Genomic DNA, 144,179 nt, shown 5'->3' with positions numbered 1-144,179 from the left:
AAATTCTCCCTTTGCACTTTAAGGTTCATCCATGGTGGACTTTTCTCACCATCTACTTTATGTTGTAGGTGGCTCAACTCTATTAATCAAATGCTGGGCTTAAATACAATAGTCATGGTTTAAATGCGAGGTCAAGGACCTGATTTTCACTTGTTAAAATACATGCATATATGATACAGTGTGGTGAGTGTTACTTTATTGCACCCCATAAGACAAAATTGTCCTGGACTAAAGGAGTTGGTGCCAAAAAGAAAGACGTCTAACAAGCTAGCAGCTCTGTGTGTCTACATTTAAGTACAGCAATGCTTTGAGACAAACGCTAACATCGGCGTGCTGATCTTAACTGGTCGGATACCTAGTGTATTTTCATATACTGTATGTGTGCACAACATCCACCTGCCTGCCTTTTACCCCATACATGCCAATGTATCTCCTTCACAGAAAGCATCTCAAATATCATACAGTCGTAATGCCTGACTGCAACTGCACAATGCCTGTGACACATCCCCAGAATGAGCTTGGAGCTTGTGATTAGACTACCTTTTGTACAGAAGACAGGGAAGAGAACATTTGTTTTAGCAGCTAAAATGCTGGTTAAGTCCCTTCACTTAATTTTTTAGCTAACATGAGCTGCAGTTAATGTTTAAGCCTACTGTTTTTCGGTCTTGCTGCAACAAAATACTGTGGATGTTATTGGTTTTAGCCAGTAAAAGTTTAACTAAGAATGCCAGGAACTTGGCAAAATTGGGCTACTTGTTTTTCTGTGTCACATTCCAAAGCAAAATATACTTATATTACAAGCTTTTCCTCGTACACTTTGCTCAGTGTGTGCCACCATTTCCCCAGTTGTAACTGCACTGTGTGGAGTGTGTTAGGTGCTGTGCCAAGGCTGCCTTTTCCCATGCATCATAAACTGCCCTCAGTGCATGACAGTGCCCGTAGGGTGCCCTGTAAAGAGACCAGGGGAGTTAAGCTGTGTGCCAAAGCATTATGGTATGTGGCATGGCGTATGTTGGACTATCAAACACATATTGGCTTGTATACTTTATATGCACAAAGTTGTTTGGTGCAAGATTCCTGAAGGCCCACTGTGTGTTTTGTGTGGCAGCAAACATGCACTAAGTTTGCTCCAAGCTTGTACTTGGCGTTTCCCGGTCCACTGTGCTGTGCTTGGCATTGCATTGATTGTCTCTTCAGTGCAGCATCTTTTATAGTGAGAGATTAAGGGCTCATCACTACTAGATGATTTCTGTCTTTTCAGTAAGCAGTAATTTCTCACTTCATAGCTCTACTTCTTTGGGCATGTGTGTGCATATGTGTTAATGGAGAGATGAAAGCAAGCAAGCAACTAATCTTGGAGGGATGCAATTAGACACAAACATGCACACAGACCCCCAGAGAGGAAGATTCATAAAATACCAGACTGCCTCCAGTGAAGAGAGAAAACAAGCAGCGATGCTACAGAGCACACTTACACAAATGCACAAGCATGAACATACTCACACACCTATACACAGGTGGACCCATCAGGTCATCTGGGATCAATTAATGCTCTCCGGTGCCAGCTAGCCCCAGACAATTGGCCTCCTCAGCCATACAGATAGACAAGAAGGAATCAGTTACACCTGAGTCATGAATGAGAGCATCTGATCAAACTTTGAAAGTAAAGATAATCACTCATGTAAGGATTTAATCAGAGAATGAGAGCATCTATGCATTGCATTCAGACAGCCACCCTCCACCGGTGTAAGTTGAGATAAAGATGGCAAACACTGTGAAATCATTCAGAACCATATTTATGTTGGCACACTGCAGCAGTGTTTAAATTGAGGAACATATATAATGATAAACTGAGCTCATGCAAAGCAGGTAAAATAACAGCTTGTTTGCAATCAGTGGACATCTAGAACGGCATCATGCAGTGGAAAAATACATATATACATATATATATATATATATATATATATACATATGTGTGTGTGTGTGTGTGTGTGACTTAATGGATGCTTCAATCCAATGCAACTCATAGTAGATGATTGTCAACACATTCACCATTGGCTGACTGAGTATTTTGTAATTTATGCTCAAGCTTGCATTCTTTAGATATGCCTATGGTGCCATAGTAGAGTTGTTCCCGGCATGCCATGAATTGCAGACGTGCAAAAATCCATCGTTTCCACCTTCTTTCACATGGCCATCAATCCATCTTTCTTCAGCAGTCTGAACATGCCTGAGACAGCATGGACTTAGTGATGAGCCGGTTCCTAGAATGCCACAAAAGGACTAGAAAAGATACAGAAATGAAAGATAAATCAGCCAAAAGCATCTTTTAGAAGTGGTTCCTCTTGGAAACACGACAGCATTAGTTAGCATTTAGCATAATGACAGCATAGCTTACAATGAGTTCAGCTGCACATCTAGATATCTCTGCTTGCTAGCGTCATAAAATGAAAGGACACTTTCATGTTACATTGCGTTGTAATTTCCGGACTTTAAGCACTGGCTACTGTATCCTACAGTTGATTTATTGGCTGGTGTGAAGGGCATTTTCCAATCTCAATCACAGTGAACTTTCATGGAGTGTAATCATCCAAATCTCCTCTGTATAAATCTGTCCCCAGGCTCTGTCTGAGCCAGACTTTTCATTGTATTTTTGGCTGGATACTGTTCTGGATACTGTCTGTACAGATAACACACATCTGAAGACGCATACAGACATACAGGACAAAGATGTAATCGAAAAAACTACCAGAACTACCATGTCTATACAATTTCACACTGATATTATGCCAAACTGATGATTATGAGACATCACTTTGAGATTTTCTGTAGCTGCAGTTAACAGATTTCAAACATTAACACTACGGTAAATATCAGGTATTGGTATCAGTATTTGCAGTAATACATTGTTGGGTAAAAAATATAATTTTGATGATGTCATGTGAATAGGAGACTCTGCATGCTCCAACCCAGTGTGGGCTGCTTTGGTTAGTTATCTCTATAATAGCCAGCAGGAGCAGGGAAGGCTTCCAGTGTTTCCATTGGTAACATTTTGCCGCTGCAAGCAAAATAAAATCACAAAAGAAAACAAAGAATTCCGTGATCAATCATCATATGCATCGTACGCAAATGCATTTGTTACTCTACCCATGAGGCAGGATTCTGTGATTAACGTGATTGCCAATGTTGGATTTCCAGATTTTCTTTAACTGGGCTGTGAGGGAAGCTGGTGACTTCACTTCCATGAAAATCTTTTAAGCATTTTGTTCCCATGCAACACACCATCCAATAGGCGTTTTTCACAGCAGACATTTTGACTTGTCATCATAGAAAGAGCACAGCTGTTACTAACTACATTAACGATGACTCCGCTCTACTCCAGTAAAACACTGTAGTGTCACAGCGAGCCTGTATGCGCAATACCAGGACCCTGAAACTGAAGCTGCTAAATGGAATTCAGCCATTGTTAATCAGACTGTGACATGTCAAAATGTCTTTCATGAGAAAGGTGTGTCTGTGAGTGTGTGTGTGTGTGTGTGTGTGAAACAATCTGCTGAATCATGCTGGATTGGCACAGAAAGTCTTGCCGATTGATTCATCGACCGTGGCCTTTCATTGTTTCCAGTGTTCCTCATTCTCCTCTGATGGTTTAGGCTTTCTTTCAGTGGATTGGTCAATGGATCTGTCTGTCAGTCTGTCTTTCCAAAACTTTGATTTAGGGAAAGATATACTGACAAGCACTGGATATCCAGTATTGCCATATTCATGGTTCTGACATGTTGAAACACTTTGCTTTTTTACCTGATGGATTCATTTTCAGTAAGTAAACTCTGACATTCATGTCCTCCAGAGGATGATTCCCTCTTGTATTGGACACTCAGTTTAGACAATAAGTTTTGACTTACGAATCAAATTCAATAAGCAGACTGGCATGAACGCTGATGTTTGCATTCATGCTTTAAATGTAATAAACCCCTAAGAATTCAGTCACCACACGTCCTTTCTTGTAGTGCCACCCTCAGTATTAACATTAAGTGTGTAATGACTGTTGTAGCCTCTAGGGGCCACATCAAGCCTATTAGTTGGCTGCGGGGCCACATCAAGTTCAGTTATGATCAATGATGGCACCTTCAACGCTTGGTTATTTGAGCAGCTTTTTGGGAAGGAACAAAACCAAGCTGCAAAACAAAGTCCATATTTCCTGTTGAGAAACACTGAAGCAGACACTGACAGGTATCAAAGGTGATACCAGGAAGGAAATAGGAACAGCCCATAATGTTGACACCATTTGGAACTCATTTTGACATTACAAAATATGACTAACAACTATGTTTGTCATCAGTTAATGGATTTTAACCTTACAGTCGTGTCAACATTGAATGTGAAATTACCAATGTCAAGACATTACGTATGGTTTGATATTGTTGGGAAAATCAGGAAAGTAAATGATTCAGGTCTTCAAAATGTATATACCAAACACTGATACTATGCATACCATCGACTAAAACTAGTAAAACTAGTAAAGCATTGAATAATTTTTTTGATGACAGTGCAAATATTCTTTACAGTGTTGAGAAGGAAGAACAATTTGACCAAGCCTGTCTAAAAAACATAGAATTCATGGTGCTACTCTACACCAGTCATTAGTGAAAAATGCAGAAATAAACATACCAGTTTCTACTGCACATTTTAGCTGGCAATTGTGGTCTGAAATGAGACATGATGTGCATAAAAAGACAGAAGAATGATGTCAAAGTTTTTCCAGTAGAGTTTGGAAGCTAGCTTTGCTAACATTTTAGCATTTTGTGAACTCATTACTGTTGTTTTGTTGCCCTTTTTCCAATCCACATTAAAACGCCTGTCTCACATTTTACACAGACACTGGTTTCCATTGATTTAAGTATGCTTTGTATTTAACTTGCAGACACCAGATGCTTGCTCACTGGCATCATTCTCATGCAGCAGTGTAACTATAAACGGGGACCATTTTCGAATCCTTTTGATGATGTATTTATATACATTCAATGGGTAATGGATGCCAAAAAGAAATGCAGTCCAAGGCCCTTTCAGCAGACAGTCAAATCCAGATGACAAACAAGCTTTTCTAAAATGAAAAGGATTGAATGTCTTTATTCTATATTGTTGTACCAATAAAGGTTGCTAAAAAAAAATAAATAAATAAAGGAAGCCATTTTCAAGGCATTTGCAAATTAAAAAAGAAAGAAATTGCGACCGGGAAGGTAGGAGATCAGTCATACCTAAAATTTGTAGGTAATGAGAAAATACATTGCATGTATTTATCTTGTATTGGCAGCATCAATATGCATGTTTAGATCTTTTTATGAGAACCACAGTCAGGCAACGAAGACAGGAACTGTCCCTCTGTGAAGCAACACACCAGCATTTTGTTGAGAATTGATTGTTGTGGTGGAACAGATGAGAGAATAGAGTCAGGCTGGCACTTTGCACTAAATGTAACTTCATTAGCTGTTTGTGTATGTGATGGCCGACTGCTTTCTTTTTCGTCAGTTAACAAGCATGGTGGATGATAGAAGGGAGAGAGTGAGCTATGCGTGTCCAATGACCACAGAGCTTATAGCCAACCAGCTGGCACCGTCCCGTATGCTGTAATATCTGCAGCCAGTAACCCACTGGCACTACCGATCCACTGTCGTCATTCTCCTTATGAAGTATGGAAGCCGTCGCAACGCAGCAGACAAACAGACAGAGCTTGTTGAGCTGTCAGTCATGTTAACAAGCCACTTAAATCCCACCCTCGCTGTTGCAGGGGCGGGACCCTGGGCAGGGGGTTGTTGCCCTGTTAAAGTTAATGAGAGCTCATATCTTTTACTGGCAAATTTTCACCTGCATGGCATGAGGTTTGAACACCGGAGTGTGTCTCCTTTCCAAATGCTGCTGCTACTGCATTTCATTAATGAATGGATGACGCAAGTGTGTTGTGTATGGTGTACGAAGGTGTGAACGGTCGGTTGTTTTCATAATTCCTCGGTCCCCATGGTGTCACTACTTCTGTGCAATGATGCAAACTACCTCTTTTATATCTGAGTTGGGAAAAAAACACATTATGCTCAGTGTTGAGATGAATAACAGGGCAAAGCCCAAATGCTTAACACATGGCGGAATGCTATGTGTCAGCTTTACAGTGCTAATGTTGACTGATTTCTGTCCAAAACATGATACTGAGAACAGATTGAAAAGGTACTCAGCTCAAGACTCAAAAGTTAATAAACATCAGACAACCTGTACATTTATATGTGTATGTGTAGAATTGAAATTTACTACTACTACTACTAATGCCAGTGTGATATCTCAATATGAATATAATAATTAATGTTACATTTTTTCCTTGATACCTTGGTATTGTACATGTTTTTCATCCAACAAAAGCAGCCACAATTCTCAAATGTTTGTTCTCTGAACCCTAGTACAATAACTTTTGCTTTAAACCAGGAACTATCTGATCGAAGATTCTGACAAGACAAGACCAACATTCGTTATGTGACAGTTTTTGATCCTGGGGTCGATTCACACCAAAAAACTGCGAAGTGTATGGGTGACATGAATAAGTACCATCAGTTGAAAACGGGTCCAGGTACTTACTGTACCCAAAGATCATAGGATTAACTTCAAACTTTACAAAAAGTGCCTAATGACATTGATCTGGGGGCAGAGAGAGTGTCATTGGTTGAGCTGAAGTTCAGTGAGTGGAATTTTGTTTGCCCTTGAAGAGCAAGTCCACCCTGAACTGCCAGCATATTAAAAAATGTGACAGAGAAGTGTGTAAACAACTGTAGGAGGTGCGGTGTTTGTAGCACGGGCAAAGACATAGCATTGGTAATCAGTGCTAACCTGCCATATTGGACTCTGTGTGTCTCAGCATTAAAGACAGAGAGTCCAGTGGAGCTAGAAGCTCATTTATGGTCCTTAGAGAGAATTGCTGGGAGTGGACCTGTGTTTTAGTTGGGCAAGCAGCTGTATTACAAGAGACCCTTAGGTGGATGTGTGTGTCTTAGGTGGAGAGCCAGTACATAAATGTAGCCATGCTGTTTATCGCAACTACAGTACAATCATCGCTGGATGCATTGTGTTCACTGTCCTGAAGCTGCTTAGGAGGTCAGCGATTGAAATACACCACAGGGTCGCGCCTATTGAATATGTGTATGTATACTGTTGTGCAGTACAAGAAATACTATTGTGTGGAGATAATGCTCCGTGACTAACTTAAAAATGTAATCTAAGCAGTGTTTGCAATAATTAGGCCAGTAATAACTAAATTTTTATAGTTGTCCTTAGTTCCTTCTTTGCCCTTCATGTTCACTATTTAGCAAACCTGTAAGATACTGTGGTTCTTTGGCTCCACCATGATCTATATCAAGTCAGAATACATCTGCCTCTGCAAGCAAGAAACTGACCTGCAGACGCTGCTTGCACATCAACATTCACTGCCCACTTCCTGCCTCAGTTGCTTTACACATCCCTTGTACTCTGGTTTATGTATAGAGAAACAGAACAAATACAATAGGTTTCATATTTGTAGTTTCCCACTGAGATAACAAAATGACCCCACTCCAGAGTAAGAATCTGATGTCACATAGATAAATACTGAGCATTGTAAACAGTGTATGACAGCAATGCTGCAGATGGCACACAGCCTCAATAATGACGTCCCCATTCTTACACAGTGCATCAGTGTTTGTGTTGGCCAGCTGTTTGAATTTGCTGAACAAAGATGACCTCTGACACGCAAGTTCCCCAGAGTCGCCCAAGAGATTGCTCTGAAAGAGAAAACACATGCTCTGATTTGGAGTTTGTACGATGACTGCAGGGCAGAAGCATAATCTGTCCATTCCCTAATTCATCTTTTAATTAGCTCAATTCATGCTGTTCGATAACACTCTGCACTGAGTCATTATCTATGGAAAAGTATTTCAAGGGTGATGAGAAATAGTTTTTCCACCCGTGTGACTCACCACAGCTTAGCTGAGGCTTCTGAGCCTTTTATGTACTCCGGTGGACCAGATTTGATACCATATCATTTTGCTGTTGAATGTGTGACAAGACAAATAGCTGTCATCTTTACGGGATACATGGTGAGCTGTGTGGTTTGGCTGGCTGTGGCAGGTACCATGACAACCAGGAAATGTTTTCATTAAAGACAACATTGTGGTTTTTCATCTCTTTCTTTATTTGTTGCCACAGAGCTTGTGTACTCGAGTGTGCGCCGTTGTGCGGCCGGCTGCCTGTTTGGGTGTGATGTGTGTACGTGCTATCCAATCCCAGGTATTCGTACGCAGGGCGCCACGCTGACCAAACAAACCTGTCGCGGGAGACGTGTGATGGAACGTCCACATGTAAACCTGATCCTCTGTTTGCAGGAGGAACCAAACAGGCTGTGTTAACCATCCACTCCGATGTTATCTGAGAGAATCTGATCTCAGTCTGTGGTGGAGGGGGGAATGCTGCTCAGCTTGACTGAGGTATCCCAACCACACACAGCGAGGACTCCACGTCTGGCATAGAAGAGGGACATTGCCAGCCACAGTATATTATTTTCGTTATTCTGTCATCTTCGTGAAATGAAGGGTAACGTAAAAGATTGAGGACAGCGGTGTGGAAATGAGATTCACTGCTTGAGATGTGGCGGAAATTAGGGGGAAACTACATTTGGACTGACAAAAGATTTCAAGCTCGCCAAGATCAGTCAAAACTTTCAGCCGTTTGTTATGAAGGGAAGTGAACTATAGTCATTCTGAATGTGCTTTCTTTGCTGACAGGTATTTTCCATGACAACAGTATATTATTCAAAAGCGATCTCAGTTTTAAATTTAAGGGAAAAAAGGTGATGCTGATGTTTTTTCACAGAGGTCAGTTTAAGGGGGAACCGTTATCAGTGTTAAAGCTTATGATGATATATTTCTGCCACTTTTTTTTTTTTTTTAAATTTCAGGTGGTTATACATAAAATAGGTGGATGAAAGCTTGGATGTTTGGTTGCTTATTCCTCCCCTCCGTCACATCAAGTTGTGCAGTATCAAAACACTTCTGGTTATGGCACAGACATTTGGAAAAATATAATATTCTATCCAACCTTTACAGATGTGAAAGTGTGTATAACCCTTGCTATATTTCTTCCTTTCTCATGATTATCAATCAACAAACTTACCATCTATGATGTCTTGCATCAAATGGCATAAAACACACCATTTAACAAAAATCTGATTTACAAAATTTGAAACACATTAAATTGTGCAAGTTCAATTTTGGCCTGGAAACTTGGAAGGAATAGAATCTATCAAGAGACAACAAGGAAGTAACTTGGGCTTTAGCATTTATTGACATTCGACTGCAAGCGTGGTTTTAGACAAAAGATCAAGTTTAGTAAAATGACTGTTTTTCCCGAAGTTCTATGAATCCTGAACATATTTCTTGGCAAAAGTAGTTAGGAAGTAAAGTCCTTTACATACAGTATATCACAATGTTATTGTGTCAGATTTAAGCAGATTTAACAAGTTTTAGTGATGTTACTTATAGCTATTACTCACATAGGTCCAGTGAAACGCCACTAAAGATGTGGATCGTTGCAAAACAAGACAGGGCACGTTGTTTACGTTTACCTGTCTTATGTGAAACCGTTAACACTGATTTAACAAGTGTCAGTCGTGTTTCTTGTAGCTATTATTTTAAATCTATCACCATACATTTAAAAAAATAGCTGATGTTACGTAATTTCCACTGTTATTCGACTTAGCTCCTCCCAATCGGAGACAGTTAACAAGTCATTTTTTTCAGGCGTTTTTTGGTTAATTTCTTTAGGTACTCTGTAAAATGTCCTTGTGGATTCTTGGTTTGATCGATCTGAGCGGTAAATAATGCAAAACATTGCCATTTTAAGTGTGTGTTATAGTGCCTCCTATGCAGAAAGTCACTTCTGGTCCTCCATCTGCAGTTAGCGCCACAACAAAAGAGCCACATGACGTCATATGCAGGTTGTAGTATATGATAAAGAAAAATCATCCAACATTTGGCAAAAAAGACGTTAATCACCTGTGGATGTTGTGTGGTTTATTAAAGTAACAAAAAAAAAAGAAAAAACTGCTCAGACCACATGACACCAGGGTGGGAGGATCAGGGAAGCAGACTCCAGACTAAGGTAGCAAAGGTTTGTTTGTTTAAGGCTGTCGGTTATGGAGCGTGACCAAACAACAGACTCTTAACCACATTCCTGTCCCTTTCCCTCTATGTTCCCTGCTCACACACTCAGTTTGTCTATGTTGCTCTCGCTTGTGCCTACATCCAATCAGCAGGACTTCATGATCAATTCTGAACTGATGCACATACATTACTATCTATTATACTATTCATATCAGTTGTGGCTTAAGTTTAGTTAAGTTTTATTTCTGTGTCATGACAAACATCTGGCCAACCCCAGCAGGGATTGCAGGACACCACTATTTCAAAATCATACATCTCTCGGTAATACACATCGGAGCAATAAATAAATAAATCAATTACCACATTGTAACGTATATATTCTATCAAATAACGGCTGAGGCTGATGGGAATGTCATTAGCTTTGCAGGACGTTACATGGACAGCTAAGGGATCACCAAGGTTATTATATTTCATCCTGTTGGGGAGCAAGAATGTGTGTACCAAATTCCAACAATCCATCCAGTGGCTGTAAAGACGTTTCACTCAAAATCCCAAATGTAAATCTCATAGCTGGAAGAAAAGTAAAGGTTTAACAATGTCAGTAATATTCATCCTCTGGCAACCATGCATTTCTGTAGGAAATTTCAGGGCAATCCATCCAATAGTTGTAGAGACATTTCAGTTTGGCACCAGGTGGCCGACCATATTGCCATCCTTAGAGATTCAGGTGACTTTATTGTCCCCTCTGCATGACTGTCTCCTTCCACAGGTTGGTACATGACTGACTCCAGTGGTCAAAAAGCCTCCATCATGCCGTGTTTCACTACTGTTTTGCGAAGCAGTGCTGCTGTTGCTACAGCTGATCCCTTGTTACTGAACCCACGTAATACCATGTAATATTATGTCTTCGTACGCTTGCTGCAGCTCGGCGGTTGCATTTGATTCACTTGTTTTCCACATTGCACGGTGCCAGCGCTATGGTTAGCAGCGGAGCGCTCTCAAGGGGCATGACTCTCTTTGGTTTTGGACCTGAGCAGCCTTACTTCCATTTAATGAGGCCCGTCTTTAAAAATGAGAGACAGAGAAAGAGAGTGAGAGAAACCTATCCTTCGCTCTGTTCTGTCTGAACAGCTGCATCTGTGGTTTTCTCCTCTGATGGTGCTGTGGTTTTGGGAGTCGTGCCCTTTCGACAATCTACCTCTGCTCCGATGTTTAATGGCAGCTCATCTGAGACGCAGAGAGAGAGAGAGACAGTGAGAGAGAGAGAGAGAAAGAGAGAGAGAGAGGATGAGATACACACCATTGGCAAAAAGCAACATGTACCCTTACAGAATGATTGATAGCACATAATTAAAGCACAAAATGGCACTTATTAGGTAACTTACTGAAAGTCCTTGGTTGACTAAATGGCAAACACTTATGCAAACCAAATCATTACTAATTAAGAAACATGGCATGATGAACTTTATGTCATGATTCTATCCCCAGAATGCACATAGAGCATTTTGAAATATAACTGCTCGAGCACTAAATGGCACCAAGCTCTTCCGCAGTAACCAAAGCACCATGCAACATTTAGCCTCCACCTCTGCCTTTGCCAGAAAGTCCCAGCACAGGACTGATACCCAAGACCAGACACATGCAGGAGAGCGGCATGGAGAAATAATCATCAGTTAGAAAGGAGAGGGAACTGGAGGAGATGAGAGAAGTAATAAAACTGAAGCGTGGTGTCGCAGCCAGGGCCAGTGGTTAGGCTGAGGTATAGGCATTGAAAACAAATTTAGTGAGCACATTTCGTTAGCATGAGGCTCAAGCTAGCATCCTGATTATAAGGCGCTGTATGATGAGTCTTCAAAGTCGATGGTAGGATTAGGCTTTTTTTCTATGATTTATCGCTCCGGCATGGTCCAACAGATCAACATAAACTTCCACAATAAAAGCAACATAAACTACAACAACTCCTAGTGCTATTGCTTAATGTCATGTTGTCATGGTGCTTGATTTGAAACGGTAGTTTGTGGCACTCTGTGGTTCTCTGTGGTACACTTTGTGGGTTACTTTTTGTGGTATTTTGTGATGTGCTTTGTGCTACTTTCACCTTTCTTTCTGTGTTTTTCATTGCAAGGCTGCTTTTCCACTGCTTAAGTGTATTGAACGGGTTGTGTTTACTTGACAGTACTGTGCGTGGGTACGTGTGTCCTATATAAGCTGCTCTCTAAGTTGACACTTATAGCTTTGTAATAAAGGTCAGTCATTTCAGATCCTGCTCACAGCTGGCAGGCGAAGGGAGGAGCTGCAGACAAAAACATGATCAGAGGAAAACAACAGATAGAGGAGAGAAAGAGGCTAACTCAGAAAAGATGAGTGCAGGAAGGGAGGGAGGTACAAATGAAGTCAAGGACAGACAGACAGACGGAGGGAGGGAGGAGAGGAAGCACTTCTAGCTGTTCGTCCAAAGTTGTGTAACCTTGGCATGCGATTTTATCCTGGGCAGAAGTCAACCCTCCTTACCTTTTATATCTTTATTACCACTCTTTATTTTCTCATTCTTTTACTTCCATATTAAGACCTGGTCGCATCAGCATTTAAAACACTGAGAATTCATCAGTTCATTTCAGTGGAACTCAATTCTGACTTTAATGCCAGTAACATGTTTCAAACACGTTAGGACAGGAGCAACTAAAGACTGGGAAAGTTGTGGAATGCTCCAAAAACACCTGTTTGGAACATTCCACAGGTAAACAGGTTCATTGAGAACAGGTGATAATATCATGATTGGCTATGGAAGGGACATCCTCGAAAAGGCTCAGTCATTGACAAGCAATGATGGACACACAAAACTTTTTGGAATTAAAACTGTATTTTCTGTAGTTTAACAGAGGTATTGTACTCCTGGGCTTCAAAATCAAAAGTGGTTCCCTATTAGGTTGTGTGGATGTATAAGGATCAGCTTGCAGTTAATTAATTTAGTTGCAATCTGTGCTGTATTTAAGATAGTGCTTCCTACAGTATTAATAGACCACCAATGTAGGGTATCTTATCTTCATGTAAGGGGCCTTTTTATGCACAGGAAACTCTTTTATCATCTGGTAATACCAGAATCTGGAAAATATGGTCATTTCTCACCATAACATATATGCCCTCCTATATTTGTGAGTGATCATTCACACGTCATTGACACCGGAAACTTCATGCAATTCAGTGGGAGGCTGGCAGGATGACGAGTGAGCAGCGAGCCCCGTGGGGAGCCCTGGGTTAACCACTAACAACCCGAGGCTTTCCAGTGCCAACCGTGCCGTGCTTTAACAGCCACTTTGCCAGCACAGTGATGGACGTCTGGTGCCAGTGGCGAGGGCTGTGCTAGCTGGGCAGCCACCAGTATTCATTGTTCACACATATGAAAGGCAAAAGGGAATGGACAGCTCCAAGAAAATCTATTATGGAGCGATATTAAAGAAAACACAGTTGGAAAATACTCAAGGAGAAGCAAAAAAACATTCCCTTTTTCCATCCACTCTCTGTCAGCCTCCTTTTCCTTTATCACTCCATCCAACAAAGCTGGGAACACAGTGGAGTGGCAGAAAGAGAGAGGGAGAGAGAAAGTGAAGCCATGTCTCAGTAAGAGCAGCGCTCAAGTTCATAATCAGCCAAATCAACTTTATGCTTACTGACGGGCCGTTCCACTGAAAGCTGCGCTCCCTGCCAGGGGTGTGTGGGAGAGTTTGAGCCAGCGCGACAATAAAAACCATTGTTGCGTTTGTTTAGACAGCCCATCCAAGTTCAACCCTCCCCTTTGGAGCAGGTTTGTCGGCCCAATAATGGCACCTAATTTGTACGGAAGTCGAGAGAAATCAGTGTAAAGCAAAATCTGAAAGAAAAAACAGCGCTCTCCTTCAAGCCACCTTATTTCCCCACGCTTGCATCCTGTTGTCATATGTTTAAGCTTTTTTGTTCTTGGACCCTGAGACTTGTGGTGATTTAAGTGTTGCTGAAACAGGGTGACATTTAGAACTGTTGTTTGCCAAGGAAGTGTCTGAGCTGCTTTTACGGGGGTTGCTGTTTCTGTCGTAAACATCTAGGGGAAAGGGATGCAATTAAAAGAGGTGAGAAAAATCAGAGGTGGGGGAAGATTATGTCCAATCACAGAGACAGCCCTGGACCAGACCTTATCCACTCCTTCACCCACATCCTTCCCACTCTCCCCGTCTTACCAGCTGACTGCATCCCATTTTCCCTCACTCTGTCATCCATCCATATGCCAGTGCCAGCTGTAAGGAACTGACAGGGCAGCAAGTGGAGTGGGATTTTCCCAGAAACATTAGCCTCTCTGAGGGCAAGGTGAGATTGGCGGGCATGACTATCTGTCTCGCTGTCCGTCTGGGTCAGTCTCGCTGTCAGTCCTGCGCCACTTGGCTTCAAAACCTCTGTGCAGCTCCACTTCAAATTCATATTCATCATCAAGACATATGAGATGCCTCTCCACAGCAGTCTGACAGAAGATGAATAGGATGAGGGTAAAAATTACTGTGTCTCCAAAAAAGAAACTTTCCGTTTGTTTTCCACTCCATCTCTCACTTATTCCTCTTTCCCACCCTATGAACAATGGCACTGAGTCACTGCCGGCTGTGACCCATCTCTGCCAGTCCAAGTGTTTTAAGTCATTGGGATCAACAAGGTGCAGGAAAAATCCTATTTACGGCAAATCACAGATCACAGAATTTTCCTCCAATTATCCACCTTCATGTGACAGGTTTAAAGTCCATTTCTGTGCTAAAGTAGCTGGTTTGGATCTGTTTCTCTCAGAGGTGCCAAGCAGAAACACAACAGCAAAGGAATAGAGAGTACATAAATTACTAATGTCAGATGTTTCCAGATCTAAACTGGGCAAATGTCGTGCCATTCCGCAAAATGATTGATATCCACTTAAGGTTTGTACTCATGGGGATTTCAATATGGCACCAGTGCTGTCAGGTAGTGGCTTTCTCTCTCTCTCTGCCTCTCTCCACATACAGGGCCAGGAGTGAGTGATCACTATTGCCACTCTTTTGAATGGACCACAGAGGCCCACTGTCCCTTTAGGGCACAGACATATCCTGACACTCCTAATACTATGAAAAGCTACTAGAATAGGAACCCTTAATATAGAACAGACTCTATAATAATCAAGGTACATTGCATGGTAGAGTATAGCGTTACCTTGTGAACTGTCTGGTTCGGTTGAGCTCCTTCAGCTACAGATATGGAAAAAGGCATTTGTGTTTTCATTACATCACACCTTGACTACTCAGGGTTTAGTTACACTCAAACAGAACTACATCATATGACATGTTGTCCGATGACGTCTGAAATCAAAGGTGTTTTTACCTGTTCCAAACTGCTACACTGGACGGTGGAGTGAGAATCCAGCCATCATTGAGAGGGGGGAGAGTCTCTGGGGGCATTCATAGAGTTGCTCAAATGAAAAGAGACAGAAATAGTTTGTGTAACACCTGGCCAGTCACTGTGTGAAGTAGGTGTGACTGTCGGCTTGTCGGTTTCAGGAAGCTACAGAAATGATCGGATGTGGCCTCCCTTTCACCCGGCATCGAGAAGATGTGAGGGGAGCAGATCTCTGAAGCTAATCAACAATCCAATAAGCAACAGAAGCAAACTCATAGCTTGACATCTTTAATGTCTAAAGTACACCATGTCCAGAACTCAAGGTAGCGTTTTGAACCTAAAGTGACAGTTGACGAGCGGCGCACCGCAACAAAAGTAGATTTAAGAAGTAATTTCAACTTGGTAAGATACAAGGTGTCAAACATTGGTTATGGTTTTGGTTTGGTTATGGATTTGACAAAATGTATGTCCCACGCTTTGTTCTTTGGCTGTTTTATGATATCCAGCACAAAGAGCAAAGCGACTTTCTCTCACTTCTTTTTTCTCTTTTCTTGGCCAGGGAGCCGTTTAATCTTCATTTTGACACACAAATTATAGGGCTACAGCCTTTTCCATTAATCCAACACCTTGGACTCTCACTTCCCACTCGTATTCTGCATTATTTCACAAATATCAGCATGGCCTTGACAGATTGAGTGGCTGCCTGGGATTTGAACTGTGAAACAATAAAGTTAGAAGGTTGTAACAACAGTGTTCATTCTCATATTCAGGAGCAGGGTTGTGTTAAATTTGTGCAGTTGGAATTTTTTTTGGTTGAAAATAACTATTATTTTCTCAATTATTGATCTGCCAACTAAAAGAATTAAGGAAAAACGTTTAATATTCATAATATGCGATGTGGGTTAATAGTACAACTGGCAGCAAAGGACCATCCACAGCAGTGAACATGTGTGTGACCTCCATTGCACAGTACATGGCTTTGCAATGTAAACTGATAAGTTTGCTGTGTAATGTCTGCAATTTGTTTCCTCCCACGCTGGTCATAGCCCATCACAGCAGAGACAATATATGAGCATATCAATGACCTCATTTAAGCACAGTTGTTCCAAAGATTTATCACATCCCAGCACATATACGGTGCTCTTGAGTCACTTTTGCCTGTCATGTCGTCTCTACTGATCCCGGTGTTAAAGTCCCTGAGCTCAGCAACCTGATAGAGCAGACTGCTACAACAAATGCTTCTCAATTTCAGCCAAATCATGGATGAAGGGAAATTTTCTTTCAGCTGTCTGGTTTAACAAAAGCACAGTCAACATCAGTTGAATCTCAAGAAACTTCAAAGTGAGCTAAACCTTTGGGGCCTTTTAGAGGCTCTCGAGTTTTAGTAAATCTCCCAGCAAGCTCTCAAGTGTTTGAAAATTGCTGTAACACAGGGAGTGGTTCATCGTTACAACAACCCTACTGCCAGACAAGAGGGTCGATACTACACGATTCCATAAAGCCCTTTGTCAAGTTTAGTGAACATATTTTAATTTTTAAGTCTAATCAGAATCAGAAAAGCTTTATTGCCAAGTACGCTTTTACACATACGAGGAATTTGCTGTGGTGAAATTGGTGCATGACACATCTACTAAAATAAGAGTACAAAATATAACAATTTAAATATATATACACAAGTCTGTTTTTTGTTGTTTGCTGACGTGAGTTTAGAAACATCTCCTTCGACAATATCCTATACTCAAGTGTAGGATTTTCATGTCTATCGAACGTCTGTTTGCAAGACTCCATAAGGAATCATTAACTCTCTCCAAGTTCACTTCCTGGGTTCTCTCTGCCTCCACTGCAATGACCATTGATCACAAGTCGCGATTAGCTGGTAAGCCAGAAAGTTGAACAACCAGACTGAGGCATGGCTGATGTAGCTGGTATAGACCAACTATCTTGCAAAGCAAACTATAAATTCATGTCTCAAATGCAATTAAGTGTATAACTAATTTTCACATGTTTGAAAAAGGGATTGATGCTGTACAAACCACTTCAGCAACACACCATTAAGCTGTAGTCTCCTCCAGCAGTGAGTGAGTGGCACAGAGAGCTGTGTGTGTGTACCTGCTGTTGTGAACAGATTTCAGCCATGATATATAGTACACACTCTACCAGGTGAGATGCCAGGGCATCCCGACTGAATAGACACTTTCAGAGTTGATTTCTGAAAGTGTTGATTTTTATGATAACTATGATGGAGAAATTTAGATAAGTTAAGATCTGACGTAAATCTGGATGTGTAGAATCATCCAGTATGGATGAATTCCAGTTGATCCTGAGCTGCTTGAAAACATGTCTCAAATTAGCTGAGGTGTATTTAGACAAGGTTGCATCTGCTGCTCTACAGGCTGTACAGCTTACATAGACGCTGCGCAGCCGCATCATCAAACATGCTTCACCCCTAGACATAAATAAACTTTGATTACCTAAACTGTAAAGGCTCAAGTGGCCTAATGACTTTTTTAAACTTCCAAGCAAATGGTCTATGCAAACTTTCTCAGTTTGTGAGCAAACAGTGCACATTTGTTTGCTGCTTGACTTGATTTCATTGACCCAGGAGCTGCAGTGGAAAATGTTCGATAGATCTTGGCGTCGTTTAGCTCTGGTGCCGTTCGGTCCGATGCGGGAGCTCACACACTGACAGCCCTTAGAGAGCTCATTTTAAACAGCAGCACTGACCTCAAAGTTGTGGCTATGGGATGTGGGCTAATACCCGCTATGCTAACTATACCCCTGGTGGAAAAGTGGCAGAGAGAGAGAGGGAGACGGGGTGACTGTGACATTTGATTTGTTCTGCCATGCTGATACCCCGACAATCTGTTGGTTTACTAAATTACAGCCTTGTGCATTTTTTCTACTTCATTATCCCTGCACACACACACACACACACACACACACACACACACACACACACACACACACACATTTCATTTCATTTTTCATTCTCACACACTGATGAGTGATGTAGGAGTTTAAAGGGTGCTGTGGATCAAGGCAAAATCTATGGTAATCACATTCTTCTCAGTGCCTAAAGAGGATATCTTTTATGACAGACCTTGTTTGATTTGAGGTTGTTTAAATGTCTGATGAAACAACTGAACCAGTAAAAAATATTTGAAGGCTGCTGTATAGTCAAATATGTTTTTGGTCACATCTGTGTAACTGTGTGTAACCGAGCTTTGGTAATAACATGGCTCACCAGCCAAGCTGCCCAGTGACAGCCCAAATGCCACTGAGACCAGCCAGCCAGCCAGCCAGCCACCAAACTGGCTCCGGCATACACACACACACACACACACACACACACACACACACAGACGCACGTGGGGACGCAGCACACGTAACACACTCCTGTAGCAAAGGTACATTCTGCTCTTGTGGCGACTTCACAAATAGACTTGTTTTCTTCACGCTGGAAAGTATGACCGAGCCAAGCAACACTCACCACCCTCACCCCTTACAACCACACCCACCCACCCATCCACACACGAAATTAGATGTTTATGGCAGAAGATAGAGGCAGCTCTGTGGGGCGGGGCTGAGACGTTCACTCTTTAAAGGAGGATTTGTTTCGGGAGGGGGGGGTTTAGAGAGGAAGCCAATAAAGACCTTAGAGTCCCTCTCTACAGCAAGGATTCAGTGAGCGCCACACGCTTTTAAGCATCCTGTGATTACTCATGTCCATCTGTAAAGCGGACCTTTGTGGTACCTCTTTGTGAAGCACCTTTAAAGGTTCTTCCAAGCGCTTTCCCTTCTCAGAGTGGACAGGACACTGCGTTCTGTTCCAGGACCATTAGGAGAACAGAGAGTTTCCGTCAGCAGTCACACGTCAAGATGCTTTTTATGAGGGCACTTGCTGTGGATTGGTCATCGTTGTTTTTGCAAGGCTATTAGGTGCTGCTGTGAGGCACTGGAAAGCCTGATTAGTGTGCGTTAATGTGTGTGTGTGTATGGCTGCCGTGACTAACTAAAGCATCCTACAAGAAAGACGCCTCTCTCATCATGTTTTTGAAGTGGTTATCTACTAAATCAATATTTTTTATGTGTGTGTGTGGCAACACCTCATTTAGGAAGGGTTTTTGTGCCACATATTCAAGTTGATGACATTCAAATTCACTGTATAATTGGCCACCGCTTTCATGAATGGTCAACGGTCCAACTGCCTTTGTGTGTTGTGTTTTATCAGTCAATAAAAAGCAGCAAAGACATTGGGCCTCATGCAAGAGTTGACTTTAGTCATTCATGCACTGTCCAGGTGAACATCTTATAATGAAATGTGTTCCTCGTTGTTTTTGGTGTCAACTCATCTCAAACCATTTCTTCTTTATTTCAGTCCGGCACTTCATTTTCTTTCTGTTGGCTGCTTATGCTATCAGCTAAGTTCGCCCTCAAACATGCTGTTTTATACCTGCATAACATATAAAGGCCTGTGCACATGGTCCTATATTCACACACTTAAATATCATCCCATTTACTCTCTGTGGCAATAGCACTCATTTCTGGATCAGACCTGACTAAAGAGGCCAATTCCTCCCAAGTGAATCCATGCTAAACTGGGCCGAGCCTCAAGTCTGATCCAAAACCACTGGGGTCATGGAGGTAAAATGAGATCAACTTGTAAGAGTGGGGACTCGGTTAACACGCTGTTTCTGCTCTAAGTGGTATCAAGCTCATGTCTATTAATGTGCAGATATGAACATATGTAGCCATTTAAGCACCCTCCATTTTACTACATGCTAGCCGAGCTTGCTGCACTTTTGCTCCACCTCAATAGTATTGTTTGTCAGACATGATTCTGTTCCACCCGTCAGGGGTCAAAAGGATAGCGATGAATGAGTGGTGCATGAAACCAACCCTCTTCAACAACAATCACTTTACAAAGTATGACAATGCGGACATGCACGTGTCTACACACACTTTCACACAATTTATTTGACCTCAGCACACACTTGTCAGCAATTTAGTTTGCACTTCAGTTCCTTTCTTTTGGCTCCTTGCGCAAACAGCGAGGTACCGACCAATGCAACCCAACATGACATGAGCTGGTAGAATGGTTGCAGAGGAGGAGGAGGAGGAGGAGGAGGAGAGGAAAACAAACAAATAGCAGGAGAGGGAGAAGGGCCATGACTCTTGACAAAATGTCCACCAGATGTTGTGGGTCTTCTTCCAGCTCCATGTCTGATGGCTTCATGTGTTAGCACACTTCCAATGGGGGGAAAAGGTCAACGGTGCTTTCACAGTGTGTTCTGTTAAAATAAGTTTGATTTGTTTGGGCAGGTCATGCCATTTGAATTCAAGGACATGAGGTAAACAATAATAAACAGTGTAGAAATGCTCGTTATATTCAACTAAACTTATAAGAATTGGAAAAGCTTATTTTGATTGCCCTTGTTGCCAAATTATCTAATCTGGCAGGATGACAAAATTCTGTCTAATAAATGAGCTCCTTCTGAGTCCATGAGAGTTTTGTTTACAAGTCCTGGTTTACTTGTTTTAAGGGAGTGGGAACTTTCACAAAACCAATAACTTAAGGACCAAGAGTCGCAGCTGTGCGAGCAGCTCTGCGAGGCAGTGCTTTGAGCTAAATGCTAATGCTAACATGGCAGCATACTCAAAATGATACAGCTCACATGCTGATATTCAGATACTGTATATTGTTTACCTCGTTGTCCATCTTATTTTAGCACGTTACGGTATCAAGGCTGATGGGAATGCCGTTTGTTTTGACGGTATGTTCTCATATACCAAAGTGCTGAACAAACTGAAAGTTTGACTTGATGATGGCCCATGAGGAATAGTTATGAAATCATCAAATTTATCACAATTCATCCCAAGGTAGACATAAATATCTGTACAAAATTTGATACTAATCAACTCAATAGCTGTTGAGAAATTCTAGTCTGGACCAAAGACGGCATTGATGACATCATCAGACTGTAGACGTGATCACATCCAAGGTAAGAGCTGTTGCATAGCCACATGAATGCATACTACAGACTCATTCACTTGAGTTCATATCATTAGAGACGGTGTAAACTCAGTGCAGGCAGCATATATATGAGTAACCGAAAAAGGCTATAATGTGTAGTTATAAGGCCTCAGTGTACGTCAATAAAGGGACTCATTCTGCTCCACGGTAAGAAGGCTTAGCACCCCATCACACACTCTAAGGTGGACAGACCTGATCCCTATCAGCCCTGAGGGTGGGTAAGAATGTTTGTGTGTCTTGTTACATGTGTTTGCGTGTCAGGGACCATAAGCCATCGGGGGGATCAGAACGCAATCATGTGAGCCGGCTTTCAGAGCTCGGCTCATGGCATCGGACACCTCGGGGAAATATGAGGGATTTCATTTAAAGGTAAGTAACCCAGAGAGAGGAAGTTATATGGGTGTTCCACGTATACGCTAACTTAGTAACTTTCAATTTAGATGCCTTCCATTTGAAAGTGCAGCACATTGCGTCAGGGTGTGGCTCTGGCAAAGGGTGGGAATCATAAAAAGTCATAAAACGCTCCACGAGAATTCATAAGGTGACAAAGCTCATAGGGTGACCTAAAGTGACGGGAGGGTTTAAGGAGAGCTATCCGGTTTGAATCTGACTTTGATCCTGTCTTCTTATCCAGCCCTCCCTCTCCCTCTTTCCTTCTCCACTTCTACCTCATAGGCACCTCATCATCTTGCCGCTTGTTATAACGCGGCTTCAGTAGGCTTTTGGTCGCCGGACATGTGTAAGACGCTGCAGCTGCAGGTCAGAGAACACACTCTTTACTTTCTTAACTTCTCATCCCATGTGTCCTTAGAAATCGGGAGAAGATGGTATTTCAGGGAGAGCTTTCTGCAAAGCATATCAACATTTCTTTTCTTGACCTTCCAGAGGACACTGTATCCTCTGCTTTTCTCTCCTGTTTTTCACTGCTGTTTTTCCACCTTTCACCCTCTGGTATTTTCCTATATTTCCACCGTCAGACTCTCTCTCTATAATCTATTTTCCTGCCTTCTCATCCCCAGGCTCCTCTTCATTCCCCTCTCCCATGGGGTCTCATCTTCTCTACTGTATCAGCCCTTCATTATATTCCATGCCGCTCAGATAATGCTGCCTTCACTGTATCTGCTTAATGATCATAAGATTCATCTGTGTGCTCAGCATCTCAGATGCAGCCAGTGCAGAAGGCTGTTTTTTGCTTATTCTTTGGGAGTCCTCCTCTCCATCCTCCTTAAAATGTTGGGAAAAATCTAGTTATTTTCTCTTAGTTATCATTGGAAGTGACAAGGGATATTTTGGGAGTGTTCATGAAGGACACATCAAGGATAAAAATCTATCACTGCACCTTCCAAAAAAGACTCTGTGTTGCTCAACACAGGGACAACATAGTTTCAAAACAGGGGCAATTAGAAGTGATAAAGCTGCTGGCGAACCAAGAGGTTTCCCGTAATTAAAATTAGGCACTGGCACTCTCTGGGGCAAGTATCAAGACTCATGTGAACGCTGTTATTGGCAACGCGTTGTTCACCACAGATTGCAGTTCGGAAACCCGATCGTCCGTTGGACTGTGAAACAACATTTTAGCAGAGACAGAGGTAGTCAGTGAAGCGGATAATATCCATCTCTTGGACACACATACACACACACACACACACAGTCTCTGGTGGACATGAGTGCATATTGTGTGCTTTTCTATTCTACTCTCTTCTATTATGAAGGTGATGTCCACCCAGTTTTCCTCTAATTTCATCAGGAAGACAATCTTAATTGTCTGAGGTTCCCTCAACATCTCTAGTTCTGCTTGCTTGTGCCTTAAGGAATAACCACAGAGTCTTGTTTTCCTTCTCAGTTTGACCCTCAACTCTCTGCCAGTGTCTTGCACAAAGCTCAAAAGCTAAGGGTTCATTTGGGGATCATAAAAGGTATGAGGGGGGATTGATTACGCGTGGCGGTCATTATCAAGCATGTGCCAAATGTTCCGAAGAGTAAGTAGGTTTTTATTCCAACCAGGCGGCTGACTTCTCAGATTATTACACATTTTTATGGGAAAAGGAGACAAGTTACTGGAATCAGCTGCTGTGCTGTTTGATTATGAAGATACGTGCATTTGTCTGGTTGAAGCTGCAATTCTTAAAGGTGCACTGCTATTTTAGCATCTTTTAGTTCATTGCTTTGGTTTTATGACTCACCAGACAACAGACAAAGTTAGCGACTGACTGGTAAACCTCTTTAGCAGCTAAAGAGTCATATATTTCATTCAGGATTGTTTATATGGTGATAATATGTCAATGCTGTGTTTGCAGCTTGTGCCACTGCCCCCACATGGCGCAAAAGAAGAAAATCTTAATGCAGGTTTAAGATTATTGTGTACTAACATAGAAGAGATTGACAGTTGATTCACATACTAGATGTGATGCAAAAGACAAAAGCAGGTGCATGAGAAATGCAGTGTGTAAACACTGGATGGACTGGACAGCACTGCTGACTGTCTCAGTAAATGGATGCACTGTCAGTAAATCAGCTGAACTGTTGCCTTGTGTACATCTTGTCTGATCACCTAACATCTTGTTTCTGTTCATGTGTAGCAATGTTAACATGTTCCCAGAAATGACTGCCAAACTCCAAGAAAAGGAGACATGTTGTAATAAATTGAAATGATCCTTTAAATTATGCTCATGTTTCTCTTTGTCTCTCAGTTGATCAGCCAGTAATCACCCTCTGTATGGACAGGCATTGTTAACGAAAGGTAAGCCAGGGGTGGAAAAAAAGTTATTGTAGGCTTTAAAACTCAATGTTCAGTATCACCACAGAGCTGTTCATCCAGAGCAATTAGCTTCTCTTCTGTGTCGCTCTCTCTGCTAACAGGGTGTTTCTGGCCTACAGCAGTTTGGCTCACAGCACACTGGGTGAAAAGACACACAGGAGAGTCAGGGTGGGGTGGAAACACAGGGAGGGCGGGGGGTTGAGGGGCAACGAGAGGTGTTAAATACAGTTGTGAAGCCACGAAGTATGTGTGTGTGCGTGTGTTGTGATTGCAAAAAGCAACCCTGGACCTGGGTAGGGATAGAGCCAAAGAGGATTGTGGGGGATTTGTATTCATTTCCACTCATTTTTCACTTGAGAGAGGATTTAGGGGAAAGGTTGAATGAGTTTTGCGGGATACAGGGTCAGTTTAAAGTATCTTTTTTGGCTTTGTGGTTAGCACAGTTCCATGATGGTGCAACCGGGGCTTAAGTAGCCCATGACTGTGGTTTGAAAATCATGTTTGTTCCATTGCAGTAAATGGAAAGAAATGACAGCCAAACTAATATTTTGTTGAAAACCAAGACCAGAGGGGGGCATTTTAAACCTCCCAACACAACAAACACTATAATTAAGAGCAACTGTGGAGAGTACTGTGTGTCTACATGGTCAGATATTATTACCTAAGTTCTAACCACAACATTTGAGGTGCCATGATTTCGAGGATTTGCTCTTCAGCTGGTGGTCACTATAACTGAGGCTTTAAGAGATGTTTCTTGAGGGTGATAAGACGAGTATACCCACGGTTTATTTTACCAATTTCTGTAAGAAAAGAAATGGGAAAAGGAAGGGGAAACATTGGAAAAAGAAAAGGTAGAGGAAGGAGCTATGCAGTCAGGGTTCACGGTTAGGGTCAGCACGTTGAACAGTAATCAAGTTTTAATGTGAACACGTATCTGCAGATGACTGACTGGCGCATCATTCGGTGCAACACATGCACACACACAACTGTACACAATTCCTGGAGTGCTTACCATAATCAGCATCCCGCCACAATCACCAATCACTATCAGTGGCCTTGCAATCACTGCAGCAGCGGCCCAGCCAGTCAAATGATGGATGAGCGGTGATGTCATCAGGATGTTATCATGTGGTTGGCTAATGACAGGAAGTTTGCAGAGCAGAGGTCATGGCCTTCAGGAGTTTGTCTGTGCCTTGAAGCTGATTTGCTTGGTGGTGTTTTGCAGTCAAAGTGACATTATGGAAAATGTTGTGAGCCCGTGTGTATATCAAGGACACTTTCACAGTCAGTTTGTAAAGGTGAGTGAAAAGCAGCCGTTGGAAAGTTCAAGTTTGGCCATGGAAACAGTAGTTTGACAAAGTAATCTTAGCTCCAACTATTTTTTGCTGAAACACCTGTCGCGGCCTTCATCTGGGCATGGTTTCTCTTACTCGTCCTCACATTAATGCTTTCATTATATTTTCTAGACAGTGGCACTGCACTGTGCTCCAGCTCTATCTGCAGCTTTGGAAAATGGATATTGATGACCTGTTACTGCCGTACGTCACACAGAGGGAAAAAAAAAAAAAAGAAAACCAGAAGCATATGGGTTCAGTAGATTCATCAAACAGGAGAGGAGCTCTGAAAATCCAGCGCTGTTAATGAGAGCTGTCGTCTTTTTTGTCCAACTTTCATTTACCTCAGTTTGATGGTGCCGGCGATCGTCAAAGAGCACGCCAGTAAGGAAACGAACTTCAGCAAACCCATCAGCACCAGATCTGCCACGCTTCGTCCCAAAACTTATTATTATAATGGTCACCTTCCCTTAATGAAGTCCCCAAACCTATCTGTAAAATCATTAAACTGACTGATTTTTCGAAGAGTTCTTGAAGGCCTCCGATCAGAAAACGTCTCTGTGTGTTGTTTTGGAGGGCATGAGCAAACAGCACGTCTTGTTGTTTAATTTGCAGGACTTGTTGAAACATTTGGGTGGGAGTCAGAGTCAGGTGACACCTTTTTCTTCACTGTAGTTCTGCTTGGGGCTAAAATCCAGAATAAAGTGAAGATGGGAGACCCTGTGGAGGAAAATGATGCTATCTGAAGAGAAAACGTTCAGTCACTAAAAATCTATTTGTTGCAGGGGGGAAAACAAAGTAGAAAAACAGGCGCAGGTTTATTGTCCTCTGCATTAGGCCAAAAGCATATTTGTGACCCGTGTCCCACACAGAAACCATCATTTGGTAGCTAGTAGATCTTTATTTATGTGTTTGTTTTTCTTTTTTACAATAAATCTCACAAGGACAGAATGAAATCAAACAAAAATCTGTTATGTGACCAAAGTTTGAAGACCTCTGCTCTCACAAAAACGTTTCAAACAGTCCCTTCACTTTGTTTTTAAAAAGTTATTTTACACTTTTGGGTTTATTTTTTATTTAGCCTATATTCATATTAAGAATGCACTGAGCAGTAAGGCTCCAACACACCCGTCATACTGCTATTGGCGACCATAAGAACAACACTGGGACACTTCCTCGCACCCACACACATACACACACTGAGAGAGTCATTAATCAACATCAGACCTCCCTCTTCTCCTCCCTTCATCTGTCCATCCCTCACTATCCTCATCCATCTTTCCCTGCCACTCTTCTGTCCAGTGCTTTCACACTCTGTCCTTCAGTCTCTGCATTATTATCCATCTGACAAACTTTGTTTGCTCTCTCTTGAGTGAAGGGCGCACTATAGGTCGTAACAGTCGTTTCCAACTTCAGCTTTCAATTCAGTCGCAGCACAATAAGATGTAATGAGGTGAAGTCAAAGGAAATGATCAAGGAAAGCATGGTGACATCTCGCAAACACAGATACATGCTTGCGAATTGTTTGCAGATAAACAGCAAAGTGCAGCTGTGTAAGTCCATGCAGTGCAGGAAACATACATGAAAATACAAAGTTGTCACAATCTGATCAGATTTTAGCCTCATCCTACCTTTACAGATGCTTCCCTGTCTAACTGTAGTGTAATTTTTGCACAACAGCTGCCGTGCTGTCACTCCAGCTCCAGGAAGAGTTGTTTGGCAGGTGCAGGACAAACGCACAAAGAGTGACAGCTACAATCACTGTGAGTGTATAACGGCTCATAATAAGAGGCCTTACTCTCAGTGAGAAGGAGACAGTAGGCAGCCACTTTTGATTAATGACTGTTGTTTGATCTGACGTGTTATTAAGCCACTCCTTGTTAGCTGTTGTAATAGCTGCATTCAGGAGAAAATCAGGAGACAAGACGTCGTTCTGTCTGACAGGCTCCCCAACTGAGGTCACTTCAACCAGCACGCTGCATCCACCATCTGTCTGTCCTGCCTGGATGATTTACAGGGTGGAGTTCAGTCTTGTTAGCTGTGATATTCAAATAGGTAGACTCGCTAACTGACAATGATTCACAGTTTCGACGGTCTGTTTTATTGCAAAACACATTGAAAATTACAAAGTGACATTACAGTAGACATGAGTGATACTTCACTGCTAATTAAAGGATATGTTTGGTGAGACTGCAACAAATGCGCCATCAACTCCTGTTTGAGTAACATTTGCAAAAAAAAAAAAAAAAAAAACTAGTTCCCATGCTGTTTCAGGAAATGATTTAGCATGTATTCATCGCTGGGTATTAAAGATGCATGTCTTCAGTAGTAACACTCCTCCAGAGTGCTGCACACAGGCTGGGGAGGTTGGAAAGTGTTACACATTGTTGGTTTTGGTCTTTTCACAAGATTTGTTGACATCATCACATATTTCAACTCACCAACTGATGCACTGACAGGACAATTCTCTGATGTACAAAAGAATCAATCTCCTCAGACAAACACACACAACATGCGTCACTACTCCTGACCCTCAGTCCGTTGTAGTTTTTTTTTGCCAGCTCAGAATAAACTTTTTCTGTTGAAGGCAGAGTGATATCCTGTCTGGAACTCATTGAAAATGCTTAAATCTTCTACTTCATTTTAAACAATACGCTTTCTGGTTTCCCTATGAGCACACAGAGCTATGGTGGGTGGGGAAAAACGAACTAAGAAGCAATAAAAAAAAAAAAAATACCATTTTCTTTCTGTACTCCTCATGGAGCCATTCATTTCTAATAATAGAAATCCCATATCCTTTTGGAGCCTCAGGAACAATGCTGCTGATAGGACAGCTGGTCCCATAGCCCATGGTGTGGAGGTGTTGTGTTGTGTGTGTTTGATATCAGGACATTTGGTGCTTTGTGCCATCTCTGGCCTCTCTGCAGGTCTTCCAGAGTCTGATACACTATCACATACACAAACACCGCCTATGTGTCTGTTTCTCTCTCTTACAAACCCACCCTCCCCTCTGTCACTCTGTCTTGAAATTAAATCAAGAAGTTGCCCAGTAGTGACGGGTTGACCCACCAACGTGCCACCCCCCACAATGCCAGCTGTCAATCACGATGACTAATGAGCAGTTGATTACATCATTGGCTGTCTAATGGTCCACTGGGGACCTTGAGGTGGAGGTGGGGGGGGGAGTTTGAGAGGCAGAAACATTGACGGAGAGGGACGAGGAAACAGAGGGTGAGTGAAAGTTCGAGAAGAACGAGAGGAAGGGAGAGACAGACAAAGGCATGGGGGAGATAGTATTTATGTTTGGGAATAAAATGGGAGTATAATGAGCAGGATAATGAGCCCGGGACATCCCAGCACAACATGCAGGCTAGAGATGAGAGATCTGGTTTCCACTCAAAACCGCTGGGGGTTTCCTGACTGAGGAAGGGAGAGAGAGGGAGGAGGGGAGGGCTGAGAGGAGGCCAGAGGAGGGAGGAGGGTCTGTGCATCCCAACATTCCTTTGCCTTCCTCCTCACATCTCTGCTCCCTTTGCTCCATTCCCCTTCTGCATGTTCTAAACGCTCCCTGGCTGAGTGGGTTGTTGTTTTGACCTGTTTCTATTTATTACTAGCAGCTACTAGCAACTAACTCATCCACACTTGTCCCATATCAACCCCAAAACCAGCCCGCAAGGAACTGCAGGTGGTCATGTTCAGGGTTCTGAATGAATGAGACCATTATCAAGATGACTGTAATCCTCACAGCTCATGTGTTTCTCTGAAAGACTTCCCATAACCCCTGTCATGAAATAGATTCTTTTGTTTGTCTCTAGAAAGAGGATGATTATAAACAGACATTTTTTTCTCCAACCTCAGTATTCCACCTCCTCCTCCTCCTTTTCGTCATGGTTACCTGACTGCATTCTGGAGAGAACACCTGATTGGTCAAGAATGTGTGAGATGTCACACTCGGCATGTCAAGACACAAAAAATCTGATATGCTAGGCTTTTCATTGGGATTTGTGGAGTGTCCCAGACGCTGCATGACAGGTTGTGTCGCATAACAAACTGCACGGGTATGGACGCCTGATTGTCATTCATAATCGGCTATGATGCTGGTAAGTCATCGGCCATGAAAAAATAAGTAAATTAGATCAACAGACAACTGAAAAGCTTGCTATGACGGATGATTTTTGCATGTGTCAAGATGACAACACAGCTATAATGTCTGTCATTGAAGTCTCACTGCAAGAATGTTCTGGATTCAAACCTGCTGGAGTGCAACTTTCCCACAGTCCAAACATGGTCGGATTAGGTAAGCTTAGGTTCACTGGCAACTGTTTATTATTAGTAGGTGTGAGGGGATGTCTGTTTATATAGACAGCCCTGTGATCCTCACCTGGGACCCGGACAGCAACAGCTGATGATCAGTCGTCATGACCGGATGAGATTTTGGAATCACAGTAAAATCTTAAAATCTGAAACTGACCAGTGAGGGGAGCAAGGATTGGTGTGGTGTGGTCACTTGTTGTAGAATACGTCAAAAACCGGACAGCAGTGTGTTGTGTAAGTTGTAATCTTTGGATGTCTTGCCAGCTGAGACCAAAGCAAAGTGTGTCTGGATCAGTAAATGAGAGGGATGACCGAATGAATCAAAGAAAACTGGACTGCACCATTTTAGGTACATGAGCGTCCAAATGACATCTGGATTACTGGCATCTTTTTTTAGTACTTGTGTTGATAATGGCTGGATATGCACAGGTGAAATGGTGAATTCAAAATGAATGAGCTCTATGTTTGGTTGCACTTTGTTTTACAGTGTCTAGAATTGTTTTTAATGAATGCCCTTCCTTATGAAGTGTATTTTGTCTCCCCTTGGTATGTGAACATATTAATTAGTGTGAGTAGATCTTGAAAGAATATCTGTGCTGGAATGCAAAAGAAAAAGGAGAGGAGTAGATCCCCACATGTGTTGCAGCAGAGGACACGAACAGCAGGATGCTATTAATAATGACGCACAGATAAGATTTCTGCAGTTTGAGGAATGGGCCTCAGCCCTGCCTCCTCCCACACAGGAGTTGGTGCTCCTCAGGGGCAGCATCCTCTCCTCAGCCCTGCTGTCATTATTCCTCAAGCTCCCTCACTTTTTGTTGCTCACTGTCAGGTCCATTGCGACTGACTGCAAATGTTTGTTCTAATAACTTTCAGTTTTTTTTTCCTGCCAGTGGAAGGAAAATCTGAATGTTCTTGTCTGTTTTTCAGGACATTTGTTGGAGCTGATGCTGCTGCTGCTGCTAAAGGGGAAAAAAAATATCATGTTTGCAACATATCAAGCTGTGCAAGTGTCCCACAACTACTCAGGGAAGCTTAATTCTTCTGAGCAATCAAAATATTTCAGAACATTTCCAATTAATAAGGAGAGATGAGTACAGAAAAACGCACAGAAACAGTTAACTTAGAGGTTATTTACTTATGCAACACTGAGCTCCTGCCAAGTGATCTGTTTAGTCACGCTAGTCTTCCAACTGAGCTTTATTTGACTTTATTAAAAGTTATTTATCCAGCAAGGATTCACTCAGCAGGTGTGTTCTCCTCTACCAAATGTCCTGCTTCATACTCACACAATTTCACACATTTACACCTGGGAGCATCCCAGCATAACCACAGGCGTCTGCTGTCGGTTGCACTGGACTGCTCCCCCTTGAACAGCAGGAGGGTTTGGTGCAATACAGCTTTTCATTTAGATTTGACATGAGTGTGTGCACGCCTTTGGTCACAGGGTCTCAGTACCTTTGTACAATACGGTATGCCTTTCTTAAAGCGTCAAAGTATGCATCATCTTTCAAATAATGGTCACACCCTAAATTCTCAAAAGTCGTAAAAGTCTCATAGAGATTCTGAGCTGCAAGCGTTCATTCTTTGGTAATGCTCTCAGTCAGTGTGTTTACATGCTTGTATTGAGGCCATAATCAAATATATACATATATAATCATGTAAACAGATTTACAGTGTGATCTGGCTACTTAAGTGCATGTAAACATACTGAATGAAGTGACTGAGGGTTATGCTAAGTACAGCATGCAACAATAAACTTTTAAGTCCGTTTGTAACAAAAGTTGCTTTTAATTTCTTTTGAAATATCTGTCTGCACGCTTCTGATCACTTAGACTGTAGCATATACATGCATGTGTGTTAGTATTTGGTTCAAACAAACCAATGATACTGTCACTGTTCATTCTTAGAGTAGTGGAGAAAACTGCACTCTTACAGTACAAAGCGTCCAACAAAAAGAATGTATAAATAAATAAATAAATGCAGGGTCATCCATCAAAACAGTTGAATACGGCTCAGCATTTGCCAAAATTAATGGAATTTATTTAATACTAGTCACAAATGTCTAACTGATGTGAAGTAGAAGTTAAATCAAAATCTTGGGTAAAATGTGCCAATAGCTGCTGGGGGTCTGCAAAGAGACCAGAACAGCTTTTGGTTTATGTTTAGTCATAATGAGCTGTGTTTGTAAAGCCGTATTAGCTTCAGAAAATGTCCACTTCCATAGACAATATCAAGAACACACAATAAGTATTGTTCGTTACAGAAACACATTTGTTTTGCCGTTATGTGCACAAAGTAGCTTATATTTCCTAATTCTACCTTACTCAGCACACATGCTGCCTTTTTGTGTTTTCATTTGTTCTCATAGTCGCAGTAAAGAACACCCTCTTTAAAGGCTTAGACTACAGACTTTAATTCCTCATAGTCTGTTTAGGGAATTTGCAGCTGGCAGAAAAAACAAAATACAATACATAATAACTCCAAACTAAATACAGGAAGCTGTAAGACAACCTGTAATCAACAATGGAAAGAGCAGTGCAGGCTGATTGAGCAAGGAAGTGGGAGCATCAGCTGGAGAAATTGTTTCGGAGTGTTTGAATCGAAGGTATCTCTGCAGTCAAGTGCTGTCTGATATGGTATACTGGAAAAATGAATTCCCTGAAGGAAGTTTCACATGAGTGCAATACAAAATGCTGATCAAGGCAGAAAGTAAGGGAAATTTTGCCCAGGTTTCAGAGTGACAACTCAGCGATAACCTTTAACCTGTTCAACGTGTGGAGAATGAACGTTTTCAGTCATACTCACAGTATGTACACATTCATGTTTTCAGTGATGAGTCCATGGAATGGGCATCAGGATCTGCTGGATGAAATCACGCTCATGATGGTCTCATAATATTTTGGTATTGCGAGAATTGAGAGGGAAAAAAAAGAAGTTAATAAAAAAAGTTGGAAGACTATTTGGAGAATGCAAGAAAATGAAGACGTTAACACTCAATCCAAAACAGAGTTGACATTGTAAGAAAAAAGAGAACTACACTTATTTGCCTTCTTGCCTTTTTGACTGATACCACTCTTATGTCTACATGGTAAATATCAAGCTAGACAGCAAGTTGTTAGCTTAGCTTAGCTTAGCTTAGCTTAGCTTAGCTTAGCTTCGTGCAAAGACTGGAACAAGGGGTAAACAGTTGGCCTGGCTCTCACTGAAGGCAGCAAAATCCACCTAGCTGCACCTCTAAAGGTCACCTCCATTTATCTGACATGCATCAGAATGGTATGCACCATATCTGCTCATCTAAGTCTCAGCAAGACAGCAAACTGTGTGGTTCTGAAAACTACTTTTCATTACTGGGAGGAAAAAAGTCATTGTGATCAGTGCCATAAGAAAAGAAACAGCAGACCAAACAACATATTTATATAATGCCACTTTAAAGTACAATGACAGAAAAAAAAGAAGTATATTATAGTGTGGAGGCAGTGGGGAGGGCAGATGATAGTTGTGGGTTGATCAGACTGGACATTCATGGGGTTTCCATCCAGAAGGAGGCAGTAACATCAAGCTGCTGCTGCAAACCCCATAGAAGAAGAAGAATCAAAGGAAGAAGAAAGTGAAGGAGGTAAGAGATCCAGAAACTGCAGGCCAGACACAGGAAGGCCTTGTTGCTTTAGCACAATTAACCCAGTGACTCCTTAAATGAGTTCAATCTTTGGATTTCTGAGCAAATTCAACCAATCAGGTAAGACTGATGTCTTTGTCTTTTCACCAAGAAACACAGCCTGAGTGAGTTTTGGTCTTGCAAGTCATGCTTGCATTGGCTGGCTTAAATGTCTTTTAGTGGCTCGAGCAGCATTGCATCATGTTTGAGAGAGTTATATCGTGATTAACTCCAAGTCATATTTCACTTCTACAGCAAACACAGCTCCCTCAGGCTGGGCTGCTATTACTATTATTTTCATAGTAGAGCCTCACATTACCGAGCTATGTAATATTATGAGATGATGCAATGTGATGAAAGACCACTGCAGAATGGTCTTTCAATCAGGTGTGTCTGAAGCATCTGCTAGCATAAACACTTCTGAATGTGTGTGTGCGCGCATGTTCATCCCACCTCTCCCACTCCCTGACTTGAATTTCACAGCTCTAGGACCTCATCCTTTAGCGTAAAACAAAAAAACAGAGACTACTACTTTGGCAAATCTTGCATCTCTTGCTCTTTTTATTCTCCATCCCTCTCTTTCAACCCACTCCTCTCTCTGCTTTCTCTTTGAGTTGTTGTGTCTGCCTCGCTGCATTCCCTGGCTGCTCTCCGGTGCAAGTTCCTTGTTTCCTCCGAGCCAGAATCTCCCCAGTTGCTATGTCCTATTAGTGAAAATGAGACACGGGAGTCAGGCTACAGGAATGCTCCTTTTCCCCCAGACAGCCTATCAATTACCATGATGGAAAGTTAAGATGATAGATTTAACTGCATCTGTAGAATCTTTGAACTAACTTTAGAAATCACACACTGTACTTGTCCTGGTCCTCTGTCCAGATAAAAATGTGATCAGCCTTTGGGATTGTGTATAAAATATTCTCTAGTGTTGCAAGACAAGATGGTGGAGAAAATCACATAACCTTCAATTTAGTTTAGCTAAGGTTGTCTCTGTTAGCTGTTTGGCTGGTTTCTGGCATTCCCTTCATATTTGTGCCCACCACAGTTTGTATGCATCAAGTTCAGTCAACTCTTCAAACTGTTGTGCAATGTGTTCTGGGACTCTGGCAGTAATCGTCTGTCTGAAAAAAAAAAAACCCTGGTGATGTCATCAGGGTTGTCTCAGCTTGAGCTTGGAAATCATTTCAGTCGAAAGCCTGAATTCCAAACTGTGGTTGTGTAGTTTAAAGCATTTCCCAGGTGGGGAGAGTCAAAGAAAAGATGCTGTGCATGCTTGCTATGCTATGTAAGTGTAGCATACACTTGCCATTATGCAGCTGGGGAGGTTATGGAGTTTAGTCTGTAAATGTCAGGATATCTCAGCCTCTGCAGCCGAAATTTGACCTATTTTTAAAAGAAATCACAGAAGTTCACTTATTATTGATTATTTACATTATTTACATATTGACAACATTGTAGTGTCGATACATAGTGAAGTTGATTTTGATGCATTTGCATAATAACCATGAGTAAGATAAGACAGGCCGTCAACCTCTCGTGACCTCCACGTGTTCCCACTCTGATCGTAGCTGCAGTACTGCAGAACTGAAACATTACAGTCACAGATCCAGTCAGAATATTTGTTACAGGGAGAATGTTGAAACAGAAACTCACCAGATTGTAGGAAATCCTCCTAGTGACTCACAAACTGGTAAAACAATGTCTATAGGCATGTCTATTAAAAAAAAAAAAAAAGATCTATTCTGATCATAAAAAATCTCTTTTCTTCTTTTCTGTTGAAGTCCAGAGACACATACACTATCAAAGATGGCGCTGGTCTTGATCTTTGAAAGTGGTGCCACTGATCGCTAATGGAACTTTCCCCTGTCATAATGATTGGTGATTGCAATTGTAATTTTTTACCAGCTCATAGCAGATGCTCAGATGATGTAAACAACATCTGATGAGTTTGTATTTCCAGCATTCTTCTATAACTAGTTTTATAAGTGGATCAGAGGCTAAGACACCCAGAAATGGAGACAGACATGCATGACTTTAATACTTAATATCTGGTCCTGGGCTGGGCTAACTGTGTTTTACCAGGCCTGATTAGGCCAGACATCTGCAGGACTTGTTTACAGGGCTAACACAGAGCGGTGCCGTTTTACTAGGGAATGTCCATAGCCCCAAAACAAAAGGTCTTTAAAACAAACACACCAATAGCAAAGCAATGAGGTGGACAATGAATAACATCCAGACAGTCTGCCTGTCAATGATACACTAGCTGAAGATGATCCAGTGATTTATTAAAGAGTGTCGTCCTTTGAACGTAAATAACAGTGAATTGATTGCTTTTCTCACTGTTTCTGTCTTTCGACACACGTAGCCAACTGAGGCAAACTCTCCACAAAATCAATTGTCTTCAGCAGTCAGCCTCTATGTCAACTCTGCAACAACTTTCATTTATATTATCTCCATCCAGGAATATTTTCTGCAGATGACCTGGCCGTGTTCCCAGTATTACAAGTCTTTCTAACATGTGTTTAGTTACTCAGAAAACTTGTGTGTGAGCGCTGCAGGGTGATCTGCTGCTGTAAATCATGACTTTGCCATTAGTGATAAGCCCCTTTTTGAAGGCCTGGGGAGCGATAAAGCTGTGAGGTTTGGTGTGTGTGAGACAGAAACCACTGAGTGCTGCCAGATACTGCTGATGACATCATAAAGGTTATCTCCCCATCCAACCGCTGTGCACGTGTCCTAAATACATGAAAACATATACACATGACACACACATTCTGCCTCTGTGCCTCCTCCTTTTCCCTGCTCGTTCTCATTCCCATCTCTGATTCAGTCTGCTCTAATTAACACTGCATGTCATATGACAGGGGTCATTTGTAGTGACAAACCTACCAAGATTAAGCTTTTTGGTGTCACTCAGCTGATTGTTTTGGTTTTAAGGGCCACAACTTGGTTGAGTTTTATACCCACTGTACACAGCCTGCTCAGCACCAAATGATGGCAGTTACCCTCTCTAGCGAGCTAGCCAGATCTGGTAATGCACAGGAAGTGCTGTTCAGAAATACTGAGCAGAAAAATTCAGTTTGTTTACACTTAAAATCACCAAATTCGGAGATGTATGCTTTTCACTGAACAGGTGGGATATGAAAAAAATGAACCCTGAAAAGTAAAAAGTAAAAAATACAATGTTTCCTTCTGAGAAACAGAAGCTGAATATAATGGAAATACTCAAGTAAGCTACTGTACAAGTACTTCAAATTTGTACTGAAGTGTAATACTTAAAGTAAAAGTGCTTAGTTACATTCCACCATTGGGTTTCATTAAGTGTATCTGTTAACTTTGAACAGAGCCAGTCTGTATGCTAAGCTAGGCTAAACACATTCTGACTCCAGCTCATCCCATCTCACTGCTGGAAAAAACAAATAAGCATATTTCCCGTAACGCTTGAACTTTTTTTTTTCAATGTTTTCAGACACATAGAAAGCGGATGAAACCTGTTCATTTGCAGCATGTTGATCTGCTCAAAAACATGTTTATGTATCGGGATAGAACAGCTGGTACTCTCCCTCTGGCTCTTTATTCTCCATCTCCCACTCCTTCTCCATGTCCCCCTCCCCATGTGGTGCAGTGCACTAGGTGGTTTGCAGAACTGCAGAGATGGGATGATCTCCCTCCCTGCCGCCTCTACATCTGGCTGTGTTGTGTTGAACCTCCCAGCTCGGCCCGACAGATAAGCCCCAGTGATGGATACGAGGTGTCACCATCCAAAGCCTTGCCTATCTATTACAGTGCAGCAGCCTTTTCATGTGGTGGCTCTGTATGTGTGTGTGTGTGTGTATGTGTGTGTGTGTGTGTGTGTGTGTGTGTGTGTGTGTGTGTGAGAGCTGGTTTTGTGTGTGCATCCCTTGGCAGGGAGGATGGTTCACACATTGGGTTGGTGGGTGTGTGAGGTGAGTGGGTGTTTTGAGGAGCTGTGACTGGAAAGGGAAATTATTAGTGGGAGTTGAAACCCGAACAGCAGAGATAGAGGGAGATACAGGGGGACAAAGTTGAGAGAGACAGATGGAGGGAGATGGAGCCGAGAGATTAAAAAGACAGCATGAGATTTTATGCAAAGAAAATTGTTTAGACAGCAACAACTGTTGCAGCGAAAAGTTATGGTCCCCTGTATTGTCGTATGAAAATGTCACTTTTGCTACTTCTTGGCTCGAGCATTTGTGGATAGAGAATGAATGATAAATCCAGTATTTTGGGATGTAACTGAATCCTACAGCTTCTATGGTTACCCTCTTGGCTGTCCATCAGTAAGTGATACTAAAGGGACGCCATGCACCTTTTGAGTAGGAATAAGACATCCTTCTTCACTGTGTTATAAATGACCAAAAATGTTATATATGTAAATTCAATATTCGCACTGCTTTGGTTTCCACCAGCTGCTGAGAGAAATATATAACACTCACACACTCTCTGCTTACTCCCCACTTCACATTTCCACTTCTTTCAAAGTTGTCTACCAAGCATAAACTGTTTGAAATGATCTGAGTGAAGTGTCTGTGAGCATGCATGCATGTAACAGTTTGTAGTTGTGTGCATTTGCACGAACAAAGCACTGTCAAGCTTTCTCTGCCCATGAACTTCAGTCCTGGGGGAGTCTGCTGTGCTGTCCACTTTCATTTCTGCATCAGTGAAATATTCTACCGCTGTGAAATAACTCACAGGGATTTATCAGCACTGGCCAGTTGTCAAGGCCCCTAGAAGCTCATAAACCTCAACATAATAGTAAGCCCTTCCTCCCCAATCCACAAGCCACTGGAAAGATTCAAGACCCCCGATGGAACACTCAAGACCCCCATAAAGCTGCTGACCAGTTGGGATGTGAAAGTTACATGTATGTGATCAAGGGAAGGTTGCTGGTCGGAATCCAGGAGAGGTTTTGTGAATCTAAAAAAGTGTTTTCCTATGAGTACACTCAAGCAGTTGGTGAGTGACAAATTTAGTCCCTCAGCCCCTCTTTGCTTTTTACCTGGCAGGTCTCACCTGTGAATGATCTGTAGGGGTATTCAGTTAAGCTTGCAAGCTTGAGGAAATATTAAAGGGTTACACATTACAGAACATAGGAACGCTACTTTGTTATCTACATTGTTGGGAGTTGGTGTTTCTGATACTTGTAGCCTGTAATGTTGGTGATCTCGGAACTGAAGCTTTTCTACTCACTGAAAGTTGCACTGGATCAGGACAGTAAATGGTGGGGAAATGTAAAGGTAGACTCATTATATTCTGTATGGAAGAGAGTGAAATGGAAGAATCTGGAAAAGCTGAGTGAAGCACTGGAAGGTGCCTCGCTTGTGGAAAACAATGTTCATGTGTGAGTGAAGAGTTGAAGAATAAAAGCAAGATTTTGAATTCAGTGCAAGAGGGTAATTGGACTATACTGTATATCCAGAACAGGAGCTGCACTGCAGTGTCAGGGTGAAAATATGCTGGGGGAAAAAAGTGCTTTAACTAACCAAACTGAATGAGTGTACCTGAGGTACAGTTTGACGTGGCAAGGAAATGGCAGTCAGAGTATCTTCAGCTTCCACATGGTAACATCAAAAGTGGGTGAAGCTCAGCATATACCAATCTGTGGTGGACTGTTGGCCTCCACCCACACTTCCCTCATCCACAGGGATGGGTGAGGAATAAATAAAGAGCACAACCATGCTCTTTACAAAGCAACATCCTCCTCTGATAGTGCTCTGTTAGCGTCTACAACCCACAGATTAACAGGTCAAGTGAGGTTTAATGAAAATCTCAGTCATCTCAATATCTTGGTTGGTGCTTGTAATAATTTGCCCAGTTCAATGTAATTTTTCCATCAGACTTTCACTTCCTCAACCACATACTGTCCCCACAATCTTTTGATGCTATACCTCCATTTAGAAGTCTTCACATGCACTGGATTTCTAGTAACTCCTTCGCAACCTGTGACACAAGTCATCAGGCCCTGCTCTGCTGCTGTGAGCCTTTGGGGATGTTTGTTAAATGTGTTTAATACCACAGTGGATCAGAGCTATCAGCTCCATCAGCTTGTGGTACGCCATAATCATTAGGAGACCATGGCGAGACAGCTGGTGCGAACTGTGAAATGCAGGGGAAAATGACACATATTGCCACTTGTTTGCACAGCAGCTGCTTGTAAATCGGTGGCACATCATGCTGCCACCAGGGCAAGATAAGACAAGATAAGTCTTTATTGATCCCACAGCAGGGAAATTAAGTCGTTGCAGCCAGCAAGTATAACAAAAGGCAAAAACAGTGGCACAAAAGGGTCAAGATAAAAAAAAAGTGTACAGGGTACAGAATAGACAAACAACAATGTATATGGACATTATGTACAGATTCTATGTACAGGTTGGCATTCTCTCTTTATGTTTGTTTGTTCTGATCAGGCGTAGTTATCCTTCAGTCTGTTTGAGTTTGGTCTGACTGTCTTCAAGTTCCTTTCTTTGCTTCTCAGTGTGTCTAAATGTATCTGATAGCTTTAGTCACTAGTGACTTTTCAGATGAAGATTTTAAATACAAAGCCTATGAAGCAGCACTTGGCTATTAAACTATCAGTGTATTAAGTACCTTAAGTTGGCTACACATTGATGACATTCAGTAATAATATTCAATAACACAATATGTGTTTAATAATATTACTCTGAAAGACGTGTTTCTGCATAGGAAATAATTTCACTTTTGATTCTGTAAGTACTTCCTGAGGTAAAGGTCCACTCAACTCTCCACCACTGCATTCAACCAGGTGGAGAGATGAGTGGAGACCCTTACGGCCTGCTGATTCTGTCAGCAATGGATGGTAAATAGATGAAATCCTGACCACGTCAACTGACCTGACTGCACCAAACGATTGCAGCTTTCTGCTTGTAGCGGTTCAGTTCACAGATGCTCGTTTCCACAGGAGACCTCCAGCTGTGTAAGAGCATAGTAAAATCTTCCACACTGGCTTTTCCACATTGATGTACAGTTTCCGCTCTGATCAGAAGTGGCTTTTTGGGAGGGTCAGGGGGTTTGTAACGAGAGGTCACTTGCCCCCCACACGCATACATGCGCACATACACATGCAAAGACCTGGACCAGGTCTAGAAAGGAAGGAAATGGGGAGCGTACACAAGGGCACTCACATATATAGGACACACATGAGTTTAAATGTCCTGTAGTCATAGTGGTGCATATTTGTATGTGAGTGGTATCTGTGTTCAGAACTACCCATGACTGCAGTGTGTCAGAATCATGCTGTAAAAGCAGCCGTGCAGCACCATGAAGCCAACTCTTACAGTTCATATTGTTGCCCATCAGCTAAATAAGTAAAAACAATGCAGCTCTCCACTGCTTTTAATAAGGTCTTGATTTCCAGACTGAGGCTCACGTTGTGTTTTTCATTTTCCCATGTTGCTGGATGGCTGCAGAAATGCAATTAAACTCATTGTTTCATTAAGGCATGTTGCCTGTGAGCAAAAATTAAAAACACCACAACAGTACTTCGTCGAGTACACACAGCTTTCTGCAGGAGACTAGTACACACACACACATGCACACGCACACATGATTAGGACTTAAAGCCCCAGCAATTAGAACCCAATCAAAGTTTCCTTCGTGCTTGTCAACAATCCTTCCCACATACATTTTTTCACTTATTTATCTCTTTATGCCTGCATGCTTTGACCATCCTCCTTTTTCCGGAGTTGTTACTCGGCATATTCTCTCTTTCTCTCTTTGTCTTTCTCCATCTGTCTGTTTTTCTCTCTCTCTGTGTCTCTATCACAGGCTCTTGCTCTCAAACCGGGGTCCTGGCTTTGTGCAGTGTTTTGCATTTGAAAAGACCACCCATGGGTTCAGGAGGGGGCAGATTCTCCGAGAGCAATTGGTTTAGAATATTAATTGTCTTTCCTTTTTTTTTTCCCCTGGGAAAACTGCCCACATTAACACCGCCTCCTACTTTCATTGAAGGCCCTGTTCAGCATCAACAAACTGCAGCTCAGTGGATGGAAGCAAGGCTGAGGAAATGCTCGGTTTGAATCGAGCTCGCTAACATAGCTACTGTGCAGCTAGCCTATGTAACTCGGTCCAATCTATTGTCATCTGTCTTTCTAGAAATGTAACCAAGTTTCAGCAGTTTACTTTATCCTAAGCTGAACGAGTGTACTGTATCTAGGTGAGCATTTGGAACCATTTGTGATTTTCACAAAGGCAAGCAAGAAATAGCTTGTTGGCAGCTAGCTTGTTAGCAGTTCCCGTAATATTTTCCCGTGCGTATTATGTGTCTTTCCAAACAGACTGTCATCTGGGAATGAACTCATCTAGATTACGGTCCCCGTTATTTACAGAACTATATTCTTAGCTGTCTTGCCTGCACCACACCATGTTAATGCATCTATAGTGACCTCAGAGATCGATGAGATAAACATTTCTTCCCGACCCTCCCCACTCATGCCGAACCCAGAGTTCCACCAGCGCCCTGTCATGCTCCGTCTTTCAAACCTCACACTACTCCAACAATGGTGCGGTCCTTAATTGTCACCCGTATCAAGCCTATAACCGGACAACCCTTCTGGAAGGGTATCGGATGGTAATCAGCACGGCAGTCTACGGTTAGTGCTGTCACTCAGAGCCTCTGACGTCACGCGGACATGCCTGTATGATTAGTTCTGGTTCAAATCCAGCTGACCTGCATTGTCACCCGTGATCAGCGTCCTGCAAATGCCTGTAATGGGACGAACATTGTTCATTAAGAGTTTGCAGTGTTGTAAATTAGAAGTATGTGTTGTGACGCAGGGGGAGGCGGTTTGAGGCTGGGACTGCCATCCTGTCTGGAGCCTTAAATTCAGGAATGTTTTAGCATTGGCTATGTAGTGCAATTATGAAGACAGAAATATTTGTCTGAATCGTTTTTAGCTAACCTTCTGTTGTGTATTGTCCATTTATTTCTCTTTGTGTCCACCCAAATGACTCACACAAAACATTTTCTCACTTACCTGACCAAGACATGCCAACACTGTACTAAATGTTCTTGCAAAACATGTTTTTGGAGGAAATGTAATTACTGCAAGGATTTTGGCACTTTTTCATTCCCAAGAAAGGGTGTGCATTCTTGTTCGGCCTGCTCAGTTATGGAACAATCGTGGATTCGGTCAAACATTTAAAAAGTAAGCGCGTTCTGTCTCACTGATGTTTTCGATATTTGGAAAGTGCCGTTCGCTAATATGCCCGAGTGCTTTGAGTTGTCTAAACATGTCAACAGAAACTGCCAATAATTGAAACAAGTTAAATGTAACTAATCATTTTTAAGGACAGGATCAACAAAAGACTGGGAAAGTTGTGGAATACTCCAAAAACACCTGTTTGGATTCCACATTCCACAGGTAAACAGGTTCATTGGTAACAGGTGATGGCATCGTGATTGGGTATGAAAGGGGCATCGTCAAAAAAGCTCAGTCATTGGATGAAGCAAGGATGGAGAGAGGTTCACCACTTTGTGAACACATGATTGGATAAAAGATATTAATACATGGACTCAGGGATGCTTCATAAAACTGTTGTCTGTAAACACAGTTTGTTTCCAAATGATTGCAGTCTGTTTTATTTTACACAGCTCCTCAACTTTTTTTGGGATTGGGCTTATATTTTGAAAGTGAACATTATAGATACAGATGTTGTGTATGAATATTTTGCTGTTTTTGTTGTTGCAAAGTAGTATGTGAACATCACTTTAAGGTCACAGCGTTAGGAAAGAGGACGATTTTAGACTATTTAAAGGTCCAACCACAAAGGAGTTTCCACTTTATATGATTTGATGCCTGTACTGTGTGGTTGTGTATAGATTGTGCTTGATTAAAAGAGGCTACATCTTTATCATTCTTATTGTTTCATGTAGTCTGGTAACCTCGCGTTATTCCTGCAACTTCGTGCAAACACCTGTGTTTGTGAGCAGAACCTTTCAGATCTTATTTTACTCAGGACTCAATCGTCCACCTCGTAGAACCTGATTCAGTCAAATGTGCACTTTTGCTTCGAACTCCTTTGGTTTCGATCGTGCAGAACTCACTGCGATCGCAGCTTATTTGGCCGAAGCAGTGCTCATGCCTTTGATGTGACGTGACTTGTCTGCTTGGCTGTCTGCTGTGGAAAACATCCATATGAAACATGTCATCTGTCCTGTGCTTGTTACTACCATTTCCCCTGTCATGCGACCGCTGCAGAGATTGATGGCTTTTTCAGATGGGACGATGTGCTACTTGCTCCTGACCGCAGTCGGCCTACACTCCACCTTTGATATCCTGCCATCTGTCTTTCCCGCTCTTGTTTACTTTGTTATCCCACCTCTCTCTTTGTCTTTCATAGAAAGAGTCCAGCATGTGAACTGGAGATCTTTTTAAAGCTGCACAGGGTGAGATTTTCATGAAGAAGTGGTGCTGAAAACCATCCCAAACCCCAAGTCACCGAGGCACCTACATTCACTTCATATGCTCAAACTGAGCATCTCGTGTCTAGTATGATCATACTGTTCTGTCCCTGCTGGGTAATTTGTCTATTGATGAAAACGCATCCTGGTCATACTGTGAGACACATCTTATCTCATAATGATTTGTCTCCTGTACAAGTCCTGGTTTAGTGTCACCATTTGGGACCTGAAACACCTTTTGAATGACTTGTGAAATCGTGACCTCTTAGCATCCAGTTTCCTCTCATTTTGCAGCTTCTGCAGTTTGGAAGGTTGGAGTCATCATATTATTTTACACTGATAGTATCACATATACTATATTCTGTATCCGCTTGTTCCATCTCACTGTTCAAACTACTCAATGTTTGCACTGTGTGAAATATCATTCCATTGTCAGGAAACATTTTAGATGTTATAGGTCCTATTTTATAATGTACACACTTCCCCTATGGGTTTGAACAATGCTCTGCTGCACAGCATGAGTTTGAGTAATGACTGTCAGTTTGAAGAGGACATACTGTAATCCTCTTGTGCCACTTGCTTTTGTTTATCGGAATTGAACAGTGGGAAATGAAAGAAATGTTTAAGCTACATTTCAGATTAGGCTCAGTAACTCTCTTTTTCATGTCTAGTCCCTTTAGTCTCCTTGGCTTTGAAGCATCGCAGACCAGCCAAGTTGGTAGAGTGTGCTGTTTACTCATGTTATATAATAAGGATGGCTCTGAGGTCCTCAAATTACAGCACTGCCATTCAGAGCCATCAGAGTGCAAAATGCTGACTGTAGCTTTTATCACGTAGCTAATGCTGCATGATGACCTGAAGATGTATTGTTTAGAAAAAGCCATGTTACAGTGGGTTTATCCATACGACACATACAGGAGTCCGTGTTGTGTTGCAGTGCAGTTAAACCAGATGGCACACATTTTACACGGTTTACATTTATCATCTTAACCAGTGCAGGGCAGGTAGTGGGCGAGGAGCTGACAAGAAAATAACTTGTCAGGGGACTTTTTTTTCCCCTTGACAACTCCGTCTGTTGTACTTACAGATTACCAACTGCGTACAGTCATGTCATATGTCCTCTAACTGGGACATGCTGTTCTCATGCAGAGACAGATTGCAGATAGATTCCGTGTTCCTGCAGTCAATGTGCTGTATCTTCTTTCTAGTGCAGCGATGGCATTTTTGTTTATGTGACAAGAACCCGTAGACAGATCCATCATCCAACTGCGTCGATCTGTCAGCACATGGAAACTCAAAATGTAAATTCCTATCAGTGACAGAAATGTCTGCAGCTCTCAGCTGACTAGTTACCAAGCCTCTGCTTTTATTATGCGATGGCTGCGATAACCAAAAAAACTGTTTTATTCCAAATAACTCCTCATGGGGAGGCAGCTGCAAGGCCGCAGTCCATCAGCAGTCATGCAGTACAAAGTGAGTCTTGGCTGCATGTCCGTCCCCGTCTCGTGTTCAAAAGCTGCCTCCAATGAGTACGAAAACATTGTGTCGCCTAACACATAATCCACATCATAGGAAAATGGTGTTTGGTCCCCTGGCAGCGTGACATCACTCTGTGTTTCCCCTCCTTGACCTTTGTCAGATGCCAGCGCTAAGGACCCGAGGGGAGGGGTCTGCTGTTTGAGCAGCTTGTGCCCGCTTCGATATTCAAAATATAATATTTCATCAAACTAATAAGAAACAACTGAAAGACGTGCATGGAGTGTTATGTGTTTTGTTTTTGCCTTTTAGTTGTTAATTAGTTGTGATGGTTGCAGCTCTGTAACAGATGGTCTGCTTGAAGGGAGCCCAAGAACAAATGCAAAGTTCCATAACGGGTAAATCGTACAATAGTCAGAAATTTCCCCTCAGTCAGATCCCTAAAAGTTAGGCGGCACTGCTATCCGTGTCATGTTAGGTTCAAGGTCTGCCGCACTCTGTAGATAGTCCAACTTTTGTCGGACTTATCAAACCAAAGAATATTATCCCTGCTCTTTTTTCAAGTGAAATCATTTACACCAAGAATCACCAATTTGCCTAACAACAAGTGAATAATAGGGGTATTGAATAGGGACAGTTATGTAGCATCAACCAATGAAGCATAGACCTACCGCATTATTTAAAGGCTCATCTAGTTTGAAACATCTGTCCTGAGATGGGGCTTTATACAGACATGCAGCTCAACAAGAAAACACATGCTGACACGCGACACAAACAGAGAGAGAGTTACCATACAAACCAAATGAACAACACAACATACCTGACTAGATTCCAGCTGGGGACGTTTGCTGCATGTTTCTCTCCCCACACTTCCTGTCTATCTCTTTGCTGTCAACCTTCAAACAAAGGCCAAAATGGCAAATGTCTAATCCCCGTTCGAAAACTGTTGATCCCATTCTGAGGTTTGTGGGTAATACTGATCCCCAAAACAGACGGAAGATGTCTGCCCACAGGAGGTTTTAGGAAAAGGTCACCTGACAATTCCCCAAAGATGTTACTGGACCAGGAGCTCTGACGGGTGTCACTATTATATTTTCATCTATTACTTTTTTGATTAATCATATACTGTATGTATGTATCAAATGTCTTGCTTTGTCTGGCCAACAGTCCAAAATGCAAAGACATTCAGTTTGACAGAAAAAAAGCAGCAAATTCTCACAGCCGTCTCGCTTGATCGCCGACACAGCTGTTTGTCAGAATGACTTTTCTGTCAGTTGACTGATTAATCAACTCATCATTTAATCTCTGGCAAATTTCATAAAACTATCAGACCTCATTTTTCCTTGAGAACATGCCAGTGATACAGTAATGAAGTCCTCATGGCGATGAACTTCAAAGAAGCAGCTGTGTCTTTTCTTGACAGGAAATTTTTTGATATGGTCTCAAATAGGATCAGATAAATAAATAGTAAAAGCCACAAGGCTGATATTTACTTATTGCACTGGGTTGCATCGGATTGCGTGTTTATGTAATTGCATCCACATCCACCCATGCTGTGTATATATTCCACATTCCAGAAATGAATAAAAAAAGCTTAACCTGACATTTTAGCTCGCTCACTGTGCAGTCTTCATATGCATGCAGGGCAAAGCTTGAGCTAAAAGTCTTTCCCAGTCCAGTTTTGCAGTGTGTGACTTGTTTGCACGAATCTCTTCCTCCCCTACCAGGATTTTATCGAAGCAGGACCTGTTCACCCCACTTTCTTTCTCTCCCAAGTATCTTCTATTGAAATAAATTCTGATTCTTTTCAGTAGTTTTACAGCACTTACTATATCGAGTGCCCCCCTCCAGGTCCCCCAGAGCCTCATCCCCTGCTGCTACCAGCTGACAGGGAGAGAGGGAAGAAGAAAATAAAAGCAGGAGGAAAAAAAACAAGGCTTCTGGGAAAACAAACACTCGTCCTGTTTCTTGGCACTCTTCTTTTAACCCTTTCACTGAATGTGGCATGTGGAAAACATGAGGTGCGATCTGTCGGAAGGTGTCTCGCTATCATGGGTAAGCCAGCATGCTGACGTCGCATAACTGAATGTTTCCTGAGATTTATGCCGAGGTACACATGACAAACTGTCTTTTTTTCAATAGCATTTTCTTTTTTTATTGCAAATACATATACAAAAGAGTCTTTAAAGACAGTACAAATACATGGCAAGATCACAGAGGGAAAAAAAGAGTATTGGAAACATCAGTTCTTTGATATTGAGAGAAAAGGAAATGGAGCTTGCAGAGCAGAGAGGATGCACAGTCCCTCTGCTGATGGCACAAACAAAAAAGACAAATAGAAAAACTGTAAAATCCTTGCAACTGAGATAACATTTTCCAGTTCTTTCAGCCATAGTTTAAAGTCCAACTCAAAGGTAATTCACAAATAACAAATAATCCGTACACATTTCGTTAGATAGTACCCCCCCGACCCTCAGAAAAAGGCAAATACATACTTAAAATAGACATTTACATAAGATAAATAAACCAAAAAAAAGACGATTACAACGTGTACCATTTTGTCTAAGTACCCCAGGGTTGAAAATCAAAATTTAAAAAATGGGGGGGGGGGAATTATATGCCGTCTACATTGCAAAGAGGACAATTCATTAGTTATAAGAATAGTAAGCAAAATAATTACTTTGAAATAAAATTAAAGCTAATAAATAAATAAAGTTTTAAACTGGATTTGTCCAGAGGGGAGGGGTGAAGGGAGTGTTTTGGACACCAGCATGGCGGGAGACTGCAGGGGGACACCCAAGGGGTCAAAGGTGACTTCCTGTAGCTGTCAAACACACGCTGTTGCACGGTAAGTGTAATCTCAGCTGTGGCCATTGCACGCACACACACACACACACACACTCTCTCTCACACACACACGCATACACAAAGTTTGCGAAAATGTAAAAATCCAAGGCACAGATGGTGGAAAGGGCTGCAGTCTGCCCCGTCAAGACAGCACAGCATTGTGAAACCAAGTCTCTCCTCTCTTTCTCTGTATTGCCTAATAGCTTCTCCAATGATCATGACACATAACTTGAGGAAAAAAAAATCAACAGCTTAAATACAAACCATACTTGCTGAATGGCACAGAAAAGCATAAGCAACAAAAAAAACAAAAAACACACAGATCCTTGCATGAAAGTGAACAGAGAACCAGATACTGCACTACCATGAGTGGTTAGTTGCTGAACTGTTTGACACATAAAGCTTTTTGTTTTATATCTACAGGTACAAATAATTACCCAAACCCTCCCCCACCCCCATGGGTTACAAACTGCCAGCGTATGAAGGGAAAAAACAAAAAGAAACATACACAGTACCTACTGAAATATCAACAATCAATAAGTCCTCACAGAGGATTTTCCTAAGTCTTCTCATCTCTCTAAAAATATATATAGTTTCTATCAAGATACAATAGCAAGGCACGACGTGAGCCAATCACAAGTCCAGCTCTCCTCTTCTTCTAATTCAAGTGTCTGACTCAGGGAGTGGCTCTGCACGAAGAGCTCTCCCTGGGATAAAGTGTATTGGAGTGAGTATGTGTTCCATGTGTGTGTGGCTGTACATGTCATTGTGTGTGCCTGTGTGTGTGTGTGTGTGTGTGTGTGTGTGTGTGTGTGTGTTTGTGTGTGTTGTCTCTTAGTCTGCCGGGGCGGCTCAGGGTCTGGTGAGCTGGGTGTAAACCGGAGCCTGCTCCCAGTGCTGCGGGCTGCTCTGAGGGATGGAGGGCACCCCCGTGTTGTCGGCTATGGGCGTGTACATGGGCCTCTGGCTGGGGCTGCTCATGTAGCTGAAAGTCGAGTACAGCCCCGAGCCCTGCCCCGCCCCCGCGTGGCTGTAGTAGGAGGCAGCGGCGGTGCTGCCCCCCTGGTGGTCGGAGTAGTCGTACTGCTGCGCCCTGGAGATGGCCGGGTAGGAGGAGGAGGGGCTGTAGTGCTGCAGGTTGAAGGGGCTGTAGGCGACGTGCTGTGGGGAGCCCTGCTGCTCGCTGTAGTGGCTCGGGCTCAGCTGCTCCGTCTTGATCTGGGTCCTGTGCTGGGCCTGAGCCGCCTCTGAGCTGCCGCTGCTCCCCAGGGTGGTCAGGGTGTGCTGCTGCTGTCCCTGCTGGCTTTGGCTTTTAGCCATCCACGCTGCAACGCCTCCTGCCTGCGGGCTGACAGGGGCGCCGCTGCTGATGCTGTAGGTGCCGGTGTAGCTGACTGGGGTGGTGTTGCCAGGGCCGCTGGCAGAGCCGGGATGCCCGTTAGGTGGGAGGTACTGGTCGAACTCGTTGACGTCAAAGGTCTCAATGTGGGAGATGACGTCGCTGCTCAGCTCCCCGATGTCCACATCGCGGAAGTCGATGTTGAGCTGACGCCCGCCGGGGCCATCGGGCAGGGAGCGGAGCCCACCTTCACGCTTTAGGTCCATCTTGCCTGAGCTGACATCAGTCTTTGGGGTGGTGGGAGGGGTAGGGGGGCCCTGGGAGCCTGGAAGGCAAAAAAAGACATAAAGGAACAGATCAGATTTTGCATTCTATATTCATTTAGTATGATACTTTTTAAGCAAAACAACAGTGCTGAGAAGAGATGTTAAAAAGATCTTGAGAGAGAACATGAGGCACTCAAACAAGCACTGAGGGAAGCAACTTCTGAGAACACTGAAAAAAGTGTATTTTCCTTCTGCCCACCTGAGTGCTCACCCGGGGAGTGTACCTCTCCCATGCTGGAGGCCGGGGAGTCCGCCTGCTGGAGAGCTTTGAAGATGGCGTTAGGAGAAATGTGCGTCTGCTCGCTGCCGTCCTCCGACTCGCTCTGTCCATTTTTCACCGACTTCCTCCGTCGGGGCTGGTATTTGTAGTCCGGGTGATCCTTCTTGTGCTGCACACGGAGCCGCTCAGCCTCCTCCACAAACGGCCGCTTCTCCCCTTCGTTGAGAAGTCTGTGCGTGAAAAGGACCATTAATGTATTGTTACGATTGCAATTAAGACTGCTTTAAATCTATTCCAAAAAAAAAAAAAAAGTCATTACGTTACTAACGTCATTCAGCTGATTTGGTTCGCAGAGAAAATAAAGTGTAACTTGGCTTAAATGTGCAAAACAGACACGAGATAAAACACATAAAAAGTTATAAATGAAGGCTCTCTCATTGCGTTCTAAATATGTGCGTAAAAGTGGAGCATTCACACTCACCTCCAGAGTTTCCCCAGAGTTTTGCTGAGCTCCGCGTTGTGCAGGTGTGGGTACTGATCCGCCAGCTTCCTCCGCGCAGCCTGAGCCCACACCATGAAGGCATTCATCGGTCTCTTGACGTGAGGCTTGTTCTTAGAAGATCCGTTAACGCGCACTGGCATAGGCACGAGGGTCCAGTCGTAGCCCTTGAGCACCTGGGACACAGCGTCACGGATGCAAGCGGGAAACTTATCGTCCTCGTCCTTCTTGAAGTCTGCGTCCGCCCTGAGTAGCCCGTTCTCCGACGGCCGGGTGTTCTCGGTGTCGGAGCCCGAGCCGGACGGGCACGGAGAGCCCGCGGAGTCCTCGGACATGCTCGGGCTCGGGGCATCAGAGAGACACTTGTCTTGTTCCTCCGTCATCTTCAGGTAAGGGTCGAGGAGATTCATACGAAAAACTGTCTGGTACCAAATTACGCGTGAAACGGGGCAGTTATTTCTGCTTTCTCGCGAGAGGAGGGGTCTGTAAATGGACTTTACCGTGCCAGGATGAGTGTGACCAAAGTCTTTCAACTGATAGAAGTGCACAGAAAATTCAGCTGATTCTCCTTGGCTCCGGTGCGTAAAACCGATCTGGAGAGCGAGTGTCTTTACGCATGAGCTTCTGACGGGCTCCGAGAGGATTAGCGTGTTTTCTGCAAGCGGGTCCGCACTTGAAAGGGCAAAAACAAGCCAGTTGGTAAAAGTTTGCTTTCAACTCTGAAGGGTGAAATGGTAAAGTGCTCCTTTCTGGTCTCCAAATACAATCCCCAGAACGCGTGAGTGCTTTGAACTGCAAATGGTCTGCACGGGGCTTTATAACAGCGTTACCATGCCGCACAGGAAAGCCCGAACCGGATTGGGCGACAGCACGTGACGTCAAAGTAGAGGAATTTGATCCCATTCCCCCCCCTCCAATAACCACCGCAGAAAACACACACACACACACACACACACACACACACCACACACACTTTCTCTCAAACATACACACAGTGCCTACCAGCCAGCGCTGTTCTATTCAGCTGGATTTTCCTAAGAGTGATTTTCACCATTTAAATCAGATATGGAGGACATTTATTTCTATACTCTAACTAAAATAATGAAGGAAACATTGAAAGACAAATGAATTTATTGTAAAAGAACATGGCAAGTAAAAGATCAGCCCTGAAGAAAAAAGATAGCAGTGAAACTAATTGATGACTTCAGCACTCTCAACAGCTATCGGCACTTCCTATTCCTACTTTCACAAACATTTTCTTGTGTTTCTCAGTGTCTCTCTCCACACTGGCTCCACACCTACAGTTAAATCATCTGGTCAATAGGGGGAGACAGCAGTCTAGGAACCCAGTAAACTACCTCCCTTCCCCTGCTGGGAGCAGCAGCAGTGGGAGCAGGAGGAGGGAGAGGAGGAGGGAGCTCCAGCAGACTGCTGCTGTGCAACAGTTGCTGTCAAACATCAGCTTCTGATTTGTGTCGTTCATCTCATTTCCAACAACAGAGCAATAATCCTGTGAATGGTGAATTCTGTTCAATTTGCTGACTGTTCAGCTTCTTCACTGGCCTTACTTTTTTACCCAATGTTCCTCATAAATATGAGGACTTTTTAGGAGTTGTGTTACGCAGTGTTATGGCTTTATATCCATTTTGGAACTCTACAGATATCTGAAACGTAACTTTCAATACGTCAGGATAGTGGGTGTTAGTTTACCTTTTGAAAGGAAACACTATTTTCCTACGTTTCTACTCATCAGACCTCATTTTGTGAAGGAACACTTGTATAAATTTAGTGACATGACGACAATATCAGTCGTTGAGGAAGCATTAAGATCCTTGACATAAGTAAAAATAGCGATACAACATTGTAAAAAATACTCACCTCCAAGAGGAAGTCATGCATTTAAAATCTTAAGCAAAAGTATGTAATTATTATCTGCAAAAATGAAAGTACTGACAGTGCATCAGAATCACTCTGTTCAGTTATATTACCACATATTACAATATCAGATTCATATTTCTGATGCATAAACGTGTAAGAATCATTTTAATGTTGTATCTTGTCAACATAGAGCTCATTTAAATGCTATGCATACTGTTTAATTTGAAGCAATTTTATTTTTGAAATAAAAATTCCTCATCAGCAGTGTACCCTGAAGGCCTAACTTTTGCTGTTTACACTCGAGTTGAAGCAGAAAGTAGCAAAAAACAGAAAAGTATAAGTACCTCAAAATTGTACCTAAGCCCAACACTGGAGTAAATGTACTGTCCACTACTCCAGCTGTATTAATGTGCATCATCTGTGGGTTTATTTTCAGCTTTCAGAAATCCTCACCAAACACACACACACACACATGCACACGCACACACACACACCCCCTTTGTCCTCTCTCTTCAGCCAAAACGCAGTGCGACCCTGCAGTGAGAGTAACGTGAAGTGTTCTGTGGTCACTGATGGTAACCTGCCCGCGCACGCCCCCTTTGATTGTTTATTATGCTTTGTGGAGATGTGGAAATGTAAATCTCGGTTCGGGCTAATGTGGACAACATGTGCTACCTGAAGTTGCTTTTAATAGCTCACAGATGTCAGGGAGAGCTAATTTCACTGGGCTGCTTGCTCGGTCACTCTGTAGCAACATGTACGGACACCCACAGCCTTTTTTTTTTTTTTTTTTTGCTTTCCCTTTCTCTAACTCTGCCTCTGAATGCTGTAATGTTGCTTGTTTGCATTTAGTCAGAAAGCTCAAACTCTGAATCACCCAGTAATTCTTTCTCTCCCTGACCAATTAGGCCTGTGGTTCCAAAACACTAAAGCCTAACATCAGCGACTCCTTCGCTCCCCGGCGAGTTTATTTACACGAGACATGCTTATTTAAGATACTCACTTTGAACACAAATAGAAGGGAGCAGTTTGGCTCCACGTTAATAGCTGGTGGGACGTCGATGCAGTGGCGTGTGCGCTGCGTGCCGTTACACAAGGCCACCAAAACGCAACCGTGTTTGCTTATAAAGCTACAGAGGCGTGAACGCATTGACTCACAGAGCTGCGGCAGAGGGGTGGAAAACATGGTGTTGCTATTGACAGAGTAAATAGGGCTAATGGAGGTTTGCAAAGAAGAGAAGCGAGAAGAGCGCGGGGGGAGAAGATGGTGAGGTGGAAGGACATGGAGGGAAATCAGATGTGTAAATGGAAGCTAAAGAAGCAGAACCAAAAGAATAGGAGGATGTTGGCCATAAGAATAAAGATGGCAAGTTGGAAGGATGTATAGGTATGAAACAAAAGACTGAGTGAACCTTGAACATTGGCAGAGAAGAGCAGTCACCCAGCACATCTGCATACCTCAAACACACACGTAAACACACACACACACTTTGTGACAGCGCGTGTGACCTCCACGCCCACATAGCATCTTGTCAAAACTGGGGAAAAAAAAACAAGTCTGAGATCAACATATGGTCGAACACACCTGAATACACTCATCCTCCTCCACATGTCACACAGGCAAGTTTGACTCAAAGAATGATTCATATGACAACTGTTCGGTAATAAACACTCAGTACGCTCGGCTCTCTCGAGTGAATATTTCATTTCAGGTGCGGAACATGCAGTTTCAGTCAAACTCCAGTGGAGCAGCACAGTTTGTGTGGAGATGCGTCTGAGGTTTCGGAGCTGCTGCAGGATCAAAGTGTCGTCCATTCTGCGGTGTTTCAGGTAGCCGCGGATGACCAGACCCTGGTGGGTGCAGGCAGGGCGAGGTCTTGGGAAACTTCTCATCTTGACTTGGAGCTACAGCGTAAAAAATCTGAGCAAACATTGGGAGTCAACTGCTAAACTGTCTGCTTTTCTTTGGGAGTCCCAGCAGGCCTGCCTGACATTTCTGAGCCTCTCCCCAAAGGGAGTCGCAAATCCTGGTTTAAAGGTGCAACATTTCCCAATTTAAAACATCAGCATATGAATATTAATGTACTTGTATTATCCTGGTGTAATGACTGTAACCCAATGAATTATTTGTTCGTAGCATCTGTCTCAAGACACTAGATTTCCCACAAATCCTGTTGTTTTCTGTCAGAAAGAAGATATATGATGCATTCCTGGAATGTCGGCAGAATGGGAAGAACAAGAAAACCTCCTGGTACTCTGGAGCAGGAGTGTGCATGCATGGTTACCCCAGTGCAACCTTGTAGTCACACCATTAAAGTAGCCTAAGTTAGTGCCTTCTGCTGTGTATTTAGAGCTCTGCATCAAGTGGAACATACACACACAGTATATAGGTCCAGCATTTAAGTAAAATTACCTGAACTGATTTTATTAGTGTTCATATTGGATTTTATTTTTTGCAAGGGATGTTGGCTTTTCAGCAATTTACAGATGGTTTGTTGATCTCCAACTCAGAATTACATGGGGGCGGATGTGAACAATTTTTTTTTTTCCAAGCCAGGTGCTTGTAATGAGGGTTTAAATGATATGAGGTGAACGTGGCTGCAGGTCTTTCTCATGGTATTTTAAGGAGTCATAGCAGGGAATGCACAGGGCTAACAAACAGCATTCAGATGGGTTTGTTCTATTTCTGTGTGCAAGTAGGACAATCCATTGAGTCAGGTTCCTGGCACTGGCACACCTAAATGGAATGCAGCCATTATTAATGCTACTAGTCGCACCTGTAGCTGTCTGTCATTTAAAAAAAAAAAAGTTGTGTGATTTTAATCTCCCTTTGGAATCCATCCAGAAATGCAAACCACAAACATTTCAAACATTGTGTCCTTTCCTCTTTTTGTTGGACCCTGGTTCCAGACCTGTGAGACTAAGCCCACATCTCTCTTTCTGGCAGTTCAAATAGGTCTGGAGCGTATTTGCAGTGTTTCCACAACATGTTTTGTTGCATATTTTGAAGTATCGCATTGCAAAGGTTGATGGAAACGACAGAATTCAAGAGCCTTTCCTCAATTTCGCAAAATTTTCAGCATGCTTGAGGTCATTTTGCCTTTTTCAATAAGACTTAATGTGCTTAATGGGAGATGGAAACATCTTTTTCCAGTAATTTCTGACATAGCAAACATGTAACTCACATGACCGATATAGAAGTACTTTTCTCATATTAATACATGAAATAGAAATGTCATATTTCCATTGTGTTCTCTGCATTTTGTTCATCATTTGAGGTTTGACTAGCGTGCCTTCCATTCTGTAATCTAGCTGTGCCCTCCTCTTCTGCAGTGACTGCTGGAGAATCGGCACCACCTCCTGTTTATCTCAATGAATCAACTCCTAAAGATCGCATTAAGGGTAGTGGATGGACATAAGCGTTCATTCACATTTTCTTTTGCTGATTTTTTTTCAGTTAAAATTTGCAATGCAATTGGCCTGAACCCAGCCATTGAAACAACCATGCAATAGGGATGTCATATTCCTGCCATCCACGAAAAGAGAGGAAAAGTGGCTTAAAAATGCTGACAAGCATGGATGAGTTTGACGCAAATGTAATGGTTGTTGTGAGCTGACTTCCAGAAATACCAACCTTGCATTGGTACGTTTCTACAATTGTCCTTGAAAGCATCAAGCTAACGTCCCCCCTGGCAACCACCAGGACGGTTTTCCTGTCCACTAAAACTGACTTCAACCTTCGGGTTACTTTAACCCTGAGCCCACCTGGTTAGGGAGGTCATCAGTTCTGTCAATGGTCTTCAGGAGAACAGGAGAGGATCACAGGTATTCAAATACCAAAGCAAGAATCTGAAGGAAGCATCTCATATCTGGGTGCCTGTAGCCGTCAGATAGGTGTGACGTGCCATCCTTAGAGGGTTCGGGGTGATTAATAACTGCCGCGAGCCAGTGTGTCTGTTCCGCTCTGATCTGAGTGTCTGGGCATAGGGTGTCTGTTGACTGAACGTCATTCTGCTCCTCATGCTGTTTAAACAACACTTAGAAAAGACCCAGGCAACTCCCGGGGAGGATTCATCTGTCTGCCATCCATCACTGACCCAACTCCTGCTGCCAGGCTCTCCCTCCCCGTCTCTGTTTCTGCCTCAATCCAAGATTCAACGTTTCTGCTTTCCTCTCTTTTTTTTTTTCTCCTTTCAAATGACATTAGCTAAGCAAAAACCTGAGCTGAAAATCATCCTAGATAATCCCATCCAAAAGTTAGCGAGTCAACACTCCCCTCCAGACTAAATCCTGCAGAAAACAGACCCGATCGCTTCATGCCCCTGGACACATTTCCCAGCAACCTGAGTTGTTGCTGATTAAAATATGTGCATTAGCTGATCATACCACATTGTATGAGAGGTTGGAAAAGCGAGAGGAAACCCAATCCACTCGGGCTGAGTCGAAAAAGCCGCAGAGGAGTACCATTTCCCTTCGAAGATATGGCTTGTGCAAACAGCCCTTGCTTTAACAATAACAATGGTCTCACCCAGCCAGGCCAAGCTAACTAATGACAGATCCACACCTTAATGCTGAGCAGTTGTTTGGGTTTAGGCAAAGGAGGCCGTGTGTGTGGTGTGTGTGTGTGTGTGTGTGTGTGTGTGTGTGTGTGAGGGGTGGTTTTCGGGGGGAAAGAATGGCAGTTGTCAGCGGGTGGCTCGTGCCACTGGAAAACTCCCTCCTTCTTTCCTTCCTTCCCTGGACAGAGAGCAGCACCCACGATTCGGGCGGAGATTGTGGGAGAAAAGCTCTGACGCAGCGAAACGCTACTCTGAGCGACGGAGGACATCCAACTATAACGCAGCACATTTTTACAGCTTATTGAATTGTGCTGGAGGCAGGATGGAGTGGTGAAGGCAGGGCAGACGTCTTGAATTATTCCTCAGCGTGTTTTCAGTCCTCTCTCTTTTGTAACAGTTACAGCTTGTCTCTCAGCCAGCAGTGCCCCATTTCCTCTGCGGGCCCCTCTCTGTCTTTACACTTGTGGTATGGTAATTGGTGCCTTGCAGTGTGTAATGATTTGATGTGCTTATTAGGGTTATTTGGTGTCAGGTGGAGGCAAATCTAATCTTAGCTGCATGTGCATTGTGAGCTCACAAGTAAACTCTGGGCATCTCTCTCCAGCCAGCGAAGATGCCTCATTAACACGTTGAGTGTACTGAAGACACTGTACTGAAAAACATCCTCAGTTGGCATTTTCTGATGTGTCAGATGAAGCATATTTTCCATGAATGCAAGTCTGAGCTAATTTAATTTATTAAATCTTTGTCACAGAGCAGATCTGAACCAGACAGCAGCACCACAGCATTAAAAAAACACACAATATTCATCTGAACTCCATGTTCACTTCCTAACTTTTTGGAGCCTTCAGCCATATCTCACAGTGCTCAGATCCACACAGGGACCATGTTTACATGCACAGTAGCATTCCAATATTATTCACAGTATTCAGAAATTGATGTGGGTCACATATTTGTTGTTCTGAATGGAGCATTTTCTTTTTAAGATGGGGGATATGCTGCTCTTTCTCAGGTTTTAGAGCATTCTTTTAACATATGTACAGTGCGTTAGGAACATGCGTCTGTGCCGCAGTTTGCAACAGATGGCCTCTTTACGTTCAAACTATTGCCTTGCCAATAGTTTGCCAGGCTGGGACAGAAATGCACGAACAAAGGAAGAGCCTGCATTTCTTCATCGTGAAAGACTTGGATATCAGCTGGTTTTGGAAGTGTGCAAAAATTGCAAAGCTGACCTTTTCAAGGAGGCGGTTAAACGAAGGAAAATGGGAGGCTGTCTTTGTTAATCGTTCAGAGTATGCACGGCTGCATGTACGCAGAATATTTGTGGAATATTCATTAGACATGTAAACAGCTTAATGGGAATTGTTTTTTCTGGAATATTTTGTGCATGTAATCGTAGTAAATGCAAACCTTGAGTTAAGACTTCGAATCTTATGTTCAACAACAAGGGTGCACACTCATAGGTTTGCTGAATGATGGCTCAATTCCATTCGGCTGCCTCAGGTTCAGGGTTCTGGTATTGTGCATGCTGGCTCTCACACACTGTCACACTGCCATGGCTTAATGGACACACTTGCATTGATCACAGCTGTCGGTACCTGTGTTAGCCTGTGCGTCTCCAGCTGAGTCCTGAAGGCTTCCATGATGGCCAACCACAACGAGCTCAACTCATTCCCTTCAGAAGCAGGAGACAGATGAAATGGATTTGGAGGAGAGAGGCGGATGACAAGAAAAACTCACGCAAAGTATTACAGAAAGAAGCAAATGTGTAACACTATAAATAGATTTAGACTTACTCTAAAATGATATTTTCTCTTTTCTGTGCAGCACTGTATTCATATATTGTTGAATGTTTTATTTAGTTATCTGTAATGTGCAAATCTACAGCAGCTTTGTGCAGATGCCATGAAGAAGTGCTGTTAACAGACCAGGAAAATAGCTTTTAATAATATTGCCTAATTAGAAATAATATGACTTGAAATGGATCAAACCTACCTCTTTACATTTGAATGAAAGCATGTCACTGCTGTCATTCTTCCAATTTTCCTGATCCTACAGAAAACCTGTCAGTCACCCTGCTCTCTCTCTCTCTCTCTCTCTCTCTCTCTCTCTCTCTCTCTCTCTCTCTCTCTCTCTCTCTTTCTCTCTCTGTCACACACACACACACACACACAGAGATCTACTTAATGAAACAGTGATGATGTCTGGCTGCTTTGGCTGGCTCGCTTCAGCTGCGTCCCTCCGCTGAAACCTCCATCCTGCTTTAACCACAGCCATCCGGATTAAAAGACCACTTTTAAAGGAAGGAAGACTTAGAAACATTTAATGGCATAAATAGTTACCGCCAATTTTGCTAAACAGAAAAGCCATTTGTTAAACAGTGGTAAGAATTAAACTGCGCAGTCTCCCCTCTGGCGTTAACCCTGCATTTGTTCTGCAAAGGAATTTTTGGTTATTCTCCAATCAAATGACATGTGTAGGTATTATGTCACACATGTTTCTCTACCAGCTAGACTGCAATTATTTTGCAGCAAAATAGCACTTTCATTACATTCACACCCCCAATTTGCCCATTACAGGACGTGCATCAAATGACACAACACTGTGCAACGCGGCTAGCATTTAGCAAATTGACGCTACAGCTTAGTTTAGCCTGTAACATCTGCTCATTAGTGCTGAAGTCCAGCTGAGGCTGATGGGAGCATTAGTTTAGCAGGTATTGGGTCTTAAACTTAAGTAGAGGACAAACTGATGTGGTGAAAGTATCCTCTGGGGACCATGGATGTCAGTATGAAATTTCCTGGCAATCCATCCAATAGATTTTTCACGCTGGACCACAGTGGTGGATCAACCGTCTGACCCGCACCGAGTCAGCCAGGCCTTTATCTTTCAGCACTTAAAATACGTGTTCATGTGAGTCCAATATAAATCCAGTGTCAGGAATCAAGTGACATTCATTTCTTGACACCTTTGCATTAATCTTCCTAATTTTGTCTTGTTTCATAATATTGATACTCTAGAAAATGTACTTAAACAAGTACAGCTACTTTAAGAAGCAGTATTTCCGTCACCCCAGTCCATTCCCCCAGTAGACTCAGTTCATATAATACATCTCAGGGTTTTTTCAAGGTCTTTTTCAGGCTTTCCTATAGTTGTTTGTTAAGCTATCTGATATTCACTTAAATAAACCTTGTCTCGCCTCATATGTCAGCATGTGGGGAGACACAGGGAAGCGAGCTGGGCCAGAGAGTGCAGGATATAGTACAGTACTGTGACTTTCCAGCCTTCAGTGTAAAGTAGCAGAGGTGGTGTGAAGTGAGAGGGGCTGGGACGCTGAAGGAAGCTGACTGTACCCGCTGAAGTTCTAAGGAACCCTGACATGTCCGGCTCCAGGCTTTCGTAACTCAGACTGCATGTGGAGAGCGCGTGCCGAGCCAGGCAGCATCCGCTCTCTGTCTTGTAACCCAGACCCAGTAACCTTGTGCAGACCAGAGGGGTGTATGTGTACTCCTCCATAATAAGTGGCACCACACAATCACAGTTCTTGAGCCTTTTATTTTCATTCTTGCCAGCTACATAAGAACTGCATTAACATAGATCCGCTGCAACCCTCTTGCTCACTTAATGTATTTTGGGAAATTGAGTGTTACAGAAGTGAGTTTGCATTTCTGAGAAACACACTTTGTGTGGTTTCCAGATGTCCAGTGCTCTTTCTCTGGATTGTTCGGGGTTTTGCTGGAGAAAACTCAGCAGAAAAACTTCCATTTTTATCTCCACCATGAGCAGCTAGCTGTGACTCTCCTCTGTAAGCACTGGCTCTTCTACAAAATACCTCATCGGTGGACCATACTGTATGGGCAGAAGTGACTGAAGTAATATATCAGTGCTGGAATAATGATTCTGTGTTGCCTGTGGGCCTGAGAACAAACTTTAAATTTGTCTTGACATGTTGATTGGTTGCTCCATCATTTATTTTTACAGCTCGAAATTGTTTCTCTTTCCAAAATCGAGAGCAGGATGAATCCAGGTTGAAGCGTTTCGAAGTTGCTCAACACAACTTTTAACCCTGTGCAAACCGTGGTCATTTTCAAAGCCACACTTCTTGGCAAATTGTAACACACATCTGTAGAAACCTCCTCCTTTGTTACAAATGCTGAAAATCATAATGCACATTTAAATAGCTCGTTTCTTTCAGCACGTTTCTCTGCCATCTATAAATGTTCAAATTCTTGGCAGTCAAGACGAGAACATGAACGTATGAATCATTCGTTCAGCTGATGTTAATATTTGATTTGTCCTCGTGACAAAAGATGGGAAAAGTTAACTTTTGCCACAAATCTTCATCAGCGCTCATCACGTACTGTATTTCCCCATTTAAACCAATAAACATGTGGTGGGCTGGCAACAGCACACTAAACAATGTCAACGCAGCATTACGTCATCTGTGAGTGTGCGTTTGAATAAGCACCCTGCAGAATTAGACCTACTTTTGTGCATTGTGTGTGAGCCATTGTAGATGTGGTGGCTGTGCTGATGTAAGGCAAGCCAGCTGTGGTATCGTGTCCGATCCTGATTCGCCACATCTGGTCCCATCACCTCAGGAGCTTTCGCGTTGTCAAAGTCTTCCTGCAGTGTCCTGATCGTTTGATTCCAAACTAAGCTTCCCTGAGCAGAGTTTATCTCTCAAAGCTCTGTGTGATTGTCTGCATGAGTCACAGCCTCGCTCTAAATAAGATTCAGATTGGAGCCAATAAATCCATTGTCAGGAATCACTTGTTACCTCGACTGTACCTTTCAAACCAACAATTGACTTGTGAGGTTTGATTTGAATTTCTCTAATTGTTTGTGAGGTCATTGCTGGTGTGGCTTTAAACGGGCATTACATTGTAAATGATATCATTTACCATAAGAAACTGCAACTCTCGACATCTGTTTTTTAGTCATTTAAAGCAGCAGTGAAACATCAGCTTGGTAATGTTTTTGCAACAGCCATGTCACCAATTCAGCTGCTGTTCTCTTACACGGTAAAAGTGTCTGCACTCGAATTAGCTCTGAATAATATAATCCACCAAATGGTTTGTTATACAACACTTGAACATATAATAAGTCATTTTGCATTGTGCTGATGGAGAAATGAGATCGGTAGTCACTCCAGCGCTGACTCAAAATGTCCACTTCATAACCCTCCACCAACACGGCAGCACCTTCCAGTCTGTTTAAGCTCAATAATAGCTCCGCTCTGGATTTCTTCCTACTGTTTGGACAGCGCCAGTTTTCTGTGCCCATGCAGGTCATACCTCTTTCTTCACAATGCCACGGTACCACTCTCCCCTCTCGAACCTGTCTCGTGTCTGCACCGCCTCACCATGCTAGTGTTACATGTGGCGCTAGGAAATTGCCCGGGCTGATTTCCTGCCATCTAAATGCCTTAGTGTAGCCTTCACGGAGCACGGAAAGGAACAGGACGTGGGGGGGTGGGGGGGGGTGGGGAGGTGCAGTGAGAGATCATCCTTTTATCAGCTGAATGGTTTTATCTGAGAGGACTTTGAGTGGAATTCGCTCACTGTGAAGCAGTCACTCACACTGGGCAAGTCAGTGTGAGTGACTGCTTCTTGTTGCTAAAGAAAATGTCAGGAGGCACGATGAGTTCTACAGTTATCCTGACAACAGGCAAAATTAGTCTCGCTAAATGAGTTGGCTGTGAATGTGCTGTATCTGAGATTATCAAAGAAGCTGATGCCAAGTCTTCAGATATATAACCTTTGCATTCAGGAAATGATAGCAATAGTTTTCATGAGCATAAACTAACCTGTTCAAGGAGTTTTCCTGCCATGTTTCTAACACATGCAGAGACCGACTCGAGCCCCCTGTGATCCTGAACAACTAACTGAGGCTAACAGTTGTTTCAACTTAAATTAAAGCAGCATTGACGGGTTTTCACTGAGTAGCGGAACTCAACAGGCAGATGAATAGCACATATATTTGACATATTATGGTCTTTATTATGACTAACCAGTCGCCATTCCCCTATCATTACATGACATTAGCATTCATTTGGAGTGTTTCTGATAACCTGATGAATGAAGAAAGCACATTCACTTCTTTTATCTCTACTATGGTCTCCACACTTGAGAAATACATTTCGGTCTGGGTTTAGGTACTAGATGCCTGATTGTAGATAACTTTGGTTGTTGACTGGTAGCATACAGATGTTCCATAATCTTTTTTTTGGTAACCATAGCTCTGATAAACCAGTTGGTATTTAAACCATGGAGTATTACCACTTAGTACTGATCACAGTTTGAGGAGAGTTGCGTATTCTGTTGTGATCTGAAACAAACTGGTGGTGTGTGCGTCAATGTTTTGCACGTCAACAGAACATCACAGCATAATCATAATGAACAGCATAAGGAGAATTTGGAGTGCTGCTCTGGATTTAGGAGTTTTTTTTTGTGTGTGTTGTTTAATTCCTCGCCTCAACAGCAAATCTCTCCAGGAAATGTCTTTTTGAGTATCATGTTTGTAATGACAGGAAGGTCTGGATATTGTTACATCTCAGAAATGACTTGCTCCTCATTATGACAAGTCACTGTGACAGTTTTGAAACCACAGAAGAAGTAGTTCTATCAGCTAATAAGAGAATAAGTAGCACATGGTGTGCCAAGCAAAGAAGCAAATCTGAGAAATTTCGCTTTTTCAGCCTCCTTTGACAGAATCGTGCAACTCCTCAGACCTAAAAAGAAAAGGAGATAATGAAAAGCATCCAGCTGTCTCTGGACTGAGCTTGCTGGTGCTTAAGGGACAGTTTTACGTTTCACTGTTCAGTTTCGAGTCGACATTTCCTGTGTGCCAAACAGATTTGGAGCCAGTGACCATACCCATAATTTAGGCGAATAGGGTGAATCCACAGGGTCTCAATTATACGGGATGGCACACTCTTTTCTTAAGCTGCCTCAATTTGTGATTTAGGCGGAAAAGATGGATGTATTTTTACATCAAACCCTGGCCAAGTACAGCTTTAAAGCCTAGTCTGTAAAACTCAGGAACCATACTAAGCTCTGGTTTGCTCAGTCCTCTTGAACTCCGAGCCATGAGCTGAGCTGCTCATCGCACCACTGAGGCTCGTAATTAAAAATCTCCAGTTACTTCCTCCTTACCTCTGCTGACCCCGGCCTCGTGGCTCAGCTGTACCCAGGGCTAGTGAGCCGCCTCTGGGGAGCCACGGGAGGAACTTGGCCTGGGCGCTGGATGGAGACCGGACGGCGTTGGGAAGTAATGGGGATGTTGACTCAGGGGTGACTAGGGTGGGCGGACGTAACCGCTGAAGAAGAGCGTGCCAGGTAAACACTGTGCAATCCTGATGCCAGATTAGCCTTGCTTATGATGCCAGTGTGTAGGCAGCTATGCTGTGTTATATGGCTTTCTGTCTCTGGGGGGAAAATTGTGGAGATGAATATGATCGAATAGGCAGAGAGAAACAAAGACAGAGAGGAGCAGACGGAATGAGAAGACGGCCGAGCGAAAGAGACAGGAACACGCTGAAAGCGATCATGTTTCTGTCTCTGGGGTTGTTATTAAAGCGGCATCTAACACCCAGGAATGCAGGAATGATTGCTGACGTCTTTCTCATCAGGTAGAGAGAAGGAGACGGGGTGGAGAAAGTGTCGGCTTGTTACAGGAAGGAACTGATACTGCAGGGCCATCTGAGGATTCAAATATTGCCACTCAGGGGAACGACAGGAAGACAGAGGTATCACTTCTGTGGAGAATGAAGCTGAACAACGGCCAGAGAGCGACAAAGAAGAAGAAGAAAAACGTCTTCGTATTAAACCGTGATTGAATAACACCTAAATCCTTCACGGCGAATGAGCCAAGGCTAAAGGTAACACTGGCCCCCTGTCACTGGGACCCCCCTCCTGGAGCAGCAGCCCACTGTGGTGAGTGAGCGGTGGAGTAGCAGAGGGCCATATGTACAGTAAGCACTCTGTCTATCTCATAGGGTCATTCAGCTGTGTGGTTTGGCAGGTCGAGCTGCGATGTAGGTGGCTGCGAGTGAAGATATGGAGACCTATGTGTGCCGAGCTTAAGTATTCAATTTACCTCTGCCATTAGGACACATTACACATTGAGTCTGTGTGTGGAGGGGGCAAAAGTGTTGGCTTATTGCAGCTAATCCCTCACCTTTAGCCTGCACCTGGCATTGTGCAGCGCCTTGTGTTAGTCATGCAACTCAAATTTAACGTTCTAAGAAGGAAGTCCAGACCTAAGCTTCTGCAAACAGTGCAGAAAAGCGCCCGCTATCAGCTGACTGGGAGAGCAGTGAGGAGGAGCGTCCGTTTCAGAGATGGCGCTACTGCTCACAAATATACCCACACAGAGGTATTCCAAAGCGTCGGCCAGACATATATCAGTACTGTTTCATATCAAAGACCTTTATTTTGGCAATCACCGATGTTTGCTTGGAATTAGCACGTTTTAATAAACTCGTTTGGTTCTGTACATAGTGTTAATGCACAGGAAAAACACAAGCTAAAACCTTTTGACGTCTGTCTGGGTAATATGGGCTTATAGGAAGCTTAGACAACTTCCCATAAGACAACATAGAGCCATGCAGGGTTTCGGAGCACAAATGCCCTTTGTGGGAAACACAGAGTGGGCTCTCTTGAAGTCTCGAAGAGGAGAAAATGATCCCCCTGAAAAAAAAGGTCAAGTTGTAGCTATTGTAAAAGTACCACTTTCTACTGTAGCTTGCTGAATATACCATGTCTGCAAGAGGATTGTTGTTTTTGTTAAGTTTTCTCCATTTGCAACTGCCAGAGGGGAGTCGTAGTCATTGGGCCTATATTTATCAAACTGCAGCAAGTTAAAATTTGGACTTGAGTGACAGATGAAAATATAAATCCTCCACTTTAACTGTACCTACCAGTGAAAAGAAACAAGTAAAATTAAAAACTATTTATCAAATTTCTCCAGAGCTAACAATTCTCTTATTTTCAAGAGCTCTCTAGAGTTGAGTTAGCTTTACAGTTTGATGAAATTAGATCCTTGATGCCTGCAGCACAGAGACAGAGGTGAACACAACGCCAGTCACGAATCCTTCAAATGAGGCAGTTTTAGCCTCCAGTTTGCATTTGATGTGAACATCTGATACAATGGTACACAACGTTTTCGACTGTGTCAGGGGAGCTAACGACAAGAGAAAAACAGGTTTTTGTTGCCAGTTGCTTCCCATGCATTGTTATGGTGCCTCTTACCAGTTTTCTCTGATATACCTTGTTTTGCAGGCAGCAGAATGTATTTCCTGCTCCAGCTTGAATTTCTATTTGTTCCCATTTCAGCCGATTCGCAATTGCATCATCCATACTTACATATTATAAACATATTGGATTGTTGTTAACTGACAAGCACATAAACACATAAAATGCACTTACAAAGATTACATGCTCTTGCAGGGAAACATATCACAAATTTAATATTTCTTTAAAAGAGCGCACATCGGGCAGATGTGAGATAAATCCTCGTCTCGGAGGCTTTTCCTGCTTGAAGCAAACATGATTAATCATGTGTTCATTTGAGACGCTCTTGATGCTCTTCACTTTATGCAGCACATTTTTTGCCTCATCGGATCATTTTTAATGTGCAAAGTTTGATAAATTCAGGCCCCAGTTGAGATACAGCTGTGCTCCAGTGTACTCCACTGAAAAACGATGCAATATCACTGCAGCATTGTTAAAGAATGAAAGTATGAGGAGAGGCCTGCAGTGGCCGCTACTGTAACCATCTGAATTTGCAAGTTTTTGTTTTTTTTTGACATAAAGGTATTTTTCTATTTATTTCCAGTGTTTACCCTTTTCCCTTCTGAAAATAAAGTATGAAACCTATTAACCCGGCGGTTAAGTAGCAGAGCCCTGATATTGCTTCAGACCCGTGTGGCTTGTCCTCCTTTCCTGCCTGTGTACACTGAAGCCGTGCCAGAGCGGTGCTGCGCTGCGATGTGCTGCGATGTGCTGTTCTATTCTGTGCTGTCCTGTGCGATGCCGGCTCCTCGCGAGGTGCCAAGTGATTTTTATCACTGGTAAAACAGTCTCCTTCCAATCTCAGCCCTCTTAGGAGCATATGAATACACTTTACACTCACACGAAGGAAAACAGGTAACTTGAGACCAGGCTTGGGGCAAGAGCTGAGCCCGCAGGTAAAAGGGCTGCAGTGTGTCAGCGTGTGTGCAGTGTGGCATCTGAGTGAGTGTGTGTTGGACTTGTTCACACTCATGGATACCTTTATGAGCAGAGGTGTGTCTGCACAGCATACAGTATGCGCTTCAGTTTTAATGCTGCACATACACGAGGTTTTTGGCTCAAATGATGCACGTGGCTGACAGAAAGTGAGAGAAGACTGAGGAACGGCTCCTACGTGCGCTGTTTTAATTTTTAACTGTATTTATTCAGGTCAGCTGGGCAAATCTGACCTTTTCCAGCAGTGCCCTGTCTCACGTTTACACATTGACACGTGGACGCTGCTCAGTGCAACCAGAGCTTTCTGCTGTCAGCTGCATGTCAGCAGTCACATGCAAAACACCTTGCTCAAAGACAACACGAGCTGTTGAAGGAGGAGACAGTCTTGCTTAAATTTCCAGCTGGGCCGACTGGGATTTGAACAGGCAACATTTTCCTGCTTACTCGGGATGTAGATGAGTTTGGAGTAATATTCATTCCCCCGTATCCCTATGCAGCATGACTATCCATGATATTGTCTTGGCAAAATGTAAATGAAGAGTAGGCATTCAGTAATGTTCCTCCTCGATAACTTTTATCAGTTTTCACCAGATGTATCAACCAGTGCGACATAAAACTTGACTTATGTTTGCTCAGCTTATTTTGACCTCATGATCTAATATTGCAGCCTCATTAAGTTAGAGATCATCTCATATATGAACAAATGAATTGATTTATTTTTTAAAGACACTGAAATATACCTTTATTATCCCCCAATTGCATGCACAACCTGATTTATTTTCATTTCTCATTAGTATGCAATGTGTCTGAGTGATCTTTTATCTTCTTTACTTTGTCATTCCAAAAAACTTCAGACCAACTTTGCATTCTATTCATTCCCACCCCGACCATAAATGGTTACATGGCTTTTAAAGTGGTGTTTAGATACAAATTATGCTTTATTATTTCATTAATTTAGGTATGGTTAAAACATGATCTTTTAAATGTTTTATATTTTGTGGGCAACTTATACATACATATGTGTGAGGAGTATAAAGAGCAGTAGAAAGCAATGAACTGAAGAAAGAAAATTAAGCGACACTGATGATTTATACCAACTTCTGTTATAAGTCATGTATGTTTCCAGAATCATTTGCATACAGACAAGAATAAACCAATATAGATAGTAGATTTGCATTACAAATGAAGTACTTTATTTTGCGTATCTGGTACTAGAAATATACCTGAAGTCTGTACAGATGACATAATCAATCCATGCAGTCATTTTCAGGGGTGATTTCCATGTTTGTTTTAATCACATACGTGGAAAAGGAGACCTCTGGAAAGCAGCCATGACTGTAACATGGAAACTTTGTGTCCTAAGACGTCGATCTGGAGTAACAGCCACCATGGTTGCTGACTTGAACAAGGCAAGGCAGGGCCTGTCAAAGGTCCTCTCCTCATCAACTTGTGTTTATTTAATTTCAGATTTTCTTTTATACACACACATGTACATTAATCCCCAGTCATATGTCTCCATCCCTCCTTCGCTCCACCCCTCCCTCCTTCTTTCACCAGGGCTGTTTATTTTAGATTTTTTGAGGAAAAACCTGCAGTGAAATGAAAATAAAGGTAGCTTCACACTCATAATATTTGGAGTGGAGAGCAATTTATTTTCCTTTTATTAAATGCTGATTAATATGCAGTGTTGGGGAGACTAATGCTGCGGGTTTCATTTCCCCAGTATCCTGTGCTGAACGGGCTCTGCCTCAGAGGTGGAACTGGCTGCAAACAGGCTGCAGATCAGTCTGGTTTGAATTAAAAGAAAGAAACTCCTTTCCACCATTGCTCTTTTCCTGTTTCTTCTTCTATCCTTTTTTTCTCCCCGTTTCTGAGCTTGTAATTGTCAAGATGAGGTGTGTTTTGGGGCCGGTGTTAATGTGGATGCCGGGAATGTCCAGACCCTAATTGCTCTGGTTAAATTCTCTCCTGGATTCGGACATGTGAGTGTGTGTGTGTGTGTGTGTGTGTGTGTGTGTGTGTGTGTGTGATTCCCTTTAATTAACAATGAGCATGTATCATTTTGGCAGACTGAGGAAGTTGAGCCAGACGGTAACAATGCTGCCTCAGCACCCATAGCAGGATCTCAAACCACATTCTTAGTGTATGGAACAGCAGCTCCCTTTTATTTTTTTATTTTTTTATTTTTTTTTTGCTGCATACATCAAGATCTGCGTGAGAGAAAAGTGCATTCACTGTGAATTAGTGCTCCTGAAAAATGTAACGGGCAGAAAAGTAAACCTCAATACAAATTACAACTTCACTCCATTAGTAACTGGCTACAAATTTGGGTTGTTTCTCATCTGAAACTCGTTTATCAGAAAGAGTAAAACCAGACAGCCAGGTTAGACGAATGTGTGAGTTTACCAATATGTCAGCCAATCGGATTTTAAATGAAAATCTGACATCTGACCGTTGGTGTCCTCCACTGGAATGACAGAGATCAGGGTATCATCATTTTACACCCTCCGGGATGCTACATCTGAACATTCTCCAGTGGAAACTCCTTCAGGAGCTGCTGGCTCACAAATGTACATACAGAGTTTAAAAGTACAGTATGTAAGAATTGGCCACCTGCAGCTGAATGTGGTTGTAGCTGGAGCTAGCTGGCTAGCATGCTGACTTCTCTGCAACACTATACATAGACATAATGTTAGAACTGTTACTTCTTCACATTTTGATGATAATATTTGTTCATTTTTTGAATGTTGTAAACTAAAACGGATATATAAATATATATAAATAATTCTAATTAAATGATTATATAATAATTTTTATATAATTATAAAAATGGATCAAATGACTCAATCAGATGTCGCTCATATTGACAAATGCTCACATAATTATGTCATTACTCTGCCCTTCCTTTAAATTCTAACATCTTTTAACTCATTGTTTTGATTTTATAGCACAGAACTCAGCTGTTTTGATTGAGTCCCACAGTTCTCACCAGGTTCTGCAGGTGCTCTATAATACCTGCTGAGCACCAGACAGCAGACAAACAGACAGTGACTAGTAAGAACATAGTAGAGCATTTAGCGGCTTCAGAGACAGACATTACAATATTGGACTTGCATTCATCAGGTGGCCAGAAAAAGAATGATTATTCCATCTTATTCCACATCTGCTGGATGTGCATATAGGCAACTGTTAAAAAGTTGCCCATATCACCTTAAAATATTCTTCTGGCCACTACCACTTCAAAATGATGGAGATCAGCACATAAAATTTTAATATGTCTTCAGGTGCTAGTTAAAGCTACATCAGAAAGATGGAAATTGCCACAGGGAGCTTCGGCATACGTCTTGTAGCATCATATAAGTAACACACAATTAAAAACGTGCTCAGACAACAACAAAAACACAGGAGCGCAAGCGAATATACACGAATTCCACTTATGTTTCTTTGCACGTGCACATACTTACACGCAGAGAACATGAGACCTGGTAGGGAACTATGACTCACGTCGGTTGGATAAGCAACGCAGGTCGGCTCGTCATGTGAAAGGCTGTCCTGGAACAACTCCGTAACCGTATAACTCGCTGTTTAAACAGGCCTCTGAGAGATGCCCTCTCATTTCCTGTTGGAAAAGCTGATCAATCACAGCTCTCATCACCTTTGAGTCAGGCAGAAATAGAGATGTGGCTGGACTGGTTCGGGACAGAGTGAAAGGTGAGATGAGCGGAGAAATGACAGGAGCGTGAGGTCTTTTTTAACAGCGTTCGTGCTTTATAATACGTACGAGGGGCCAAAACGTCGAGACACAGAAGCACCACGAGTAGCAAAACGTAGAGCAAGAGGCATATAGTTCGTGAAGGTGCAAGACCATATTCTGAGATGTGTTTGAGAACTTTACGTTTGACAGCGACACATATTATCGTCAGAAATTAGATTTAGCAATTGTTGACTGGACAATCAAAAATACGTGAAATGAAGCACTTCATACTAGAATGAAAAAAAAAGCAAGAAAAAACAACATGTTCTGAAATCAACATCTTGAAATAACCGGACCACATATATTCCCTCTGTAGGCCAAATAATGTAGTAAACAGAAAGATGGAGGCAAAGGGAAGGAAAAGAGGAAGAAGACAGGATTGGAACTGATTCGACGCTGGCTCAGAATCGAGAGCACTCACTCCTTCCCTTCCCAATTTGTCTCTGTGAGTGTTTTACAAGAGCTAGATGAATTGTGAGAGGTAACATCCATCTATCAATGCAAAAAGAGGAATGTTCCGCTCTTAGCGGTCCTGCTTTCGCTCCTTCCCCCTCACCCGGCAGTTAAAACAACACATTGTGCCAGCAGCTCTTGATTTCCACTGCTTCAACACCATGTCGTTTTTCAACCGAGGTCCATCAGAAGCGTTTAGGCTGTAAGCAGAGCAGACCCCGGTAGCCAGCTCGCCCCTGCCTTCTCTGACTCAAACCATACTCAGCTCCAATTTGTCCAGACATGGGCCAGTGTGCGGGTGTCTGTGTGTGGGTGGGTGTGGGTGTATTCTGATACGCTATATTTGTGTAGATGAAGCACTGCAGAAGAACTTTCTGTGCTATTTTTATGTTGGAATGTTGCACCAGACAACAAAATGGATATTATTTAACAATGTCACGACACACTCTTTGCTGTTAGCTGTGTTACAACTTGCTAAAAAGGCTAACGAACTAGACCCACACCACTAGGTTACTGTCGCCCACGGAGGGCCTTTTGACTACTGTTAATTCATGAACTAGTGCAGAACAATTGACCTGTTAATATTTCAATTTATAACTTTTAACTTCTCAGGTAAAGTGCCAAACTACTTAGCATCATGCTGTATAGTTACACTATGGAAATAGGCTAGAGTTAAAATCAAGGTTTGATGGAGGTGTTTTAAAGACACAGTGAATTGGCAGGTGGAGCGTCTTCTTGTAGCTTCCAGAATGTGACATTTTTCTGAGGGAAATGGAATATCGGAGCTAAATATTATTTCAACGGATTTAAAATAATTCAGGGTTTTGAGTTGATCATCTGAAAGTAGTCACAACTTGGAAAACACAGAGTTGATCCACAGCGAGCTGAAAGCTGTGGCAGACTATTTGTCTTTATCCACACCCCCTTTCCTCACATTGTTAGAACATGAGGGGGACAAGAAGACCAAATGAGTCGACCATGACAATGATATCCAGACATACAGCTCTGATCTGAGATATTGTTCTGTTAGCTAATACCCACAAGCTAACAAGGTCCATGGCGGATATGTGGGCGATACAAATCCTATTTAATCGGATACATTTATGATTGCTATCTGCTGTAAAATACCTTTACTGTTTTACAGGGAGAAAACATAGGAATATTTGACATTAACAGCTGCTGCTGCTGCTGCTGATGATGATGATGCATGAAACCACACAACATAAGAACTTGGAAAATTGTAATGTTTACTCTGTATTTAAGTATGATCACATGCTGGGCTGCACTGGATTTGCACATATTTTCAAGAATTTCTGTGGCACTTTAGACCTCCACTGTGGCTTCACTTGTTGTGTTAGATCTATTGTTGTCATTGTAAATCTCCCACTTCTTAGCCATGCTAGTTGGCTCTGAGGATGGCAATGCAGACTGGTCAGTCAATTGGTCAACCACTTTGAGCCAGACTGAAATATCTCACAATCCCTTGGATGGATTGGCATCATGCTGTAGGCTCTTAATCTTATTGTTTGGATAGTTTATCCTTGGTACAGTTTCATTGACCCAAAAAATTTTCTTCTGTGCCATGAACAAATGCATGAAGTGAGATTCCTTGGATGGTTTTAATGTGTATCTACCAAAGGTCAAACCTATAGCTAAGACTACACTGTGTAGTCTGGCTGCAGGGTTGCTTTCAGGACTGTACCACTGAGGCTGCCAATCCCTCGTTAACTTGCCATGTCCTGTTGAAAAGAAAAGAAAAAACAAAAAGCCCTGAAAAAAAAAAAAAAAAAAAAAAAAAAAAAATCTGTGAAATGGATCCCCATTATAGCTTCATGTATTATAGCAGACTTTAGTTTTATGAGCTTTTAACAAGTTTCCCAGGGGTTGCAATAATTTCTGTGGTTTATTTTCGGAACATTTACTTTTTCTTTTCCTTAAACGATCGGTATGGGCCTTTAGCTCTCCAGCCTGCCTTTCCTCCATCTCAATCCAGTTTCACACTCCTTCTTTGGGGCACTTTACTGTAGTCGGATAGCATGTTGGTAGAGCCAACATCAATCCTCAGAGCTCCACAATCCCAATTCCAAATCACCTCTTAACGTTATTGCCACTTGATTGACATGTCAGTATATAAAGAATAATAATAAGCAGGAGAGGCATGGCAGAATGGTGACTGAGGGCAATGTCTCTCAAAACCAAGAGCCCAGCTCAAAACATGCAACATGGAGGTTTCTGAGCTGTCAGTGTGTTTGTCAGTGGATACCTAGTCAGCCACAACATCTTGTACCCAAGTGTCATGTTCTGGCAACAAAACATAATTCCTCAGTCTCTCTGTCTGGATGTCATTTCACAAAGCCCGAGATTACTAGAAATCACATCCATATGTGGGAAAACAAATGAGAGAGGGAGAGGATGGTGTAAAACATGACTTCCACCCTCAGCTGTGCCCACAAGAGCTGCTATGTGTGGTGTTTTCCTTTGACTGTGCAGATAAATCAGCTCAGGGAGGACATCATTGTCCCACATCTTACCATTCTTTCTCCATTCCTTTCTCCACCCGTCATGCTTTCGCCCCATTCCGATATTCCAGACACCCCACTTTCAACCCCCTCCCTCTCATTTTCACAGTCTTCTCCCTCCTCTCATCCCGCATGTTTTTACATTCCTTCAGCTCCCCTCCTCCGTCTGTCCGTCCCTCCATCCATCCGCACACTGCGTCATGTCGTTATTGTGTGAGTCTGAGCAGTTTGTCTGACAGCCAAAGTGTAACGCTACACCTCTGACCTGGGAGAGTCAGCAGTCTGTAGTTTTAGTTAGAGAAACATGTCTTGAAGCTGCTGTGCTCAGTTTTTCGGAAAGCAAATGAGCTCCTTGGCAAAGATGAAAACCAAAAAAAGAAATTATGGTCAACATAGTTAGCTCAGACAAGATACAGCACATATTATATATACGTATATACGTTTGCTTGTTTCAACGGAGCTTTTTCCCCTCTAAATTTAACCCCTGCTCAATTGTATTTTGCCACTGGTTTGTACAACTTGAATTTTACTCATGAGATCGTTTCTACCTCAAGAAGAGCTTTGGCTTCACAAGCACGTCCATGTTACTGTCGTGGTAACTCGGCAAGGCGCTACATCCCTCACAAAACCTTGCTGTATTCTTTTAAAAACTGCCAAAAAAAGTTATCAAGAAGACATTAACCATATCCATGCTTTATACCTCCGTCCCAGTCCAGAGCTTCTAATTTGGATGGTTGTGTTACCCTCAGAGGAAAATGACTCAGCATTCTGCAAACGAGTCACGCTATACTCTCTCCCTGAGTGTTTGTCCCTGTCAACCGGCCAATTCCTTCCCTTGAAAATAATAAAATAAAACTGCTGCTGTGCTCTTCTAAGCTACAAACCCTGGTGGCTTCATCGGGATCTGCTGTGCCGATTCCAGTGTATGAGTAGGTGCGTTTTTGTGTGTGCGTGCGTGTGTGTGTGCAGGATCTGTCTTCTCAGCACTGCCCCCTGCAGAGTGCTCTGGCTGGGGTCCGTTGCCTCCCTGCCAATCAGATTTCTCTCATCTTGGGCCAGACAGAGACTCGAGCCAATCAGAGTCCCACTTCATTTCCTGAGAGGAAATGGTGGCCGTAATGGTGCAGTTGTGGGTATCTATTGGCAGCTAATGTAGGGCGGGGCAAGAGACTATGGAGAAATTATTAATTTCAATAACCATGATTGCACAATGACCAAGGACTCCTGAATCATGTAGCAATAAAAAACACATGACCTTTACAACAGATCTTTTCAATTTCGGGGTTTATGACCTGACCCACTAAGTATAGAGTACTGTATATTGTGTTTAAGCTAAGTGCCTACAAATGTAGAGTTGTAATAGCCTACAAATCCCATTAGCAAGAATAGTGCAGGGGCTTTGGAAGATCACTTTCTTGATGAATGACCAAACCTGTAAGCTGTGATATGTGCTTGGTAAACCCATCAGGAATAGCAGTTTAATTCAGGATGATGCACAGTCTTACTGCACTATTGGCCAGTGCCTAAAGCTGCATAGTTCAGCCATAAAACACACTCCATGATAAATGATGACCACATAGAAAGATTAAGAGCAGAGCAGCTTCAGAGTCCACCTCCCCAAACCCCTAAATATGGCCAAGAAACTTTACACAATCCTAGAGAGTTTAAACAAACCCCCGGGTTAGCCAAAATTACTTTGAAGAGGAAATAAAGGAGAATGGTAAAGTGATTACCCAAAGACCCAAGCCATAATAGACAGGAATAATTCTTTAAAGCTGCTATAGTTAACATTTTCGTGTTAACAATGGATTAATTTGCTATGCACATGTGAGAGGGCTCGCTGACAGTGACAAACACACAAGGAATTACCCACCAAGTCTGCAGTTCTAATATTTTAGCTTATTTCTGCTCATGGATTTGGTTTCACAACCTGTGGCTTTACTGTTTTGGTTCACTCTCACTTACACCTACTGTGCACTAGCACCTTATCGCCAAATGGCAAAAAGACAAAGTTAATAAGTAGCTGGGGAACACAGTGGAGCATTTAGCTAAAAGATGGTTGCGACGAAAGCAGAGACTGGAACAAGGCAAATGTTTGCGAGCACACATCAACTTTATACGGTGATAATACTCTATGTCAGCTTATTTGTCAGCAAGCTTCCTTCCAAAAAAATGCAATTAATGTACATTTATGTGTCCTTCATGGCCAGACTAATGTTGCAAGCGCTGTATGTACACACGCTCTCGAGTCCAAGCTATCATGTTGGACATGAGGGGACTTATACTCTGTGCCTCAGACTTCCCGTATTCTCTTTGGTGTGCATGCACACGAGTCCTATAACACACTCGTACACATAAATATGTAAGTTAGAGGAGACACCAGCCGGCGCACGGGCAGGCAGTTACAATCCAGGACACAGCAGATCTGCTACATCGTGCCAAAGCTGCCTCGCCAAGAGGTAATTGTTTCCATATTATACAATATATTACACATTTCATTTCTATGTCTTTCTGTCACTGTCTCTGTCACTCTCTCTTTGGCTGGCTTTCTTTTTCTCATTATCACCTCCTTGTCTTGGCATTGTCCGTTTCACCCTCCATTGACTTAATGCATGATTTAATATTATCTGCACCAGTATAGTAGGTGTGATATCTGTGGTTTTTAATCAAGACAAGTCACTAGCAGGTCTTGCAATTTGCACACACACACACACACACACACACACACACACACACACACACACACACATTCACACACTTGTCCATGTGTCAAGGCCTGTGTTTCTCTCACTGCTGCAGTCTGTGCAAGCTCTGACAAAAATAGCTTTTACCATACATTAGGGCACATTTCAGAAAATTCAGACATTCAGCACGAATATACTGAATGGGCAATTTCGTATTCAGAGTGCTCCTACATTAGTTTAGGTTTTTAGGGTTTGGCGTACGTTTATTTTTCCTCTCCTGCGGCGAGGAGCATATGCTATGGAGCAGCTCCCACCGGCCCATTTGTGTGGTTCTGTTTCTGTCCCATAAATAAAAGGGGAAATACAGACCCAAATGGGCTCGGCTCCGGTACCAGATGTCTGGGTTTTTTTCTTTTTTTTTTTTTTTGGTTTTTCATTTTCATGGTTGTAAAGAAAAAAATAGCAAAAAATAACAGGTGATGGAAGAAAGAATTCAAATGAGTTCCAGTCCGACAACTGCTTGGTTATGGCTTTTTTTTCTGTTTGGTTCTGGACTCGACTGCAGAAGTAAAGCTCTGGTTTGTGGGTCGTCATCTGGAGTGTACCGCAAAACCATGTGGTGGAACAATGACTGAAATTACCCCCCTCCCGCTATAAGAATCTGGTGCCAAAGCAGGTGTCTGGGCTCTGGTTTCATGGCTTTTTGGGTCTTTCACACATGTCACATTTTCTGGTTGATTGAGCTCTGTCCTGGATTAAATTCCGGACCGTGTGCTACATTAAATTCTGGGACTCGGTCTGGGGTCGCGGTTGCGGGTATAGCTCTGGGAGGAGATGCTGCCTGGATATGTTTTACTCCACAGAACTCTCAGACCTCAGATACTCCGTCGGCAATTCCACATATTATTTGGGTCAGGATGGCCAGATTAGTGAAGGAGAGCAGGAGGAAAAGAAGACGGGAGGCATGTCAGCAGTTCTGCATGAGGAACCTTGAGAGGGCCACAGAGAGAAAAGTGGAAGACAAATTATATGGACATGATTCAGCAAGAAAGCAAAAGCTGAATGGATGATGGATAGGATGGTGAGGAGGGAATGGAGAGAAGGTGTGAGTCAGCAGCTAGATGGAGAAAAAAGTACGAAAGTGATGAAGAGGCTAGAGGAAGATGGTTAAAACCCAAGTCAGTAGTTGCACAGATGTTCTGTCTGTGTGTCCAAAGGAGAAGAAGATATGTAATTTCAGTGGAGCATCTACATATACAAGCAGTTTTTACCAGGGTACAGTTGATCTCACCTGGAATGACTGATTTCATGCCTGGCAACTTTAAGCTTTACTAATCAGTATTTTATAATGACAAAGGAAAAAAAAAAAGATTTCCTGAATAACACCCCTGTTTCATCCTATGAGACCGTCTGTGTCAGCAGGAAGGCTCATAGGCTACTAAGCAAGCACCGTAAGAGTTTGTGTTCCAGTATACTGATACCTTTTTTTGTGTACATTATTTAAAACTGTCGTACAAATGGAGAAAATGGACGTGTAGGTTCTGCAGTGCAATGTCTTCTGTGGTTATTGGTGTAAAATGCTAAGAGGAAAAGAAGTGAGAGTGAGGGTGGTGGTTTGGAAACGTATCCACTCTGCTCTGACGGCACTTAACAGGTACGTTCGAAGGTTACTAATGTTACTGTCAATCACTTACTAACGCTCGCCCTCATCTCATGTACTTCTTGTATCTGCCAAATGAGAGCCTGCTGGGACGTACAAGGCAGAGGCGGGGATCCAGAACAAACACATTAATGCTGCCTGATGACCATCCACTCTCAAGCTTTTCCAGAAACCACCATTTTGTCCTTTCTCATCTTCCCCTCTCGTGATTAAATCTGCAAGAATCTAAATGCTTTTTGAAAGTTGGCAAACCTTCCCAATACGATTATCTTTAGTTTTCACAGTTTGAAATGTAGGCAAGTAGTTTACCTTTCTTTCCACAACACCACTCTTTTTCAACTTTCAACACTGCGTCTCACATATTTCATTATCAGATTCTTCCAGAACTCCATCATGTTTGGAGGTAAACAACCGAGGTTATGTGGGACATACTGTAATCTGTGAGTACTTTTTGCTGTTTTTGAGAGAAGCTGTTTGAGGCTTAAAGCTCAGTTCCCAAGAGTCTGCTTCTTTCTCATCAGCCGGTGAGTCGAAACAGACCAAGCCGACTACTAGTCTTTTTTCATCTGTTCCAACAGACTTTGCACCACCTGCAGAAGACCTGAGGTGCACCTGCGTCATATGCTGTCACTTACAGTGGGACACCATATGGAGTTCAGGGATGTTCATGTCACTGGAGATGTTGGGAGTTTATTGTCATAACAAGATCAGAAACAAATATTGAGTAAAGTTTTGTCTTACTTTGTTTTGCTAAGAGTGAAGGTCCGCTGCTCTTTGCATATTTCCTGGTTGAAAAGTTCTCCCTATGAAGGGTTTGAATTCTTACATTGGATGTAATTGATTGTGGATAGACTGTGCACAGTGTGGGCCTACATGCAACTATGCAGTACACTGTGATCTCATAAAGGCAAATTAAGTGTCACTTCAATACAGTGTGCAAAGAAGATAACCTCTTATGAGCACCTTATGAGTTGAAATGCTCCTCTTCAGTCCGTCATGGAGTAACTTTAGCTCTTCAAGCTTGAACCACCTGCTGCTGTGAGAGAGCCAGATGATGGCTCCTTAATTAAAATGTCCCCTGTTGCTGCACTTGAACTTGGCCGGGTCAGAGCAGACAGCATGATGCAGTCTTTGTGTGTGTGTGTGTGTGTGTGTGTGTGTGTGTGTGTGTGTGTGTGAGTGTGTGAGAGAGAGAGAGAGAGAGAGAGAGAGAGAGAGAGAAGAAATGTGCATAAAATCAGGGTGAAAAGCAGATGCATTGCATCCAGAGGTGGTCAGAAACACATTTGGTCAGAGTAGCAGTAATGCAGTGTCTCTTCAGTCTGCATTTAGCAGCTGTGTAATGGGAAATGCAGAACTAATGAATCTGGCAGCATGCTAACTGGCTAAGCTACAGACATAATGGCATGTTTAGACACCACACCTGTCGAAATTTAGACATGGTACAAATACATAGTCAGAAAGATTAGTTATAGGAGGCATGAATTAAGGTAAAAACATGGCTGCTTTCTTGTCTCTCTAACTTCAGTATTCACAGTCCACAGACCTCCTCCGCATGGTCACACCCCAGCCTGAATCATCAGGTCCTTTAAACATGATGACAGAAGTCCCCAACCTGTGTCCCCACCATGTTTCCTGAAACATAATCAACCATAGTACTATCAGATCAGAAAACACCTTCAGAAGATATTGACAGTTGATGTTCAACTGTTTGGGGCCTAAAATGAGAAAACACTAAGATGTATTGTTGCAGAGGGCAGTAACAATGGCGTTTTTTGTCATTTAATTTTAAAAGCCTAGTTTTGTCAGAAGTTGGCGGTTTAAGCTACGTTACGCATGGCTTTAATGAGCAGAGTAGAGGAGGGAGAATGTTGAAAACCAGAAACAAGTCACGTTAGCTACCTGAGAGAAAAATGGACAGATGTCTGCAGGAATTTGCTTTGTTTGGGCCAGTTATAATTGCTCTTTAACGTCAGCTGGTATTGGTCATGTTTCATGCTGTCTGGAGACGAAAATTAAGGCGAAGAGCGTTATGGAAATGTCCAGGAGGACGGCAACAGCGGAAACAGCTTCTTCTTCTTCTTGAGTTTTGTAGCTGATCCTCTAGCTGATCAATCATGTGAGTTTATTCCATTTACTGCATTAACACTTTTCCAAAAAAGGCAAAAGTTTAGTCTTGAGTATACAGCCACAGGTGTGATCAAACATTAGTACTATAAGTGTCAGCGCACATGTATTGGTTGTTTATGGCCATTAAATATGAACTGTAAAAATATTCAGCAGTCAAATTCACAGATATGAAGTGAGATGATGAGGATGGGTATCGGACCACAACTACAAGCTTTATTTCAACTTGTTCCTCCTCTTCCACTGTAACATCGCATTACTACCAAAATGTTGTCTTCCACAGTGCAAACTGACAGTAAACTCAGCAAATAAGTCACAATTCTACATCACAGAAATGTTCATATAACAATCCAGCAAAGACACTGCTCACCTGGCAGGAACGTCCGCTACAGCAGCAAGCCCGGGAGGAGAGAAGGGAGAGAAGAGATATTTCGGGTTTACAGGTTGAGGAGGAGTTGCACGTGACGGCTGGGTGGCAAACTTAGACTGCAACTGTGTGCATGGTGGCTGGGTTTTTATCACTGCGGCTTCCGCGCTGGCAGTCCTCACCTCACATGAAACTGCACATGACCTGCGGAACGGAGATGATGTGTGTGAGTTTGTGCAGTTCATACAGGTTTACGCTGCTGTGTATAGGTTTAAAGCCATGCCCGATTTAGTAAAAAGCAACAAAGTTTTAATCGTCGTGTCTGCAGGTTTAAGACCATGGACGCCGGGTGACAGCTATGTTTAGCAATCTCAGAGCTGGCAGGAAACAAAATAATCTGGATGCTGTTTTTGGATGTATGTTTTTCTTTGTTTCTGACGCTGCACATTCCTGCTGGATAACAGGTTTTAACCGGTTGTTATTATGCAGTATTGTGTTTCAAATTCTTCACCCTGTGTTCAGGACCTGCTTCTCCCTCTGTAGACGGAAGAATTTGATTCCAAAACACTACATAGCCGTTTTGGATAGAAAACATTGATATCAATTGCTCAACAAATATACTGGATATTATGTCAACTGAAATGCTGTTATTCCTTATCATCATTTTAGTAATATTCCATGTTATTTTAGTTTTCAAATGGAGAATAAGTCAACTTTTGTAAGTTGCACTTAAAATTCCTTGTCCCTCTTCTCATTTTTTCCCAGCATCATATTGTGCAACTTGCAGTAGATAAAAAAACCTACGTGAGGAGAAGGTCTGGTTTGCACATTGGAGCTTTTCTTGCAAAAATGTTCCAATTTGGTTCGAAAATACACTTTTTTAAGAAAGAAGAGCCTGGAGTGTTGATGTATAAATGTAAGGATGCACAATGACCACAGCATTGCACAAAGCTAATGCTAATGCAGGGTGGATAGACGACAAGAGGGGAACATGAGTGAAAGAACGAAGAAGAGTTGCATATTTTTGCTGTTATACCAACAAGGTCCCTTAATTCATGCTGGCACGTTAACCTCATGTAACGAAAGGTTTGACGTCACTAATATTAAAAACACAAGAGTTATCCCCCTGAAGGAAAGCAGTCATGCTGTTTAAGATGCATGTACACGGTGTCCCTCCAGAGAGCACAGAGCACAACACATCATCTTGCCCAAAAACTCTGCCTGCTTCGCGGTTTATTTTTGTCTGTCATTGGTCCATTGATCAGCACACACTTACACAATCTGTGTGTGCAAAAACATTTCAAAAATCTGGGAAAAATTACACGTGCATAAAAAAAAACTCACCCACACGCTTGTAGCCTGGAGAATTTCTACAGCTAGTTTGTCACCTCATCCATTTTATCTTGGTCCTGGCTGGGGGACACAGTCTTCCTGCCCCCTCCCCACACCCACACACACACACACACACTTCCCTTTCACCGCCATGGCCTCAGGTTGTGGCAGTGGCAGTGGCTGCAGCGCTGAGGGGACCACACAGGGAGATCGGCTCAGAGAAGAGCGATAGGGGAAACACCGGCGGGAGGATGACTCCATCCTCCCTGGCTGCTGGATATGATGAGTCAGCAGTGTGTGGTTCAGGACGAATATACTCCGCGTGTGTGTTTGCAGGCTTATGATGATGGCTCTAAGATCAGCAGACAGTGCTCGGCGGGAGTTGTAAACCTATAACAGCACATACAACATAATTTAATGCCACAGAGTGCAGGCTGTGTGCAGGCTCTGGACCAAAGCTGTTTTTAACACTTCTCTTCCCTCAGAAAATCCCACTTGATTTCCCCTCAATAAAAAACTGTTGATATAACATCAGTAAGTGGAGCCAACTCTACTTTCGCTCCACATTCGGGCCTTTAAGATGGAGCTCCTCGGTGGCCTGTGGTCATTAATCCATAGCGTTGGAGGTCTGCACGGAGATGGGATTATTCTTACCCCGTGTGCATGCAACCGGCATAATCTGACTTTCTTTCTTTTTTTTCAGTGTGTGGATGTGTGTGTCCGTGTTTACCCAGTTGTAATTGGAGTACAGGTAGGCACAGAGTGTGTCATTTTGTCCTAATCTCCTCCTGAGCAATTCAGCCAGAAACAGCCCCCCATAGACCCTGCTTGACCCTGCACCTTGGCTGCAATTACAAAGCCATACGACACACACACACACACACACACACACAAACACACACTACCAAACCTGTCCAAATTCATCCTGTGCTAGACAGATACCAGGACCTCCGTGGGGTGTGCTTCCAGAGGAGATGTGACCTTAATTGCTTAAGTCTTAAATTATCTTTAATTGTGTGCGCTGTGTTGCTTTATGGTAATGGGAGGGGGGTGGCCGGGTTCATGTTGAGCTATAGTTACAGCAGGAAACAGGGCAGTGAACGGCCATGTAGTCACCTCCAGCTGAGTCCACACACACAAACACACACCCAGGCATGTCATTTACTTCTCCTTATAGATTCATTTGTACTCATAAAAGTGTGTGGGCATGCAAGGCGCTCAGATATAAACAAGGAATGTACGAATATTGAAGCTTTATCATGCACAAAGACAACACAGCAGTTACCATAATATGGACATTAATACCATATTAATACCATGCCACACCATTGACACAAAAGAACCAAAAAAATAAAATCATCAAAACTCATTTATGTTTTATTCATAGAATATCACCTTTGCCAATGAACACAGGTTATACAGGATATATATACAGTATATATATATATATATATATATATATATATTCTCTATACAGTATGTATATAATATTTTGAGTTTCAAATTGAAACTACACGTGGAGACAAAAAAGGGATTTTGAAAACTGAGGGAACATGTCCATTCTCGGCTGAAATTATACCCTTGATGCAAGGTTTGACTTGGGAAATTTGCTCCCAATGTTATGTTGCACTTGACTATGTTTAACTGACTATATGTGGGCAGTATTTGCTGCAAGCCAAACTTAAGACCAATCTTAACTCTCCTACTTTAAAAAAAGAGGCTTCATGCATAAACTTAACTTTCTCTCAAGCAGTCAACCAAGCAGACACTGACAAAACGCCAAGCACACGGGACAAGGAGGATGTTTGAGGTTCTGTGTTTATCCAAGTTCTTTAGTTCTTTAATGGATGATTAGTGGATGGGATTCAGAGCTCTGCAGGGAGGACGAGCCTCATGCTGGAGGACAGCCAGTCTGAACAGAATCCTTTTTCATTATCTCCCATCTTTCCATCTATCCATCTACCAGTGCAGAGTTTATGGAGTTCTACGAAAAGTTCAATGGCTAGATTGATAGCTGATTTGAGATTAGCGCCAACAGCGGCCCAATGAAAGCTGAGCGTCTGATGTATTATCTGATCTGTCGCTTGAAAATGATGTTTATAATAATGGACTTCATCATGTAACATCAAACAACAATATCAACAACTAATTAGTGTTTTCCAGAGAAAATCATTTATCTGAGTTAGAAAAACCCTCATTGGTTGGATTAGAAAAACCCTCATTGGTTGGATTAGAAAAACCCTCATTGGTTGGATTAAACTTCAGTGGGTGGGGCCAAAACTGCTTTCCTCGCCAATTACTTGGAGCTCAGTCAGAAAACACAAGGAGTAAGCAAAAAGGAAGCTCATACGACGTCGCCTCACGCATTTACTAGTAATAGAAAACTTGCATCTTTGCTATTTGGCTCAGCTGACCTTTCAGGATGAAGAATGCCAAGGTTATGAAAAAGTGTCATGACCATTTATATTGTTCATTTAAACAATATTTTGACCGCAGTTTCTCCGGTTTGCCAACTTGCCCTCCAAAAAGCTGTCCATTCACCGCTCTTAGTGAGATTTAACATAAGCAATGAGATTATTTCTTTCTCCAGAGGAGCTCTGATTCAGAGAAATGTCAGGAGAAGTAAACCTGCTTTAAATTAACTCCAAACATTACAGGGACTGAGGCTGAAGAAGGGAGTTCAGATGTAACTAACTGCTGTAACTCCTCTCTCTGCGCAGAGCAGCGTGCATCTTATCTAACTGACGAGATGAAAAGGATACATTTTGAGCAGCACATGGAAAATGATTCGAGTCATGAGTCGCTGTGTGCTGTGTGATATCGCTGATGTTTAATCAGCACAGTAGTTATTCCTCACTGCTGCACATCACACAGGTGGGTGTATCACAGCAGCAGCTGTTGTACTGACGATCCCTCAGTGTCAACACATCAGCATAACAACCACCCGGCTCTGCCTGCCTCCCCGCATCCTTCATCGTGTCTTTAGATTTCAGAAGTCGGGGAGACGCTGGGTGATGACAGTGGGAGGTCAGAGCTTGACCGCCATTAAACTGTCAGAGGTCAGAGTGTAGGCAAGAGCCTGATGTGTTCTGTGATGTAAACCTGCTTTCATCGATGCCTCTGGGAATGTGACAGGATGGATGTTTGTGCATTGAGTCTGGTTCCAGTGCTCGTTTTTGCAGGGTTTTAAACTTGTTGAACAAATGAAAGGGTCTTTGCTCTTGAAGCCAGGCTTTTCAAGTCGTGGGGTCAGGTGCAAGTAGCCAAGATGACTCAAGAGATGAGATGACTCACTTCAATGTGTATCTTCAACATGGCACTCGGATCGAAAGGATTAGCCAGTATAGACAACTTTTTCATCTTTTTGGCTATTTAGGCTTATGTAATCGAAAGCTGTGGAGCAATATTAGCATTCATTGGGAGTCATGTCTCTGTCCACACCCTTTTAAGCTCTGATTTTGGTCTCCACCATGGGGACGTATGTATTAGCCTCTGCTGTTTAGGCAGGATTATTACGGGGAACTCGTCTTTGCTCCCATTTTTCATGAGCTGAACTCAAAGATCTAAAAGATTTTCTGTATACACAAGAAATAAGAAAAGATGCTCTGCTTAAAGTTGAAGCATGACTCTGGATAAAGATCCTAAAAGTCAGCGTCACTTACTGGTGTTGACAGGACATGGTTGCATTTTGTCGTGGATTCTAGCGTGCTGCCTGAATATCCTTGATAATTGTAGTGCTGCTACTCCTTCCTCTACCATTTACAGTGCACGGTATAATTGCATAGTTCATACATTAGAGATGTTAATTTGCCACTTCCACCATGTTATTTCACACTTAGACTGCTTTCCCTATAAATTAATCCACCAGAGCAAAGGTGTATATATATTAACCCCTATACATGGGCAAAAGTGCACCTTTCTGCCATTTTATAATCAGTGATATAACCCTAACTTTGTGAAAGAAAGCTCCCTGTTAAAAATCTAAAGCGTGTTTATGTTGCATGATTTATTTTATTTGAAGATGGTGGAAGCTTTCCAGCAGCACGAGGAGGAAACACACAACATACCTGGAGGCCATAAATCTGAGAGCGATCACAGCAAAACCGACGTCAGGGAAGATTTGCTGAAATAGTTTATATTGACAAACATATGGGTGGGAGAGGCACTTAATGCAAAATATAACACGTTGCCAGGTACATTTCTGTGGCGTTCCAAACTCTGTGTATGCAGTGTGTGTGTGTGTGTTTGCATGCACATTGACATACTTGCAGCTGGATATTTCACAGGCTTGGCATAAAGTCCTTTACTTATGTGTGGTCCTTCTGTAAACATGTCAGTGTTGGAAACTGCTCAACATGCACGCACCATACACAGCATTCACACATAAACAGCATCTGTACATAGAGCTCGTGAATTCAGCTCACTGGTTTGAATGAGAACATGGTTGTGTGTTTTTGGAATGCGACACTGATGCAACAAATTTGCTCTCTCCACCTTCCTCACTATTACTGCCTCAAGACACACACACGTACACAATTAGAAACATTAAATATAGGCTTTTCGTCCCTCCTAATGCATCTGCGTTCCTCTCAGAAATGCACGACCAAATGATCTACTCAACTTTTTTTATTATTTGCATTTCTTCCACACCTTTTAACGCATACCTTTAATGTACACTGAGTCTATTCACTCCATTTTTGTCACTGAAAGAGATGAAGACGTTACACTGGCAATAGACAAGTTTTTTTCCTGAACTGAAATCGTTATGGAGTAAATGTTTGTGTAATGGCTGTATAATAATGACATCATCTGGGTTCAGATTGGTTCCCTATAAGCATCACTTTCACTGTGCAATTCTGTCACCAGCTAAGATCTCCCAGGAAAATCAATGCTGAATGTCCATCCGGTCCAGCTGGCACCATTTCTGTCCACTATCATGTCTCCATTATAGACTATATGACTGAATGAACTAGCGCTTCTACTCCCAGTTTTTTCTTCGACTCCCCCCTCCACCCTGACGCCAACCCCTGCTGTACTTACTTATTTGTGTGAAGCAATACTCAAAACTATGTTATTACTTGAAATACAATTAGCTCAATTTCACTTTACCTCTTCAGCGAACATGCGTCTTTCTTTTCTGTTACTTACCCCTTCGAAACAATAGGGGGGGTTGCAAAATTGTCTGTTTCCACTTTAAGTCCATTCTGCCTGCTTAATGACAAATGACTGGCAAATGCAAACATGAAAGTATGGCTGCCTTCCAGCTCGCATGACCACAACATGAGATCCTTGCAGCCGCTGGTGCTCAGGTTTGGCAGGTTTGACTCGCTTACAGCCGACTGGACTCCTTATCACCTACGTGACACGTTGTCTTCTGAATTTTTAGATATCCATAGCGGAACGTTGACTTTGATACTGATTCCTGAATGATGGTTTTTTCAATCCCAATAACAAACAGTGGAAGGCAGTAATGTGGCATTATATCATTTGGTCTAATCCAACAGGATATTTGTTGTATTGGGAAAAAGTGGCAGAGTGAGACCTCGTCTTTTCTCTGTGCTAAAGAGCAGCTAGCCTCGGTCTGACAATCATCCACTGTGTCAACTTCAGGAAGTTTCTCCTCCTCCTCTTGTGGTGAGGAGGGGATGCACCAGTGGACAGCTTAGTGAACGGACCGGGCAGATACAGGTTAGCTGCACCGGCTAGCTAACTAGCAGCATAAAGTTTGCTTCAAGAAAATGTGTGAGTCCTGTCTCTGGGCATAATGTAGTGTTTTTCCTGTATGCCTCTATGATGTGTAACGGTAGACAACCAATCACTAGCATTATTAAATATTGGTTAAAGCATGCTGTGGGGTTAGCTTAGTAACACGAATGAGATTTACCTCTTAGGTGCCTTATTCTGTTGGCTTTTCACCCTTGTGCTGGGGTGCTCTGGTGGCCTAGAGTTTTAAGGCACCGACCGTGACCTGTCTCTTGTTCCGGTCTCTACCGTCATTTCCTACTATCTCTTTGCTGATAACTCTCTAATAAAGAAAGAAAACTGCTTAAAACACTAAACAATTAACCTCATGCAGCATTATCTCAGTCAGACACAACAAACATCTCCACCTTTGCGCTCCTCTGGCTGATCAGACCGTCACCCCATCAGAGCTCACCCTCCAGTGTCTTCCTACCACACGCCATGACTGACATTAAAAGACATCTAACCTGATACACACAGTCACACTGACATTGACGGCTGTCTCAAATCACATTTGGTCATTTTGTGTTCTGTTGGCATGTCAAACAGAAACTTATTTCATCATGCAATAGACTATATCATATTCTGAAAAACCTTTTCTGCACAAACGCTGTGAAACTGGAGAGAACTGACCTTGTTTCATGAATGCAGTCATTTCAAGCTGCAGCACAGTGATTGCTTCAACATACGACCAGTGCACTTGTATTTAGATTACGACAGCCGACCTCATCCAGAGTTCAGAGATCCTCCGCTGCTGGGAATGGAATCCTGTTTAATTAAAAAACAGCTGTGTTGCATTGAGTTGTTGATTAGAAAGATGATTAAATCACAGTTTTGATGGCTGACCAGTTTGACTTTCATTCCACGTTGTCAGCTGTAAGTCAGTTCCCATATTGATCAAGTATACTGTGTCTTTATCTTCTCCTGTTTCACAAGCACAGACACATTTCATATATTTAACTCCATGTTTTCCTTTGGGGAGTAAACCATTTTTTTCAGTTCATTTAAATTTATAAGAATCAAGTGAATGGAAATCTTTTTTCTTTTTTTCCCCTCCTCTTTTTGGCGGGGGGAGTTTTATGGCTAGAAAAACAGAATTTGTGGTTTCGACGGTCGAGGTTTGATGCAAACGGCTTTGGAACCTTTTATGCAACCTGGCGTCCAGGAGACTAAAGAAAATATTTTGCTTTCCACCCTTTTGAGCCTTTTAGCCTCTGCTAGGGGAAAAGGAGAGAGGGGCTGAAAAAAAAAAACTTGTGGAGAAAAAAAAAAAGTCTCTCCAAGGTCAAATGTCCTGAGTGGGATGGCTGCCAGATCTGCTCCATAACCACTTTGCTGTTACATAGAACACACACACACACACACACACACACACACACACACACACACACACACACAGGTGGAAGGACACAGAACATACTGCAGGAACACACACACACACACACACACACACACACACACACAGACACACACACACACACACACACACATGTTTAACCTTTACATGTAATCTGGAAAGAACAAAATCACAGCTGGAGTAATTTATTTGTGTAAAAAGTGTGTGTGTCCTCGTGCTGTGTTCATGTTTGTGTATTGTTCATGCAATGGTTGAAAATATATACATGTATGTTGACACACCATAAAGTCCTGCATAGGTGTGTGTGTGTGTGTGTGAGAGAGAGAGAGAGAGAGAGAGACAGAGGGAGATGATCTGATAACTGTAGTGCTTAAAGGTCATAGAAAGTGTGTGTGTGTGTGTGTGTGTGAGTGTGTGTGAGACACAAAGAAGGACTAAACAAATGTGTGTTTCCTCGTCACAATCCTGTCTTTGTGTGCATGTGAACATGTTCTGCTTCCACTGTGCTTTACGCTCATTGAGAAGTCTAATCTGTGATTAACCATGATGTCATACACACACACACACACACACACACACACATGCATGTATAGAAGTGCACACACACACACTCAAAGTCCTTAGCCCCCTGAGTGTAATTAGGATGCAGTGTGGGGTAGCTTAATGTAAAAGTCCATTAGTTGAGATCGGAGCCTGATTACATGCAGAGGTCATTTTCGTGTGTGGCTCCCTCGGCTCACGCTCGGCCACCCTGAGGTTCTGCCACAGAGCGGGTGAAGAGGTGGTGTGAGGGCCAAGCTCGAGGTCACTGGTGGTCCTCCGTCGCTCAGGGCTGTGTGCAAAGTTGCTTTGCTCCACCAAAAGGCAGATGTTATGAAAAACCAGCCAGAGCTGCTGCTGTGGGTCAGAAAGGCGTTATGGATTCTTCACAATGAGCTGAAAAGTCAAGTTGGTAACACAGAGGTATGAGCTTGACTACAATGCAGTAATAATTATTGTATTATCTTTTTGTTGTCTTTGTGATTTAGTGAGTTTGAAAATTCAGTCACTGCTGGGTGACTGAATCACTGCTGACTGAAGGAGCATATAAAACGATTCATGTTTAAAGATTCCTGCCATACATCTTTAAAGACATTACAATGCTTGAAAATTCCAGAAATTATTCATATGGATTTTAAAAATTAACTGCCGGACACATGATGTCTCCTACTTCTCCTACGGTTTCAGTTTCCATGATTACAAACTCGTTGTGATGTGACAAATTAATGCTTCTACACGTCTTAAGCTCAGGTTCAAGAGGGGCAAACAGAGACGTCCTCAGCTTCAGCAGATAAATGTGTCAGCCTTCTCGTGTCAAGCTCTGCTCATTCTGTACACATGGTTTTACACAGCGATGCTCAAACATCCCAGCAAAACAAAGCAAAACGCAATTTTAAGTAGAGGGGAACTTCAGAAATTGTTCAAAGTGATGTGACCTGATAGAGATCTGATCCAGAATGGGAACACTGTTCTGAGATCAGATCTTCTGCTTATTTATTCACTGTTTCTGTGATTTATGGTGCAGTCAGTCACTGTTTATGCTTTCAAAATAGTCATTGAATATGTCGTAATACGTACATTTAAAAGATGCTTGTGTGTTTTGTGTCTAAAATCTGAATCTGAGCCCATAATTGAGAATTGAGTGTAACAACAAACGTGAATATCTCTACTTAGTTATTTTTGCAGCACTGAATACAATCAATACTGCAATCAATACTGCACAGGGGTCCAAGACGTTCTGTGTCTTTTCCTACGATGTTTATGCGGTTTTGACCCATCATAGTATACAGTGTGTGGGTGTATGTACACTATATCTAGTATAATGCCATTCAATTTAAAACCACTTTGACAGAGTTCCATCATGAATGAAGCATTACAGCCTTCACAAAGGTAACTTCTGTTGTATAGCCATGGTATTGAATTGCTTTATACATACATATAGATGTGTTTACATCACTGTTTCCACCCCTTGGATAAACTACAGAAGCTGTTAGTGCACAAGTTAATTATTTCCTATTTAGCATGTCAAAAAAAAAAAATGTTTCCTCTCATTTCTGATGTTTATGAGAGATCAGGAGTGCCATGCCAGCATGTAAAGACTGCTGTACAAATTATGTCATAAATTTGTTGATTCAAGTCTGGTATCACAGTCAATAGGTGTCTTTCAGCTTTTTACATCACTCGAGAGACCACGGTCTTCTCTCACAATGAAGCACGGGAGTATCTGGCATTGAGCCGTGGTGCTTTCTCCTCTGAATCTCCATCCAAACGCAGGAACGTGGTGTGAAGTTTTCTCAGGCTGCCACTGCCCCTGCTGATGGAGAGCTCCGTAAGATGAGCCACCAAGCAGCTGGAGCTGCAAATAGATGAGGTGTGCATGTGTGTATGGGTGCGAGTGTGTGTTGATCCATGACTTCATAATTACCGGCCGATCTCAGGGGACCATCAGAGTGCTGCTGGTGACCTAAGCAGTGACCTCATCAGTGACATCACAGCCGATGGGGCTCCGCTGCAGCTCAGATGCAAAACAGGAAGCTGTGATTGAGCACATGCGGGAGCACATGTGCTTGTGTGCACAGCTCCTGTGTGTGGCCTTGTGGCTATGTTTATACGTGTGTGTGCGTGTGTGTGTGTGTGTGCATATTTGAAGTGTTGCTTAGGTCATGTGCTTATACCAGTTGCTGCAGTGTCACTGTATGCAAAAAGTGAGTTCATGTCTGTCTGCAAATTACTGTGTGTATGTGTAACATCAGCTCATCGTCTCTCAGCTCTGATTTGTTTTAATTACCTTACACACAGCAAAGATTTGAGCATAAGTGCCAGTTCCATGGGGGCTCAGGAGCTCAGGCAGCCAGCTGTGAGCACCCATGTGAGGTGACCATATCGGGACTGGGCATAGCAGAGTTTTAACTCTATCCTCAGCCTGTGTCTTTTCCTGTTTTCATCTGTCTCTGTGTCCCATCAGTCCCTGTTAGGTGTTGACCTCTCACTGGCTTCATACAGTGACTATAAAATCTGGTCATTTTGTATCACGCTGTGAACAGCTGCCATCTGCCCTAACTGGCTGTAATGTCCATGCAATAACTTTTCAAACTGAGGTCGTTGCAGCAACATCTTTCAAAAAATAGATGTTTTAAATACATGATAAATTAACAAGTTGCCACTATGTTGCGAGTAGTGTTTTCCATGATACTTTTGTACATTGTCCCGTTGTGCTTTGTTGGTGCAGCTCTGCTGTAGCAGGAAGGTTTGGACCAGATTCACTCACCTCCTCCAGCAAGAACTTAACACTCATGGTTAAAAGACGTTTTCAACCAAGAGCATTTCTGAACTCCATCATTTTCAAAGCCTGTTGACATTTTGTTTGGCTGACATAACGTTGTGGTGCAGTCATGATTTACAACATTGTATGGATCCCGCACTGCACTGCTGGTGTATAGTGTGTTTGTGTGCGCATACTGAGTTACCACTACCTTAATTATGTTATAAATATGAGAAGGTAAATGTAGTCTGGACACATCTTTCCATCAGCACTGTCAGATTCTACTGCTTTCACACGAGTCACTTAGAATAAATTTGCACAGTCACTTAATACAATAACATGATCAGTGATTCAGTATTTAACCTGTGATGTGAACACTGCGTCGGATTCATTGTTCGTATACTGACGCTGGTGCAGGGCCGTCTGTGATGCACCTGAGGGGACTAGCTCAGCCCAGCAGGGAGCCATCCCACCCCTGATGTGTCCCAATGCTCCCCGTCGACCCCTCGGGTCTTCACGATGCCCCCGATGGCAGTCTGGCAGCCTTTTGAGTCCGCTGTGAGCAGTACACTGCTGCAGGGCGGGGTCATGTGGTTCAGGTCAGAAGTCAAAAGTCAGCACTCCAGCAGTGAGACACTGATTAAATGGTGCCTTCATCTCTCTCTCTGATCCTGACCTCTTAGCTGGACATCAAGAGAAGAAGTCTGAAAGGTGAGATGGGAGCCCATCACTCACAAATGCTCAGTCACTGATCCACCCTTACCAAGAGCACTCATTTATTTTTGCATTTTTTAGTTTAACTCATCCAAGGAGCCACACTATTTATATGGCATATCAAGAGAACGTTAGACCTCTCATTATTCCTCACCATAACTCTGACTGTCCACATGAATTACACCTCAGCAACCTCTGTGAGATATGAAAGGCGTTCAGTGGAGTTGAGATCAGGTGGTTGTGAATTCCACAGCATATGATTTATGTTATATTTATACTCTTCATACCATTCGGTGGTCACTCATGCCACCTAGGGAGCCATCTGCGCTCATCATGTTTGTCCATTGATTTATCCACATCTTTCTTTTAATATCTACTGTACATCCTGTCTCCGTTTGCATGGCAGAAGAACTAGTGCAGAATCACAGCACTCCCAAATGCAACTGAGCAAAATTAAATTATTACCACCCTGATTCCAAAAAAGTCAGAATGCTGGATTCAATGTAAATAAAACAGAATGCAGTCATTTGTAAACAAACTGTGTTTACGTAAAGTGTTCCTGGGTCCACGTAGTCATATCCTTTATCCAATCATGTGTTCACAAAGTGGTGAACTCGCTCCATCCATGTGGATGAACGACTGAGCCTTTCCAGGATGCCCCTTTCATACCCAATCATGATCCTATCACCTGTTACCAATGAACCCGTTTACCTGTGCAATGTTCCAAACAGGTGTTTTTGGAGCATTCCACAACTGTCTTGTGTTGCTCCTGTCCCAACTTGTTAGAAACGCTGCATCAGATTTAGAATAAATACATGTTCACAAAAATTAATGATGTTGGTCAGGTCAGACATTAAATACATTGTTTCTGTACTGTTTTCACTGGGTAGATGTCAAGAAGGATTAGTAAATTGCTCACATTCTGTTTTACACAGTGACCCAACTTTTTGAAATCGAAATCGTACAACTCATCGCAACAGTGAAAAAGGTTTAAAAAAAATTCAAGGAAGGACTTGCTACTCGTTTTCATCACAAGATTAAAATCATGAGTCAATGTAAAAAAGAAAACTCTTTAAAATGATGAAAAATCAGTGAAGATTAGTCTCACTTTTTGTCCTCTCTTACTATTCTCCTACATAAAGTGCACAATGATGGGATTTTGATTTGAATATCATTCAAATGCCAACAAATTAGTGTCACATACCATTATTGGGGTGACTTATTTTGCAGATTTCATCATTATGTTTTGGGGCAATTGATTTAGAGAGCTAGAGATGGTCCACAAACATCAGCTCCTTAACACAAAAGCCCCCTGATTAACTTCCTTTACTGATATTCATTGTGATGACGGACATAATTGAAGGAATGGTAACTACAATACATTTGTACACATGTAGCTCATTTTAAAATGTCCTTTTTCTGTGTAGATAGGAGCTAAATAACACTGCTCTCATTACCTGTAGTTGTATTAGTTCTTTAATCTGGTGAAGTGTTTTATTAAGGAAAGAGTGAAGTAATGCATCATGATGAACAGTACAGTGATCTAGAGAAACTTTCCCCGAGCTTTTACTGCTTACCCATGACCTAAAATTAGTTGAAAGGCACTAACTGGTGACCAGCTTTCCATAAAAACTGGAAACGGAGAAACAGGTCAGCCTGGCTCTGTCTGAAGGTAACGAAATCTGCCGCCTGTATCTCTAAAGCTCACTAATTAACATGTTATTTCTTTAATCTCAACAAAAAAAAGTGTGCGCTTGACTATGTGCCAAGCTGTTTCTTGGCCAGCGCAGTGACCTCCTCGACTCATGGAACCTATTGTTAAGTTTGTCTTTGGTTTGTCAGGTTGTCATTATTCTCCGATTTCTCCCAGACAAATTCTCAGCGTTTGCTGCAGTTGGTAGTGATGTCTCATTCTGTATCATCTGTTTGCTCAGTTCCAGGGATCCAGTCTGCATGAATCCTTTTCCACGCCATTTTCATTTCGCCTCATGTTTCCATGTGGCTGTTTGCACCCCTGATCACTGGTGAGTGTATTTCTTGACATTTGTTTGTTTCCTTGGCTCGTGATACTGTACAGTAAATGCCTTTTCAAATCATTCAACCTTTATCTACTCTTTCTGTTTTTCACTATTTGTTTTTTTTGTCTACCTCGCTTTCCTACACCTCATTTCTCTTTGCCTTGGCACCTTGCCCCCTGCCCCAGCCTGTGTCTGTGTACTCTCGTAGGTCTATATAGTTTCAGTGGCGGTGCGCTCGTGTTGGTCATTAATACCAGAGTTAAATGGTCTGTGACTCTTCCTGGCCCGGCGAGGAGGCAGAGATGTATAGGTAGAGCTGGTACTGTTCCTACCAGACTTCCCTAGTAACAGCGGGGTCGTGGTCTCGGACGCTGAACAGCGATAGCCCTGTTCACCGTGAGTAAGAGGATGGAGGCAGGGGTGGATGTGGGTGGGGAGGAAAACTCGGGAGGTGACATCTATGTTGGAATAGGGGACAGGACAGCTACCTGAGTGAATGTGGTCTATAGTTCAGGCAGCGTGCCGCCTGCCTCCACTTGGGACATCACTGGTTCAAGCCTGGGTTTAACTGCTGCCCTCAGAGACACTGTGGTTTCAGAGATTTACACTTAGCATAATTATGGACTCCAAAGACAACATATTTACACCAACTTTGCATCTGAAGAAACCGTGGTCATATTTGGCAGCAGGGCCATGGCAATTACTGGTGTTTCCCGATGAAAAATTGCAATAATTTCGCTTCCACCTTCAGCAAACTTCAACAAACTTCTGGGACAACAAATCAACTGACCATTCCGCTTCCATCCGCAGGCCACCTAGGTGCAGCAACCCCCCACAGCCCCTTCTCCTCCTCCTCTGCCATGACGAATCTTTACCGAACAAAAGCCCCTCTTGTGTTCTCAATGCGTTTCATTTCCTGATGCGAGCCGCCCGAAGCCCAGTCTTCACGTGTCACCCCGGGTGTCGTGACAAAATCACAGAGGAGAGCATCCCTCGTTGGTCGTCGTCATTCCTGATCGAAATAGCATTCTGCATCAAAACCAAATTAAATATAAACTCAAGTAGTGGCGGCACCACCCACGGTCCGCACACACACCGACCTCCTTCGGTAAACAGGGAAGGCTTTTAGCTGGGGCCCCGGTGGTCCGACTGTGGTCCCACCTCGCACCAGGGCCATGCTGGCATCCGTTTGAAATCCAAACCTGTCCGAGCAGAGGGATGCTACGCCCTTTTCAGCCCTGGCTGCAAACCAGGAACCGTAAATGTGGCTCCTAACCAGAGATGGACAAACCGAGGGGAGGGAGGAACGTCTGAGGGGGAAAGGGATGCAAGATATGTGTGTGCCCCTGCAAATATGTGTACATACAGTATGACGTGAGATATTAGGAATAAAGGAGTAAAGGTGTATATAGACAGGAGGAGAGACGTTTTGAACCTCAAGTTTTTTTTGTTTTTTTTTACGTGGGGGGTACTATATCTTATGTGGTGTATTTAAAAAAATCAGGGTGCATCAGAGAGGAGTCAGATCAACAGAAAAGCCTCCCTGGTCAGCTCACTTGGACTATGAAAGAAGCCATTCAAGGCTGCGGGTGGCGACAGCTTTGGCACGCAGCTCGAGAAAAACAAAAACGACGCTCGATATGAGGACCGTAGAGCAAAAGCAGAAGCCAAAAAAGTTTTTCAGCAAACATTTTTAGCTTTTTTTTTTTTTTTTTTCAACACCCACCTACTCGTGTTTGGGGCTGCTGGTGGACTGATGGAGTCAGCAACTATTCGCCCTACTTTTTTTTTTTTCTCCATTTCTTTTTTTTTTTTATTGAACTTATCTTCCTCCAAGATTTCAAATCTAAGTTGGCACAAACGTGACGTGAAGTAACTAAATCTTAACTTGACAGCAATGCCACAACTTAGCGTCAATCTATATTCGAATGGGAGTTCCAGCAGGATATATGTGGGAGGCTCTGTGCGAACGGGTGTGCTCATGCATATCAACATGCATGCATGCATGTGTGGGCATGGCCGTCCATGCATTTTTAGCAGGCTGACACCTGTGGCAAACAAAGAGGGCCTTATATCCCTGCTGCGGGATGGCACTGTCATTCAGCGGAGCCCCAGCTGCACAGCGTTCAGTCTGCCCTCGTATTCAAGCTTCATGCCCGTGACACAAGATGAATGGTTGTCATTACGATACAAAGTGCACCCCCATCGCCACCACACACACACACCTTATCACAAGTCACAGAAGTGACACAGAAGTTGTGTTGTTGTGTCACTGTTGAGCATCTTAGTCCCCTCTGAGTCAGAATTAGTAAGAGAGTTCTACAAAAAGTGCACATGTCATCAACAATAATGACAGCTATATATAATCTGTAGCAAAGTCAGTACTGTGTGATGACTTCACACCTGCACCCACACCCAAACTGAGTCTAATCTGTGTCTGTCATTCCATCCAGTTTTCTTTATCTTGAGATGGGTTAAGCAAAAACAAAGGAGATGCATCAGGCCACCCGTCTCCATCACTAACCTACACACAACAACCTCTTTATAGTAGGCACAGATGACAGTCAAACAGCTGCATGTTTGTTTGTGTGTGTGAGTATGTGCACAGAGAAGGGGGTTTGAGTCCGTCTGAAAGCTGACGAGTTTTCAGATTGTGTGTGGTTCTGTGTTGTGTCATTCAGCTGTGAGACTGAAAACTTTGTCCTCCTTTCAACTGCATTTGATTTGAGAACAACTGAGAAAACACTCATTAACCCGTGTTAACAACTCTAAGGATGAAACAGTACGGTGGTATTTTCCATTAGCAATTCAAGTGTATCTTATCCAAAGGTACAGCTGCTGGCTGCTCTTGAAGATGGTGACTGTGACGGGGTTTGAACCTGTGAGCCTCTGAATCTTAAAACTGCCTTTCTGCCATCAAAAAGATGGAAGGTTTTTTTTTTTTTTTTTACCTGTTGTATGTCTCCTTTTTCTTTTCCTTTAGAAGATTTCGTTGTTGGTGATTTACAGCTTTGTCTTAGGCCACATTTAAGGACTTTGAAGTTGCATTCATATGCAGTTTTGTTGTAAGATTGAATTAAACCTGGAAGAGTTTGAACAGTGATTCCTGCTTGGAGACATTGTCATTGTGATTTTTCAGCAGGGTAAATTCTTGTTGGTTTGTTAAATCCCAGTCAATGTCTGTGTTTTACCATTCAGCTTCAGGCCAGTGCACCAAGCCACGTGCACACAAACATGTTTGCTCCATCCTTTCATTACCATAAAATAAATTATCCTTCTCTGATGTGTATTTTAATGCAGAATCAGTTGATTCAGAAGCCAACAAAATATTATTATTATTATTTATTTATTTTTTTTCTGTCAGTCACTGCAAAGTCTGTTAAGGTCTTTGCCCTCACTGTGATGATGCTCCACTGCAGCCTTGTAGCCTTTAGAGCTGAGGCCTGGTTATAATCAGCTAACGTTGAAGGAGATGAGTAGAGGATGTAAAAGTTGGCATGACTGCAAAGAAAACAGTAAACTAACCGGCCCTCATCTTTCAAAGTTAGTTAATTAATGGTTTGTAATCAATTCAAGTGGTTTTTTTTTTTTTTTTGTTTTTTTTTTATATAATGAAAAATTCAGATACAGTATGAACTATTTGCAGCAGTTTATAAATGGATGTATAGTAGTAACCATAGCTTTAGTTTGCCATTGATATTTATAGTGCACCTGTCATGCTTTTACAACTCCAGACTCACTTTTCTTGAACGTCACACAGTAATACAGGAGAACAAAATTGCTATAGCATAAAACAAAATGAATGTCTTCACCAAGCCTACTTTGAAACTGCCAACAGTTAAAAGCAAAACTTCATATTTTCCGAGCAATTCCTCTTTGGGTTGGAACTAAAATGCAATCAAAAATAAAACAGTGCAACCGAGTGCAACTTTTACTCTCCCTCCAGCTCCTCGTTTACTGCCGTGAGCTGCTCTCTCACCCAGATGTATGAAAGCTAAACACAAGCGGACGAGGCAAGTTGATGGAAAGCGGCTACACCAAAAAGGTAAATTACAACACTTCATCACAAAATAATTGCGGGAACACTCCAAGCATCACAGATTAGCAAGAACTAACATTATAAGCAGATCCAGGGTGCGATTATTCCTTTAAACTGCATTATTTGACCCTCCATGTGTCACCTGCACAAACGTCATAGCGCTCGGTAGCTCACCGTTGCACCCTGGCACTTTGTTAATGGAGACAGAGAGAGTGACGGAAAGTGAGTGTTTTAGTAAAAGAGCAACACTGACAATGAAATTGGGTGTTTGAGAGTGATAAAATAGAAAGAGAGAGCGAGCGATCCATTAAGGCTAACCATTTCTGTTTGGAAAGTTCTCCCTGGCAGCAAATTCGTCCCAATCATCAAGCTCTAATGTAATCACTTTATGAGGCCAAGGCATAATGAATATAGTGTTTAGGTGTGCAGATCCAGTCCTGGCCCCTGGTCCTCCAGAGGGAAGTGTACATTTCTGTGGCATCCTGTATTTATTTGAAATACCCTCTGTCTGGTCTCGTAATACAGACACAGGCAAGTGGGCATAGAAACCCTTTTCTATTCCATCCATTTTCATGATGCGGTCTCACATTAATGGCACTCTCCATATGTTTTAAAGAAATAAAGCAGTAAAAGTTGCTCTGCTCTGCCTTCACTCAATTTGTCTCAAGTTTTAGGGGGGAAAAAAAGCATTCAATTTGTTTCCATTTTTAGGTCAAGGTATACAATTTGTCTCCATTTTACTCCAGAGGTCCATTTAAATTGTATGGGTCTTGAGTGTTAGCCAGCTTGTTGGTTGTCTTACAAACTGTACCCCGTGTATGCACATTTGAGAAGACACAGTGTGGGTGTCAGGATAAGAGCATCAGGGGTTTGGATTTTGCTCTTCTTATGGTGGTAAAGCTCCTGAAACAGCATTTCCACCATCATAGGGCACCAAAGGTCTCCACTGAAACCAACACTGGAGATTTTGGTGTTAGCTGCTCTTTAATGCACACCTATTCACCGGTTTAAAGAAAGCTGTGGAATTATTGGCATTAATGTAACAGTCAAACATTTGAGTAAAACTACTTGTTCACTTTCTTGTCCAAAGTTAGACAAGAAGATTGAGTCCGCTCTCATGTTCGAGCATTAACAATGAAGCTTGAGCCAGGAGGCATTGAGCTTAGCTTTAAGAATTTAAGCAGGTGGAAACAGTTAGCCTGGCTCTGTCTGAGGGTAAAAAATATGCTTAGCAACACCTATGAAGCTCAAGAATTAACACACTTCTTGTCTTGTTGGTTTAACAAAAATCACAATCTGTTGTATTTACATTTTTGTTCGTGTATCCATTAAACAGTGAGACACATCACATTAGTTAGCTTTAGAGGTGTTGGTAGCCGTATTTTTTGCAAAGTTAGCTCTTTATGTTAATCTAAAATAATCTTGATGCACTTAAAGAACAATGGTATTGATCTTCTCATCCAACACTGAAAGAAAATGAGTAAGATTTCTCAAAATTTTGAACTATTCCTTTAAAGGTGTCGAATTTTACTGCTTCTTTACGTTGAACAGCTACATAGGGGGCTTTGTTGGGGTGATTATTGTGATATCTAAAGGGCTGGTGGGGTTTCAAACTTTCTATATTGGCACATCCATGCAGTCCAAAAAAATAAATACAAAAATGAAACATAAACTCATATAAAACAGAACTGTGCTAAAGAAATGGTGAGTCTATGTAAAGGCATTCAGGTCTTGTTTTATAGTAGAGGCCAGCACTGATGGGGTGCTGAGAAACATACGGAGCCTTCCTCTCATACTGTGGGAGGGCCCATTTCTGTGGGCTCCAGCTGATGTAAAATTAGATCCTCCTTCCTTTCTCATCACTTTCCTGTGTATACGTTGAAAGCAAACGTGTGAGCACCTGCATACATATGTCTGTACATGTGCGCCATTCAGGCGTCACAGTGCCAACATCCACAACGTCCTGCTCCAGACTTCACTCATTTGGCTCTTGTTTGTTTTTGACTTAGCGCTTGTCTGAACATGACTACTGTAAAGGCCAAAAGTGGCCTCGGTTCACTTCACAGAGAAAATGTCCCAACATTCCTTGCTTTAGAGATCGAGCTTTTATTCTATTTTCGCAGGTCTGACCATCGTTTCTATTATATAACATCAGATGCATTCAGATATGCGTGCAGGTTATCCGCAAGCTAACAGTAAGCAAGATTTCCTACTCTCATGGGCCTGTTTCACCATTTCCATTGGGAGAGATGACATTATTAAAAGTTATTAAACTTATATAACATAGGTTATCTAATATATGTCCAATGAAAATCTTCCACTGCTTTACAAAGTCAGACCTGTCATTGTCTTGTGTTGTTCAGCCCCAGTAGACATCGTCCATGCAGCAGTAGTTTTATGTATCTTCTAAAATATGTGAGGGTTGTGGCCTCGCTGTCTCCAGCAATAGAAGAAGCATGTTGATTTTCGCTGTGTGGAGGCAGAAAAATAATTCCTCTGGATGGAGACTCCATCCTTTCATCTTTGTCTGTCTTAATTTTGTCGACTTTGAAACCCCCACACTCACACACACATATAGGCAAACACCTCCCCCCCTCTGTCGTGCATGTGTTTGCAATAATGAACTGTGCCTGTAAGGAGTAAATACCGCACGGTGGTATTGAATGGAGAACAGGTGACCTGTAATCTGGGTTTATCACACAGAGACGCACATACAGGAGGCCGACCAAACATCTGAGCGCACAGTCAGCAGCTCGCGTGAGTTTGCGCCGATGCCGTCCTACCATACCTGCTGGTGTGTCGAATCACTTTCACGCGGCGGGTTCAGGGGCATGGAGGATCATGCGAAACCCATCGAGCCACGCTCCGTCGGCATTCACGTCGATTGGTGCTGACACCTGGCAAACGCTCCGGCGTTTTCACGTATGGGAGAACATCGACATGCAACTTCCTCCTGCGGTTTGGGTAGCTCCCCAAACGTCTTTCCATTACCTTCCAGTGCCACACAGATGTTTTGGTTGATTCTGTGTGTAACGAGTGAAGGTTGGGGTTCAGTGGCCTTGTTGTGCTGCTGGTGGCTGTTTGGCTGGACTCTGAATTACAGTTCCAGAGTTACAGGAGTGTTTATTTGAGATCAGATTGCCATCATGTCCGGAGCTATGGAGCCTTTGTAAGCCCGACCACTTGATGCAGACAGTGTGGATCCATATGAAAGTAATGCCTACATGTGTACATCTCCATGTTTTGCAAATGCCTCTTTATGTGTGGATTGTAGGGCAGTCATGATCCAGAGGAAAATATAACAGGAAAAGTTTGTAGAGATAATTTGAGAACACATGGGCTCTGGAACGTACACTAGCATACAGTGTATACACCTATACAACATATTACTAGAAGGAAAAGGACAACAATTAGATATTGTTCTTTTGTATATGCATAAAATCTATTTTTTATTCACAAGCTTTTTTCCTATCCCGGTAAACTTCTCCAAATTTGGGTCTTTTTGGCTGGTTACGTTCCTACTAACAACAGGTCCAGGGTGTTCAGGGTGTGCCTTTATCCACGTACCTTCCAGAATGAGCTCTAGTCCAACGTGACTTTAATACAAATAAATGGTTAAGGACACTGAATAAATCAATGAAAAGTGTGTGAGAATATGATTTTCATGTGGGAAAAAACAGGATTTACTGCTAACTAGCAACATATGAGTCTTCTTACACGTCCAGCAGTTACGTAGCACCATTATCATTCATGTGAAATCATATTTGTGTTGACCCGATGAATGTAAGTCCAACATTCACTCTTTCTTTCGTGCCTCATTTCACAGATGCAATGCTATGCCATGAAAAACTAAAAACCTTCTGTGGAGATTAATATTAGTGAAGAGTCCTTTTCATGAGAGACGATGAAGGCTCAACGTTTCCTGCCGTCCTGATTAGACCAATACTTTATGCCACCATCACTGAGGCAGCATAATGTATTATTTTACAGTGTAGTCGGTGTATGTGTGTAAATGGACACCATCAGCTTACTATTTCATTCTTAATTCCATGAGGGAAGAGGTTTGTGAAGATACTGATGGGAGTGAAGCTGTGGATTACAGGTCGACCGCTGCTTGCCTGTCAGATTTAATGTTACAACACTTCCTGTGCTGTAGAACCTTCCATGCTTGACTCTTTTCTTCTGACCTGTGGTTTAGAATCTATGGAAATTGATGAAAATTGTGGTCTAACTATTTATGTCACAAAATGATAGTGTGTAGGTGGAGGGAGTAAAGGAGACTTGAGCCATGATTCATTGCTTGCATGGCCAAGTTGATTTTTCTTAAAACCCTTTATTTATACAGGAAAGGTTTGGTGAGCGTTCATGCTCTGTTTCATCATGACTCATACAAGTTCTGCATGCAGGAGCTCCACTTTTTCACTCTTACTTGAATTTGGGGGGCTAAATGTTCAAGGACACCCACTTTGATGACAGTAAGAGATTTATAGCACAAAATCTTCATGTGGTGATGATGGCTGACATTTCACAAACCCGTATTTGGATAAGAAAGCACAATAACTGCAGCTGAGGCTTTTGTCTCCCAGAAACTATGTCTGGAGGTCTATGGGAGTCTTTGCACAAAAAAAGCTTACAGAAGTGGGTCGAGTCACCAAAAACTAGAAAAAGTACTCAAGTAGAAGTAACAGTGGTCATAAAAATAACTGCATGAGTTTAAAAATATTACTTGAGCAACTTAAGAACTATAATAAGAGAAAAAGACTGGCACACACTTCTTTTGCATCCCCTGACTAGAATTATTTCAACCACCAACAGACACACTTACTGCTCATTGCCAGCACAGTTCTCTGATGCACTGACTTCAGACCAGCATTCACGACTGGAGCCCACTGCACTGTGCACCGTTAATTATGTAAACCTGAGCTGTTTGGCTGTTTGAAAGGCATACTCCTTTTTGCTGCTTTGAACAGAGTGATGTGGAGGAGTGGCTGCAACAGGATAACACCGCGCCAGCAGACCTAGGACCAGCTGAGCACCTGCTTCTTTAAGGAATGCGCATGAGTGCATAAAATATTAAGTCAATAGAAATCGTGCGATGAATGTATCCAAATGTATGTATGAGTAATGACTCCTCTCTAAAAATCTACTCAAGTCAAAGTAAAAAGCATGCTGCATTCAAACACCTCTGAGAGTACAATTTAATGCATTGCTGTTCAAATCCAGTTTGGTATGTGCAACAGTAAATGGACGCATTCAGTCATTGACAGTATTGTTTATAAGCTTAATAGCTCAGCAGCCCATTATCTACTGCATATTTATCAGGTTATGATTGTTTTAGTGGCTTTTGTGGTCATTTAATAGTCTTTTAATGAGAAATGTACACCTCCAACCTGTCTAACCAGTCCAATAATAACCCGATCTGTCACCAGAATATACCTCTGCACAATATCCCGACATGTTATTCTCTTTTTCCCGCTCAGCACTTTGTTGCCCAGCTCTGCACTTCTCAAGGACGTTCAAATTGTGTATTCCACCCTTCTCCATCTGTGTTGCATTCAACCAGCCCGGACTATTGTACCCTTCCGAAGGATATCACAGATCTGGTTACTGCACAAGCAATGCCACTCCCTGCGTTGGAGATCTACTCGCTGCCCTGCGAGGCCTCTCTCTGCACTCAGCTTGCTGACCTTAAGATAACGCCTCGGAGAGATACTTCAATCCACAGTGCACGGAGGTATGTTTTTGTTCACAACAATGACTAATTCCTGAGTATGCATCTGAGGTACGATAAAGAAAACTCTCTTCCTGTACTGAAAACAAGTTATTTCCAGCAGTTCATCTAATTCAGGCGGTGTCTAAATGTCCTCACATTGTGCAAGACTTTCCCTCTGTGTGCTTTACCCTTTTTTTCTTCTTTTCTGTGCCCTTTGCCACAGAGGGAAAGGAGGTAATAGCATTCACTAATTTGGTCCTGGGCTGCGCAGTCAAAGCCATATGCCAGAGTGAATCTGTAAAGCTAACATTAGGCAGCAGATATCTGAGGCTAGCGACTGTGGGCTTTGACATCCTGTATTACACCTAATTGCCACCAGACATTACATCGAAGTCTCTGCAAAAATCCCCCACAACCACCTGCTCCTCGCTCTGTTTACCTTTTAAACCGGGAATAATGCAGGGGAGAGCAGGGCGAGAGTTCCTCACTGTTATTTTCTGACACTCGAGCCGAGGATTGGGGAACTGGAATGTCAGTAGAAATTTGAATTTGAGACGTGTTAGGATAGTTAAGGGGTATCCCCCAGTGCATTGTGTTGCAGGGGTACAGTGTATACTTTTCTGATTTATGTGTTTTTCTAAGAATAATGAGAGAGGGAGAAAACAGGGCAGGGGTAATATGGAGGCATAACCATAATTAGGTGAATTATAAGTTTCACAGTCATTTTCGTAATATGGGGGAAACTTTTAATGAATCTTATAGCGACAGGAGTGTAAATGTATTCTACGCACAAACATATGGCTGTGGCCATGATGCGGTGAGTGTACATTTTTAGCAATTTTGTCCATTTTAACCAAACACCGGTGTCTCATGTGGGCTGTATATTAATTCATCCACCTCTTTGCCTCTGCCCCTGACATGAAAGACAGAGGAAAATTCCACACTCCTTGACAGTGTAATGATGAAATGATTTCATAGCGCCGTATCCTCTAACACCACAGTGTCAAGCCCAAAATAAGTCGAGCGCCACTCGTTCTTTTTTTGCCTACTAAAGCTGCAGGTCCTAAACTGTGCTGAGAACTCGACGGTGTGGAAATACTAACCCAGTTAGAAAACAACAGCGTTTACGGACTTCATGACTCCAGTTTAGAGGTAAACTTTTTTTTAGGGATTTAATTCAATTTCACTGTCTAGTACGCTTGGATACAAAATTCCACATCCAAAAGGTGACCTAAGCGATCGGATTTGGCTGTTGGTTCTGATGTATTTTGATTTGAGTGGTTACAGTGGCAGGCTAAACAGAAAACATTGGCTTGAATTTAGACTCAATTTATTTTGAGTTTTTTTTTCTTTCTTGTTTTCAGAAGATTGTCTGTTATCGTTTATTACAGTCGGTGTAATCTGAAATTACTTGGGGAAAACTATGGCAGTGGAACTTTAATGCAGAAAGATTAAATAAATTAATTATTGATCCCTTTATGGACACTCAACTTTGTCCTGACGTGAGGTGATGGCATCCTCATGATCAATGTGATCGGCCATAAATTTGCCTTTACTAATCTAATGATAATGTTTGGATTGACACTGTCAGAGAGGTTTTCATTTAGCTACATGTTTACTATCGAGGTCAAAGTTTTTTGTTTTTTTTTCTCATCTTTCTTGTTCACTATTGTTTCTGGCTTTAAGTTTCTGTTGTTGGCAGAGTTCAGCTCTCAAACAAGAGGTGCCAATAACAAGACAGGTTGGAATGAAAATAGGTACAAGATCGTGAAAAATCCAAGATGTGGTGTTCAAATCACCCTCAGGATCAACACCAAACTCAAAAACGCATTTTAAAGCTCACATTTCAACAATCATAACGCAACATCCACGTTCACATTTGAGACTGAAATACAACAACCTTCCTTGTACACATGTGAATTTGGGTTCATTAGCAATAAAACACATTGTTGCTTAATTGATGCACTGCAGCCTTATTTGGTCTAGTATGACCAGTAGCTTATGTTTGATGGCAGCGAGCACTGCGCAAACAATTAGCCTACGAATCTCTCTGACAATTTGCATGACTTTGTGTGAAGCAGCATTTCATTCAAGAAGATCTATATTCTTATTGATTTAAAAATATAGATCTTCCTCGCAACCATTCATCTGTTTAACTTCCTTATTCACGTCTGCATCACTTCCTTTGTTTTCAATCCCACAATGCTTGACCAGAAAATAAATCGGGATGAACTTTGTTTGGTCGACTTGACTTGTCTTTAATCAATTCATTAATTTGCCTAATGATGTCGTCAGAACACGTGACTCAAGAGGAATATGGGAAATACTAGTTAAGCTTGGTAAAATAACAAGCAGCACATCGAGCAGATAGAACTATATTAAAACTTAACCTCACTGAACGTTTCAGTGTGTGTGTGTGTGTGTGTGTGTGTGTGTGTGTGTGTGTGTGTGTGTGTGTCACATGGTGTGTGTGTGAGAGAGTGGTGGACAGAGAAAGGTGAAGATTTACAGCCCTAATCAACAACTGGCTCACGGTTGGAAATGTAGCGTGAATGATGTCATGAAACTGTCCCCACTCTGATGCTGTGATTTATCACACAATATGGGAGTCATAAGTGAAGACCATTAAGGAGAAAAAAAATCAAATCAACAACAGGGACAAACTTTCAGAAGCTGTCCTGTGTAGTGTAGCCTGCGTGCATGGCCATCCACATCTCCGAGCCAGAAAAGCAAACAAATGTATACTTGGATATTTTCTTTTTCACCTCGGATGTTACACAAACCTGATGCCGCCCCGATGATGCATCGCGCTGGCGGCCCTTCATCAATATGGATAATTACACTTTCTGCGAACCCGGTGCAGTTGCGTTGTAAATATTTTTGCTGGGAATCAGGTTGTTATTCCCGTGGTGGTTCCACACAGTCCAGGCCTTCCTGAGATGAACCCAAGCATATCCCGTGTGTCACTGTGTATCTGTGCTGACAGGAAGCATGACCAACTGAACTTTGGCACTTCATTAAACAAATCACTGGGACGCTTAAGGCATGAGCCTGCAGGGACAGAGAGACAGAGAGAGGGTGGAGTGCACACAAGTGGACATATATCACAAAGCATAATGTGATATATTTAAATTAACAGTGCAGAAAAAAATCTGTCTACTCATGAAAATTTTGAAAAATGAAAATTATTGCGGTATTTTATCAAAAAATGTGCATTGTCTGTTCCAGACTTAAATATTTATTGAAAATTGAATCCTTGTCTGTTTGGCTTGGAAAACACAAGCTACGTCTCCATGGCCTCTGTGGAGCTGTAATGGACATTTTTCTTTGTTCTATAGTTAGTAATTATTCAATTCTTTGGAAAAACAATCAATACATTAATCACTGGTTGTAGCTCTAAGATTATCCAGATTCTACAGACGTCTCTTACTCATGCCAATAAATTCTCATTATCAAAGGAATAGTTGAACATTTGGGATGTATGCTTACTCACTTTCATTCCAAGCGTTTAAACAGTGATGACACTGTCTGTTCAGTATGGAGCTACAGCCAGCAGCTGGTTAGCTCAGCTCATCATTACGGCTGGAAACAGGAGGAAACATCTAGCCTGGCTGTGCCCAAAATCCTCCCAGCACCTCTGAGACTCACCAATAAACACACACACACACACACACACACACACACACACACATACACACACACATACATGTATCAGTATGTCTCATTTTGTTTAATCTGCACAAAACCCAGAGCATAAATACATATTGCTGTTTTGCTGCTGGTTATGTGCCAGATTGTCTCTCCACCTGAAGCAGTGACTTTCTGCACCCTCGAGCATCAAAAACTGCAACTTCACATTCTTACCCTGTAATTGATTTAATGAGCTTTAGAGTTTCTGGATGGTGGAGTTTACCTTTGGACAAGCAGGCTCTGTGTTTTTCACGTTTCAATTCTTAATGCTAAACTAAGCTTACCGTCTTGGCTGTAGCTTCATATTAAGATACAAGAGCACTATTGATCTTCTGATCTTACTTTCAGCAAGAAAGCAAATAATTTCCCCCAAAATCCTATATTAAATAAATAACAAATACACATCACACCTGCATGTTTACAGTATTGGGTGTGTTGATCTTCTTTATATAAAATGTGTGTATTTTTGAGCTGCCCTGGATCAGCTACAAACTATAGATGTGAAGAACTGTCTTTTACAGAAGCTGCATCAGTAATAAAGTAGAATGAGTGAGGGGGCTCTCTGAATAAGGGAGCAATTAGTAGATGAGTCCTAATCAAAATACACTGAGGTTTATGATATTAGCAGAGGTGGCCCACCAGTAGGCGACGCTGATGATGGATGCTACTGAAAGATGACTTATGAACAAGGCAAAGCTCTCATCCAGTAGGAATCTGTGGCTTGTGGGACAAAACAAAAATCAAAAGCAGAGAGTGGGCACAGGCAGCAGGTCAGAGCACAGCCCAAAATAGAACAGGGAATCCTGACGCTTGTATTTAAAGGGGTGGGAAACACCTCCTCCTAAGTGTGTGTCACACTCACACTCAGACAGAAACAGGAGACTTGACTATAATAAATGAACTGCCACAGCAGTGCTATTTCAGGTTGGGTCACTGGAATAATAAAAGGCTGACGGCACAGCTGGGGCAGCGATCACACGTTCCCTCGCGTGTGGCGCTGAGCTTGTTTCTGCCTTCTGTCGCACACTGACACACAGACACACACAGACATAGAGACAAAGCAGAATCAGACTCCACCATTCAATCTTTACTGATGGAGTTTTGCCTGTCACACACGGAGAATAAAAGAAAAAAAAAAAAGGGTAAGTGATTTGATGATTTGATGAATTCCACGTCATCTGACTGTTTTTAAAGGCTCCATGTGGAGCTGTAGATCTCGAGTAGCTTTAGTATGCAGTATTGTGCATTTATTATAAGATCTGAATGCCACACCCAAAGATGGCAACTATTCAGTCCATTAAGAATTGCTTATTTTATTGCAATACCACGAGTGGCCACTGGGAAAAACCAGATGCAAGGCTGAGTGGTGTCGCCATATCAAGCTCTTATAAGAATACACTCACAATTTTTGTCTGTTCGCAAGAAAACTCCACAGGACATCTTTAAATTAGGCAATGTGATTAAAAAAAAAAAAAATTAAAAAATTATCATTGTTGGTAAATTTGCAATTCATTTTAACGTTTTGCTGCCCTGTGGAAAAGTACTTAGTTAGTTAACTTTTTTTTTTTTTCTTTTTTTAACCAAGAACACACTCAGCCCTGCTTACAGTTAGCATGGAGTCAGAAATCTGAACACAGCTCATGCATATTGAACGTGTTGCGTTGTTGGTGGGACATTTTGGTTCAACAGGTGTTTGTTTTGAGCTTCAGAGCCTGAGGTGGATTGTCATTTTTCTCCAATTAGTTTTCTTCTGATTAACCTTGTCTGATGCTTGTCGCTGCTTGCTGCATGTTTGGGCCTGGCTTTAACTAACTGCTCCTGATGCTAATGACGTCCTATTAAGGCTCTTAATCCACTCTCACACACATGGCCACATAGCCTTTGACACTAAAAGAGGTCATCATTCTCATAGCACAATCAAAAAGCATGTCTTCTGACAAGAATTGGTGAACTGGCCCACCTCTCATATGACTCTTCTTACCCCACAGCATTATTCATCAGTCTCTCCATAGGACTTTCTCCCCTCATCACATGACTGCTCGAGGCTAAGTCCCCACTTCTCCTTCCCCCAGCCACACAGATCAACTCTCAGCCCCCCAGCTTCTGCCCCAGCACTCGATGCCCACCCAGGTCCCTCCACAGAGGGGCTTCCATCCCAGTGAAAACAGGCCTGGTCTGGTTACCCACCGTGGAGATGATGGATTGACGGCTCACTTACGGGAAAGGCAGGGGCCTTCAGGTAAACAAGCGCAGAGCTGTATTAAATATGAAGGAGAGAAAGAAAACATGTTCTACCTTTTGGCTAGAACGAAGGGAAAAGGAGACAGGAATGTGGTTTGTGCTGTATGCATTAAAACCTGAAGCTGACATGCTGCGTTAGAAAGAGTACATGCTCGGGCGTTTGACTTAGGCCAATTCTCATCTCTAAATAAAGTAAATGTGACTTGGTTATTTGTGTTCTAATTGCTTTTCCAAATTAGCGGATTACATTAAGATTGTATCTGCAACTTGTACACTTGACACAGTGCTTCAAACATGAATGCAAGCTTTTAGAAATGCCCTTGGTTCCTTGATAGTGGTGACATTTTTTTTCTCTATCCTGCTCTTTCCTCCAGTAGGCCTACTAAGCAATGATCCATGTGAAGCCAAATCAACAAGGAAATTGGTCTAGATCTTTGCCCTCCCGCATGCGGTATAAAAGCCATTTTGCTCATTACCCTGCCACAAGGAACATTTACCAACATTACTCTCCGATTGGTCCTGATGGCCATAATTTCATCTTCCAACAATCTGATCCTGACAAATTAATTTCTGCTTCATTTTTTCATGCCAAAAAACCCCCTTAATTCAGCAGTGACAAAAACTGAGACGGACAAAATGAGATAATTCAAGTGACCATAAATGATGATTGACCAAAGCTCAAACAGTCTGGGTCTTCCAAAGACAGGAAAGTCTACGTTACCTAAAGAAAAACTGTAGTAAAGTTTTAGCCATATAAATAAGAGGAAATTAATTAAATGCAGGGCGGGTGGTTTGGCGCCATGGAAAGAATACACAATTTAGAGTCTTGCGCCAAGGAGCCAAATGGACAAAATGAAGGTGATCAGTCATATTTTGCTGCTTTTTGACATTAAGCATATGCTTTTTTTTCTAAGAGGTCAGCTAAGCAATTTAGACAAATTGGACAAAATTGCAAAGGTAAACATAGGGAGAGGTCTCGTAATGTTTCTTTCACTCCCTTTTTCTTTCCCTCAGTCTCATTTTCAGACACTATTTTGTTTAGTAAATCCCTTACCTGAATTTTCTGTGACGGTAACAGCGAGACAAAACGACTCCGTCAGGGCTATCAGAGGCAGAACTGTGTCATGTTGTTTGACTGCACCACCATGGATCCATGCCAACTCAAACGGCACTCCCAGAAAATATTACTGCAGAAAATACATTGCAGAATAGTATTTAAACATTCTGTATATATTTAGGATTAATTCTCACAGGCTTCTTGCAATGAATGGATGTGTTGGTAGAGATTTTGTGTCTTGCTTAATTGACAGGATACATGATATGTGATCTTTCAGTCAGTCTTTTTTGTGGATGTACACTAATTGGGAGCTTTGTGATCCGCTTTGTAGTACTCACCCACTGCACATTTTGACATTGAACACGTGCTGCTATGACATCCGCTGGTGTTAGCAGACAAGCATGATTACACTGGTTAAAGAGAGTTGAGTCATCCTCTGTTCCTCCTGCCTGGATTGTTTCATGCAACCAGCAAATCAATCTCTCAAGCAGTTTCTTTCACCAAATTTGCAACAGCAAGCTGCAAGTCGCAAAGGAGATAACCTCTTCTCACTCATTTTACCATATTTAACTGATCAAATCAAATGCTATATGTGAGAATCCTGTGGGACTGGTGTATTTATCTATTTGGTAATGACAGTATTTTGTCCAACATGACACTGTCACTATTGTTTGTGGTGTGGGTTGTGTTTGCAAATCATTTTTCCAAAAAGTTCTCTCCTGGCGCCGTTTTACCAAATCTGACATGCCATCATTTCATTTTCCTTGAAACTTGACACGTTTCACGAATCAAAAGGACTTGATGGCACCACCATTTACTTATGATTTGTGAAACAAAGGGGGAATTCTTCACGATTGTACGGGTTGATCGTGAACTTCAGTGCCCTGTGTGGTGTTGTCCATCAATCCTATCAACACTGCAAAATAGAGAATACGCGATGTGATGTGGATATGAATTAAATTGCTCTTCCCCTGGGATTCATACAAGTGGCTGCAGGGTCAGCCTCAGTGCACTACTCCGGGGTCGACTTGTCAGCCGAGAACCAGCCATTGCCTTTCAGCACCATGTTTCCATGTGGTACAATAATGGCAAGATGAATCATTGACTAGAGGTACACACACACACTCACTGAACCCATTGCTAACACTTTTTGGTCTAGACATGTGTGCAAGGTGCTGAAAAGTGAGAGCGGGCAGCAAGGTGACTGGTCGTACTGACCAAAGAAATGAGGTTTACACAGGGAGAGTAACAAATAGAGGTTGCTAAGACACTCAAAGGATGGCTGCTGCAGCTTTTCTATTCTTTAACAAGTATTTACAGTTAGTTTTTTTTTCCCCTTTTTGTTGCCCGCTGGAATCCTTGCTCAGTCATCACTCCCCCTCGACAGTTTCAGTGAGGCAGCAGTTCACATTTGACAGATTTTTATGCCACATTATTAGCTTAAAGTATCATTAAAACGATGATTGTGACCACACGTTTAGTAAGGCAGAGTATGTAGAAATAAAACATTAACCATCCCTTTAAGTGCTGGGTTCTTGACTGTTCGGTTTGTTGTCATCTATTTATCTAATGACTCCTTCACAGTTTAGACAGTGGGCTAGATTCTGTCCACTCCTGTATGCCTAAAAAAGCACAGTGCTGCCATAACCCTAATCACCTAATTGCCCTGCCCTGCCTCATTAGAAAACAAGCCTAACTGGAAAATCACCTTAAGTGGCCTAAATTAATGAGACCTTCACATTGGACGCTGAGTCATCACAGGCCTGAGTCAGGGCGACGTCACCACGAAGGAAATGGCTGCTCCATAAACTGTCAATGGGCATTTGGGCCGCAGTGGAGAGGCTGACGCTGACCTTCTGACTGTCATTATACATGTCACACTATTTGGTATGTGTGATTGTTGTGAGCATGTATTGTACTGTATGACTTTTGGCCACACCAGAAAGTGGCACAGCAAAATGAATCTTGCAAAATATTTGGTTCTAGAAACTTAGTGACGTTAGCAGTGAGCTCACAACTAGCCAGCTGGGACATGTTAGAGCTAGTCAGCCACAATTGCTCCACAGGCTTCTTTCTATTTTCTCTGTACTGACATTCTGGACTGCACACCATTTAATTGAATGAGTTTTATTTGAAAAGCTCATGAGCTAACAAGGTCGCTGACGAAGCTTATCAAGCTTATCAGCTTGAGTTTCTAACGGAACAATAAGCTATTTGACTGCTTTCGTAAAACACAGTTGATTCAAAAGCTGCTATGGTGAGCTAACCACTAGCAGCTGTGACATCCTAGCAATAGCTTCTAGAGCCTCTTTGTTTTGTCGTGCTCTGCGCTGGGTCATTTCCTCCCCCTGGCATTTTGTTGTTTGTACACTTGTGCTCTCTATACAACATTTTATTCAATAAAGAGTTTTATTACAAGGAAAAATAGCTGTCCAAGCTAACAAGCTTGCCGACCACTCGGTGGCTAAAGGACATTACCATTTCTACCTAGAAAATCTATGGAAGTCTGAGTATTTTCATGTCCAACTTGGTGAATTAAAGGTTGTTAAGACAGTTGAAATAAATTAAATGAAATAAATTGTTTTTTTGTTGTTGTTGTTGTTTGTTTTGTTTGTTTTGTTTTTTTCTGAGGAGTTTGAAGAAAGTGTGTTTCGCAATGCTAAAATTGTGGATGGATGCTGGTGGTCTTGGTAAGATCGATTTACCAATTTCAAAATCTATTGTTCCCATTCGTCATTTGGACATTAAAATGGAGTTTCTCCCATTTCCCTGGAATACTGAAATCTTCCAGGAAACATGGACCAGGCACCAATTTTTCTAATGGGAACCCTGCCTGCAAGTAAATGCACCAATCTTAGCGATTCAATTGTAATTAATGTACTTTGATGCCTGATGCTGGTGTGATCAGACCTTAAGGGTATTTGGAGCAGGAGACATTGCAGGAAGACTATTTTGTCTTTTTTAACGTAAAGTTATAATGAAGTACTCACAAACAAATAGTAACAAAACATCTTAAACATGCAAAAGGATATTATTGGACTTGACGGTAAATGCCATCCAAATAGGCAAGATGACTCCAGTGATGACCCCATTATTTTACAGCCACTGAGTATGATGACTTCATTAAGTTCACTCCCATGGTGCTGCATTCCTACCTGTTCCCCTCTGACCCTCGGCATGCTGTGTGGACGGCAGGCATGCGTCTCTGGAGCAGTGGAGACTCACATATTCTGGGTTAAAACAAGTGGTAGAATATCAACACTGTCAAGATCATTATTGGATAACGGAGTGAGTGGAAGGACGGCGGTTGAGGGCTGGTTGTAACTTTCCCAGTTACAATGTAGACAAACCCCTTTCTTCTCTCTCTTCTGATCAACCCTATCTATCATTTCACTGTCTGCTTGAATCTTTTCTTTCATTTGTCTCTATAATATCTCATTTTTATGTCCAGTTTCCCATTGCTCGAGATGTCAGTGTGCTTCGCTGCTCTTCTCTCTCTCAAACAGCTGCTTTTATACGAAAAATATTGAAGGTTTACACATACAGACATTTAATTTGTGCTTTTATTCAAGTTTTTTTTTTTTTTTTTTTTTTTTTTTTTAATGTACGTTTGTTTGCATGCTAGCCTGTTGTCATGCAGTGTGTCCTGGGAGAAACTCTAGAGAAACTTTCCATTATAGCAAATTGTCCTAGCTCTGTTAAATGGACTGCTTGATTATTTAGTACAGCAACGCTATTTGCTTTCCTTTTGAGAGTTCGATGAGAAGATCGATCAACCCGACTTCAGTAACTTTTACCTTTTGTGGAAAAGTTGATATGATGCATATTTAGTCAGTTTAATTTGTACACAAACAGAAATCTAAATATCACATATTCTGACTTTAAAGGAAGCTACATGATGTATTTATTTGCTAATAGCAGAATCTAACTTCCTGTAAAAGCTTGCAAAGCTGTAGAGCTGCTAGTAGGTCTGTTTATGAACTTAGCCAGGCTAGTTGCTTCCCCTGCTTTTAGTCTTTATGCTAAGCTAAGCAAACCACCTCCTGTCCCAGCTCCAGAGAAGCCTCACCTGAGTAAATTCAGAGGAAACTGTGATTTCAAACGTTTGCGATTAAGTGAACAGATGCGTATGAGTTTATCGGTGTGTTCTGTCCTACAGTAGGCCAACCATCTGTCTCTCATCTTCTAAAAGTATTTAGCGTTCACTTCCCCTCTGCCTGCCATCCACCTCTGTGGGAGACGGAGGTGTTGATAGTCGAGAAATGATGGTTCTATTATTTTGGCAAACTCATCACTCCGACCTCCGTCTTCAGCCTCGGGTGATGTAACTGCAGCCAGACAGTATGGTGGATTGAGTTATACAAGCATGCACTCAAGGTAGACTCTGCAGCCATGAAAACTCAAGCTGGTTGTATGGACCATTTTTTATTGTCTCCAGCTGAGCCAAACTAAAAAAAAAAAAAAGTGTCTGGGACAAAAGGGTCTGAAAGATTTGAGCTGTTCAGGAATTAAGCTTGTGCTTGTTTTTCAGCTATTGTAAGCATATAACTAAGCAACTCATGAAATGATTTCTGCAAACACATGCAATCTGGAGATGTGAACAAAATATTCCTTAACTTGAACCTAACTTACATGCTTTTGCACAGAATATTTTTACACATTCACAAATGAGAAAATGTGTGAAAATCAATCACTTTTTTATATCAAAATGTAGCCTAAATTAAAACGACTCATTCTTTTTCACTCATTTCTTACCACGACATTTATGATGTTGTAAGTTGAGCATTCCAGCTAACTAAGTTACCTGTTTACAGTGGTTCGAGGCTAGCATGGCTATGAACAGGTGGAGCTACTCCACTCTACTCGATACCTCACTATTGTTGCATACTGGTCTGTTGCTTCTGTTAAACCCTCGAGATGTTACAGATTAAATCAGAATTGTCACAAGATGATTGAAGGCAAAGACAGAAGATTGCTTTTGCTTTAGTTTCTTTTTGACGGGTATTTATTACTCGTTTTGTACATCTGCTTAACAATCACACAGAAAGGAAAATCACAATGTGATTGAACTGCTCACAACTCATATCCAAACAAAGAATATCGAGGAGATGCAAATAGATATTGCTTCATTTAATTTGTTTGTGGGAGTGAACCTCAGCTTAAACCATATGTCAGTTGTGTCAGTGGAGGTGCAGCTACAGTAACACTGTATAGTACCATCATTGTGCATGCAGCTGGTGAACTGTGAGCAGCGGTCACTCTGGCCTGTAGTCCTCTTGCAATCCCCTGACATTGATCAAGTGTGACTACAGATGACGCCACCTCCACCTCTCCGTTTGATCCCCCCCATATCTATTTTCCCGACTCCATCCAGTGTCTCCATCACTGTCTGCCCAGACAGACAAAGGCAATTCAGGTATCCCTAGTTTGATTTGGGTCAGGGCCTCCCAAAACTAATACCTGTAAGCCCTATAATATGGTAATTTGTAGCGGCTGGGTTAAGGAACGTGGATTTATCAATAATGGGGCTAACCGGGCTCATATTAAGCTTAGATTTGGTTTTTGGAGGGAGACGAGGGGCACACCGAGGGGTTAGGTGAAACAGAGGTTATTCAATAAGGGGGTGGTTGTTATTCCAAAAGGGAACCAGGGGAACTTATAGGCTGTCAGTGAGCAGGCACTGACAGCCTCGTAGACTGACACTCCATGTCTCTCCCATGGGGGAAATGGGTAGATGACATGCATGTGTATACATACATGTGTATATGAACACACAGATATTCAGTGAAGCACATGGGGGTTTCTGAAAGTTCCCTCACATGAACGTATCCTGTATCATGTCTGCAGGTATTGTAGCTCTCTCCTGGATGCTCTGTAGCAGCATCCATGTGTATGTTTTTACGGGCTTTTATTATAAAACAGAGATTTTCTTAAAAGAAGCAGATTTTCACCCAGACTTTGTCCCAAAGTGTCCAAAAGTTTGTTTTGTTTATTGCAAGAAGACATGTATTCTACTGTTTGTAAAAAACAAGGTTCTCAAACACAGTCCAGCATATGCTGCGAGTGCTAAGAAACGGGATTTCTGACCAGAAAACTGGAGGACAAAACTTGCAGATGAGCCTGTCCGGACTTTCCTCTAAACTTGCTTTAATTTTTGTTTTATTCTAATGCTGATACAATAAATGATGGGTAATGAAGCTGGGATGCAGCCCTGACACATAGCCTTTGGAGGCCTGCCATTGGCCGATTTAGTGCTTGAGGGGGATATTTTATGACGATGTGTTGTAGTCTTTGCAGTCAGCGTGTAGGAATTACACGGACTTTGCTAAAAGTTTTAAACACCAGCCCAGAATTTCAGCCATTTTGAATCATCAAAATAAACACCAATAAATTAGCAGATCATTTATGTTTCATTTCATTAGAAGCTGGAAAAAAAAAAAAAACAGCTGCACTTGCAATAGAAACTCTGATACTATTCTTTGTACCTTAGTTACTCAGAAGAGTAAAACTGTTTGCCAAACTGTTCCTCTTCAGGACTGAGAAACAGTGTTCAACTAACATGAAGTGAAAAGTGGAATTTTTGCGTACAAGCGAGTGCACGCGCGCACACACACTGACGTAAGATAAACAAAAGGAATTTATTAAGTCCCCTACCCACTGTCTTTACATCATACCTGAATCCTGAGCCAGGGAAGTGCTGTATAATGAGCTGCAGATATGAAAGCAGCTCTCCAGGCAGCAGGAGGCAGACTTCTTTACACTGTGAAGTGTTTTTGGCCTAACTTATCTTCTTTCAAATCTCTACGGACAAAACAGGAGCAGACCTGGCAGATGGTTGTGATAAGATAAAACCACCTCCACGGAGAATGAATGTGAGCGCATGCGTTGGCGGATCTCTGGGGCTGTTTACGAGGACAAACTGTCCTGGATTCTGTGCTGTGGTCCATTTTAATCATTTTCGCTGAGAGTTTGATTTTGGGCGCATTCATTCATTTTCTTCTCTTAAAATCGACCATTCATCACTGATAGACTAAAATATGGGCAGATTTATTTATTTAGTGAACTGTGTTACAAATGTAGCCATCACAAAGGCCTATTATGAAGGTCTAGAACATGTTTACTTTACATGAATTATGTGGAAACACTGAGGTTTGCTCTTTTTTTGTGGCTGTCGTGTTACAAAGAATGGCCTGCAGTTGAGAGATACCAGAGATTTGTGTTACATCGCACGAAGATTTGACTTTCATTTGGTGTCACGCAAATCCATGGACTTGAAAGATGGCATCCATGCATCACGTTGCAGTTCTCATATATAGTCTGCGCCATCTTAGTTTGCCCTTAGATCCTCAAAAAAAGGGGAAAAAAAACCTCGAAACACTGACATATGCTCACTGGATCTGGTTGTGACTGTGGTTGTGTAGTTAATTAGAGCCAATGTGGCCACACTGTTAATCACCTCCACCCCAACCTGCTCACAGTTTGTTAATGCTGGATCTCTGAGATTACCTACACATAATGAACTCATTAATTACGCTCTCTTTATTGTGTTTTTAATTAGTCATGTCTTCATTGAGAGAATCAGCAGTGTTGTTTTTTTAAATTTTTTCCCAGGAGCTCAGTGCTATTTAGCGTTTCTCATAACTGCTGCTCAGTGGTCAGTTTGAAAGAGAGAATAAATGATGTGTCGTGCACTGGAGCGACTGGAGCTGTGAAAAAAAAGAGTGCCGGGGTGTGTGTCTGCTTTGTTTCCAGTGTATTTGTTTTTGGGCGAGTTGTCTAAGGAATGGCAGTGTTCATTGTCTGACAACGGTTTCTGACAGTGCTCGCTCGCCAAGTGATTGTTTATCTAAACATGATGAGGGCTGAGAAATGTGTCTCGAGGTATGTGTATTCATGTGTGATTTCGGGACCCCTGGGCACGCTGCAGGCACAGCTCGATCTGGAGGAAAAGTGCTCGTCGCCACTCGCAGCCCTACAAGTGATTTGTGAGGCCGCTCCCAACAGGCGAGTCAGCCTCAGCACAAGTGGAAATGTTTTTCTAATTTGTATATTTTCGGAGGCAGAAACCAAAGCGCCTGTGTGTGTTAATTAGCGGCTGTAAAGTACTTCATGATGTAGCGCGGCACATCAGCATTGCATTGTAACAAAGCGTCGCAGGCCTGTGCGACCACTGCTTCTGCTACTGCTGGTTCCCACTCAGGCCCTTGCTTATTTCATCTCTGTTTTGTAATGGAAGTCAGATGCGGTGGTGTTTACAACAGGCCTGAATCAGTCACATGCTGTCTAATTAGCTGCAAATGGGCAGACGGCAGCGGCTCAGATATTCTTTCTGTGAGTAGTCATGAGTGGCGAATCAAACCCCAGTCTGATTCTACATGATTGTCTACAGTGACAAGTACAAGTATCTAAGCGAGGGAGGCAGTTTTTGGTGTACTACAATAAGGAATTATGGTTTAACACAAGAGGAGAGTCTAAAAAAGACACACGTTCAAGACACAGGAAAGCATATTTAGTACAATGGATGTATATAGTAGAATTAGCACAGGTTTAAAACCGAGATTGAACCCACATCTGACCTGACCTGACCAAACCTGAAAGGTACTACCAAATTTGCGACCCAAACCAAACTCTGGATCTGCAGCTCATATTTGCTTTACTCCACCCATTACTGATTCGCTCGCCAGTCACATGGGCTACACCACTGTCTCTTTATCTGCTCCCATCAGACCTTCTGCCTTTACTTGAAACACAACATACATGGATTTTGTCCATTAGCAGCCTGAGGTAGAGAAAATTAAAATTAAATGAAATTTGAGCCAAACTCAAGGCTAACCAGACTTTATGAAATGACCTGAAACCCAAAACTTTATTAGTCCGATCAAGTCCAAGATGCCTAAGTGTACATTAAAACATCAAGCTTAAATATATTATTTCTGTATACAAGAACTGCATGTTTTCTAACTGAACAGAAAAAGAGCTGTAAAGTTTACCTTTCATTCATCCACTCACACACAGTCACACACAGATGCAGGGACACTTTGACCCCCAGTAGAAATTAAAGGTACTACTGGAGTTTTCTTGTAGACAAACACTGAAGGTTTCTCACCAAATGCAGTGTTTACCCTTCACAAAACAAAAGAATGAATGTATTTCCTACCTCATTAAACAGTTTCACTGTGTATTTTTTGAATATTGTAAAACCTGCACTGTTTATACCCATGTTTGCTAGCTTGCACTCTTCCACTTCTGTACCTTTACTGGTTCATTATTACGTTTCTTGGCCCATTGCCATTACCAGCTGTCAATCAGTGGAGTGGTGTGACAGCAAGACACAAACAAAGCAGGGACCCATGCATCAAAACACACTCCAGCTCTAGCAGTGCTCAAAAATTCCTCAGGGTACCTTTAAAATGCAATGATAAACATGTACATGAAGAAAAGAAAGTTTTTAAGTGTGCAAAATTTATAAAGTTCTGAAAACAAATGAAGAAAACAAGCTACTGAAAAATAAAGATGTTGCAGAAAGACAGAAGAACACGTCAAGACAGGAAGTGTTTTTTGGTTAAACATGCATTCAAAATAAAAAAAGACAAAAAGACTAAATCTGAAAAGAATCATGAAAAAACTCATAATAAATCTGTTAGACAGTTTAAAGAGTACTCACAGAATAATGACAGTAAAATTAGAATATAAATACGTATTTTCATCCAAAATGTTTCAGAAAATACAATCAGGACACTATGGCCACAAGATAGAGAGGTCCACAGTCTGCATAAGAAAGGCCATTTCCATGTGAATGAATGAGTCACACTCACCCGGACTCCTCCAAACTATTGATTTATGAGAAATGTTATTCTTACCCACACATGTGCCCCTGCTACTGGCTGTATAGCAGCCATTTAACTCTACAGAGCGACACATCTGAAGGCGACCTGTGACTCTGTTCATGAATGGAAGCAATGGCAGGGGAGGTCCTGTCCCATTGTCCACTTCAATTAATCTTCACCCAGGACAAGGCCTCTTTCATCCACTTTCCCTGCAAGTCTTTTATTGGGCTGTCCCAAAACGGGTGGGCGATGATGGCCCCACAATTCAAAATGAAGCTCGGGGAGGTCAAATGTCGGATGTGTGGGACGGCATGAAGAAGAAGTAGAGGAACAGGAAGTGTTGGGGTCAGGACAAGAAAGCACGAGGGATGGGTGGATGAATGGAGGAGAGAGGAGAGGGAGAAATTCCAGCTATGAACTTGAACTCTGCAATAAAAGTAGGAAAATAAGTCAAGCTGCAAACACCTGCAAGTTCCCTAATAAATCACAGAGGTGCCAACAAAGAGGGACTCGGTATTGACTGAGCATGCATATCAAGCTTTGGTATTTTTGGTATTTTGCCCTATTTAACTTTATCTTAAAATGTTCACCATAGGTTTCAGTTCGTTTAGGTCAGCATGTAAACACAGACAGAAATTATATCAAAATACTTTAACAATGAGGCTTATTATCAGTTGTCCATCCTGGTCTCAATGAGAGAAGTTTCCCACCACTGGATAGCATGCTGATATTTTTGCTTTTATCTTTCCTTCCTGTCAGAAGGGTGTGGCGGGAAGGAGTTTCCGATGCTAGTCGACCATTTGACAAGGACTTTGGCTAAAGCACCCTGACACCTTCGGGGTGCACCCAGCCACGCTGTGAAGGAAACTCTTTCAGATCATTTGTTTTCATGGTTCTATTGTTATCCATCTTTGCCCAAAGCTTAAAACTGTAACTCTAAATATATCCAATATTAATTCCTGGTGGTAAATGATATTGCCTCCAATATGCTGTATAGTGATGGTGCAAGTGTGAAAGATCACATTAGTATGGAAAGGTGCTTCACTGGAGTTGCCAAGAATATTACTGAAAATAATTCTACAAAGAATCTACACAAGTATGTACAGATAGAGATAATAACAATAATACTGAATATTAATAAAAGTTATTACTGGATGACCAGATTAATAGCTTTGGATGAATACTGATGATCACATCACTATTAAAAGTAAATATTATTGCCAGCAGCTTTGCGTTGCCAAGTATTACGGAATTATCATGGGATGTTTCCATTCAAATGCTACGTTTCCCACACACTCCCATTTTCCTTCCAGCTTCAGGAAGCCAGTCGCCAAGCCACTGTAGCGGTAGAAAGCCACCATTTCCCATCACAACCAGATGTATATCCATCTAGTTCCATGGTTTATGGATGACACAAATATACACACGCTCACAAACATTACAGCTTGGTGTTTTGTATCTCCAATAAGACCCTATACTCCTCTGCTGGCCTGATTACCATGTTTGTGTTACGCCATGAGTTCATTCCAGTGGTCACCAGTGGAATGGTTGGACAGTTACACTGCAGCGACAGCTTAAAGAGCCCCAGTGACACACACATTTAAACTGGCACCAGGGCTAACTGGTTGGTTGATGATCATGTCAATTAGATCTGAAGGCAAGGATTACAAGCCAGGAGGCGCACAGACGCAGCCTCACAAAACACACATCTGCACACACGTGTAGAAGGAAAAAGACAGTGTTCTAACACTATGGAAAGTTTATTATCCTGCGTTTCCTGCCTGTGAGCTTTTCTAAAGGACAGTTTTCTTTTTGGTTTTCCTTTGCCTGTATCCCTGCAGTCCTGTGTGACCGCTGTGACCACCTTCTGATGGGATGTGCCTTGAATCTGCTGCAGAACTCAAATGGGTGGTTGGAAAAGAATGGCTGCTGAAGTGAACCAATCATACAAAATATCGGAGAGCATCCATAAATCCACTTCACGCTGTGCACAGTGGAAGTTCAGTAGGATGAAGCAGACGCGGGTGTGTAAACATGTCTTGTTGAAATAAAGACCATCGGACACACACGCACCTGCTCTTCCCCGTGACTTGCTGCTGCTGTGCTTTATGTGGCCTGTAGTGGTCTGTAGAGGAATGCCGAACAGAACCACAAATGGACCAGACACACAGCCAGATGACATAAAACTCAACTGGCTGGTTCCTGTTCTCTCTGTTTCTCTGTCTCTCTACTTCTCTTCATCCTGCTTTAAGTTTTTTTTTCCTTGTTCTGTTTCCATTCCAGGGTCAAGAGGCCTTCCCGCTGTCTTAAAACTTCTTAATCTGCTTTGTTAAATCCACTTTTTAATGGAATTATTCTGTTTATGCTTCTAAATACCCATCAAACTTTATTCCTCTTAATACTTTATTAAGCTTACTGTCTTTATATCCTCTTTCTGAGTTTGTCCTCTCCCCATCAAGTCATTCTATCTGCCCTAGTTGCTAGACCACAACAACCTAGCCTAGCTTGCTAACAAGCTAGGTGGGTTTGTGAGCCTGGTTCGCTACACAGCATCAAATGTGTTAATGGCCACAGTCAGTCAAACTTTTAGTCTGTGGTTGCTCAAGCCAACCAGACCTAGCTAATGCTGGTAAATCAATGGTTTGCTTCAATTTCTGAGTAAAAATTCCAGCTCACAACCAACCCTATTTAGCTAGGATTAGCTAGGTATCGTGCAGCTTTGTTAAGCTATCAATAAAAAAAGTTACTGTCTGTTACTGTGTCTATAAACTATGTTTACTTACAGCAGCAGCCTCGAGTTTGTTGATCAGAATTACTTTAGCACTGATGTTGCTTTAGCTAATAGGAGCTAACTGGCTAAAGTTGGTATCACTTTCTTGACAGGCTTTTGTAAAGGATCATTTTGTTCAGTTTCTGCAGTAAAAATGTCAGGATATGTCTCATTTTGCTAGCCAGGAATTCATTTCTTGACAGCAAAATGTGTGAACCATCAGAAACATGACTAACTGAATAACGGACACCCTATAAACAGACTTGAAGCAACTTGCTACCCTAGCAACATTAAGGCTACAAACAAACCATAATGCAACAGTTTCTGTAGCAGTTGACGTGACACTGGCACTCTCCTTACTCAAAAGAATATCTGATAGCTGTGAATACATTAATTTCCTCTAGTCATCGTGACCTCCACTTTATCAAATTTCAAGAAAAATAAATTCAGGCCAATATGCTATTTTCTTCCATTCCTCTATTTCTCCCTCTCCTCTTCCACTATTTCTTCCTGCCTTCCTTCCTCTGTTCATCCCTCCCTCCTTAATCATGTTCATCTCAGGTGGCTGTAACTCTGCAATCGCTCATTAGGAATTCTGCAGTGCCAACCGCTCCCCACCGACCAAGCAGCCAGGACAAACCCTGAGTGTGAAAGCTCTCATTTATCACCGGGCACCAAATGGGCATGGGCCCAGCCGAGCTGCAGCCATGGGTGGGGTAAGGTAAGAGCTGGGTAGAGTGAAGGATAGAGGGGAGGAAAAGGGAAGAGGAAGGGTGGAGGAGACCGAGATGCAAGGCAAGGAGCCAAATGAGGTGGGGAGGATTGAGCTGGGTGGGGCAGGTGGGGTGAGCTCGTGTGAGCATGTGGCGACGAGCTGAGTTACCTTTGGGAAGAGATAGGAGGAGGGAACATGGGCAGGGGAGGAGGAAAGGTGAATGGGGGAAAACTGCTGGTTGTGTTGGGGGGGGGGGGGGGATCAGCACAAGTGGGTAACTGCATACACTGGCTTACATGTTAGCAAAGCTGAGAGGGAACACAAGGTGCAATAACATTGGTCTCATGAATATCTCGAATGATTAAATGCATCAAATAATCTGAAACTTCATGACAGATCAATGCAGCAGACGATAAGATATCCTAACTTTTTCTCACTAGAATGGATTAAAAAAAAAAAAAAAAAAAAAAAAGAGTATGACCCCATAATGTAGCATCTCATTATTGTCTCATTATAGTCTCCCACTCCAATCCAAGATAACTTCTTGGCACTTAAACTTTGACCATTCAATTTTTATAATCTGAGCTCCCCCAACAGTTTGGAAGTGTAACACTAAACAACTGGAGTATCCCTTTAAGACTGAAACATTCCCAAATCCTGAGTGAAAAGTTATGTGATGAGCAGGATAATCCACAGTAACTAATTCAGTACACCACAAACATGCATTTAAATTCTGTGTCATTAAAATAATAATAATAATAAACTACCAATAACACAATTTAAAAAAAAATCTGGAGGTTTCATAAGTGACGACAGTTGAATAGAGCTTTCCTAAAAAGAAATGCTGATTTATACGCTGACCTCTGCACTTCGTTTTGATGGGGATGTAGCTTGACAGACCATTAATGTAGATTATAGGATAGGCTGTTACTCTTCAGCACAACCCAGACCTCATTAAAGGGCATCATGTTATGTGGTCGGGTTTGTTTGCCCTGCAGTTTACACACTAAACAGAGTTGCCAGGCGGTCAATGTTTCTAACATGCAGATCAATACTAAACAGAGGGATAAATGAACTGTCAAGGGAATTATGGATGGGAGCTGTGCCACTGACGTACAACTGGTCTTTGAGGAACGGAGCTCTGGATGTGTGTTGACTTACTCTGCAATGCAACTGCAGGTCAAAGAAGAAAAAGCTTGAGACGTCACACTGGTCTTGCATGCATGCATTCCTATCAAACAGTTAGCATAATATTTATTCCCTTCGTGTTCACCATTGACGTTGACACTGCTGGTTTGACATTTCCATCAGCAGACATTCTGCAGGCAAGCTGGTCTGCAGAAACAACTTGTTTTCTGAAATGGCCCACCAAATTGTCTATTCAAACCCGGCACTGGTTGTGGTTTTCTCTGCATGGCCACGTGTGATTGAGCAGATTTTTCCAACGTTTTCATCCCTGCTAAATAGTCTGCCATAATAAGACTAAAACACAGTTGCGTTCCCAAACTAACTTTGATGCCTTTCGAGACCGCAGGTGGGAAGCTCCAGGGGAAAACTGGCAACCCTGCTGATCATAGTCAACAAAATCAATACAGGCAAATAATAACGTCCATAATATCACATAGCATTGAGCATGTTAATGAGCAAAATAAGACTGAAGGACATTGCAAAGAATGCAAATACTGAATGAAGGTCAGAGAGGAAAATGCTGGTTTTTCAGTATTTCAATTTAAATCATACTCAGGGTGTCGAATCCATTGATCATAAAAGACGCACCTTGCTGCAGTGTTACCTGCCAAAAGAATTCTGTATTCATACAGCTTTTTAAGCTTCAATAATGATGCTGCTTCTTTCTTTCTTTCTTTTTTTTTTTTTTTTTACAAATTCAGTTGTAGCTGTCAGCACATTAAACCAGAGCTCAAAGCATTTTACAATATCATAGCTGAAGTGTCAAAAAAGAAAAATAAAATAACTTCTTTGCACTTTCATCAGCCTCCATTTATTTTCACATCACTTAATAACACTTATGCACATTAAAAATTCTAGCGTAAAAGAACACATTCTGCATGTTGTGTGGGGCATGAGGGGGATGATGATGATGATGATGATGATGATGATGATGATGATCACTCTTTTGTTGCACTACTCAGACAGACAACACTACTACAGACATAGGCAACCTGCATCGGATGTGCGGGATACAACACCGACCTTTGACCCCCTTACTATTTATTGCTTGTACTGTTGTCAACGGGAAAAACAAAAAAAAAATGTTTACGCCACAGTTCCATTCATTAGGAGTCCTTCTGGGAAGAGGCCTATATTCAAGAGAGAATACTTTATAATCCCATTAGGAAAACTAGGAAAGTGCTCACACAATAGCTACCACTGTACTGAGCAACTATGTCACGATTACTTCACTCATCCGTTCTGGTCAAGGTGACGTTTCAAGCACATTGCGCGAATTATGAAGTAGGTCACTCATTGGACAGCACTGCGAAGGACAAGAGGGACGACACACTGTAGTCAGGTCCAGACTCCAGAGTGTGTCAGACTTCAGCTCTGTTTGCGCTTCAAGTCTTTCCATCATTAGTGGTACACACAGTCCCTCATCCTCATCATGCATCCACTCTGCGTCCATCCAGAATTTTGGGTACGCACACTCTGGCTAATTGTGAGTACACACATAAGTAGAATTATGCTGCATTTTGCATGTTAATATAAGCCACTGGAGTCAACACAGTGGTTAAAAGTCAACATTTTGCATTATTTATGACATAATTTAGTAAAAGCATCTGTTTGTGTTGAAAATGCGTTCACATTTACATTAATGGTCAAGGCCAGAAGTTGATAGGAATGATGCATTTAGAGGAGAAAAGATGTAGCTGCGTAGATGTTCCATAACAGCGACATCAGTTCTGGCTTTTAGGCATTATTTCCACATCCTAATCATTTTGTTTTCATGCCATTATTCTTAGAACTAAACTTTTTCCAAAAAAATTCTGGAAATCACAGTCAAAAGCTGGGCAGCAGACAGCCTGAGAATGATGTCCTCAGTGTCCACAGCTAATTACACACACAACACACTGCTCCTCAAACGCTTTGTTATTTTCTCCTCATTGCACATGAACACAAACGTGTCAGTGTGTCAGCATGTCAGCATACACCATTAAGCTACTGCAGTTCTGTGAAATGTTCAGTCTCCTCCATTTAACTGCCTTTAAGAGAAACATACACATATAAAACACCTCAGTTTGGTTTAAGATGAATGGACGTCAGCTTGAATTTACTAAAAGCAAAGGTAAAATGACAGCGCTTTAGGGTTTGGTTGAACTGAGATTAAGTCTTTAATTATGTCTGATTTAGGAGATTTTAAAAGAAAGAGCATCTGTTTTGCACCGCATAGGTAATGAGCTTATTTCAGAGCATGCCACCAAATCATGGTCAAACTTACACAGACAAATAAACAAGTGAGTTTTTGTCTACTCACTCAATTTGCACACCTCGTTAGCTTACAATTATCATGCTTAATTTGCAGCTGAAAATAAGCAGCGTTTCTCTGCGACTCGGGATGATGTGTTTTTCCTTTAAGCCTATTTCTTTACCTCATAAATTCCAGTGGGATGCATAGAACAACATGACTCAGATCATCTGACTGCAAGACTGATGCTCTATCCCCACATTTTAATGGCTATGGTGCATTTGAAGTCTTGCTAATTGCTGCGTACATGTTCAAGATACACTTAAACATGCAAACAGCTTCTTTGTGCTAACAGGAACCTTCCTGGAAGCTGCATCCACGTCGTATCCATGTCAAAGGGCCATTGCTGTTTCATAGTTTTGGACCTATCAACAATAAAACTGTGTACTCGCTAAGTTAATTTCTGATGTGATGTGGGAGCTCAGACACATTTTGAAAGAGAAGTCAAATTCATTCAGCCTGACACTGCTCACATAAACTGTTTTTGTGTTTTTTTCTTAAGAAGACAAATTATTTCATCTTGTATATCCTTAACCAATCAGTAGCGAGTATCAATCTTCAGGTGCCTTGTTCCACTTAATGGCTTTTTACAAAAAAGAGGATAATACCCTCATTTAAGAGTTATTGTTTCTGTACATGCAAGTCAACTCGAAACAATCTGCGTCGCTGCGCCGATGTCAACAATACATGTTTCAATTTTTGAGGCAATTTTTCTATTTTCACCAATGCTATGTAGGAAGAAGATGCTCCCTTTAATCCTAGCTCCAAGGCTGTGATTGGTTACTTTTCCTAGCCATTGGAAATGGCAGGGAGTAAGAAAAACACTGGACTAATTTGAATTACTTAACAAAGGTTTTCACCTCCGAATACAGTGTTCTAGATAATCCTGCTAAACTGCTGGCATTTACAGCCTGTCTGATCATCTACAGTCACTGATATCTCTTCCTCCGTCAGAAACCATTGCAGCAATGTTTCCCAAATCTTAGCAATTTCATTTGCGAGAATAAGAAAAAAAAAAAAAAAAAACAGAATATTTGACTCCCAGTGTCTTTGCTTCTTAGTCACAGTGGTACCATTTGGATAATAGCAGAGATTCCAGCCACAGTTTGATCAGCTCTGGGACAAATGTGGAGAAATGGTCCATTGCACCTCAGACAGAAGGGGAAATGTGAAACACACGAAAAGCTAACTCACTAGTCATGTCTTAATGATCTCTGCGGCTTGGGCATCCCTACATGCATCTACACCCGGCTGTACAGTCACTGCCTCTGCTTAGTTTTTAAGTCACACTTTAATATTTTAAGAGGGAAAGCCCTGCCACGGTGCCGAATTTAATGTGATGAGTTGTTATTGTTGATTTAATTTCATTCCAAGCCTTATTAATACTCCTTGGACAGGTATAGGCGACTCCTTTGGTAAATCAGCTTAATGCAGCTGCATTCTTTAAAGCATGTTCTCGAAAAATCTCCTGCACACGTTACAAAGACCTGACTGAATCCACCGCTCAGCCCACACACTTTTTCCAGTGGTTTTTGGCCTTGGCAGACCTTTACCCACTACAGCTACATGCCAGCGTCCAGACTCTGTCTAATATGAGAAGGTGATGTGCATAATTTGTTATATATGTATTGCTTAAAATCCGAAATATAAACACAGCAAAAACGACAAGCCCGCTGCCCTCAAAACCACAAAGAATAACAGTTCAGTTTAAGCGTTCTGGCTGCTCGCATCTGATTAGGACAAACTCCACATTTGGGTTTTTTCTCTCTTTTTTATTTTTTCATGTCAAAATGGCCGAAGGCTTTCCATAAACACCTTTGAGAAATGCAGGGAAAATGAGGTTGTGGGTATAGAAGACGCAGTTTGTATAATGAGAGCGTGCTGGGGGCGATCAAGACCAAGAGTAGTCAAATGGCCCCACTACACCACAATTTAGCTTTTTTAGAAACCTCATTATTGGATTTACTTTATGATTTTTTTCTTTCTGTGCTTCATGTTTCCTAATAAATTCTGAGTTTTATTTTCATATGAACCAGTAGATGGGTATAAAGACTGATGTTTCTCCTCCTCTCTCTCCTGTTAAGTGTATGAAGTATGACTTTACGGTACATTGACGCTGAGAGGGAAGGGTCATGGACTTCAGTCTAGACCCCCACCACCCCTACCACACACCCCTCGGTCTCAATCCGACGCTCGATTAGCATTCGATTTTGTGGGATTTTCAGTTGCGCTGCAGATCTGACCAAAAGAATAACCCAAATACCTCAACGTCTGCTTCTGCTCCCTGTAAAAACATAGTTAGAGGGGGGAGATGTACGGTGCGGTCGCTGCACTGTGCGCAGACACACACTGTAATTGGAAGGATCAGTGGAAAGGGGAATTTGAGACAAGCCAGAGCAATTTGGGGGGATGACAAGATATTGTGAGGAGCTGAAGAGAGGACGGCAGCAGGTGAGAATGATTTGTTGGAGTTTTTCTTGTTATACTCCAGGGCCGCCTCAGCCGTACCTGCAGCTGACAAATGTCACTGTCAGTACCCAAACACACGTCCACAACCACAGATTGATATTTGCCGTGGTCACAGAGAGCTCCACACACTGAAACTGGAGAAAACTGTATGCAAATGAAGCAAAACAGCACAATGCTGCAAAAAAAAAAAAAAAAAAAGACAATGGCAAGATGAGAGACAGATTGACCAATTTGGCAATATGAATACAACATATATTGGTTGTGATTTCCATAATTATGCTTTCACTAATTACTACCTGTGCATTATAAAAAAAAATGTGCTACAGACAAAGAGCTCTATCCTGCAGGCATTACAGCCAAATACAGTGCTGTATGTGCAGCATGTTTCAGTGTTTTAAACATCTAAAGTGGGCGCTCGAGCTCCCCCCCGAAAAGCTCCTAGCATCCCCTGAAAATGTCCTCTGTTTTCATCATTTTTTAGAAATGATTTTAGTAACTTTACGCAAAATAGATTGACCGCGTTTGGATTTGTTAAAGGTCATGCATCAGACAGAGTTTTGGCTGAGCTTGTTCTGTTAAAACGAGTGAGGCTGGAGGTCGACTGTGATGCAGAAAATTCACATGCTGACCGGAAGGTGGGGAAGTCTATGGATAGTTTAGAGGACAGTGGAAGTGAGCGGGTAGCAGCGGCAGGGGAGGAATGTGAGGATGAGAAATAAATCAGAGAGTGAAGATTATCTGCAAGCTGACAATGAGTGCTGGGGATGGTTGCACTCCCTCTAGAAGCAGCCTCGAGTTTGACTGCCCTGCTACAAAGAAATTAGCTGACGGGTCTGCACCGCCACATCCAGACACTCTGACACTGCTGTTGTGACAATCATGATAAGGGAGCAAGTAAACGGAAGTGAAGAGCGCAGAATACCTTCCTTTGATAACTGGCAAGACTAAGGACATGAGCAAACAAAGAGCAAATCTCCGGACTTAACCCCTGCATGTGGCTTGGATGCCGTCTTTGCTGGCGTACAGTTGAACAAACATCAGCTAAGTGTAAAATCAGCAAAAACACATGCATTACCCAGTGTTATGACGGGGTATCTGTGATGTCTGGATGCAACAGTGGTGTCCAGGAAAGATTCTGTACTTCCACTGCCACGCCTGGAGGTTTAACCTGGTTTGAGTTGACTGTGTGAACAGAGCGCTTTGCACTCATGCAACAACTGTACAGTTTCTTTTCAGGATCAGTCATTCACAATGTATTTGTCAAGAAGACAGAACGTGAGCCAGCAACCAAAAAAAATGCACCGCCTTGCCAACTGCAGCCTTTTGTTATGAACATTACTTTAGTGTTTGGGAACATCAAATAACTACAGCGACCACGGTTACTATCCTGCGACTGGTAGATTAATTCATTATCTTAACATGGTTTTGTCTTAATTTAAAATGTCTGAAAAGAGTATGAAAAGAGTAACCTGCTGACAGGAACAACTTCCCTGAATCCCAAGAGCAACTTGTTCCTTGACAAGCAGGCAATTTTTCCAGTATCACAACATTATGAAGTAATGATAATAATCTGTCTGCTGAACTTCACTTCACAAAAGGAAGAGAATGGGATTTCTGTCAACGCCTTGTGTGATGCACTTGTGCTATTAGGACCATATCAGGATGCTTTCCTGCACTTAGCGACTATGTATTTCTTTGATATTTCCTCTTGCATCAGTTGCATGAGAATTGAGCTTTTCGTGGCAGCCACCTGGCCTGGCTTGCGAACTAAAACTAACCAACACATTATTTTGTGTTCTATAAAGCTTTTGAAAATGTTACATCACGTCATCCATCATTGTTAATGTAAGTATTGATTTGCACTATTTGTATTATTTACAATTTACAGGACACCTGACTTGTATATAGAAATGTTGTGCTGTTGGTCCTTGTTACTTTTTCTATATGCAATATTGATGTATACACCTACGTTTTCCACCTACAGTATTTGTATAATAGTTCTTTGTTTATTTTTCGTTATCTATGTGTGTTGTGTATTGTTCTGTGTGTAACACTGAGAGCAACTTAAAACTGGTGTCTAATTCCTTGTATGTGTTCACAAACTTGATTTTACACTGAAAAGAGCACTTTTTTGTGCAGTTTGCAGAACATTTTGTTATGATGTTGTTTAATTGGCGAATGTGTTTCTCATTTTTGCTCATGTTTTGTTTCTTTCCTCCCTAAATGCTGTGCATGTTTGACAGATTGGTGCAGGTGTTTTCCTTTGTTTTTGTCATTTGTCTATTTGCATGTGTTGCAGCGCATTAAGCTCTCTGTGAGACCTTAGATTTTAGATACTAGCTGGTCAAAGTCCACTGCACCAAACATTTTTGGCATAAAAAGAGTAAAAATGTGCACACACAGACACACATCCAGAGGAGTGCTTGCCAGTGTCTGCTCACAGTAGCTTTCATCCATCACAGCGACACGGGCGGAGGGATATGAGGAGAGACAAGCAGGATAACCTGCTATAGCTCACCTCTCTCTGGCTCCTGCATCCCTCCTTCCTGTCTCCTTGTCACCATGACAACAGACCAAACAGGGCTATGCCACACTGCCGCCAAACCAGCTCCAGCTCTTATGATATCATACTTCTGCTGAAACAGGCTGTTTCCAAGACATCCGGAGGATTAAGCATCATCTCTGTCACATGATGAGAAACAGACGCGCTGCTTTACTGATGTGAACATTGATAGAATGTTAGAAGAGACCCTGAAATATGTAAAATTATCTGTTAAAGTGATGCACAGAAGTTGCTGAGTGTATAATGGATTGTATGTTTTGTAAGTTATTTTATAGTTAATTACTAGTGTTTTTCCAGTGAAACTTACTCCACAATTCAACAACAGAATTGGTGCAGCTCTGCATGAACTATGCTGCACAACACTCAGATAAATTGCTAAATGATGCTACATGGAATTATACAGAATCTCTCATTGCTATAGCTGCAATCACTTTTTTGCTCAGTAATTGTTTCAACTGTCAAATATTTCACTGCTGGGGAAAACACATCTCTTCCTTTACACACACACACACACACACACACACACACACACACACACACACACACACATCAGGCAGCGCGGTTGTGTGTTCCCTGCTTGCTGGAGCCCTCCTTGTGAACCCTGAGCCACTGTTCAGGGAGACGTAATGGGGTTGATGTTGGCAGGCTATCACTCGGGAACTCTGAGAGCTCTCTGTCGGCAATCATGGATCCTCCGTCTGCAGTACACAGCAGTGCCGTGGCTAAAGGCATCCTTTATCCAGTCTTAGCTCTGCTCAAACGCATGTGCAAAATTCTCAAGCCTTGGCACATGCAGGCATTAGACATTTTCAGTCTCAGCCTGTGACAGGGCTGAGACTGAAAATGTAGGTAGTAAATCAGTCTTGCCAGAGAACTGGAGCATCATAATGACGAAAAAAAAAAACATGGGAAAATTAGCTCAAACGAAATATTACTGCAAAGTCAAAACACAGTATGACTTTAGTCAATGATTGCGACCTTACTACCAAAAATTCTGCACGTCCGATGTGTTTCAACACAATAACACACACTAGTTCCATTCAGCTGTGGATTCATACACAGCAAAGCTACAAAACAGTTGGACAGAACAAATAGAATGAGCACAGAGAAGCATAGAATCATTCACAGTTTAATTGTTCTTTATACTGTGAATTTACTGTGGATCTTCAACATATTGCAACTAAATCATGTATTTCTATTTTGCGAATAGTGTCCACTGAATCAATGCATGGAAGAGCATGTCAAACAACTACCATCCTCTGAGACTGTGTCACTGTAGTTTACATCCACATCATTGATTGTGGTCAAACCCACGGACACAAGGGCGGTATAACATAATATTTTATGTTGTGTGCTCTGCTGACCCTGTCCACCCTGTCAGTGGGACGCAGAGCACGTCATGGCTCAAACTGCTTCATCATCTTAAGATCATTGCCTCAAGAGTAGCTTTATATTTTATAGTGAATGGATGTGGCGTGCTTTGGAATGCAACCTTTAAAAAATTTGATGAGAGTGAGCTCCAGAGAGCTGCACAGCAACTCCTATTCATAAGTCCAGTCCGGCAGAGCCCATTGATTAAAAGGCTGCATTTGAGTAGGCGCAAGTAGAAGCTGATCCACTTTATATACAGTATGTATACACGTGTGTGTGCATGTGTATATATGTGTGTTTTGTTTTTTCTTTTTTTGTTTTTTCTTTTTTTGTTTTTTTTTTTACAGATGCCAAGGGTCCAGGTAGCCCTGAAACACATCCAGTAAAACACTGTGTTATTCCAGTTCCTCATTGCCTGAAGTTGGATAGCATCAACATCCACAGAAAAACAATAATATGCCTGGAAATGAAACAAACTATCAAAACTTTTATTGCACGCAAACGTTTTGATATTACTTCTCCCTCAGAAAAGCAGCCTATTCAACTCTGGCTCCCGGCTGACTCCCAAATTACACTCATGTGTGTCTGTGTGTATGTGTGAGCGCGTGCTGTGCACCTACATGGTCAAAGGCAGGACTGTTGATCTTTGTGTGCACCAAACAGTTCCATAAAGGGACTTTTGAGGGTCTTACTGGGCATTGCGCCAGTCTGTATGTGCCCTTGGGATGCCATATTGTGTGTGTGTGCCAAAATTTCTGAGTCTGTGTGTGTGTGTGTGTGTGTGTGTGTGTGTGTGTGTGTGCGGACTAAACAAACTGTTATGCCGGGATCAGACTACATGAATCTGGTCCAATTTCGAGACAGTTTTGTTGTGGCCAACCAAATATCAGCGTCATGGCAGATCGCGAATGACAATCAGGCGTGTATACTCGTGTAGTGTAACATGTTAAACGACCTGTCGCACAGCGTCTGGATGTCCCCCCCAACGCAAAGACTAGCATGTCAGAATTTTTTCATCTTGTCGCATCTAGTGTGGCATCTCACACGCCGCCTCTTGCATTTGCTTTTAATGTCATAGCACATCCACATACCTTTTTTTATTCTGTATTTTAACTTGGTTTACTTGGTCGAGTTTTCTCCCAAGTAAACCCAACAACCTGCCTTTTAGATCCAATTCCCACATCACTTTTAAAATCATTTTATGGATTCTTTGAGGAACAGCTTTTAAACATTATGAATTGCTCTCTTCAGACGTGTGTCTTCCCCACCGCCTTTAAAACAGCTGTGGTGAAGCCCCCTCTGAAGAAAAGCACTCTAGACGCCAACGTTCTCTCTTACACTTTTTAAGTAAAATTCTAGAAAAGCTGGTTTTGAACCAAATCGACGACTTTTTAACGAGAAACAACATTTTAGAGAGACATCAGTCTGGTTTTAGGATGAACCACAGTACCGAGACAGCACTTTTAAAGATCTTAAACGACATCAGGTGGAACTTAGATAACAAGAAACTCACAGTATTGGTTCTACTGGATCTAAGCGCCGCCTTTGATACAGTAGACCATCACATTTTATTAAATAGACTCAGACACCTGGTTGGCCTCTCTGGTACTGTTTAACTGGTTCCACTCTTATCTCACAGACCGAAGTTTTTATGTAAGTATGGATACTTGTTCCTCAATTGATAACCTTTTTTAAGTGCATTTTAGATGGTTTTCTTTATATATCCTGAAGGCCAGACTGAGAAACTTTTACCAAAACTACAAGATTTTAAACCAACACAATCTGTAAAAAACCTGAGCGTGATTTTTGACTCTGAGCTGACTTTTATCCCACATATCAAAAACATAACAAATATAGGTTTTTACCATTTAAAGAATATAGCCAGAGTCCACCCGTTTCTCTCTCAGGCCAGCACAGAGGTGCTAATGCATGCTTTTATTTCCTGTCGTTTAGATTACTGTAATGCCCTGCTCTCTGGTCTTCCCAAAAAGAGTATTGCAAACCTCCAATTACTTCAAAATTCAGCCGCTCGCGTGCTGACGGCGACCAGAGGGCAAGCCCACATTACACCAGTTTTACATTCGCTGCATTGGCTGCCTGTCCGCTTCAGGATCGATTTTAAGGTTCTTTTACTAGTTTTTAAATGTCTTAACGACCTTGCGCCCTCCTACTTATCTGTCCTGCTTTTACCTTATCAACCCTTGCGGACCCTGAGGTCCTCCGGCACTGGCCTTTTATCCATACCAAAGGCCAGAACTAAAACCCACGGTGAGGCGGCATTTAGCCACTATGCTCCACACCTGTGGAACAGCCTGCTGGAGAGCCTCAGGTTTTCAGAGTCTGTTGATATTTTTAAAAGAAGCTTAAACACACACCTTATCATTTATTTTATGTTGATGCCTTTTATTTTGCTGTTTTATATTCTGTAGTATTTTATCCAAATTAATCTACTTTATTTATTACTTTATGTATTTTTCTTGCTTTAACTGTTTAATTTATTTTAGTTATCTTATAATCATGCCTTTTACTTTTAACTGCAATGTTTCCTGTTTCCTCAGGGGGGTCCTCCACATTGAGACTTGTGTCTGGTCTGCTGATGGGTGTGCTGGTCCCGGGGGAGGATTGTTTTCTTTTCAGTATTTGTTTTCAGCTTTGTATTAATTTGGGGGTTGGCAGTTTATATTTTTGTTTAGTACATGATTATGATTATGATGATTATGCTGTGCTCCCCTGGGTTTTGGGTTTCCTCACAGAGTGTGTGCGTGTGTGACTGTCACGAGTGTCGGAATCATGTGAGTGCCTGAGCCCAGGACGTTCTGTGTGGCTGCAGTGATCACCACTGAGCCACCATGCTGCCCTTTTGGCTGTTTGGTTGATCATGTGTCAGGTGCACAAGGTTGCACAGGCTCCATAGTTTTCATCTGGGAGCTATGGCTGTCTTCACCCTCTGGGGAAACTTTGGAACGCTTCAAGAATGTTTTAGTCTTCCAAGAACGTGGTGTCTGTCGTTCTGGCTTTGACTGCTTTTGAAGGTCTGCGGTCATTTGATGGAGTTCTTTTTTTAACTTTTCGATCTCTTTGACCTTTTCATTTACCAAATTGATGTAAAAGCTGTTCTTGTTCTTGTTCTCGTGCGTGGTCTGGCGTGGCACATCCTTGTTGATGTACTGTCTTTTCAGAGCGCTAATTCTGCTTTTCAGTTTCAAGGGCTCATGGATAAAAGGCATGCATGCCTGAAGATCATCCTTGAATTTCTCATTATAGGTCTCCATTTGTCTGACCTTAGCCTTCAGCTCATTAAGCTCTGACGTGCCAGTCGCCAAGTCCTGTCTGAGTTTATTGACAGTTTCTATCAAGGTACTTTTTTCTGAGTTGACCTTCTCCAGCTCATCTCTTGTTTTTTTCCACTTGAAATGTCCCTGTCTCTTTTCGTTCTCTAGACGCCTGTTGGTCTCCGTCATTTCTTGTAAAGCAGTCTGTAAACGACTATTCTCCTTGTCCTGAGATGTGTCCTCCTTTGCTTTTGTCACTTCTATCTTTAAAGCAGCTAGCTCCGAATTTGCATTCAATAGGGCTCTGTCCTTGTCATTGACAGTTTCCTGTAATGCAGACACCTTCAGAATCAGATCGTTGATCTTGTTCTTCAGCTCTAGTATTGTCATTTCCTGCACTTTCTTCTCGGCCTCTAGGCCTCTGCATTTTTGGACATTCGCTGCTTTTCTAGCCTCAGACATGCCTTTTGTGTCTTTAAGGACTTTCTGTTTTTCCTCAAGAACAGATTGTAACCTTTCTGACAGACCTTTCTTTGTCTCTTTGTTAAGCTCTGTCAGGTCCATCAGCTGTTTAATGTCGTGGGCTTTCATTTCATTGCCCACTGTAGCGACATGTAATTTGTTTTTTAGGTCATACACCTCAACCTGACTGGCTTTCAACTCTTTGTTTAGATATTTAAGTTTTATCTCTAGCTCATCTATTTTCTGCATATGAGCCAGAGCCTCATCCCTGTACAGCACCCTGTCCGCGATGCTTGTCTTGGTCAGGATGGTGACTCTCCATTGGAGAAATGCCTCTTTTACCTTGCAAAACTTATGCATTTGAGATATTTTACCAATTCTTTACTATAAATGAAATGTATATGTCCTGATATATGTAAGTAATGAATGTGATCTTCTTACCGTCTGAGGTATATAGGCTACCACAATGTGACATCATCAATGCCTTTCGATCAAAGGAGATCAAAGGCATGTCCATGCCTGTGACATAATCAATGCATTTCGATCAAAGGAGATCAAAGGAGATCAAAGGCATGTCCATGCCTGTGACATCATCACAATGGGTTTTGATCACCAGAGATCAAAGGCATGGATGGTGACATCATCACATTCCATGCCTTTGATCACAGTTGTTCTCCACCCACAAGCAGACAAACCATGAAATGTAAACAAAATTCAAAAATAAACAAGTTTGTGTGTGTGTGTGTGTGTGGGGGGGGGGGGGGGGGTGGTAGCATGAAAAAAATTCAAAAGTAATCAGTAATCAAAACGTCACTTCAGCATTCACTCTCCTTCAATCTCCCTTTTGGCCCTCATCAACTCTATAGAAATAGAATATAGCTGGGTTTTTAGCATGCTAAATGCATGGCGTTCTTCACCAGCTACTTTGTCTGCCTGCTTGTAGGTGGGAGGCAGGTTTTGTACAGTGGGTTTATTAGAGTTTTCAACTACATGCAATGGCTGGATATGGTTTGTGGGGATGAGAGTGAACCAAAACAGTGGGTAAAATCTAAACATGTGTAGGGCTTTTCATATTATATAAAAGTGTAACTCCTAAAATAGCTTTTCATGGTGAGGACAAATTGTCAAATGAGATTAAATTAAGAGAATGAAAGCAGAAAAACAGACAGAAGAAAATCAAGTCAATCTCAAGTACCATCCAGAAAGATAAGTCCTAGTCAAAACATAATGAGGCCCAGTCAAGAACAAAATTCCAGTTTTTGAGACTAGATCCACACGCTTCAGCCTAACCTGCTAACAGGCTAATGAACTTGTGAACCATAAGGCTTAAGCAACTCCCCAAACAAGGAGGTGATTGAGCGGAACTGACGGTGACATGCTTCACCTTCACTTAGCCTAACGGACACTTGACTGAGTCCCTGGGGCCACCTCTGAGGAAGGGGGTCAGTGTTTACCTTTGTTTACCCGTCACTCTGCATGGCTCCTGCAGGTTCCCCCTCACTCTCAACTCCCAGAATGGCTCGCTAAGCCAAACAGCCAAGGCCTACCACTCTGGTTGTTGATGTTTACTCTGCCAGGACCCTGCCTCCAGTCCATAGCAGCGCAGATACCATTTTGGAGATTGGGAGAAAAATATTTTCCCTAGCAGGCTGACTCGGGGCAAAATAAACACGTCGGTTTAGGGGTGCACACGGCATTGAAAGAATCCCGCCTCAGTCGAGGAAAATGGTCCTGACAGATTTAAGGGAAGAGAGAGAGAGGAGGAGATTGCAGTAATCATGGTGATACACAGGTGAAAATGCATTTTAAGGTGGGTTTAATTTTGTGCAAAAGCACTTTAGTTGTAAGTCACGTATAACTGTTGCCATAAGACAATTTACATGACTTGACTTGAATGTGAAACTCATCCTTGCTAGACATTAAAAATGCTTTGAAATACTGCTGAAACATTGGTGATATGTAACCTACACACTTAAAAAAAAAACTGCATACTAGCCACCAAGCTAATAAGAAAAATGCAATTAGAATGCTATTACTATAAGCTTATAGAAGGGAAATATGTCGCATGGCGGAAGTCTTAAGTTATTTTTTTATGCAACCATTCTGTTTTATTGTGTTTTACTTATTTATTTTCTTGCATGCTTTTATTGTTTGTAGTGGTGTATTTATTATGTTTTATTGCATGGTTTTAACGTGACATGATTTTGAGGAGTTTTACTTCTGACCAGAGCACCCTTTGTAATTAGACTGATAACTTGCACCTGTGAAGTGCATTACCTGTTATAGGCTGGCCAATAGCCTTGAGGAACGGAGCGGTGCGAAACCAATTGGATACGGGGAGGAGGGACGTCATTGGGCGCACGCGGAAATAAGAGCAGCGAGAGGAGAGCAGGTGGCAGAAGGCGTGAGACGGTGCAGACGCGAGCGGTAAATATGAAGAGGAAGATGAAACCGACACAGGAAGCAGTGGGGAGACCGCCTGAGAGGGCTATGCCCGCGGCGGCCGCGGACCAGAGACCGTGACGGAGGTGGTGACAGCAGCCGAGCCGACGAAGTCCAGAGTGTTACGACGCGACCTTACGGCAGCGGCAGAGCGAGGAGCTCTGCCTAGCGCGTAAGTACCCTATGGGACCCAGTAACACTCTGGCACGGGAAAGGAAGCCGTCTCGGCTGTACTGTGTCGTGTACCCCCCCACTGCCGCTGTGATTTCGTTGTTCCAGGTATCCTGGCCGATGGTCCGTCCTCCTACGGAGTCTGAGGAGGAAACCAGAGAGCGGCGTGGCGACGGCGAGGAGCAGGAAGGCCGCCGTCATCGGGTTTCGTTTTAAATCGGCCCTTGTGCTTTTGTTTTAGCTAGACTTTTTAGCCGATTTTAAACCGTGTATTGAAGACTGTTTGGCCCGTTTTAGAGACTGTTCTAAGGACACGTCGTTTTAATTTTGCTTTTTTTAAAGAAAGAGTTATTGGTGTCTGTGCCTGGGACGGGTGAAATAAAAAAAATAGGACAATCATGTTCCTAACGCAAAGTTGTTGTTGTACCTCCTTGGCTAACCATAGTGCTCACCACTTGATGCAAAAGGACCAATACAAGTTTTACAATAAACCACCCTTCATTTTAATTCTCATCACCTCCATTACAAATACATTATTTTGCTTCCTGCTACTTAGCTGAGAAGATTGAGACTGCACTGTCTGTGCGTTAAATATTGAGCTGCTGGCAATTAGCTTAGCTTAGCATAAAGAAGCAGGAGGAAACAGTTAGCCTGGTTACAATTGGCCCACCAAAATATCCAAAGCTCACAAATCAAACAATGTATGTTTTTAGTTTAATTGGTACAAAAGTAAAACTGTAAAAATGAACCCCCCCCCCCCCTTAATGAACTGTCATTCATAATGCTAAGCTAGGCTAATAATGTAGTGGGATGCTTAACACAGACACATAAGAATGGGATAATTTCTTCTCATCTAAATCTTGGAAAGAAAGTAAATAGGTGTGTTTTGCTAAATCTTTCCTTAGAACATCTGGTAAAGAGTACCTGATTAACTCAATGTTATCAAATCAAACTTTATAAAGTACTTTTCGTACATAATAAAATGCAACACAAAGTGCTTTACAGTTCAAAACATTATAAAGGAAAGCAGAAAAACAATTTAAAAGTTTAATTTGATCGAAGGTGCAGTTTTGAGTCAGATCAATTGCTCTGGTCTCACATCACGTTGTTGGTTGAAAATGATTACAAAGCACTGTTGCTTGAGCTGCAAGTGGAGTATACGAAGACCCTAATAGCAGTTTCCCCGTCCAGTTAGCGGAAGAAGCTTTACCTTTTTTTTTTGGCATCTTCAATATGATAAAGTACAAAAGAAGTTCAATAAGTAGTGCTGGATTCAAACCCGAGAGTCAATGATAAAGGCTGGGAACAGGTCATAAAGCAAACACCTCAGGGGTTGAGGTCGCAGGTTCACAGGCATTAATCACAGCTGTCCGGCTAATGGCGACAGCAGCACTCGGGGCCATGTTTGATCAGCAGAATCGCATGTGACTGTTGTCCCGGGGAAGTTGTCTCCCTCAATAACAAGCGTTAAATTGGCTCTGTAGGACAAGCTGTCTCGCACACACACTGACGCTTTTATTGAGGAAAGCCTTTACTGTGTAAGCTGCTGTGTTTGTGCTATATCTCGTCTAAGTCTAATTTATTACAACTTAGCTCTTATTGCCATGATCTCGCCCATCATTTTTTTTCTGTTTGTGCACAAGTACAGCAAGTACAATGAGTCAAAGTTGACCAAGAAGTCTGCAAAGCACTTGCTGCTGCTCATAAAGCTTCTTGCTGTGAGTGTGCTGTAACTGACAGTGACTCCAATGAGTATGTCAATATTTTTGACAATGTTAAGACAGCAGATACTATAAAAGGAAACAAGCCTAAAAATGACATACTTATTTTATACAGTGACTAATTTGAATTGTGTAATGTTTTGTACAGATCAAATGCTTTTTCCCTTTTTTTTTGTGAAGGATGTGCATTCAAGTTAACACAGGATGTTAAGTTGCTCTTAAGTATAAGACTGTAGTTTCAGTTCAAACTAAGGGCCTGATTTTTTTTTTTTTTTTTGGATCCCAAATAAAGAGCGCTAAATTGCGTGCGCACATGGATAGATTGCGCGCTGCCTGTTTGGGGCTTGCGGCTGATTTACTAAGATTAACAGCGCAATTGACTACAGGTGCAAAAGCAGTTGAGCCCTCCCTATTTAAATAAGGATTTTGCGTGAGTTTTTGCGCGTTCACCATGGCGAATGCAAGCGAGGAGACTCCACGGAAGCGCAAGAGCAAATTCGAACCCATGGAATTGGAGGTGCTGGTACAGGAGTCAAACAAGCACATTGCTGAGTTACAGCAAAGGAATTTGACCGTCACAAGAAGGAACGCAATATGGGGGGCAATCTGTGAGAAGGTTAATGCCGTGGGGACTCCTCCTTGTGACTGGATCCAAATCAGCTCCTACTTCACGGAGAAGCTCCA

General features: G+C 42.2%; 1 protein-coding gene and 1 long non-coding RNA gene across 2 annotated transcripts; one reads left to right on the top strand and one right to left on the bottom strand.

Moving 5' to 3' along the window:
* The first annotated feature begins 33,535 nt into the window (after positions 1-33,535).
* On the top strand, positions 33,536-125,543 carry LOC143339557 (uncharacterized). The gene is made up of 3 exons (XR_013079331.1): positions 33,536-33,730; positions 105,011-105,264; positions 125,390-125,543. It is a non-coding gene; the product is annotated as an uncharacterized LOC143339557 (long non-coding RNA).
* On the bottom strand, positions 47,700-51,583 carry LOC143339025 (transcription factor Sox-9-like). Its single transcript, XM_076760002.1, has 3 exons — positions 50,777-51,583; positions 50,275-50,525; positions 47,700-50,074 (listed from the first exon to the last, which is right to left on the bottom strand). Exons 1-3 carry the CDS (start codon positions 51,202-51,204, stop codon positions 49,263-49,265), a joined length of 1,491 nt encoding a protein of 496 aa, XP_076616117.1. The 5' UTR covers positions 51,205-51,583; the 3' UTR covers positions 47,700-49,262.
* Positions 125,544-144,179: the final 18,636 nt, after the last annotated feature.

Source organism: Chaetodon auriga, chromosome 20 (genome assembly GCF_051107435.1).
Source record: "Chaetodon auriga isolate fChaAug3 chromosome 20, fChaAug3.hap1, whole genome shotgun sequence".
Classification (NCBI taxonomy): Eukaryota; Metazoa; Chordata; class Actinopteri; order Chaetodontiformes; family Chaetodontidae; genus Chaetodon; species Chaetodon auriga.
The sequence above is the reverse complement of the archived record's forward strand: the minus strand, read 5'-3'. Positions and strand labels throughout refer to the sequence as shown.

Excerpts from the sequence above, each read along its gene's own strand:
- LOC143339025 (XM_076760002.1), bottom strand. The coding sequence starts at position 51,204 with ATGAATCTCCTCGACCCTTACCTGAAGATGACGGAGGAACAAGACAAG. Across the intron at positions 50,526-50,776 it reads ACTCTGGGGAAACTCTGGAG|ACTTCTCAACGAAGGGGAGA; the intron begins GTGAGTGTGAAT and ends TTTCACGCACAG. Across the intron at positions 50,075-50,274 it reads CTCCCCGGGTGAGCACTCAG|GCTCCCAGGGCCCCCCTACC; the intron begins GTGGGCAGAAGG and ends TTTGCCTTCCAG.